This window comes from Lupinus angustifolius, chromosome LG04 (assembly GCF_001865875.1).
Source record: "Lupinus angustifolius cultivar Tanjil chromosome LG04, LupAngTanjil_v1.0, whole genome shotgun sequence".
Taxonomy (NCBI): domain Eukaryota; kingdom Viridiplantae; phylum Streptophyta; class Magnoliopsida; order Fabales; family Fabaceae; genus Lupinus; species Lupinus angustifolius.
In genome coordinates, this window is record NC_032012.1 from 21789412 (window position 1) to 21933590 (window position 144179).

General features: G+C 33.3%; 14 protein-coding genes and 1 long non-coding RNA gene across 24 annotated transcripts; 8 read left to right on the forward strand and 7 right to left on the reverse strand.

Moving 5' to 3' along the window:
• LOC109346210 (topless-related protein 3-like) lies at positions 546-9580 on the forward strand. 3 transcript variants are annotated; one of them, XM_019585636.1, is made up of 26 exons: positions 547-740; positions 834-968; positions 1996-2175; positions 2274-2387; positions 2568-2726; positions 3105-3288; positions 3400-3535; positions 3772-3887; positions 4016-4148; positions 4258-4367; positions 4537-4606; positions 4683-4756; positions 4828-4923; positions 5000-5092; positions 5378-5505; positions 5626-5860; positions 5952-6119; positions 6210-6287; positions 6721-6873; positions 6954-7064; positions 7148-7327; positions 7420-7548; positions 7655-7750; positions 8514-8696; positions 8768-8943; positions 9137-9580. In XM_019585636.1, the coding sequence occupies exons 2-26, from the start codon at positions 889-891 to the stop codon at positions 9348-9350; spliced, it is 3396 nt and encodes a 1131-aa protein (XP_019441181.1). In that variant the 5' UTR covers positions 547-740; positions 834-888; the 3' UTR covers positions 9351-9580. The 3 variants fall into 3 exon arrangements, with proteins under 3 accessions (XP_019441183.1, XP_019441181.1, XP_019441182.1); XM_019585637.1 differs by having other exon boundaries at positions 874-968; XM_019585638.1 differs by lacking the exon at positions 6210-6287 and having other exon boundaries at positions 546-740.
• Positions 10792-13969, forward strand: LOC109346211 (single-stranded DNA-binding protein, mitochondrial). 2 transcript variants are annotated; one of them, XM_019585639.1, is made up of 6 exons: positions 10792-10927; positions 11239-11423; positions 12056-12264; positions 12499-12599; positions 13420-13479; positions 13662-13969. In XM_019585639.1, exons 1-6 carry the CDS (start codon positions 10873-10875, stop codon positions 13676-13678), a joined length of 627 nt encoding a protein of 208 aa, XP_019441184.1. In that variant the 5' UTR covers positions 10792-10872; the 3' UTR covers positions 13679-13969. The 2 variants fall into 2 exon arrangements, with proteins under 2 accessions (XP_019441184.1, XP_019441185.1); XM_019585640.1 differs by having other exon boundaries at positions 10810-10927; positions 12043-12264.
• LOC109346212 (probable protein phosphatase 2C 5) lies at positions 14674-17413 on the reverse strand. Of its 2 annotated transcripts, none has more exons than XM_019585641.1 (7): positions 16861-17413; positions 16400-16571; positions 16104-16321; positions 15913-16020; positions 15682-15807; positions 15357-15589; positions 14674-15196 (listed from the first exon to the last, which is right to left on the reverse strand). In XM_019585641.1, the coding sequence occupies exons 1-7, from the start codon at positions 17068-17070 to the stop codon at positions 14968-14970; spliced, it is 1296 nt and encodes a 431-aa protein (XP_019441186.1). In that variant the 5' UTR covers positions 17071-17413; the 3' UTR covers positions 14674-14967. The 2 variants fall into 2 exon arrangements, with proteins under 2 accessions (XP_019441186.1, XP_019441187.1); XM_019585642.1 differs by having other exon boundaries at positions 16400-16640; positions 16861-16977.
• LOC109344720 lies at positions 45704-47038 on the reverse strand. Its single transcript, XM_019583471.1, has one exon. The coding sequence runs from the start codon at positions 47036-47038 to the stop codon at positions 45704-45706; it is 1335 nt and encodes a 444-aa protein (XP_019439016.1).
• LOC109346214 (bromodomain adjacent to zinc finger domain protein 1A-like) lies at positions 51518-55298 on the forward strand. Its single transcript, XM_019585643.1, has 4 exons — positions 51518-51715; positions 52268-53749; positions 53836-54718; positions 54812-55298. Exons 2-4 carry the CDS (start codon positions 52268-52270, stop codon positions 55072-55074), a joined length of 2628 nt encoding a protein of 875 aa, XP_019441188.1. The 5' UTR covers positions 51518-51715; the 3' UTR covers positions 55075-55298.
• Positions 58040-63114, reverse strand: LOC109346215 (importin subunit alpha-2-like). Of its 2 annotated transcripts, none has more exons than XM_019585645.1 (11): positions 62741-63114; positions 62089-62185; positions 61443-61534; positions 61219-61350; positions 60720-60905; positions 60431-60594; positions 60255-60333; positions 59485-59613; positions 59242-59369; positions 58763-59140; positions 58040-58597 (listed from the first exon to the last, which is right to left on the reverse strand). In XM_019585645.1, the coding sequence occupies exons 1-10, from the start codon at positions 62951-62953 to the stop codon at positions 58765-58767; spliced, it is 1596 nt and encodes a 531-aa protein (XP_019441190.1). In that variant the 5' UTR covers positions 62954-63114; the 3' UTR covers positions 58040-58597; positions 58763-58764. The 2 variants fall into 2 exon arrangements, with proteins under 2 accessions (XP_019441190.1, XP_019441189.1); XM_019585644.1 differs by having other exon boundaries at positions 58741-59140.
• Positions 71657-83621, forward strand: LOC109346216 (ATP-dependent DNA helicase Q-like 1). 2 transcript variants are annotated; one of them, XR_002107493.1, is made up of 11 exons: positions 71657-71984; positions 72095-72417; positions 73051-73311; positions 73637-73800; positions 73950-74046; positions 74152-74195; positions 81254-81368; positions 81453-81806; positions 82442-82666; positions 82839-83015; positions 83516-83621. XR_002107493.1 is itself a non-coding variant. In XM_019585647.1 (10 exons), exons 1-10 carry the CDS (start codon positions 71831-71833, stop codon positions 82947-82949), a joined length of 1848 nt encoding a protein of 615 aa, XP_019441192.1. In that variant the 5' UTR covers positions 71657-71830; the 3' UTR covers positions 82950-83271. The 2 variants fall into 2 exon arrangements, 1 of the variants encoding a protein (XP_019441192.1); XM_019585647.1 differs by lacking the exon at positions 83516-83621 and having other exon boundaries at positions 82839-83271.
• Positions 90926-92456, forward strand: LOC109346217. 2 transcript variants are annotated; one of them, XM_019585649.1, is made up of 2 exons: positions 90926-91908; positions 91939-92456. In XM_019585649.1, the coding sequence occupies exons 1-2, from the start codon at positions 91019-91021 to the stop codon at positions 92120-92122; spliced, it is 1074 nt and encodes a 357-aa protein (XP_019441194.1). In that variant the 5' UTR covers positions 90926-91018; the 3' UTR covers positions 92123-92456. The 2 variants fall into 2 exon arrangements, with proteins under 2 accessions (XP_019441194.1, XP_019441193.1); XM_019585648.1 differs by having other exon boundaries at positions 90927-92417.
• Positions 95785-98761, reverse strand: LOC109346222 (GTP-binding protein SAR1B). Its single transcript, XM_019585657.1, has 3 exons — positions 98479-98761; positions 97497-97628; positions 95785-96382 (listed from the first exon to the last, which is right to left on the reverse strand). Exons 1-3 carry the CDS (start codon positions 98605-98607, stop codon positions 96062-96064), a joined length of 582 nt encoding a protein of 193 aa, XP_019441202.1. The 5' UTR covers positions 98608-98761; the 3' UTR covers positions 95785-96061.
• On the forward strand, positions 96341-96801 carry LOC109346224. The gene is made up of 2 exons (XR_002107494.1): positions 96341-96413; positions 96491-96801. It is a non-coding gene; the product is annotated as an uncharacterized LOC109346224 (long non-coding RNA).
• Positions 100159-103739, reverse strand: LOC109346220 (calreticulin-like). Of its 2 annotated transcripts, none has more exons than XM_019585653.1 (14): positions 103577-103739; positions 102631-102738; positions 102304-102496; positions 101946-102204; positions 101801-101857; positions 101661-101708; positions 101486-101572; positions 101351-101408; positions 101122-101189; positions 100943-101038; positions 100816-100863; positions 100667-100696; positions 100488-100589; positions 100159-100404 (listed from the first exon to the last, which is right to left on the reverse strand). In XM_019585653.1, exons 1-14 carry the CDS (start codon positions 103674-103676, stop codon positions 100393-100395), a joined length of 1266 nt encoding a protein of 421 aa, XP_019441198.1. In that variant the 5' UTR covers positions 103677-103739; the 3' UTR covers positions 100159-100392. The 2 variants fall into 2 exon arrangements, with proteins under 2 accessions (XP_019441198.1, XP_019441197.1); XM_019585652.1 differs by having other exon boundaries at positions 100667-100699.
• LOC109346221 lies at positions 103049-112083 on the forward strand. Of its 2 annotated transcripts, XM_019585656.1 has the most exons (4): positions 103049-103060; positions 108677-108794; positions 108899-109014; positions 111551-112083. In XM_019585656.1, exons 2-4 carry the CDS (start codon positions 108687-108689, stop codon positions 111912-111914), a joined length of 588 nt encoding a protein of 195 aa, XP_019441201.1. In that variant the 5' UTR covers positions 103049-103060; positions 108677-108686; the 3' UTR covers positions 111915-112083. The 2 variants fall into 2 exon arrangements, with proteins under 2 accessions (XP_019441201.1, XP_019441200.1); XM_019585655.1 differs by lacking the exon at positions 103049-103060 and having other exon boundaries at positions 108549-108794.
• On the reverse strand, positions 113412-117856 carry LOC109346223 (rab9 effector protein with kelch motifs-like). Its single transcript, XM_019585658.1, has 9 exons — positions 117612-117856; positions 116286-116813; positions 115985-116050; positions 115416-115582; positions 114961-115117; positions 114755-114848; positions 114166-114521; positions 113968-114072; positions 113412-113771 (listed from the first exon to the last, which is right to left on the reverse strand). Exons 1-9 carry the CDS (start codon positions 117741-117743, stop codon positions 113553-113555), a joined length of 1824 nt encoding a protein of 607 aa, XP_019441203.1. The 5' UTR covers positions 117744-117856; the 3' UTR covers positions 113412-113552.
• LOC109346218 (solute carrier family 40 member 3, chloroplastic-like) lies at positions 121669-138707 on the reverse strand. Its single transcript, XM_019585650.1, has 14 exons — positions 138697-138707; positions 129069-129527; positions 128081-128291; positions 127941-128004; positions 127067-127281; positions 126802-126978; positions 126622-126696; positions 124137-124238; positions 123935-124052; positions 123705-123851; positions 123410-123516; positions 123209-123322; positions 122624-122924; positions 121669-121931 (listed from the first exon to the last, which is right to left on the reverse strand). The coding sequence occupies exons 2-13, from the start codon at positions 129212-129214 to the stop codon at positions 122631-122633; spliced, it is 1770 nt and encodes a 589-aa protein (XP_019441195.1). The 5' UTR covers positions 129215-129527; positions 138697-138707; the 3' UTR covers positions 121669-121931; positions 122624-122630.
• Positions 134490-137412, forward strand: LOC109346219 (high mobility group B protein 10-like). Its single transcript, XM_019585651.1, has 6 exons — positions 134490-134737; positions 135508-135583; positions 135728-135902; positions 136358-136468; positions 136573-136802; positions 136939-137412. Exons 1-6 carry the CDS (start codon positions 134550-134552, stop codon positions 137182-137184), a joined length of 1026 nt encoding a protein of 341 aa, XP_019441196.1. The 5' UTR covers positions 134490-134549; the 3' UTR covers positions 137185-137412.

Below are 144179 nucleotides of genomic sequence, written 5' to 3' on the forward strand. Positions count from 1 at the left end.
AAAATAATAATGTAAAAATTCTTAAATTATTAGTGTATACATATTTTTTCTAAAGTTATTTTTCAGTTTAAAAATTCATTAAATAAATAAAAATTTAAGATGTATAGACTATAATAATAATATGTAATTCATATTAAAAATAAGGGAAATAAAGGATAAGATATAAAAAATATAATTAAAAAATACTATATAAATTTACATTGAGATTATTAATTATGAAATAATTTATCTAAAACACTGACAAATAAACAGACTACGAGAAGAATGAAACTCTCCTCACGCGTGAACTTGCATCCTCATAAAAATCAAACCCGTGACAATCTCGCGAGAAAGGAAGAGAATATATATAGCAAGAGCACATAACGTAAACGTAGAGTGAAGAAATTAAATTTTGGATTTTCCAAAGCGACATCACAAAAAGGATGGGGTCGGAGTGGACGTGTGTAACGAATATTCACCATATTTGAATTAGTGGTTTCGAATCCGCAACACTCTTACGAGTCTCTCTTATCACTCACGAAATGATAACTCATTTGATATGCTGTCGGACTTATCACATAGCTTATTGTACTTATCTCTGATGTGTAAGTAGAAAAAGAAAGACCTCTCTGTACAATGAAACACATCGATGAAAGCGAGACCAAGTTCTCTTTCTCTCTCTTTTCTTATTTGCAGTGTTTCAATTCAAACCCTAGAATTTCTCGAACTCCGAGATCAAAATTTCTCTTCAGGATTATGAGGTATGAGTTTGAATTTGGATTGAGTTTGTGTGGATCACTTTTGATTTGTCTTTGGTTGTACGAATTTGAGTTCTGAGCTGTATTCTTTTGAAGATCGGTGTTCAGAGAAGGAAATTAAACGGTGTCGTTTCGGATTTGAGCTTCGGAGATGTCTTCTTTGAGCAGAGAGTTGGTGTTTCTCATTCTTCAGTTTCTGGAGGAGGAGAAGTTCAAGGAGTCGGTGCATAAGTAAATACTTTTGTCCTTTTCTCTGTTTTTACTTTGTATTTTACTCTTGAAGTTTGTTATGCATGTCACTGTGTGTGTTGTTTGAGGTGATGTGAATTAGAAATGAGCTAATCTGATTTTGTAATGGTTTTCTGGTTTAGTTATGTTCTGGGTACCGAAAAATGTTTGGAAATGAGAGGACCAACGTTTTTGAATTTATGTTTTACATTTTCCCTCTCTTTATTTTAATTTACAATTTGGATGTGAGTAGATGAATTAAGGTTTTGGGGTTGCAGTATATTATTATATATTTTGACTTGTATATTGACAGTTGAGTTTTGTTTCCGGATTCAATTGCTCTGTCAACTGAACAGGACTTCTAGAGTGTACTTTGTTCTTGCGTCCATTGTTACACTTATTAGTATATGTTACTCCACTTGGTTTTGAATGGTTTGAAGTACTTTGAACTCGAAAGTAAAACTTGTAAGATAAATGTCATATCACCTACACATCCTCCTAGCCACTTAAAATTGACACACCTGACATGCATCATCCATTTTAGATTAGTTAATCTTGACTTCTTCAACATTTTATCTTTCTCCAAGTAAGTGGGCATGAGGATTTTTCGGATGATTCATAGCATTTCTCAACTCGTAAACCTTTTACTGGTAATTGCCCATTCCTTCAATCCAGAAAGCATTAGTTATATAATGTCGTTATATGGGAACTGGAATCGGAATGATGATAAATAAATTGAGGCCTCTTTCTCTTCCTTCATGTAAGGTTTCCTGATTTTGGCCCAAAATGGGTAGGGGTTATTGGGAAGCTAACTAGTAGCCCAGGGGAGGACAAAGCTTCAAACCCTTGATAGTCGATACACCCCTTGTGGGAGGGGCCTAACTGTATGTATCCCTTCATGTCGGAAAAGAATAGTCTCACACCCAAAGGTGTGAGAATATTCTGAGAAGCAAAAGAGGAATTTTGATTGTCATTTGGCATCGTCATGACTGTTCATTTCAATCTTTTAATTGCTTCTTAATGCGTGCAGGCTTGAGAAAGAGTCGGGGTTTTACTTCAATGTGAAGTACTTTGAGGAGAAAGTGCAGGCTGGTGAATGGGATGAAGTTGAGAAGTATTTATCAGGATTTACCAAAGTTGATGATAATAGATACTCTATGAAAATATTCTTTGAAATAAGGAAGCAGAAATATCTGGAAGCACTTGATCGGTATTTAGTACTATGTGCCTATTTGAATTTTTTCTATTTGTACTTATTATGGAACTTCACATCTTGTTTTGTCTTTGATGTTTTTTTTAAAATCTTAGACAAGACAAGGCAAAGGCTGTTGAGATATTAGTGGGCGATTTAAAAGTATTTTCCACCTTCAATGAGGAACTATACAAAGAAATCACCCAGCTGTTAACTCTTACTAATTTCAGGTAACATCTTGAATATATAGTATAATTTAATGTATTGTTTGTTGGTGCCTTCTCTTGTCTGTTGGGTGAATGAGATTTTACACTGGATTCATATCTCAATCTTTGTGAATCTTGATTCAAAACTATGACTGCTGAAGTGGTATGGGTGACAATTAAGTGGTATTCTGTTTCATATGACAGGGAGAATGAGCAGCTGTCAAAGTATGGTGACACCAAAACTGCTCGAAGCATTATGTTGATAGAGCTAAAAAAGCTCATAGAGGCAAATCCTCTGTTCCGTGATAAGCTTATCTTCCCGACTCTTAAGTCATCAAGATTACGCACTTTAATCAATCAAAGGTATATGATTAAGCAAGTTAAAGCTTTGTTCTGATTCTTTCTCTCTAAATTTTGCTTGCTTTGTTGATTCACTTCTGCGTAGTATTTGGGCTATTTTTTGTCATTTTGACTGATATGCCACTTGGAAATGATGCCACTCTGTGGCAAATGAAAAGTGAATCGCGTGGCTTTTAAATTCTGGAAATGGATAACTAGTATATCTCCAAATTTTGCATGAGCTTCTAAACTCCGTATGTATTATTGGTTTAATTGCTAAATGAAAGTAGTTGGAAGTTTTCCCACACTCTCTTTAATTCTTGCAGATTGGATTTTTTGCTTGTGATGTGTTGCCTTTTCCCTTTTTAGTCAGTTAACCTATCTGCATTCCTTATAATGCAGTTTGAACTGGCAGCACCAGCTTTGCAAAAATCCAAGGCCAAACCCAGATATAAAAACTTTATTCACAGATCATTCATGTACACCTCCTAATGGTCCACCTTTGGCACCTGCACCTGTCAATCTTCCGATTTCTGCAGTTGCAAAGCCCACTGCTTATACTTCACTTGGAGTTGGATCTCATGGCGTATGATACCATGCATTTTATACAATGGCATCTTGAATTTTGTAACTGATCAATAATATAATTTATACCATTCTGATTAATCAATATTTTCTTTTTATTTATTTCATATAGCCCTTTCCACCTGCTGTTGCACCGGCTAATGCTAATGCTAATGCTTTGGCTGGTTGGATGGCCAATGTCTCAGCTTCATCATCTGTCCAAGCAGCTGTTGTCTCAGCCTCTACCATACCAGCCCCACAAAATCAAGGTTAGAAGAGCAGTTATCCTATTATCCTTTTTACTTCAATAAATGGTTTCCCTACTTTTGCCTGTGACTCTCAGAAGTTGCATGATTCACATCCTAGTTTTTTACTCTTTTAACTTCAATTCTAAACGAAATATTATCACTAGCATCTTGGCAGTTGAAATTGTATTTATTTGTTCAACAATTTTATAACTGCATGTCTTGACTTAAACACTTGCTCAACCCTTTTTATTTTTCAGTGTCTATCTTGAAACGTCCTAGAACTCCTCCAACAACTCCTGGGATGGTTGATTATCAAAATGCTGATCATGAACAGCTAATGAAAAGATTTCGGCCTGGTCATTCTGTTGAGGAGGTAATTTTGATAGTTCTGATCAATTTATCTGTGCTTCGCTTATTTTTTAATGACAAGGAATCATCTGTTACTCTGATTTTGTAAAGATTGATGTCTCACGTCAGCATGGTTAATTTATATAATTTCAGGTTTCCTATCCTTCAGCTCGACAAGCTTCTTGGTCGCTAGATGATCTCCCAAGAACAGTGGCAATGACTTTGCATCAAGGATCCTCTGTAACGAGCATGGATTTTCATCCTTCTCACCACACCTTACTTCTTGGTATTGTTTATCATAATTCTGTAATGTATAATATCGTAGTTACTGAAATACCAACAAAAATATGACTTAAAAGTTGTTTTTCCTAATAGTATAAGTTTCCATTGAGCAGTTGGTTCTAATAATGGTGAAATCACCCTCTGGGATCTCAGTTTGCGAGAAAAGTTGGTTTCAAAGCCATTCAAGATATGGGATATGCAGTCATGCTCATTGCCATTTCAGGTTTTTTACTCTGCAATATTTCTTATTTTACGGTGCCCTCACTGTCAGTCTGAAACAAGAAAACAAGTCTACTTTAAGTTACCAGAGCCACTATATTATTATGCTGGGCCATTAGTCTTGGTTCTTGAGGATTTAAAATCTTTGGAATTTATTGTTGAGGATTTTGCAGGCAGTTGTGGTTAAAGATGCACCTATTTCTGTCAGCCGTGTCACTTGGAGCCCTGATGGGAATTTTGTGGGTATGTATGTGACTGTCTATTTCTTAAACCCTGTGGAAACTGTTGGATCAATATCTAATTGGTTACTTTGCTGTAGGTGTTGCTTTTACTAAACATTTGATTCACTTATATGCCTATACTGGATCAAATGATCTAGCCCAGCGTATAGAGGTGAGATTCTTCTCATCATAAGTAGCCCAAGTTCTTATTGCTTTTTGATTTACTTTTACTTGCTGATACAGGTTGATGCCCATATTGGTGGTGTGAATGATTTGGCATTTGCTCATCCAAATAAACAGCTGTGTATTGTGACTTGTGGGGATGATAAGTGGATAAAGGTGGACAAAATTTACACATTGCAATTTTGGATTTTGCAAAAATTACATATTTTTCTGAAGAAGAAACTCTTAATAGGTGTGGGATTTAAATGGACGAAGGCTATTTCACTTCGAGGGGCATGAGGCACCTGTATATTCTATCTGTCCTCATCACAAAGAGAACATTCAGGTATGGAGTAGATATCGCTCTTAAGGTAACTGTAACCTTCATTGTTCATTTTTTGAAGGTTTTATGAAGTACTACACCTGCTATAAGCCTATAATTCAATAGGTCTATACTCTATCATAGTTATTTGTGCATTATACTTACAAAAAAAAACTTATTTATCCGTCATAGAAAACTTATTTATCCGTCATAGAAAAAACTTATTTGTGCATTATACTTACAAAAAAAACTTCTTGCATTCTCTATGTATATACACAGACATTAAAGGTTGTTACTGTAACTTTGTAGTTCATATTTTCAACCGCCATTGATGGGAAAATAAAGGCCTGGTTATACGATAGCATGGGTTCTAGGGTTGACTATGATGCTCCAGGTCACTGGTGTACTACAATGCTTTACAGTGCTGATGGAAGTAGGTAAGTTTGATTTGGGTGCGAATAGCTGTCTTTTAAATTTAATATTCAAGGGATACTGATATACATTATATGGAAATGTCTTATAATGTCTTTAAATGAATTTGTCCTGCCTTTCTCCAGATTGTTTTCTTGTGGGACGAGTAAGGATGGAGAGTCTTTCCTTGTTGAATGGAATGAGAGTGAAGGAGCCATTAGGAGAACGTACAATGGATTCAGAAAGAAATCTACAGGTGTTGTGCAGTTTGACACAACTCAAAATCGCTTTTTGGCTGCAGGGGAAGATGGTCAAATAAAGTTTTGGGACATGGACAATATTAATCTTCTAACAAGTACTGATGCGGATGGTGGATTACAGGTCGGTCTTTTATGGTTAACTGTTTTAAGTCTTCTGGAATATAACTCCACTATATAAAACATGCCTTACATGATTGTATGAATCTACTCAGGGCCTTCCACGCTTGAGATTCAATAAGGAAGGAAATATTCTTGCTGTTACTACTGTGGATAACGGATTCAAGATACTTGCCAATGCTACTGGTCTTAGATCCTTAAGAACAGTTGAAACTCATACATTTGAAGCATTGAGGCCACCCATTGAATCCCCTGCAATCAAGGTAGAGATATAGTTCTTTAACGTTTTGCTTACGTTCCTGATGTTTTGATCAGGATATGTTGGTGTACTGTCCACTTTTTATGTTATCTAGGTATCTGGCTCTTCTACAGTTAGCCCTATCAACTGTAAAGTGGAAAGAAGCTCCCCTGTCAGGCCTTCTCCAATTCTTGTATGAACCTGACCCTGTGAACTAAATTAACATGGCTATGATGTTAGAAAAATGTCATTGATAGACATTTCATTTATCTACACACACATTCACACCAGCATGTGATAATGGTTTGGTGGTCCTCTTATTCTTTCTTATCGAATGCTTAACTCCTGTAAACTTTGCCATTGCATGCATGGAGGACCACCTTTTGGATAACCTTAGTTTTTGCTTGATGGAGAACATGTCCTTCATATTTGGGCTTACTATTAGATCCAGAATGTGTACTTGAATTTGCTTTACTTTATTATCATTTGATTTTTTTTATTCCTATGTGCAAAAAACTTCGTTGTTTGTTATTTTTATCTTTGTGTTACTTTTGACTTACAAATTATTTAGTGCATCTTGATACTTGTTTGCAACACTTAAATTGGTTTTGGATTTTTCAATCAAGAATGGGGTTGATCCCTCGAGTCGAAGTGTAGAGAAACCAAGAACCGTGGAAGATGCAATAGATAGAACTAAACCATGGCAGCTGTCTGAAATTCTGGATCCTGTCCAATGTCGATTAGTTACCATGCCTGACAGCACAGATTCTTCCATCAAGGTTGATGATTGTTGATATGCCATATTCTATTGCAAAATTTATGTTTTGTGCATTGCTTCAATGCTCTGATTTGTGCATAGGTTGTTCGACTTTTGTATACGAATTCTGGTGTTGGTATTTTGGCACTTGGTTCAAATGGTATTCAGAAATTGTGGAAGTGGGCTCGCAGTGAGCAGAATCCCACTGGGAAGGTAGTGTTAACTAAAAAATTACTTTATATATTTCCTTATCCGTTTCAGTAGTGAACGGGATACTGATATTTATGTGATTACAGGCCACGGCCAGTGTTGTTCCACAACATTGGCAACCCAACAATGGTCTTCTTATGACAAATGATATCTCAGGTGTGAACCTTGAAGAAGCAGTTCCTTGTATTGCACTCTCAAAGAATGACTCATATGTTATGTCTGCCTGTGGTGGAAAGGTTTCACTATTTAACATGATGACATTCAAGGTGTGTCCTGACTCATGATATACAAACCTGTTATATTCCATTCAGTTGTTAAGTATACTGAATACTTGTAATTTTAATATACTTTTTTACAGGTAATGACAACATTCATGCCACCACCTCCTGCATCTACCTTCCTAGCCTTCCACCCCAAGGATAACAACATTATAGCCATCGGGATGGAAGATTCGACCATTCACATTTACAATGTCAGAGTGGATGAGGTGATTACTATCTGTGACAGTTTATTTCCTCATTTTGTGGTTACCTGATTTATTCCCAAATGATCTCACACGACCATATTTATTTCCATTTGGGGGTATATGCTAGGTAAAATCAAAATTGAAGGGCCATCAGAAGCGTATTACTGGTTTAGCCTTTTCAACACATCTTAACATCCTGGTTTCATCTGGTGCTGATGCTCAAGTAAGTCTTTAAACTGTTTCCTTCTTTTTAAGATTCAAAATGGCTGGTAAACCATGTATACCAGTCTGACTAATAATTCGATTTGGAGATTTTGTTGTTGGTTATCTTATTTTCTATTTATTTGTAATGGTTCCTTGTTATGTAAGATCTGGTTCCCAGTGTTAAGATATAACAAAATAGCCTTTCTTGTAGATCTTGTGCTAGTATGATTATTAAATAAAAATTCACATCATTGGTATTATTTTGTTGGTAGGTGCTAATACTTATAGCGTGTTATCTAATTTTATACGCACTCTTTATTTTATTTTTGCTCAGACTCGATGTTTTTCTGTTCTGTTAATTAACTCTTTTGCCCACTTGGTTTTTTTTATCAGTTTATCTAGTTTAACTCCTCTAGTATGATGTCTGTATCACTGCCTTTGTTTTTTGTTTATATTTTCTGTATGCCTATTGAACAAGGATTTGTGGTAATTAGCTAAAAGGGCGTGAAGAGTTTGTAAATGATGAGCAGATGCACTATCGTGCTAGTTCGTTGTTGGCTTGCTGCACTTAATAAATTTGTCATCTTCCCTTTGTTTTCGTTTTGCCCAATGCCCCTGCAACTTTGGGTGCTAGAGTTGAAGTGCATGCACATGTTTTATTCATATGTGCCTCTACTGCTCTTATCAATTGCGTTGTTTTCCTTATTAGGTAATATTACCAATTGTTGTGATCGATGTTTTCACCTTTTTTTATTTAAAGAACTTCATGTCATGTTGTACAGCTTTGTGTCTGGAGCATTGATACATGGGAGAAAAGAAAAGCAATTCCTATACAACTCCCTGCAGGAAAACCACCTGTTGGTGATACACGAGTACAGTTCCATTCAGACCAACTTCGCTTATTGGTAGTCCATGAGACTCAGTTGGCAATATATGATGCCTCTAAGATGGATCGCATCCGGCAGGTATGAAGTTTCTTCTAGTGCTGATCTGTCAAAATAAAATTATGATATCCTCATGAATTCATTTGCTGCAGTGGGTTCCACAAGATTCTCTGTCTGCCCCCATATCACATGCGACATATTCCTGCAACAGCCAGTTAGTTTATGCTACATTTTGTGATGCCAATGTTGGGGTTTTTGATGCCGATAGCTTGAGACTAAGATGTCGTATTGCACCATCAATATGCTTGCCACCGGCAGCTTCAAGTGGGTAAGTTTCAGCTCAGTGGACTGGACCCAGTTTAATCTTTATTATGTATTAAATATTGAACTTTTGGTGCATTGAAAACTTTTCTGACATCTACCCTCCTCAGTCCCACTAAGTGAGAGCCTCATGTACTGGACCGTCATATTTAGTATTTTTGTGGTGGAGCTTGATATTTGATCCATTTTGTATATTGCAGAAGCCAAGCTGTTTATCCTCTTGTGGTTGCAGCTCATCCACTAGAGCCAAACCAATTTGCTGTTGGGTTAACAGATGGGTCTGTCAGAGTGATAGAACCCACTGAATCAGAAGGTAAGTGGGGATATTCTCCACCTATCGACAACGGAATATTGAACAGGACGACATCGTCATCTACAACAAGCAACCACACGGCCGATCAGTCCCAAAGATAAGATTCATTGTATTATACTAGCATAGTTCTTTCCATCTGTAATTTTATCAGCCTAGATATTTAGATCTTGATTCCCCAATTTGATCCTCATAAATATCAGGTCAGCTTGGACATTTTTAGATGTATGTGCTGTTTGTGTATTTTAATTTATTCTACTCAAACTCAAGTTGTATTGTTTATATGTCATTGGAATGTTGTTTGTTGTAACAATGTGAGTCTGTTTTCTCTGCTTGTATTATTGTAGATGAAATCAATTTGATTATTGGATAAGAATTCCATTCCCAGATTGTATATTTTTTATATTTCTAGATTCTCACCACATCACCAAGTTTGCATTTTATCTTCTTATCTGAAACCTAATCATAAAATTTGGAAAGCAAATTAAAAAATAAAATAGAAGAAGGTTCACGAGCTCAAAATGCAAAAAATCCATGACGAGTATGGATGAGCTCATTATAATGTTTTGATTGCAAAAATATCCTAGTAATAAACATCTAGATAGATCATTCGCACTCAACTGTTTCTTAAACTTATTTCTCTGCATTTTATGACCACTAAAGACTAGGGGGTCTTAATTTTGGATGAATGTGCATGGCCTTCACGCTAATGAAGTTAGGTATATGACTTCAATTTTCAGCGATGAAAACTATACCTCAAGATTTAAGTGTTTTGGGTTAGCTCACATCATTAGTTTCTTCTCTTTACCACAAAGTAAGAGATGGTGATTATTGTTATTAGGAGTGGAGCAGGATATGAGGTAAGTGGGTAACAATTTCAACAAACATGCACTTGGGAGTTAATAAGTGGGAACCTACATATAGAGGAAAGTGAAAAAATGGAGTTTGTTTCGTGGAGAACTTGTTTAATGTTTCAACATGCCATGCCATGTCAAATGAAAAAGATAGTAAACAAAATGATTTGTCAAAACTCAAGTAAGAGAAGCTAGATCCCCATAAACAATTGGTTCTGCAATTTATTAATATAGAGTTGATGATAGGGCCATAGAATACCAAATTTACGAGTTTACTTTATAAAATATAAGATTAAGTCAACATGTTGACGTTGAAAGATAGGCTCCTTATGAAGTTTGAGATATTATTTTTAACCTGAATAATTTAAAAATAATAATATATCCTCGTACTACTCTTAATCTTTACAAGAAAATAACATATGTTAAGTTTGGAAATGGAAACCACAACACACCTTTAAATGAGATGAACTTTGATGGGTTTATAATTTGAACTTAGTACGAGGTAGACAATGGTATGGAGGAAAGAAAAAAGAAATGAAATTTGGAGTAAAATGGATTGTTGAGGATGAAAAGTAAAATGAACATTTTGATAAAATATAAAAATTGAGTCCCATTGAATTGTAACCTAAAACAAGATGAGAGGCCCAACAAATTTGAGGTCAGAATCTATACATAAAGCCCACTCTGGTTTCCAATTGACAGAGAAGCGTTTAAACTTTAAACCTCTCTTGTGTAGGTTTAAGGTGAAGGTGGTTGTTGTTGTTGGCTAAAAATGAATTCTGTAGCGTTGAGAATTTCGAAGCACCTTCGAATCTCTTGTTTCCATGGTGAGTCTCTCTCTCTCTTTGGCTTTCTGTGTAGTAAATGTGTATTCATAACAACACATTCATTCACACACTACACTATGTTTCATTGTCATGGACCCACCAATGCTTCATTCATCAACTCAAAAAACTAACTCGTTTGGATGAAACAATGGTTTTGAATTCTGAGTTTAGTTCTGACTGATTTAAGTTACACTTTCCCGAAATTATGTACTCAATGCACCAATGATCATGTTTGTTCTTAGGGGCATTTTGTCGAACAGTTGCTGTAAATTGTCCTGTTTCAATTACTATCATTTTCTTCCTTAATTCAGCTGCTTCTGTGATGAGAAGCGGAACTTCATGCTACTCAACATTATTTGAAAGTAATGGTGCTGATGATAAGCCAAATAGTGGAGCACTGGATGAAGAATTTGATGATTTTCTTGGTGGCAAGCCTGAGCTACAACTGCAGGGTGTCGATCCTAAGAAGGGTTGGGGATTTCGTGGTGTTCACAAGGTATTATTTGATTATTATCATAATTTTTATAGACATATTTTGGGGTGGAATTATATTTGGTAATTGTAGAAAATCTATCCTTAAATTTTATCTGATGCTGAGACAGGTTGTATTTCGGTGCCCAATAGTTCAATATATCTGTTATGTCTTTGATCTGCTATAACTGAGTGAAGGTTTTTGGATTGAAATGAGAGATTTGAACTTTGAGGAGAAATTTAGTTATCATTTTATTACCAAAGTCGGCAGTTTTTCAAGATTGAACAAGGACCTGTTTGTTTTGGTTTTTTAGACATTTACATGCTTGTTTTTTGTTGGACTTTATTTAAACTCTTAAACTAAAGGGGGAAAAATGTTTTTCAGATTCTCACTGAAAATTAATGCCACAAACGTTTTTGGAGAACTACTTTTTTAGAATCCTAAACAAACTACCCCAAATACATTTGATTCTAGACAATGATTTTGCTGTAGCCAATAAAAAAGGCATTTTCAGTGTTTGAGACTTTTAAACAGAAGACTTAAAGAACAGGTTTTACTTCTGGCATTCTTGCTTTGCTCAAAATAATTGACAATACAATTGCTTGTTCTCCCTGCCTAACAAATAATTTGACAAACATGGTAGTGCTTTGAACCAGGCAATTATTTGTGGAAAAGTTGGCCAAGCCCCTGTACAAAAGATATTGAGGAATGGGAAGAACGTAACTATCTTTACAGTTGGGACAGGAGGGATGTATGACCAGAGACTTGTAGGAGCAAAGGATATGCCTAAACCCGCACAATGGCATCGGATTGCTGTGCATAATGATGTGCTGGGGGCCTATGCGGTGCAACAGCTTTTTAAAAAGTATGTTCATATAAGATAATATTGGAATTTCGGTGTAAATCTTCCTACTTGTTGAGATATTATTTAGATAGTTAGATAAAACCAGTATTTAGATGATTATAGCTGATTCTAATCCCTTAAGTTCAGGGATTAGATAGTCTAACTTTGTGTATAAATTTGTACCAAGACTAAATCCAATATCAATTATTCATATTTTCACACTCAAGCCTACTCATACCTGAAACTTGAATGCAGCTCTTCAGTTTACGTTGAGGGCGACATCGAGACTAGAGTTTATAATGATAGTATCAACGGTGACGTTAAAAGCATTCCGGAGATATGTATTCGTCGTGATGGTATGCCAACTTATCTGCATTTCTCTCTCTTATTCTTCATTAGGTTTCCTGTGAAAGGCTAGCAGAAACTTAAGGTGTCGGATGTGGATATTTGACATTATATTGGTGCATGTGATGTTATTTTTTGCCTGTGTGCTGCTTCTAGCAAGGTATTCCATCACTTGTTACTAATTTAGAATCAATCCTAACGTTTCCAAAATGTTACGGTGATCATTAGAGGAGAAACATTGAACAAAACAAGGGCGTATTTAATTCATAAAAGGATGTCAGGTGCTTTTTTGGGAAGGGTCAAGGGTGATTGACTATAATCCAAAGCTTAACCTGACCCCAAATAGGACCTGCTTCCTATCCTCAATGTTAGTCTGCGTATAAGTAAGTTGTTGTGATTTGCTCCTTTCTATTAAACCTTAAGCTTAGTTTTATCTCTAAGGACATGCTGTACCATTTGAGGTGTATTGGCTAACTGCTTAGTTACAATTAATTTTCTCCATCCCAGCAATCAACACCATCATGTACAGTAACTTCCCTCATCATATATTTTATTTGTGGAAAAAATGCATTGCGACATTTTTTGGTGAACTTCAGCTTTAGAACCTAATTTGTGCATGGAAAGGCAGATTTTGTCGTGTTTAAAATAGGACAGTGAGCCATGCATTATTCTTTTAACTGGACATCTCATGTTACATTCATGTATCATATTAGGGTTAACAGTCTTTTAGATAACATTCCCTTAGTTTGTTTAATATTCAATTTGTTTTCTTAAACTTTTTGCATACTGATAGTATGTAACATCTGTCTGCTCTGTATGTTATCTCTTCAGGGAAGCTTCGTCTCATAAAGAATGGAGAGAGTGTTGATCAAACTTCCTTGGATGAGTTGCGTAAGTACTCCTAACTATAGTTGCAATTGTTGACATGGTTTCAGTAGTGGTTTCTACACTCTTAAGCTTTAAAGTTGTTTATTTCAGAAGTGTTCTGTGAACAGCACACACAGTTACTTTTATATCAAAGTTTGTGACTTTGATTGGTATTTTTCCTGACTCTATTCAATTCATTCTGGCAGGAGAAGGGTTATTTTAGAAGAAATCTGGAACAATGAAACCTGTACTCGTCTAATGGAAGCATTTATGTAATAACCTTAGCAGCAGCATATGTAATGAACACCATAATGAATGCTTTGTTTTACTATTATTTCATATACATGCTTTAACATTTTGATTTTCAGTTTCTCATATTCATTTTCTTGTATGGGATAGGCATACGAACGTATTTTTGGTGTAGATTACATGTCTTGTAATTTGGACATAAATGGTACCAACTAATTAATCCTTAGAAGTATATAATTCTAAATATATTTACTTGCTATTCTTAGCTTATTTATGAATAGTTGATGTTAACTTCCAAAGCTCGTCATTCAATACTTTTGTTAATGCCCATTGAGTGATTGATATTGGGGAGTGTAGGATCGAGGGGCAACTTTTATTAATAATTAAAAAATGTACTCAAATCAGTCCTGAACTGAGTGGTTCTCCATTCAGTTTTAAAAATCCCATTGAACTTATGAAGTAAATATTGAATTTTAGAAATCTCATGGAGGCCTGAGCTGTTTTCAGAATTATGTGAGAAGGCTGCATATAATATAAATGTATGGAATAGGCTCTTAGTATAACAGCGTCTTATTTTTGTACACAAGTTGCTTTTGCAATTGCTTATAGATATGCTTAATTTTAGCAATTTATTGCTCGCATTTGAGAAATAAAACCCCAGCAGTACTTATTACAATTTTACAATACTAATTGAAATGGTTATGAAAGTTGTTAAGGAACTGGAAGAGAAATGTTTTATTGGAAAATGGATGGATCAATGTAACAAGGAATAATGTACTTAGTTTTACAATGATTAGCAACATACGAATTGAAACAGTTCGCTCATATTCTTATTAACAATCTGACTAAGAACAATACTTTCTGCTCAGTGGACAGTGGTGATAAAATAAAGGCTACTGCAATTCAGGTGATCAAGCATTCTGTTGTATAGCAAAGACAACAAACTGAAGATAGAGAAGCAATTGGAAATGTACTATTAAAGATAACTCATTATAGAGAGTTAACCATGAAAGTGTGTTAGTTACAAACCGTTAGCCACCAAACTATTATAACTTAACTACTATATAACATGTTTGCACTGTTAGTCAGTCCAATAGCTGAGCACAAGACATGATAAACTTGCAACAACAAGCTCCAATACACCTATCTCAACCCCATTTCTTACATATAAGTATGGCAATCACCACTCAAATTTAGAATCAAGCATGTTCACACTACCAGGGAAGAATTATGGTAATATTTACTAAGTTACTAGAATACTTACTAGATTACTATGCTGTCCACAATGGGAATGCTAAGCCTTTTTCCTTCCATGGCGTCTTTCTTCTTCCGACAGTTTGTGCAGAGAAATGGACCTTCCCATGACTTAGATGCTGAAGGGAAATAAGGTCCAGAGTTCACTGCTAAACCATCACCAGGAGGTTGATCCACTTGGCAAACCGCACAACGGAAAATCCCAGAATTCATATTAAATGGAGATTCCTTACCCAGCCTATGTTTCAAGAAATAGAAAATATAAGAATTACATATACACCCAAATGGGAAAAGAACCATTTTATTCCCATTCACTTGTCAGTGGTGAAGCAAAGCAGCTATTAAACATCAAAACACATCATGCAATATAAGTTTAGCAGTTTTAGCCTCAGAATTACCTCTCCGTAAGCACTGCTGAACCCTCTTCAAATAACTCCTCCACAGCACCAACTGCGGAAAGCTTATTAGAAGCCTTGTTTGAAGAGTTTTGAGATTTCTTTCTGAAGAAGAGAGAAATTAGCATATTATACTTCTTTCTTGGAATTATTGGTAACACGGGATAGTCTGAAGGAATTATATCTACAACAAGGCAAGTTGTATCATCTTTCAGCCCTCTCGACCTCAGAGCTTCCTGTAAAAAATGAAGCACAAAGCATTGAGTACACAAGATAACATGATATCAATTCCTGAAAAAAGAGAAATATTAGCCTAATTAACCATTACCTTAACCACTAGCTTTGCAGCAAGCTCAGCAGGTAGACCCCGGCATGACTTGGCAGCCACATCAGAAGATAAAGCATCCCAAATACCATCAGATGCTATTATAAGCCTTCCGCCAGCATTTGAAAGCTGAGAAACCGACAAAAAATGACTGTAAACATTGAAATTTAGAACTAAATAAAATCCAGATAAACCGTTCAATAAACCAAGACCATAAGAATGAAACCAGCTAACCTTCACTTGCTTAACGTGTGGTATTGGCACAATATACTCTCCCACATCTGTGTCACCAATTGATCTAGAAAGGCACAATCCACCAGGCCAGCAGCGAAGAGGCCCTACCTATAGACACAATAAGGAACCAAAACAAGTTAGTTTAAGCACTGATATGATAAGGAAAAAACATGAAGAAACTAATATCATGCCTCATTGGCTCCATATACATTGAGTCTTCCTACTTCGCCACCACTGGCAGTAACGCGCTCCCTCTCTTCTACATTTTCTTCCAACCTATGATCAACCGTCAAGAGAGAAACAACACCTCCCTGGGTATCTAATATGCAACGAGAATCACCAACAGATGCAACGGTAACAGTCCATCCGTCAATGATAACAAATGTAGCTGTCGTTCCAGAAGTTTCCCCTGCAGGTGAAACTACAATATCAGCATAAGAGTACAGGGATAACTCTAATAATGAATCAAAGAAAATCCTGCATGTACCTTTTTTCTGAAACTCTATGTCTGTTTTCACAAAACCCACCACTAGAGCCCGAGGCAGAGCTTGAAGCCACTCATCCCTGCTGATATCCTGTGGTATTGCACTCGTCACATTGCTGAGTATGTTCTCCTTCGCAAAAACAGCAGCAGACATACCATTATGCCCATCAAGGATCTGCCAATCAAGAATTCCTTATGGATAATCATAACGATTTTGGGAATAAAACGACGCTCCACTTGATCACTGAGAAAATATAAAAGAAACCACACACTTCAATTCTCATGTATTCATCTCTCCAGTGTGCAGAACCAATTACCAGTTCAGTCTTATCCTAGGCTACATACTCATATCTTGTGATTCAAATATTTCTTTCTTCAAAGGCATTTCACTAAAAACTAAAGGAAGTGAATCGAGACAGATAAATACACAACAGCACATACAAGCCAAGAATAAAAAAGAATACCGCAAAGACAGAAAACAATGTTGATGAATCCCCAGGAATCCTCTGGCAATCTGTCTTGATTAGAAAGTAATCTTCTCCTTTCCTTGCCAAACCAGCTTGCCCATACTTCACAATAGGCTTTTCGATTTTTAAGTTCCGTAGGTCGCGGCCAATCAGAGTTGCCAAAGGAACAAGTGGTTGCTTCATCCTTGATAATTCAGTGTTACTCATCTTAGTTTAAAATTCAACATTTCCAGAACCACAGTGAAGAAATCCTTCTCATCCAAATGAGTTTGAAAGAAAAATAATTAACAAATAAAATCATAAGATTTATGTTCAATAATGATAAATAGAAGTCCAAAAGACACAGTCCATAAACAGGAGAGACAGCATTAGAAACTCATCATAGAAAAACAGACACACTATACCATTTGACACTATTTATTTACAAAAATAAGATCCATTTAACTTAAAGTAAGGTTCCCCTACACAGTGAGTACATATATTGAGGAATAAATATATGACATATGATAGAGGCTAAATAATGTGCATTACAATGAATCAAGCAAAAGCCTTACTTAAATAAAACAAAGTAAACCAATTTTCTTTGCATTTAACAGCTTCACTACCTTAGGAATCAAATTCTAAACAGAATTGCTGATTTGAAGAAATAAAAAGAAAAACTTGCAATTAACTCAGTTGTCTATGTAACAAAATGCATACCCACCCAACTAGGATGCTGAATTTAAAGAAATAAAAGCACCATTTACATTAAAGTTTTGATTTTTATTAAAAGGGTTGTTGTGAAAAGTAAAATGGAGAAAAAAGGTGGAGTGTGGGGGAAAGGCAAAACTCACAGATAAAAATGCAGCAATAGAGAATATGGCAATTGAATTAGGGAGTTGAGATGATTAACATAAACATAAAACCCTAGTGAGTGAGTGGCACCACAGAACAAACACAACAACAGATCCTTCTATGTCTCTCTTATTGCATTGGTACAGAGAAGAAACGAGGAAACAATAGAAGAGAAACCTTACATTTAAATGACGTTTTTGTCCTAATCATCCTTCTATTTTTTTGACCTCTCAAATTAGCTAATTATTTTTGTCCTGTGGTTACCCTCCAAACATATGTTAATTTCATAAATGGAACAACTAATCTTTTAATTGTGATTGTGAGATGAGGGAGCAGATATTATTTCAGGTTAAAATATTTAATTCTCATATTCTTTTACTTTTTAGAGTAAATTACAATGACACCCATAAGTTTTAGTGAAATTTTACAAATCACTTAAACATTGTTAAAACCTATACCCCTAGTTAGATATATATAGTATACTGATTATTCATATAAGAGAGATAAATGTAATTTCTTAAATAAAAAATGAAGACGAGTATAATTAAATCAAACAAAATATAATACATTGTGAAGATGAGTTCAAATAGCATCAGAGTCGATGTCTATTCATTATTTTAGTTAATTACAATATAGTATAACAGTAATTTAACTATTTCCTTATTGATGTAGTTTATAAGGAATTAACATAAACTCTCGTACTATTTGGATTTGTCTTTGCACTATATCATACTTTGTTTGATATAATTATACTCATTACTATTTTTTTTTTAGAAATTATACTTATCTCTCTTACATTAATACTCAATGTAATATATATAGGTAATTAAGGTAATTTGTGTATGTTTTAAAAATGTGTGGATGATTTATATAATTTCAAGATTTTTATAAATACAAAATATTGTATTAAATAATTTTTATAGGTTTAAGTTTCAAGGTATTATTGAGTGCATGACTTGAAATAAGAAAGTGATGGATAAAGTATATATAATCTACTTTCTTAATTTAGAAAGAAATTTCACTCAAATGTTTTTTTGGTTGAGTAAGTACATTTTTCCATTAAATGGTTTCTTTCTTTATTTATTTATATATATATATATATATATTATATGTATGTATGTGAGAAAAAAGTAATTACTTACTATATTTATTTTCTATTGATGTTAAATGTGTAATAAAGTAAGAAGTGTTAATATCTGCTTTAAGAGCATTGCATAAAGATAGAAAAAAATGAAACTTTGTCTTGAAAATGACATATTCTATACATTAAAAACTACTGAAGTTGAATTTCTGTGATAGACAGTCTCTTACTGAATATTTTTAATCAATTTCAGCATTCATTAAGCTGACCCAAAAGTAAATATAAAAAATAAGAGTGGCCAATTATGGTGAAATTTTCCAATAAATATTAACAAGCTATCTAGAATGTTGTTTAAAAAGGTAAGGTTCATTGAAAAATGATCTCACGTATTAAGAATATTGAAATTATATTTTTTAGATTATTTTTATTTTTTATTCCTGCACTTTAATGTATTTTAACACAATTTAATCAAATTTAAGTCTAAATTATTTTCCAAAAATATTATTTGAGGTGGAAAATCCACTTAGCAACCATACTCTATCCATTTAAATTACTGTAAAAAAGTTGGCATCATAAAAAAATAGGTAACCACAAACCTAAAATAAATTAATTTCTTATTGAAATTTTTTGAGGTAATAACAAAAAAGTATAAAATATATCTGTATATCATCTATTATTCATATATATTAATCTTTTTGAATAGTCAATAATAATTAAACATAAATTATAAATAATATAGTAATATTATATGAAACTCATATATACATTTTTTTTCTAATCATTAAATATACATATTTTTTGCCGTATGTAAAGAAAGTTGGTATGATTAGTGAGATGTGTGGTTGTAACCCAACTGGCATCCATAATATAACAACCGGTTACTGTGTCTCATCACTCAACCTAAAGCAACATTAACAACCAAAAGTCAAAACGGTGATGATAAATATTTTATCACAATTTATTTATTTTTCCATTTGTTTCGGCAATGATTGCGCCAGTTAATTGAGAACTTAAAAAATAGCTCCTGCACAATTCAGCTCATACAATTCAAATAATTTATAACTCTTCCTTTATCAATTATAATCTCACAAATTTTAAAACTAGAAACACGTGTTTCTTTACTACCAAGCACATAAATTAGTTGGTGGAGAATTATTTAAGTTTGCACATCTCCAGCTCAAATTCTGAGAACCTAACTATGTTAGATACTTAACAGCATCTAGGCTGTTTCTTAACATTTTTATTTTATTCTTCATCGTGATGTTCTTATTCTTTGTGTTTTGTTATTAAACAAGAACAAAAATGATTAAATAAGAATACTCATTGTTAGTAGAGAAGGGCAATCAAAATACATAATTTAGGAATAAATACAATCACAGACATATTCAAAAACATCTAGAATCGTTAAAAAAATTAAATTTTGTAGAAACGAAAATTAAAAAAAAAATCAAAAAACACAAATTTGTCTTCCTTGAATGAAAATTCCACCCATTACATGTATGTCAACAACAAAATTATATATATTTTTATTTATAATTGATTTCTAATATTTATAACAAATTATAACAATTTTTAATTTATTAATAAATAAGTAATTATTCTTAATATTTTGCTATATTTATTGTAAAATATAAAAGATTAGGGTAGGTTGCGGGGCCTAAATAAGAATAAGAATAATATTTGTCATGAAGAGTTATAATAAATTATAAAATAATGCGTGAGACGTAAATAAGAATGAAAATATTGTTTTCCATATGCTCCAAGAGATTTATAATGTTTAAGGAAAAGTTTACAAAACTTCCTTCAATTTTATGTCTTTTGCATGTAGATATTGTCAACTACTTTTTTTTAATAAAATTTTGAACTATATTGAAAGTAACACATTATAGATAAAGTCTTTGTTGGAAGAATTTAATATGTACACGACAGTGTAAATGATTTTTATACTGTCAGCAAATCCCCACCATTCATATGTTAGTTAGTATTGACTTTCAAATAAAAATATTACAAATTAATGATAGATGACATGCTAACAGTATAAAAAACTTTACATTGTCAATACATACATTTTAAACTCTTGTTGAAAAGGTTGAATGGTGCAAATTTACATTAGAGGAGGTTAGTTTCTCCTATTCCTGTTGGACTAGTATTTGCATTTGGATCATGGAACTAATTACTTTATTTTTTTGTGTAAATTAAATTTTAAAGTATAAAGTTGGATTTTTTTTAGAGTGAACTACACTGACATCAATGAGTTTTAGTGAAATTACACAAACTATCTCTCATTTTTTTACACTTACACAAACATCCCCTCATTTTTTATACTTTCATTACACTGACCACCACTGCATAAGAAATAAGTGTAATATTTTAAACAAAAAATGTGATAAACACAATTAAGTTAAACAAAACATATATATTATGGAGACAAGTCCAAATAATATATGAGTCAATATTTCTTTATTATTTTTGGTTCGTTACACTATATTATAAGAGCGATTTAAACAACATTTCTTGAGAATTGTTGATGCATTTTGTAACCAAAAATAATAAAGATACATTGATTTGTATATTATTTAGACTTGTCTACACAATATATCATGTTTTGTTTAACTTAATTGCATGTATCACATTTTTTATTTAAAAGATTACACTTATTTCTTATGGAGGGATGATCAGTGTAATGAAAGTATAAAAACTAGGAGAGATTTGTGTAAGGGTAGAAAAGTGAGGGGTGATTTGTGTAATTTCACTAAAACTCAGGGGTGTCAGTGTAATTTACTCTTTTCTTATGTGTTTATGACACACATAATCTATAACTATATAAGAAAATAAGGTTCCTTCACGCCACGTGTCAAACTCTCAGCAAAAAATTTCCTCCTAAAAGGCTATACTTCCTACCATACATGATCAAAGTCAATCCATACCTATTTGACCTTTCCTATCATTTGCTTAATTAATGAATAATAATAACACCACTATATATGACTTTTACATAAATTGATATCATCAATAATAACCCATTATCATTTTAAAATGTGCATAATTACCTATTATACATGACTTTCTAGTTATTATCTATTAAAGCAATAGTTTATTTTTATGACCAAAATAACACTGATTGATGTTAACTCTTCATTTACCAAAACATTTTTGCTTCGTGATGTGATTTGCATCTCTTTATATTTTTTTATTCTATTATATATTTGAATCTATTTCATTTTTGTTCATCATTTCTGTTAATTGTATTGTGTTGTTGGTTTCACTTTTATTACCAACCATGATAATTGTTTTTTTTAATAGAGCTATAATTTGTTTGTTTTTGTTTTTAATTTTACAGCAATCCTGTTCGAGTTTATTTGACTAAGGAGCACTTTGAAAAATGAATGATTAATTATGAATTATGTATATATTTTGGATGGTTCTGCAGTCGCATGCATGACCATATTTTTTGCTATCATGGCCCCTTTACACATGTTGCAAACATGTATTTATTTTGTTAATTTTTGGAGTCATAAACAATGTACATTGACAATATATATCATTGTTTAATTAGAGGTAATTAATATCAAAACTTTTTGTTATTATAATTGTTTATTTTGTAGTTGTTTATTTATCAATTATTAATATTTTTGAAACATATGTTTCGACTATGCATGAAATCAACAATGGTTTAAGAAATATATGTTTTTATCCAGTCGAATGCACGAGAAATATAAATATTATTAATCATACGACAAAAAATATTACCTCATGCACAGATAACTTGCTAGTTATATGTATAAAATTAGGGTGTGACAGACTAAATGATATGATGGGATTGGAAAGGTTTTATTGGTTTGACTTTCAAATAATATATTCAGCTTCTTCTCACCATATAAAGAGATATAGATTATATATTCAGTTTCTTCTCACCATATATAGACATATTGATTATTTATTCAGTTTCTCAGTATGTTAATTTTGAATAATTTAAATATATATATATATATATANNNATATATAAAGATCAATTTCAGTCATAGTTAAAATTTAATAAGCAAGTACGAAGTAAAAATAGTTTATGATATTTATTTACAAAATATATAAAGTTTAATGAGTTTTGTAAACTTTCCCCTAATCTTTATGGTTAAAACTACCTACTTAGGGAATACTTATATTTCAAAACTAAATATAGTAATTATACTGAACAAAATGTATAAAATTGGAGTGTGACAGACTAAATGATATGATGGGATTGGAAAGGTTTTATTGGTTTGAGTTTCAAATAATATATTCAGCTTCTTCTCACCATATAAAGCGATATAGATTATATATTCAGTTTCTCAGTATGTTAATAAGATCAATTTCAGTCATAGTTAAAATTTAATAAGCAAGTACGAAGGAAAAATAGTTTACGATATTTATTTATAAAATATATAAAGTTTAATAAGTTTTGTAAACTTTTCCCTAATCTTTAGGGATAAAAGTACTACTTAGGGAATATTTATATTTCAAAATTAAATATAGTAATTTAAACTAGTAAGAGTATCGATTCATTTTTTATTTTTCGTGTGGATGGAGGTGTATGGATGGATGTGCAATTTGTATTATATTTAGAAAAATATATGTATTGATATTATAAGAATTTTATACATTGATAATCCATTATCCACATTTCATTGATTCTTAAAAAAAAATGTAATATAAATAAATGGTAAATGATGTAATGATTGTAATAGATATAAACTCATCCTTTTTTTACTGTAGGTATATATAAGTATAAAATAGTACATATTATATTTATATGAATAGTGTTAAGAGGTGCATTGAGAATATTGTTTAAGAAATAAAAATTAAATAATTTTATTTTGAAAATTAAGTCAAGAATTTTTAAAAATATTAAATATATCATTTTTCAATATAATTTTTTTTAAGCTTTTATAGCTCTAAGGCCCTATTTAATATTTCATTGTCCGTATTGTATTGTACTGCATATAATATAAAAGCTTTAAGATTTTATTGGCTACCCAAAATTTGTTTCCACAAAACTCTAATTTATTATTCATGTTAAAAGCTTGGTTGATGAAAGCAATTTTCTTTGAGGGAGGAAATGTTCTCAATGTGTTGAGGCTAATTTATCTATTCATTTTTTCATATCCACATGACTCGATCTGAAATATTGTTTAAATGGAAATAAACATGTATATCACTTGAATTAAGTATATTATTGAGTTGTACATTAATGTATATATTATTTGTAGAAAAATGGTTATGTCATGAACATTTATTATATACTCTTGGTTTTCAGGATTAATAAAAGGTTAAATTTGTATAAATATAGATAAATTATGATATAGTTCATTCAAGGATTTGGTTTGTGGTTACATGATTTGTCAATAATACGATCATGTGTTCATATGATAATGCTTTAATGGCATGGTACATGTCTATGACGATATCTTCTAATCATATGAACCTTTGTTAATAATGTTCATATTTGCAACAATCATATATCTATAAATAACACAAAGTGATAATTGACACTGCACGTGTTCAAAACTAAATCTGTTAAGAAGGACAATGTATAACTTCTTCCCAAAACTTAAATTTGTGCGTCCAATGTAAAATTGTCCAGAAGCATAGAATTGCATATCCATTATCCAACACAAAGTCCTCCAAACATGACTTTAATGAAACACTAGAAAAGTTCTAATTGTTACATTCAGACAATGAATAGGAGCGATGCTAAAAAATATAGAAAATGTCATATGCAATTACATTTGTATCTTTATGTTTATTATGAGAAGACAAATTTACCCTTAAAACTAAAAGAAAAAACTGCCCTTTTCATTAGTGGAGAGGAGTCTGAACCATAGACATGACCAACACTTATACTATTTGTAGACTAAGCCCTTGTTTGGTTGGTATAATTTTAAGAGGAAAGAAGATAAGAAGAAAGAAAGAGGAGAGAATTCATTTTTTTCTCTTTTTTGGTTGAGTGTAGAAAATGGGAAGAGGAGGCAAAATCAGATAGGTCCCACCACTTTTTGTTTCTCTCCTTGTTAGGTGAGAAAATGGTGGGAAGAGTGTTGTAGTTGTAAAATACATTTTACCTTTCAAAATCTCCTCCAAAAATTAATATAACAAGGGTACCATTACCAATTCACGCAAAAATTCACATCTTTCTCTTTTCTCTCCTTTTTTCTCTCATGTCAAACAACCCTTTAAATTCAATATCTTTCTCGCTTTATTCTCTCTACTCATATTTTATCTTCTAAACTTCTATGCTACCTTTTTCTTACTTAAACTAAAGGAAGCATAAAGGTTATTAAATGCATTTATTTTGATTGATTTGCTGAATATGTCTTTCAAAATATGCTTATATTTTAATGTTTAATATACTATTGGTTGTTAAATACAATGTTCATGTAAGAGAAACTTTGTAATTATAAGAGTAAATTACACGGACCTCCCTTCAGTTTTAATGAAACTACATGTACTACCCCTCTTTTTTACAGTTACACATACCCTCCCCTTGATCTAACACCGTTAACCTATAGTTAAAATGAATGATAAAATACTAAACTACCCTTTATTTCAAAAAAACATCATTCTTCTTTTCTTTCAACAGAATACATCATCTCTCTCAACCTAGGGTTCAAGGAAATCAAAATCAAATTTGGCAACTAAGTATCACGTAATTAAGAGGTGAGTATAAACAACATCACATTTTTATTCTATTCACATGTCTTCTTTTGTTTCTATTTTTGGTTTTTTCTATTCTATTCCCATGTTTTTTATTCCCAAATGTTCTTCATTCATTTTGCCTTTGTCCAATGTGGAATCAGTTCTTTGAGAACTAAAGTAGTGCATCAATATTTGGCTTCTAATCATAGTTCATTTTGTATATTCATATATTACTGTAATGTTGTTTTGTTTTTCTTGTGTATTTTGATTTTTCATTTTTTCATTTCCTTATACTCCATTGTGTTAAATTCTGAACAAGTATGTGACTCTTTTATATTGGATTTTGTTGTATTCTAATTCTTCTATTTTGACTCTCTATTGTTTGATAAAATGCTTGAAAGAATTGTGAGTCATTTTCTTTCTCATATAAAAAACTCACAACCACACAAATTTCTTATCACAACAATAGTAATTTTAAGTTGTTTTACTATATACTATATATTTCCATTAACAATATACAAATCCTCATTCCATTTTCCATTATATCAATTATTGGTTGTTAATACTTAATTTTACCTTGTTGTTTTGACAATTATTGTACTTGAGATATAGTAAATGGTTGGTTTAACTGTTTTAGTTCCAATTATTGGCACCAGGACTAATTTGTCTGTTATTTGGAAATTATGTGTAACAAAATACTTGTTGATTATTGATTATTGCTCTCTTCTTTTTAATGAACTTGCAATAACTCAAGAGAGGTATGAACTTAATTGAATTCACAATGTAACATAATCTTAAACGTGTTAAGAGTGCGGAGAGAATTTATAGTTTAGATTGAAAGTGTGTGTATTTACATAATATAAAATTGAGGAGATGTGAAACTTGAGACAAAACTACTAAAATGGAAAATTTTAGTGGAAAGCAAAGGAGTAAATTCACTTCCTTGTAGTAGTTGGTATGAAAAATAAAGTGCCTTATAAAAAGCAAAGCAAAGGAGTTTTCAAAATTGAATATAAAATTCGATGTGATGAGGCTTTAAGCATTTTTTCCATCATGCTGCAGGTGAATGAATATTTTCTTGTGTATTTTGATTTTTCATTTTTTTCATTTTCTTATACTCCATTGTGTTAAATTCTAAAAAAGTATGTGGTTCTTTTATATTGGATTTTGTTGTATTCCAATTCTTCTATTTTGACTCTCTATTGTTTTATTATATTTTTTAATGTGTAGGTAAAATGACTGAAGTGGTTGAGAACCAGGATACTATCATTGATGAAGTAGTAATCACTGATGATGAGGATTATGTGGAGGAAATAGATGAGAGTGAAAGTGAGAGTGAGGAAGTGAAGATCTTGATAGTGAAAATGACAATGATGGATTTAATAACTATGATGAAAAACTAGATTTTGGTGTGGGGGTTCATTCAGATGACGATTTAGTTGAAATTTATGTTGAGAGAAAGGTGGTTGGAGAGCAATTTAAACTCCAATCTGATGGTAAGGTGAAACTTGAAACCAATATGTTATTTTTGAATGTTCATCACTTTAGGGAGGTGTTGAAGGACTATGTCATACAAGAGGGATTTGAGGTGAAGAGATTGAAAAATGAAAAGGCAAGAGTCACTGCTATATGTGCAGCTAAGGGTTGTGGTTGGCGGATTCATGCATCACCTACCCTGACCAAGTAACCTATAAAATTAAGACTTATAATGGTGTGCATAATTGCATTAGAACTACTAAGAACTCTAATGCAACTTCAGTTTGGATTGTAAAGAAACTAGAGAGTAAGTTGGTCGCTGATCCCAACATGAACTACTCAAGCATGAAACAAGAGCTACTTGAACAACATGGCCTTCAACCAAGTAACCAGATGCAACTGTATCGTGCCAAGAGAATGATACATCAAAATAGTAGGAAAATTCATGCATCTTCATACAACGACTTACCGGCTTGGGCTACTATTGTTAGATAAACAAATCTTGTGAGTAAAGTGACGATGGAGTTTGCAAGGGTCACAATTGATAGGAACCCACAATTTAAACGATTATTTGTATGTCTTGATGCAATGAAAAAAGAATTTGTTAGAGGTTGTAGGCCTTGGTTTGGAATTGATGGATGCCATTTATAAGGTCCTTATGGAGGAATTTTACTAGCTGCAGTTGCCCTTGATGGAAATAAGGGTATATTTCCTATTGCAATTGCTGTGATAGAAGTGGAGTGTAAGGATTCATGAAGGTTTTTTCTAACCTTATTAACTGAAACTTTATACACTGTACCAGAATGGAAGGAGGATAAACTAACCATTATGTCAGATAGACAAAAGGTTAGTGTGTTTAAATTATATATCTCCCTGCAGTGAATAGATAATGTCTCTCTAATTATTGTTTTTCTACTTAATTGTTGTTTAAAAAGAACATGTTGTGAGAAATGAAGTAATTCAGGATAGGATGTTATATGTTTTTTTATTTATTTATATTTTGGTTTAAGTTAGAGATATTAAATGATTCTTTATTTGAATTTCAGGGCTTAAAAGATGCAGGTAGTGAGATATTTTCAAATGCACAACATAGGTAAATGATTAATTATAATCTTGTATTGTTAATTTTTTAAAATACTTTATTAATCACTACTTGTTTTTGTTAATAGGTTTTGTTCCAACCACTTGTTGAATAACTTCAAGCTTCGATTTAGGTCTTCAATACTAACAACAGAGTTTTGGGCGGTTGCAATGGCTTATAATGAAACCATGTTTAATAAAGCCATTTGTACTATGAGAAGTATCAACAATGATGCTATAGAATGGTTGCTAGATGCTGATAGGCCTACAAGTACGTGGGCAAGGCATACAATTGATCCAATATGTAAAAGTGATCATGTGACCAACAATGTGTGTGAAGTGTTTAACGCATGGATTGTAGATGATAGAAAGAAGACTATATTGTATATGATGGAGTCTATTGTGTGTAGATTAATGGGAACATTTCAAAGAAGGTTTGCAAATGGTTGTAGTTTTGAGCACAACATAACTCCTAACATTCGGAAGGTTTTAAACACTAACATCCAAGATGGGAGGTTCTGTACAGTGACTTATGCAGGGAGAGAAGAATTTCAAGTGATTGATGGACACACGCCATTTGTGGTTATTGATGTTAAGGTCGTGCACTTGTAATTATTGGTTGGTCTCTGGCTTGTCATGTAAGCATGCTTGTTCTTCTATTACTTATATGCGAGCGGATGTGGAGAAATATTGTGATGAAGCTTACTGCAAATCAAAATATTGTCTCACCTATAATGAAATAATCCACCCTATGCCAGATATTGATGTTAACAATAGGGGAAATATTAGCCAAATTGACCCCCACCTTTGAAGAGGCTACCTGGAAGGCCTAGGGGAGCTAGAAAGAAAAGTGTTGTTGAAGAGCCATCAGGGACTAAAGATGCAAGGAAGTCACACATGTAGGTGTAGCACTTGTAATGAACTTGGACATAACTACCGCACTTGCCAGAGAACTCCAATCCAAGGAAAAAAGAAAGAAACAAAAAGGTATAAAGTGCAATTTCATTTACTTATAATGTCATGTAACATTGTCTCATAACTTGCATTGTCCTGATTATGCATTAGGAAACTCAAAACACAAGTTCAACACATGACTCTAATGTTAACGTGCAAGCTGCAACCTCAACCCATGTATAAAAAGTGAACTTAATGAACTTGGATGCAAATGTATTTATAAATTTTTTACTCAACACCTACCATTTTTTCAGGAGACAATTCTTAATCAACAAGATAAACTAACTCAAGATGTTGCAAGTGAGCATGGTAACAAAGAATGAAGGTCATAGAAGGACATATGGAAATGCATTAAAAAAGGAAGCAAACCAAAGAAGAACATGTCATAGTAGTTGCTAACAAAGATAGTTTCTTTTTTAGTTTAGACTATAGATGGTAGTGCATGTATGTCTTTTAATATTTGTCTCATTTAATAGGAAAACAAATAACTCAATACCAACATTTAGATTTATGAAGTTTTTTGAAGCAACTTTGTGTCTTTCTAGCAACAAGTTTATGGATAGTTGAATTTATGAAATTTTAAACAACAACATTGCAATGTTATAGTAATATTGGTCATTATAACAAAAGAGTAATATTAAAAAAAATACTACAAAAAGAATAATATTACAAATATGTTTGCATTATATATTACAAAAAATATTCTAGTAATATTTATTAATTTATATAGGTTTATGTGCGGATTAAATAATAAATTTTAGAAAAAAAATCATCTTTAACAATATATTACAAAAAATAAAACATGTTTTAGTAATATTTATTAATTATTNTGTGTGAATTAATATTCACTATAATTCTTTAAAGCATTTCATCAAACAAGTTGTGAGCAATATATTAAAATATGTTTACATTAAGTCTAGAAAGGGTATTTTTGTCATAAAATTTCATTAAATGACATGTGATATGCACATGACACCCTTATTTAACAGCCAACTAACGGTAGGGGTAGTTTGTGTAACGTGCATATATAAAGGAGGGGAGGTTTGTGTAGATACAAAAAATGAGGGGTTGTTCGTGTAATTTTATTAAAACTCATGGGAGATCTATGTAATTTACTATAATGATAATGATTGTTTTGCAAAAAAAGTTAAATAGTTTTGTTCTTTCCAAAAAAAAAAATAGGTGATAAGTTGGAGAGCATTGAATACTCAAAATTCCTTTTGAAGATAATGAAATCCTATGTGCACTTCTCCTTGATATGAACCTGACAAAGCCCATTAATGAAGAAAAGCTAAGTGGGCTAGGAGGGCCTATGACCCGATCCAGGACCAAGAAGGCACACCAAACTCTCAACTAGCATTGGCAATTAGGGTGGCCATGCCCACCTTGCTCATGTCCACACAATGTCCACCAAAATTAGGGCGGGTATGGGCATGCCCGTTTTTAAATAGGGCATGAAATATCATGCCATGTCCGCCCTAAACATGGGCAGGGCGGGCTTGCGGGCCGCCCTAAATTATAAAAAAAAGATGCTAAAAATGACATAGTACTTGAGATTACATAGATACATAGTGTGACAGTAGGATTAAAAATACAAAACATAACATCTTGTTTTGCATAAACCAGACATACATTTAATTGGTAAGATATTAAATTTTGGAAAATTGCGAAATGCACTCAAGTGATGAGAACATGAATTACTCTTGTCATACTTGACCCATCAAATTTCTTATTTTAATGTTAATTGATGCTCATGGGCCGCCCTGCCCGCCCATTTGAAATGCCCAAGGGCGAAAATGCGATGTTGGGCGGGCATTTTAGGACGGATGGACACAATTTTCATGCCCTGCCCACCCAAAACATGTGGGCGGGCGGGCGAGCGAGCCCCATGGGCTTTGCCCAAATTGCCAATGATACACTCAACCAAGTAGTGGAAGAAGTGGCTAAATCAACAAAACCCAACAAGGAAACCAAGCCCATACATTGCACCATTTTTATAGAAGTAACTCAAGTTGGCCACGACCAAGGAGGCAATAATTGAGGCGTGTGGGAGTCTCATTTAATAAGTGGGGTCGATCATACCCACATGTAGCCTAGGAATTATTTTCCTGCCTTATTTGAAAGAACAATTACTATCTAAATTTTTAAACTTTAAGTGCTTGAATTTATAGTTGTAATAAATTACATTAAGAACCATATAATCCAGGTACAAGCAAGGGAACACTTTCCTTAATAAGCTAGCCGTGAGATTACCGTTGAAGGCCATAAGATCTCAAGGAATCCTTGCCTAATTTGAAGAGCATGTGTGGAAGAACTCTATATGGCAACAATCAAGAGCAATCAAACAAATCCCATTTATTTCCTAATCAAGGGAGGCGTGTGAATGAGGAGCAAGGAGCAAGGCAAAACTTTCCTTAAAGATTCAAATCAGAAGGAAAGCTCATCAATACCTTCCTTATTCATAAGTAAGCATGTGTTAGGCGTGATCATCATAGAGAATCTCTCTATTCACACGAGGCAAGCCATAAGGAAAGCAATGAAGACAAATTGATTGTTTCCTTATTCACCCCAAAGTATTCAACTCAAATTGGAATCCATCAATACCTTCCTTACTTACAAATAATATGTGTTGGGCGTGATCATCAAGGAGATATTCCCTTTTTTTACACGAGGCAAACCATAAGGGAAGGCCATGAAGACAAATTAATTGTTTCCTTATTCACTCCACAACCGAATTTGGACACTCACTCCATGAAGATTCATTTTCAAATTCAAACTCCCACCTCAACCGAAAAGAGCACATGGAAATTAGATTAAGGAAAGCAATCAATACACATTGCAATTCAAATTCCCTCCCAAACCGAAAACACATGGGGAAAAGAATTAGGAAAATATTCAATGTACTTTACTACTCTTTATTCACGTGGACACATAGCTTGGCCGAAAGTTCCATTGCTATTTGTACTTGACTTTGTTATTGGAATAAAACAACTTGAATTTTATTTGGAAAATAATCCATTGCTAGTTGAGTTTCTCCTAGTTTCTTGGTTAAACCAAGGTCATTTCTTATCAAGGTTCTCTTCCTTGTGGCGAAATACATTAGGCTTATCAAGCAATCAAGCTTGTGGCGCCTTCACCTTCCTATTTATTCCACATTCTCTTATCCATTTCCATTCTACATCATACTCGGCCAAATAAACCTTTCATATAACCACCAACAACATCCTTACATAATCGTCCAAAATAATCCACAAAACCAATCGTTTTACATCCCACAAAAACCCACAGCCAAACACACTCCCTAACAGCCAAAATCCACACCAAAAACCCAAACAAAAATCAATCAAACACTTAACAAGTCTCAAAGTGCATAATTCATATTCCTAAAGACTTACATTCAAGAACGATCAAAAATCAAAAATCCGAATCTCCTCAAGAAGGATTCACATCACTCCTTGTGCTTTTGTCTCTTTGGAACAGATAATGATGATCCTATGATGCTACCTTGGATGTGTTTTTCGTTGATCATGATGTGCATTATTGATGAGGATTATGGCCAGGAGATGTGCACCATGACCGTGTATCGTGGCTAGGAACTCTCGGTTAGATTGTTCGTACCAGGCTTGGAAACTCTCGGTCAGAATCCTAGGCCCATAGCTCATTGTGTCTCAGTTAGAAAATGAACAGGACCAATCAAGGCATACCTTTTGATTCATGGATGGTCAATGCAACAGAGCTTCTGGATAATTAGCATGTGTCTGTTTCAGTTCTTTTTAGCATGTGCTTGTTAGAGTTTGTTAGGATTTGGTTAATTTACTTAGTTGACAATTACCTTGTATTCTTGGTTTTTCCTTGTATATATAAAGGGAACAATTGCCTTATAAAGATTCATTGATTCAATAACAAAGTTTCATACACTTTTGCCATCTACATTTCAGAATTCTAATAGAAGACAAAGTATGCCATTCAAGTAGCAAGCTAAGAAAATCATACCAACGCAAATTTACACACTTTTAAGTAATGTTGTGAAACTTGAGCCGTACGTCAAACCGGAAGAGGTTCCGTATTAGGTTTAAACGGTTAAACCGTCCGATCGAACCAGGTGATTTAATATATAATTAATAATTTTTATAAATGTAAAATTATATATAACTATAATTATGTATAATTATATTGAAATAACATATCTTAATACTTTTTTGGGACTAGAGTAAAACAAAATAGTAGAATAGTGTTCCATTTTTTTTTAATTTTAAGTAAACCGTACAGTTTACTTTCTAGGTTATTCCGGTTTAACCATGTTTAACACGATCAGACCAAAATATTCCTGGTTCAAAGCGGTTCAACTCTCATTCGGTTAAAACTGCTAACCAGAGCCGTTTTTAAATCCGATCAATGATCAAACTGATCGGGCAGCCTAGTACAATGCGGTTCTCACAATACTGCTTTTAAGAGTATGAGTTCTCCTAATATTTGTTCTCTATGTTTGACTAAATGTGTTCGTTATAATAGAAGTGTTTTTATCACATGTTCAAAATTTGAGTTATCATCTCTAGATGAACATTTTTTTATCCATGGTTGTGAATATATATAAAAGTTATAAACATGTAAATGATTTTTAAGAAAAACATATTTATGGAACCGAAAGATTCCTTTTTATTTAAAAATGATAGTATATTTTTTTATTAACAAGGGTATTTTCTCACCTTTTTGGGTAAAAAATTAATCTTTTTTGGGGTCGTGGTTGCCCTCTCAACAATTGTCGCTCACAGGAATCGAACTTTCGACCTTAGGAATCTAGTGAGGTCTTTCACTACTAGTCCAACGTGTTGGTATAATCCGTTTTAGTGCCATAGATGTTATCCTATTATCATTTGTCGGAGGTTTTTATCTGAAATCATACTAACACAATAGACAAAATCATGGAATTCAATTATCATTGTTGGTGACCTTAAACTTAAAGTGATGCTACTACCTTTTCAGACATATTTATAATTAATTTGTGGAGCCTTATCTCTAGCTTTGAATGTGTTGAATTGGAGAACTAGTAGAATGGGCAACTAGGTATGTAGCTGGTTAAGAAAAGGATTTGTATAAAGATCCATAAGTATCAACGAAACCTTGAAGATGAGTAAGTATATTAAGAGAACAATGTCCTTAATCTATACTCTTTTTTTATCAGCAAAGAAAAGTAATTATTAAAAATAAAAGAGAGTTACTGATATGAATAAATGGGGTTAGTTAGTTAGAAAAGTTTGTAATATGGTTGGTCGTTAGAATTGGCGGGAAAATTATAAATTGGTTGATAGTTAGAATTGGCGAGAAAGTTAGTTAATGTTAGTTGTAGATGTATTAGTGGTTATAAGGCAGAAATGATGATTGTAAGAAACACACTTGATGAATATACATTTTCCAGATTCTAAATCTTCTTCTTCTCTTTCTTTCTCAAATTCTCTCACTACCTCTCTTTTCCTTATCATTGGTATCTAGAGCTTTTTGATCCTGGCCATGGCAGAAGCAACACGACTTCAATGTGTTTTGCGAGAAGCAAAAGAAAGGATCATGGCAGCAATTGATCCATGTGTGGCTCGACAATTGCGTGAGATGGAGTAGTGAATGGAGCTTCAATTCGTGGGATTTCAAGAAGCAATGTGTGGTTTAGGATTACAAATCACAGAGTTGGGGTTAATCGAAGAATCAGAGACGTGAATGAAGGTGAACACTGTACCCCTACTTGTCTTACGCGGTTAGATTTTCCAAGTTTTTGCAAAGATGATATTGACTCGTGGATAACCAAATGTGAGTGATTTTTCACCTCGGATAGAACTCTAGAAGGTGAAAAAGTGATGATTGCTAGTATAGCATTGGATGAAGGGTCATTTCGATGGTTCCATAATTGGGAGCAAGGAATTACGGGTCAACTCTCTTGGCTGCAATTTGTTGAAGCTTTGAAGGTACGATTTGGGTTGGAATTTGATTCACCTCTAGAAGAGCTCAAACAGTTGACCCAAGAAGGAAGTTTGTAGGAGTATCAAGAGGCATTTGATAAGTTGGCTTACCGTACAGAGCTGATAGAGCCTCAGAAATTTGCAATGCTATCTTGGGGGTTGAATCCAGAGCTTAATAATGGTGTTAAGTTGTTTGCTCCAAGAAATTTGTTGGAGGCCACTCGTATTGCAAGGTTGCAAGAAAGAAGCATTATGTTGCTGCAGAAACGAGCATAAAACTCTACCAATTCAGTGCCTTGGCAAAACAGAAAAGGAGGAACCCCTTCTTTTGACAAGAAGGATGCAAATTGGGAAAAGAAAACTGTACAAGAAGGGGTACACAAGGGTATCTTGGGAAAACCAAGTTATACCTTTCAAAAGAAGCTAACCCCTAGGGAGATCGATGAACATAGGGCCAAGAATTTATGCTTCTTCTGTCATGAAAAGTATTCACCTAATCATAATTATCCTAAAAGAAAGAAATTGCAAGTTTTCTTAATATGAGTGGAGGAGGAGGATAATTCGAGGATACTTGATGGGGTGGAGGACTTGGCATGCCCTGAGATTGCAGAAGGTGCTCCAAAGGTGTCCCTAAATGCCATCCAAGGGGATTCATTATATCCAATGACGAGGATTACAGGTTGGATTGACAAGAAGCAGTTTTTTGTCCTTATAGATACATGCAGCACACATAATTTTGTCAATCAAAGGTTATGTCAATATGGCCTTGGTCAATTGCATAATCTTGAATCTGTTCAGGTAACTGTAGCTGATGGTGGAGTTATTCAAGGCCAAGGCAGATATGAAGGCATCAGATGGAAAATGCAAGGGTATGAATTCCAAACCTCTTCTATTGCTATTCCTTTAGATAGTTGTGATCTCATCTTAGGAATGGAGTGGTTGAGGCAGTGGGGTATTATTTCTTGGGATTTTACAAACTTAATAATGGAGTTTTTTGTTGCAAGACTAAGGTTCATCTAATAGCTGATAAGGTGAAAAACAGTAAGGTAGTGTCTGCTGCAAGACTGAATAAACTTCTTGTGGAGGAAAAGCATTGTTTAATGCTACAATTGTTACCATATTCTAATAACTTAGTTTGTTGCTCTGTGCTAATTGGAATGGAGGGGAGCTGTCAGTATGAGGAGGTTAAGGAAGGCTTGTTGGCAGAATACTAGGATGTGTTTGAAGAACCAAAGCAGCTACCACCTTTTAGAGACTTGCATGACCATCGCATTGTCTTGAAGGAAGGATCCAATCCCACAAGCTTGAGGCCTTATAGATACCCGCCTGCCCAGAAAGATATTATAGACAAGATGGTGAAGGATTTATTGGATTCAAGTGTGATACAACATAGTTCCTCACCTTTTGCCTCTCTAGTGGTTCTAGTTAAAAAAAAGGATGGGAGTTGGAGAATGTGTGTAGACTATAATAGACTAATGACATGACAGTTAAAGCAAAATTCCCCATTCCTTTAGTGGGGGACTTGTTGGATGGGCTAGGTAAGGCTAAGGTGTTCTCTAAGCTGAATCTTAGATCTGGATACCATCATATCAGGATGAGACTTGAGGATGTTGAGAATACCGCATTCCAAACTCATTCAGAGCAATATGAATATGTGGTGATGCCCTTTGGGCTGTCTAATACTCCAGCTACTTTTCAAGGCACCATGAATGCTATATTTGTTGAACTCTCGAGGAAATGTGTGTTAATATTTTTTGATGATATTCTTGTTTATAGTCCATCTCATAGCACTTGATACATTTGAGGCAGGTTCTTTCTATCTTGAGAAACAATCACTTCTTTGGCATTTTATCACAACAGAAGGAGTCTCTACTGATCCAGCAAAGATTCAGGTTGTGCAAGATTGGCTTTCTCCCCATAATGTTAAGCAATTGAGGGGTTTCTTGGGATTAATAGGATACTATAGAAGGTTTATAAAAAATTATAGCATCCTTGCATCTCCCCTTATAGATTTGCTTAGAAAGGATGCATTCTCATGGTCTGAAAGTGCTGATGTTGCTTTCTGTCAACTCAAGGTTGCTTTGGTTAATGCACATGTATTGGCTATTCCAGATATGAGCCAACCTTTTATCATTGAAATTGATGCTTCAAACACTAGGATAGAAGTTGTACTTATGCAACATATGCATTATGTTGCATTCATTAGCAAGGTATTGTCCCCCCAAAACAGGTTGTTATCTGTTTATGATAAGGAATTGCTTGCTCTGGTTCATGCAATGTCTAAATGGCACCAATATCTTTTAGCTTTGCCTTTTACTATCCAAATTGATCAACAAAGTTTAAAGTACCTTCTGGAGCATAGACTTTCAACATCAGCTCAATATAGGTGGGTTACTAAGTTGATGGGTTTGTCCTATACCATTCAATACAAAAGGGTCCAGGAAAATATTGTTGCAGATGCACTATCTAGGGCCTCTCATGAAGAAATATTGCAGTTGACTGTTTCAGGCATTTCTTCATAACTATGGTACCAATTTTTGCAGGCTACAATTACTGATGAGGCTTGGCAAAGCATAAAGACTGATCTTATGCATACTCTAGCTCTGCAACCTAAGTTCAGGTTGGTGGATGGCCTAATATTCATAGGACATAAGCTATTAGTTCCTCTGGATTCAGGGGTCAAAGATGTAATCTTGCAATGGTTACACACATCTCATCAAGAAGGACATTCAGGAATTCGTGCTTCTGTGCATAGGGTGAAATCTATGTTCTATTGGAAGGGTTTAAGTAAGGATATGGCTTCCTTTATTCAGAAGTGTGAGACATGTTTGAGATGCAAATATAACACTGTAGCCAGCCCTAGTTTACTTTAACCCCTTCCTATTCCAGATGGTGTATGGGTTACCATTTCAATGGATTTTATTGAAAGCTTACCAAAGTCTAAGGGGAAGGATACTATATGGGTGATTATTGATAGATTGAGCAAGTATGCCCACTTTATTGTTTTATCTTATCCCTTTTCAGCTTGAGACTTGGTTGAGATATTCATCAAGGAGATATATTGTCTGCATGGGCCCCTGCTAACATAATCACTAATAGGAATCCTCTGTTTACTAGCAAATTATGGGCTGCTTTTCTCAACAATTAAGAGTCACTCAGAGCATGTCCACTGCCTACCATTCCCAATCAGATGGTCAGAGTGAAGTCCTCAATCGTTGTTTAGAGCATTATTTGAGATCCATGACTTGGCAAAGGCCTAAGGAGTGGGCTAATCAGTTGACATTGGTTGAATGGTGGTACAATACCACTTACCAGACTGCAATTCAGATGACCCCTTATGAGGTATTATATGGGCAATCCCCACCTATTCATTTGCCATATTTTCCTCAAAGCACATTGGTTGAAGCAGTGGATCGTAGTTTTGTAGCTAGGGAGGCTATGGTCACTAAATTGAAGTATAATTTGGCACAAGCTCAAAAGCAAATGAAATATTTGGCTGATAAATATAGGATTGAACGAGTTTTTCAGGTAGGAGATTGGGTTTTATTGAAGTTGCACCCGTATAGGCAGCATTCGGTGCAGTTTCGTGCTACCGAAAAGTTACCTCCACGTTATTATGGTCCTTATAAGATTTTGTGTCATGTGGGAGAAGTAGCTTACACCTTGAATTTGCCTCCTGATTGCAAACTTCATCCCACATTTCACGTCTCTCTTTTGAAGGCTTGTGTTAACTCCTCTATTCCTTGTCATATGTTGCCAGAGACATGGAATAACTTAGATGCAGTGCGGGTTCCATTTAGAATCCTTGATCGTCGTATGGTCAAGCGAAATCATAGAGTTGTCACTAAAGTGCTGGTTCAATGGGAACAAGAACTAGTTGAGGAAGCTACATGAGAATTGTTATATGACTTGAAAGTGAAATTTCCAGCATTTGAGGTGGTTGCTGCTCCTTGAGGACAAGGAGGAATTTAAGGGGAGGGATTTGATATAAATAAATAGGGTTAGTTAGTTAGAAAAGTTTGTAATATGGTTGGTAGTTAGAATTGGCGGAAAAGTTGTAAATTGGTTGATAGTTAGAATTGGCGGGAAAGTTAGTTAATGTTAGTTGTAGATGGATTAGTGGTTATAAGGCAGAGATGATGATTGTAAGAAACACACTTGATGAATATACAATTTTCATATTCTAAATCTTCTCTTTCTTCTCTTTCTTTCTCCAATTCTCTCTCTACCTCTCTTTTCCTTATCAGTTACAAAAGTTTCAAAAGCAAGAAACAAAAGTGGTGGACCAAAAGCAATTACAAGTCGATATGAAGACAATCTAAAGGGTTAGAAAACGAGTCTGTATAATTAAAAGAGTCTTTGCCTCTCTGACCATTGATCCAAAACTAAAATTTGACCCTTGCAGATTCAAGAGTCTTCTACAAAGTGGGCGTGACGGAGTTAAAAATGAAGTCATTCTTGGAAAACCAAATAACCCAGGTAGTGGCTAGCCAGATTACACTCCAAACTTTTGAATAACATCTGTAAGGTATCATGCTCATGTAAGTAGTAAAATGATGGATGAGATGAAGAGGTAGAACAATGTTGATATTTAACCAATTATAAAGAAGGTATGAGACTGAATAAGTGTGAGTGCAATGATCAAGTAGAGCAATGCCAAACCTTTTGTAATATATGACAAAAGTGTTATTTATCATTTTATTGTAAATAAAATGATAAAGTTTTTCCTCACTCTTGTTTTTGTTTGATGGACCATAATTTTCAATTCCTAAAGATTGTCAAGATATAATTCATTACTTAAAACTTGTACATTTTTGAACAATGTGTACACTGGTCTATGTCGCAACACTCAGATTTCCAAGGCCAAACCACTTCATTAGAATAAATTGTATGCTTATATCCCATCATCTCATTCCAAACTCATCCAATGTGCAATTTGGATTATCAGTTTATATTGCTAGTAAAAGTTACCTGGACATTTTCATTTTGCTGCTTCAATATCCGGCTGCATTTACTTTTCTTTGCATCATGACATTCCTTTTGTTTAACTTCTACATCTTCATTTTCTTCCATGTTAATAATTGACAAGATTGCCGATTCCACCTAGTGAGATAAAGACTTGGTCATTATTGATAATTGACAAACCGAAAAATAAGTCAGGTAGTTGCACTGACATGCTAAATTACTAACCAATTTATGAGCACCTTGACTTGCAATTGCAAAGCAAGTACTTTGAAAAAGAACAGAACAAATATTCAGGGACTAGTGTATTCAAGGAAAGAACAGAATTCTGCATATACCAATTCAAAAAGCTCAGACAGATGCTATACTCACTCACCAGTCCCACTTTTAGACAAAATTAAGAGATTGGAAACAATAACCAAAATGTTTTACCAACAACAATTCTAAACAACTTCTAGACTTTAATCCTATGATGCAAAATAAGGGTGCTCAAACAATAAAGGTGTCTATCCCTTCACCACTATTATGAGTTATCACTTTTTTTATAGGCAAATGTTAGTATGTTAGTACTTGTAGCGAGTGATACTCGAACCATCAACCTCATTATCACTTCTTCCTTAAACTCCTCCACCCTAACCACCTGACCAATGACTCTGAGAGAGTTATCACTTATCACTCAGCCAACTATCAATATTGCCTAATGACATTGCCCTTGACAAAGACCTCATGAATGGTTGATTTTTTCCTCATAATTGGTTGTTTCTCAGAAGAAGGTGGCTTTGGATTCCCACCATATTTCCATAATCCATTTTTAACTCCCATTTTCCATTCACTATAGGACTTGAGTGCCAAAACACAATTCACTATCCTTGAAGATTTCCCTCCCTGTAAATAACACAAAGTGTTAAGAGTGCAATAAATTGCATTATGATACAACGCATTGAATTCAATCTAGTGAGCTATCAATGTTAGTACAAATCTGCCCCATTTCCTCCACAGTTACTAGAAAATTCCTTGCATTTTTAAAGTATTGATACACGGACAAAGCTACTCCATAAGGAATAATATCAACATCAGAGAGTGCTTCAATTACCTAACATTGTCAGAGAGTGATGATACTCATAACCAATGATTCAATGTGAAACATAAGTAGACAAGAATATAAAGTATGTTAAGGTAGTGTTTGGTGTGTGGAAAATAATAGAGTATATGTTCTCTTTGCATCCACCCTTTTAGCCTTTTAGTGGGCATTTGAAAGAGTTTATAGAGAACTTATGTGAGCTTATGATCTTACTATAAGCTTATTTTAGCTTATTAAATAAGCTAAAAAACTTATAAAAAGGTTATAAGCTTTCATGTGATAAGTGCTTATTCACAAAACTAAAGATGTATCACTTTTTAACCATTCTATCATGTTTGTTCAAACGAAGTAGCATATCGTAGCTAAATTTCATGAAACAAACATTACTTTGGGCAGTGCTCCAGGTTTAACTTTGTTGAGAGCATTGCAAAGGATAATTCAATCTTGGAAAAACTCCAACTATGTTTCGAAATCACCCACATGCTTCATTCCTTCTCAATGCTGCAAAGAAGAACAATTTCTTCAAAAGATAACCTGTGTTATCTTTTCATGGAAATTGCACATAATTCAAACTTTCTAAGTTTCATGGAGCTAGCTACTACACGTTTTCTCACTTCCATATTTATATATCTGAAGTAACATTCTAGCCTAAAAAATAAAACAAAAACAACATCATCAATGAATAGAAATTTTCAAACAAAAAAGTAAAGAAAGATTAAATGTGATTATTTATATTCATACAAGCTTCTTCAACTTTCTTTGAGGCCAAGTTGAGGTCACTTAATCTGCCACCATACTGTTGAAGAACATCTTCCACAACAGATATAACAGAAAATGGCAATACTGGTTCTGTTGGCATTGTTCTGAGTTCTGACAACAATAACTCAGATAAAGAAAAACGAAACCCAAACCCCTATGTGAGTGTGACCCAGAATGTAATTCAAATTCAATATGTTATCAAAGAGTAAATATCCCAAGTCTTTGATAAAAAAGATTCTGTTTTGGGGGAAAATGACACCAGAGTTCTAAGCTAGAAAAGAAGGAACAAATAAAATGTGTTTAAAAAGAATGAATATAATGGACACTGAGAAGAGCTTATGCATGAATCCTGCATAATCACTTAAAATATAGAAGGAACCATAGAAAGTGAAGAGAAAGAAAATGGGTCTGAACTTTTTTCCTCTGTTTTGTGTTATCTGAGCTTTCATTCTCCTTTTCATGTTTACTAATATTGACGTGAAAAGTTGCACCAAACCATTTACTCAGAAAGTTCATATTCTAAGGTGTAACAAAAATCAACTGTTTATAAATACTAAGCTGTTGATTTCTCAGTGAAAGAAATTTCTCCATGGTAAGCAAGAAGAGGAAGGAAGAAGAAGCAATAGTGAACAAAATGAAAGAATGGAAACCAAGAAAAGAAGAGAAACTTTTATTTCTTATTGAATGATGCCTTGATTGCTTATTGATTAAATTAGAAACTTGAGCCTACTCTATACTTATACAAGAAGAAGTATCAACAGAAAATAACAGACTTTCCAGAAAAGGAAACAAAACTAATTAACAGAAAACAGAATTTCAAAAATATGCTAAAAAAGGAAAGTTCCCTAAATCAATCATTTTCAATCCATTTTTCAATTGGTTGAACCTTTGAGCTTTTGAGTTAATAGAATCTTCATTCTTCACAGACCCCCTCAAACTAGGTGCAAGGATATCAATGATGCCGAGTTTGGTAAGATTTTTTAGGAATGGAGAAGGAGATAAGGATTTAGTAAAAATGTCAGCCAATTGAAGAGAAGTGTGGACGGGAAGAAGATGTATTGTATTGTTAAGGAATCTTTCTCTAACAACATGGCAATCCACATCAATATGCTTTGTTCTTTCATGAAAAATAGGATTTGCAGCTATGTGTAAAGCTGAGTTATTATCACAAAAGATGCTAACAGGTCTGGAATGAGCTATGCCAAGATCTCTAAAGAGGAATAATAACCATTGGGCTTCACAAGCAGCCATGGTAAGTGCTTTGTATTCAGCTTCTGAGGAAGATCGTGAAACAGTGTTCTGTTTCTTGCTCTTCCAGGAAACCAAAGCACTGCCCAAAAAGAAACACCAACCAGTAATTGATCTTCTTGTGTCAATGCATTTGGCCCAATCTGAATCAGAGTAACCTTGTATGGTTGTTGTGTTATTTGAAGAGAAGAAAATGCCTTGTCCTGGTGTGCTCTTTAGATATCTAAGTATTCTAATAGCAGCTTTGTAATGAAGATTAGTAGGTGAATCAAGAAATTGACTTAATGAACTAACAACAAAAGATATATCCGGCCTAGTGTGAGTCAAGTATAACAATTTTCCTAATAGTCTTCTATAACTGGTTATATCTTTGAGAGGTGTACCTGATTTAGAATGAAGATTGGAGTTGTATTCCATAGGTGTACTTGCAGGTTTGGAACCTAGTAGACCAGTCTGTTCTAATAAGTCTAGAGTATACTTCCTTTGATAGAGGACAATACCTTGGTTAGATCTGGCAACTTCCATGCCAAGGAAAAACTTCAAACTGCCAAGATCTTTAATGCTGAAAGTGTTGTGTAAGATGGACTTGGTTTCAATTATTTCTTGCAAGTTATTACCTGTCACAATTAAATCATTAACATAAACCAAAATTGCAGTAAAATTATCTTTGATGCCTTTGGTAAAGAGAGAGTGGTCAGAGAAAGATTTCACATAACCCAGTTTTAGGAGAGTAGTGGTGAGCTTCTCATGTCATTGCCTGCTGGCTTGCTTCAAGCCATAAATGGATTTCTGCAGTTTGCATACCATGGTTGGATCAGGGACAATGAGACCTGGTGGAGCCTTCAGGTACACGATCTCTTTTAAGTCACCATGTAAGAAAGCTGTATTGATGTCAAGTTGATGCAAATGCCACTTATGCATAGCTGCCAAACAAAGGAGCACTCTAATTGTTGTCATTTTGACTACTGGACTAAATGTGTCTTTGTAATCAATGCCCTCGGTTTGATTGAATCCTTTTGCCACTAGCCTAGCTTTCAATCTCTCTATAGATCCATCAGCATGATGTTTGATTTTGAAAACCCATTTGTAACCTATTGCTCTTTTGTCATTAGGAAGATGAGTCAAGGTCCAAGTGTTGTTTTTATTTAAGGCTTCAAGTTCACTGTGAATGGCTTCTCTTCAAGCAGGGTGTTTAATAGCATCAGTGAAGGAGTTGGGTGTTTGGTCAATGGATATGGATAAAGAGAAATTCTTGTGGCTTATAGACAGGTTGTGGTAGCTAAGGTTTTCATCTATAGGATGCCTACTTTTTGTCTTGATAGGATTAGATTTGCTTAATAGGCTACAATGATAGTCCTTCAAATAGCTAGGAGGTCCTCTAATTCTATGAGGTCTTGTAGGTTGTTGAGAGTCTACACTGATATGGTGATCTGAAGGTGTAACAGGTTGTAGAGAGTCAGGATATTGATGTTGATCAGGGGGATTCAACTGTATTTCAGCTTGAGGTAGGGGCACTATGATGTCTTGATTTTGTTGTGGGTAAGTGGCGCCATTAGTTGGCGTACGGTCACTATGAGGTGCATATCTTGGTGCAGGGCTAGAAAAAATATCTATCTGGTGCCTAGATTCATCATCACCACTGTTTTGGTTCTTAAAAAGGTAGATATGTTCATAAAAGGCAGTGTTTCTACTTATGAAGATCTCATTAGTGTTGATGTCAAGCAGAATGTAGCTTTTGGTTCCTTGCTTGAATCCTAAGAAGGCACATTTTCTGGATCTTGAATCAAACTTTTTCATGTGGTTAACTAAAGTGGAAGCAAAACAAAGACTACCAAAAGTCTTCAAGTTAGAAATATCAGGTAAAACACTATGCAATATTTCATAAGGGCACTTATTGTCAAGATAGAGACTTGGTTGTCTGTTTATTAGATGTACAGCATATGCAATAGTAAAATTCCAAAAACATATAGGAACATTAGATTGAAAGACTAAAGATCTAGCAACACCAAGAATGTGTTGGTGTTTTCTCTCAACAATACCATTTTGTTGAGGTGTTTCAACACATGTTGTTTGGTGTTCAATACCTTTTTCAAGATAAAATTCTTTCAATATGAATTCTTGTCCATTATCAGTCCTAATAGCCTTAATTCTTGATCCAAACTGAGTTTCAACATAAGATACAAACCCTTTAACTAACAGACTTGTTTCACCTTTCTGTTTCATAAAAAAAATCCAAGTGAATCTTGATTTGTCATCCACTATGGTTAAGAAATATTTGTTCCCAAAAATGGATGGTGTAGAGATTGGTCCCCAAATATCTATGTGAATAAGATCAAAACACTTATCAGTAATGGTTATGCTAGAATTGTAAGGCAATCTCTTTTGTTTAGCCAAATGGCAAACTTCACAGGGATCATTGGTCTTATTACACTTGATAATAGGAAAAACAGATTGCATAAGTTGCATTTTTCTATGAGATAGGTGCCCTAATCTATTATGCCACAAATTTCCATCATTGTAAGAGGTAAAAAGGTTCACATTGTGAGCTTTAGAAATGTGTTTGCTGAAAACAGTAAGAACATATAATCCTCTCCTTAGCTCAGCTACACCAATCATCTTCAAGGAGTGTTGGTCCTGAATTTCACAATGATTGTTTGAAAAGATCAAGGTGCAGCCTAAAGACTTGACAAGTCTAGAAACATATATTAAGTTAAAGTTGAAACTAGGAACATATAAGACATCTGAAATTTACAAGATGTCTGAAAAAATAATTGTCCCTGGGTAATTAGCTGCTACTTTGTTACCATTAGGTAATGATATGGTAAGAGGATTGATCCTCTTGAAGTCGTGAAAGGCAGCAAGGGTGCAACAGACATGATCTGTTGCACCTGTGCCTAGAATCCATATGATGGATCTGTGCATATTGTTAAGGTTGATATTACCTGAGGAGCCTGCTATTGAATTTGAAGTCATACTGATTTGATTAGTTGTATGGATGGTTTTATTCATTGACTCTTGAATCATTGCCTTGAGAGCATTGTGCTGAGCAGGTGTGAAAGCAGATCCAATATCTACTGCATCATTTTCAAAATCTTGTTTCATCTCATCCTCTTGTTCACTGATTTTGTTATCTATTCCAGTGTAGCTATTGATGTTAGTAGTAGTGTTGGAGAAGCTAGGAGGAAATTCATGCTTCTTGTAGCAAATGTCCTCTGTGTGACCTATCTTTTGACAGAAAGTACATATCTTCTGTCCTCTTCCTCTTGAATTGCTTGCCATTCTTCCTTGAGTGTTGGATCTTCCACCTATTGAACCTCTAAGGCCTCTACCTTTGCCTCTTTGTCTTGTGTCATAGTTGTTGATACTAGGCACAGTTTGAGGTGCTGAAAGGTTTTCAAGTGTCATTTGTCTTTCTTGTTGGATGAGGATGGAGAATACATTGTTGATTGGTGGCAAGGGCTGCATTAGCATTATCTGTGACCTTACAGCTGAAAATTGATCATTGAGCCCTGCCAAGAAGCATATGATGTACTCATTTTCCCTATACTTCTTCATGACAGGAACCAATCTGCAATGACACTTTATTTCACACTCACACATAGGAATTGGTGTGTAGTCATCAAGCTGTTGCCATAGTCCCTTCATCTGTGTAAAAAACTTATCAACTGAGGAGCTTCCTTGCTTGATTGAATGCATCTGCCCAATGATTTCAGAGATCTTAAAGATATCTCCTTGATAGTATCTTTCTTTGAGATCTTTCCATATTTCTGCCGCTGAATCCATCCAAAGGATGGTTTGTACTATGGAGGGTTGCATGGATTGAGTGAGCCAAGAAACGACAAGATTGTTGCATCTACTCCAAACTGGCTGCATCAAATCAGTTGGGGGTGGTCTGGGCAGAGATCCATTTATGAAACATAACTTGTTCTTGGTGTCAAGAGCAATTGTCATTGCTCTTGACCATTGGTGATAATTCTCACCATTTAGCAAGCTAGACACCAATATTGCTCCTGGATTTTCACTTGATGAGAGGTAGTAGGGACTTGAAGGATCAAAAATTGGGTTGATAATCTGGTTGGCCATCTAAGTAATGAGAGTGCAGGGAAGGATGTTGGCGATGAAGGAGGAAGAAAGCATATATAGTCAGTGAGGAAGCTTGGTTGCGCAGCAGAGACACCCTCAAAAGGGTGCTCTCATACCATTTGAAAGAAATTTCTCCATGGTAAGCAAGAAGAGGAAGGAAGAAGAAGCAATAGTGAACAAAATGAAAGAATGGAAACCAAGAAAAGAAGAGAAACTTTTATTTCTTATTGAATGATGCATTGATTACTTATTGATTAAATTAGAAACTTGAGCCTACTCTATACTTATACAAGAAGAAGTATCAACAGAAAATAACAGACTTTCCAGAAAAGGAAACAAAACTAATTAACAGAAAACAGAATTTCAAAAATATGCTAAAAAAGGAAAGTTCCCTAAATCAATCATTTTCAATCCATTTTTCAATTGGTTGAACCTTTGAGCTTTTTGAGTTAATAGAATCTTCATTCTTCACATTCTCAAATAACCATTGATGTTTGCCTATACTGCACATTGTGATGTGATGAGAAAATGAAAAATAATTTTCATTCAAAATAAGTAATATTCATTTTTCATCATTTGAAATGACTACTGAGTCTGCATAGCAAATGCAAGTAATAATTTAGATTTGATTAGTGATTTATTACTGACTTATAAGAAATAAAATTAAGTTTTATGTACATTATTTTTCTATTTGTATCATTAACATCATTGCATGATTATATCATACTGTATGGAACTTCAATCGGCATTAGGGAGACAAAATATAAGAACCTTTTGTCAGATTATGAGTCACATTCACATTGAAACTAGTTGTTCACACATTATGACTTCTAGAGCTATTATCATAGCATCCTTTTGGAAACAATCTTTCTTTGCAAAGTTATTGTCATGTTTGCAAAGTGTATTGTAGAGTTGATTTTATGTTTAAAAATTATATTCAGAACAATATTTAGTGTCGGGTAAGGACAAACATGACTCCACTCATCCTATGGTCACTCACTTATCATGTTTATGTATGTCTTTATTCAACTGTGTATAGAGTAATGACATATATTTGATCGGAAGTATCATTGAGTCTCTAATTTTTTAATCATATATAACTCATTAACAATATATATATAATCATATCATATGTAAAATTACATATATTAGAAAACATTTTATCTAAAAATGATATACATTATATTTAATCGAGTCTAGGATTAGGTTCGGGCTCAAAGGTTTTCCTTGTTGACATTTGAGGTCAAGTCTAGGTAGGGATGGCAACGGGCACTGGCGGGCACAAGTAGTAGCTACTCGCTACCCGTTTCAAAATAGAAGAGTAATAGTCATACTCGCCTGTACCCGTACGGGTACCCGTGAGCGGGTATTCGCGGGTATTTCTAGGTACCCGCGGCTACAACGGGTACCCACGGGTTTCCTCTATTATAAATAATTTTTAAAATTTTTACTTTTATTGTGTTTCAAATAAGATGAAACTTAATTATTTTTGTACCTTTTGATTGAATATTTGACAAAAATGCTAAATTTATTGGTGGTTTCTATTTGTGTGATTTTTTGTTCTCATTTTTTTTAACAAAAAATATATATTTTTCTTTGTAAAACATGTGTATTTCTACCTATGTAATAATATTTGTAGGGTGTTTCACCTCAAACTCAATAAAATATGTAAACAAAATAAAAGAAAAAAATGTACATAATGTAATAAATGTTAGAATAATGTATTTTTATTTTAATTAAATATAACATATTAATCATATAAATAACGGGTACTCGCGAGTACGGGTACCATAATACCCGTACCCGCCCTATGTACTACTGATATTTTTAAAAACATGTTTATAATACCGGCAGGTATCCGTTTGTGACTAGTACCCATGCCCGTACAGGTTTTACCCACGGGTACCTATGGGTACAAGTTTTTTTGTCATCCCTAAGTCTAGGGATGGGTCTAAGTTTAAAAAATAACTCAAACAACACTTAGGATCGGTTAAGGGACAAATAAAAGCCACATAAATGGCAGCCAAGTGTATTTGGTTCTCACCAAGCATTGTATCAAATGATAAATGTCACAATCTTATAATAGCAAACAAATATATTTCTATAATTTGAACTTTTGACTTTCAGGTTATTAGAGATGATAAAAATATCTGACCCATAAGTACACATAAAAATAACTATAATGGATACTCACAAAATAGCTTGTGAGTGAAAACGGTGATCATGATACTCACCCTACAGGTACTCGCATATTTATAAATTAATTTTTAATTAAATATTTTATATTTTTTTTTATTATTTTAATATTACATTTTGTCTCCTTTATTATTATTTCATGATAATATTTAGCGATTGAACTATAATTATAAATTTATCAAATATATATCATATTAATCAAGTAATAATTATTTTGTATATTCGTTATTATAAATATATAATTAAAATTGAAGAAAACTCGTTGGATACTCATAGATACTTGCTATCAACATAAGTACTCACAAATAGTATGAGTGTAGGCACAAGTAACCATTACATGCATATACTTACTTGCTCATGTCCAACTTTATTGTCATCCCTAAACTGTATCGTTATTGATACTACTAATAAAAATAATCATAGAAAAATAAATAAGAAACACATGAAAATATTTTAGAAAAACAACGATGAAAATTGATACTTTTCTCAACATGCATATATAATCTACAATACATTATAGTCCTTTAAATTTATGTTGATGAGAGACATAAGTTTGAGCTTTTAATCTGCTTGAATGTTTATGTCCTTTAATTGAGTCAAATTCGAGTTTAAAATGATTTTTAAATTCGATTCAAATCAATCTTTAACGAATTAAGTTGAACTAAGTTAGACTTGACTTATTTCCATTATTACCCTTTACTCACCGGATCAACTGATTAGTACTATCAAGTTATCAATTTTGGGAACACATCTCATGTTCCATATTTTGTGTCATTTCATGTCCCATTAGCATGTGATTGGTCAGAAAAATATATTTAAATTAAAATTTAATTATTAAATATTTTTCTCACCAATCATAAACTCATGGTATACGAAGTGACACAAAGTGTGGACAATAGATGTGCTCCCTTCAATTTTCTTTAATATGCAACTCACAATAATGCAATAAAAAACTAAAGAGAAAAAAAAACACGAAAAGGAAGAGAGAAAAAGAAAATCAGAAATAAAATATCAATAATAAATATCATTGTGGGTAGGAGGATACTTTTTCTCTTCCAAATAAAATCTTTAAACTTTGACATAATATAATATTTATGAATTCAATAAAATTTTATATCCAATATTTTGTTAATAACTCGTGGGGATAGCAAAAAAATTCGTACTCGTAGGTACCCACAGGTAAAACCCATACGGGTATGAGTCACAAACAGATATCCGCGAGAATTATAAACGAGTTTTTAAAAATACCCGTGGTATATACAGGCGGGTACGGGTATTATGGTACCAGTTATTTATATGATTAATATATTATATTTAATTAAAATAAAAGTACATTATTCTAACATTCATTACACTATATACATTTTTTCAGTTTACTTTGTTTACATATTTTATTGAGTTTGGTGGTGAAACATCCTACAAATATTATTACATGTGTAAAAACACACATATTTTACAAAGAAAAGATATACTTTTTGTTAAGGAAAAGAGAACAAAAAATCACGCAAATAGAAAACATCAATAAATTTAGCATTTTTGCGAAATATTCAATCAAAATGTATAAAACATAATTAAGTTTCATCTCGGAATACCCGTGTGTGCCTGTACAGGTATGGACAGATTTGGGCAATCCTCTCCTATTTTGAAACGAGTAGCGGGTAACTACTACCCGTGCCTGTTGCCATCCCTAATCACTCGTAGTGAGTTTAGGATGTTTTTTGGTGAAATGAAGCTTTAACGTCCACAAAATGGGTCGCTCGACCTGTTTAGCCCGCGCCCACAAAAACTTTAGCAGGCGCGAGCATACCCCATTAGTTAACAGACAAAATTCAATGCTCTGCCCGTTTTAAATCGGGCTAACGGGCTTGCAGGTGGCCCGCGGACATTGTTGAATAATTAAAAAAATAAAAAAATTCATATAATAAATGAAATTAAATTAAATAAAGTAGTTGAAGATAAAAAGTTAACAAAACTTTTAATATTTTATATGAAGTTTAACAAATTACATTAGATTACAATTTTTTTAGGGATTAAAAATCACGTTACTTTATAACTAATCTAAAATTTTCTTACTTTTTTTCCTTAAATTATATTTATGGGCCGCCCGCATGCCCAACGGAAATGCGCACAAACTTGGCGGGCAAATGGACAAAAATTTATACCCTACCCACACAAAAATGGGAGCTATGCAGGCGCACCCACGGACAATTTCCGTTTTGCCATCCCTAAGTGGACGCCATTTGAAGTTTTTATAAAGGAAAAAAAAAAACACACCTCAATGTGAACACAAAAACAAAAAACTATATTATAATTTTTTTAAAATAAAAACAGATAATAATATTGAAAAAACAGCACAAATAAGCAAAAAACGAAGCAACAAAACAAAACCACGAGTAGCCGAAAGAGAAACGTAATCTGGAATTTGGAAAACACGCAAATTCATCGTTCTGCGTTACTTTGTTCTTCCTTCTCCTTTCGCAGGTAAATCAACTCAATCCTTATCCTCTTTCTCTTTGTCTTATCTCTGATTTTCTATTTCAAGAAGATTCTCACTTCAACTATCTATTATCCTTTCTCTCTTGTTAATAATTCCCCCATATTGTAGGGTTTTTTCTTACCTGAAATTCATGGTAAAGGACGTGTGATCAATTGATCCACGCGGTTTAATTTTGTTTATATGGCTCAATCCTACTTAATTTATGTGGGAGCAGATTGGGATCTGTGTGATTAATCTTTTTTGTTGTAATGTTTGTGCTTATTGGTAAATCAGATACTGGTAACGTTAAATTGTAAATGCTCATACTTCTGTGCTAAGTGACTATAATTTTGATACCCCATTTGAGTTTAGGTTATAAAGGAAAGTGGGAGTTGAAGAATCGTGTTATTTATAATGAATGATATGTATGCTATGAATTGAGATTATGGGCTTTTGATTTTGAATGTTTTAGTGTTTTACTTATGCTTTAGCCATTGACTTGAATTAGGGTACTAATAAATTGGTGTTTTTTTGTCTCTGATTTTGTGAGAGAGCAGATGGTAAGGGGCAGAAAGGTTAGTAGCAAACACAATTCTAGAAATGGGGCTCGGTCTAAGGAGGATGGGGTCTCTGATGATTCTGATGAGGACTATGTGGTTTCAGATGAAGGTAGAGATGCGTCTGATAATTCAGAGTATTATTGTTCCTCTTTAGATGGATGTGCATCGGAAGATAGTTTGGATAGTTTTATTGTGAAGGGGGAGGAGGATGAAGAAGAGGAATTTCATGGTGTGGGGAATTCAAATAGATCCAAGGCTAGAAACACAAGAAAAGTCTTAAGAAAGGGGAGGAGGATTACACGTGAAGAAGAAGAGGAGGAGGAGGAAATTCGATTCAATAGATCAAGGGCCGGAAATGGTGATTGTGGTCAGCAGAAAAATGGAAGTAAAGCATCACGAAAGAGAGGACGGATTGCATATGCAGAACAACTAGAGGACGAGGAGGAGAAGGTGGAGAGAGTTGGACATGAGGAAGATGAAGAGAAGGTGGAGACAGATGGAGAGAAGGACGGGGAAGGAAAACAACTGCAGGTGAAAGAGGAAGAAGATGATGAATATAAGGTGGAAGATGATGTAGATGAAGATGAATATAAGGTGGAGGAGGAAGAGGAGGATGGAGATGAGGACGATGAGGAGGACTTTGATTGTGAATATGATGATGAAATAACGCCCGAGGAAGAAGATTATTCAGATGAGGAAGAAGAAATAAGGGTGCGAAAGAAGAAAAATAATGGCATGAAAATGGGCAAGAAGGTTTCGCTGAAAAGGGCACCTGTAGTTTGTGCCAGAGGTCGAAAAAGGCAGAGTACACGAGCATCAAAGAAGCCCTTGAGAAAACAAAGAAGAAAGAATGGGGGGTTTAGGAAGAGAGCAAGATATGACAGTGAAGATGATTTTATAAATAATGGCTCACCCATCAGGACAACAAGTAGGAAAAAAAGGGTCCGAAAGAGGAGAAAGCTTGTTCTTGCTGATTCAGGTTCAGATCATGTGTCTTCTGGATCATCTGATGTCGAGTATACCATATCTGAAGAAGAGAGAGAACAGTTGAGAGAAGCCAATGAATTGTGTGGAAGATCTAGAAATAACTTGAGGAGTTCATCCCTTCTAACAAAAAGTGAAGAGGTTGGAGTCCATGATGATTTACATCAGCAACACAAGCCTCCAGGTCGTAAGGGTAAGGAAAAGATAGAAGAACCTCAAGGAAGAAAGGGTAAGGAAAAGGTGGTAGGATCAAAAAGTGAGGTGGTGAAGCAGGTGTGCGGGATTTGTCTGTCCGAGGAAGATAAAAGAAGAACAAGGGGAGTATTAGATTGTTGCACTCATTATTTTTGTTTTGCTTGCATTAATGAATGGGCAAAGGTGGAATCTCGATGCCCTTTGTGTAAACAGAGGTTCAAAACAATCAGTAAGCCTGCAAGATCAACTGCAGGGATTGATTTAAGAGAAGTGGTTATACAAATCCCTGAACGAGACCAGGTATATATAAATCCCTCCTGTTATAGTTTTTTTGCACTTTCTTCTGTTTATTGCTCTTAGCGAAAACATTTTGATTTCATATCTAGGTTTATCAGCCCTCTGAAGAAGAACTCAGGAGCTATATTGATCCATACGAGTCTGTTATTTGTTCAGAGTGCCATCAAGGTGGAGATGATGGCCTAATGTTATTATGTGATATTTGTGACTCTCCTTCACATACATATTGTGTGGGTTTGGGGCGTGAAGTTCCCGAAGGTAATTGGTATTGTGATGGTTGTAGGCCAGTTGCCTTGGGATCTTCAACCTACCAAGTACAAGAATGTGTGGCTGATCCAAGGGAGACAGTACAACCTATTAGACAGCTGCCCCCTGTTCTAAATGTATCCGAGAGTATAGACCTCAACTTGGAATCTTCACCACAGGCAGCTTTTAATCTAGGATTTGGGCAGTTTTCATCTTCTAGGTTTAATGGCAGAAGTGTCCAAGGAGTTTCTCCAGTATCTGGGGGAGGGGCACCAACTTTATCAGGTAGGCGCTGGATCCACCGTCATATTCACCAGATTCTTTCTATGGATAGAATGACTTCTACAACTGGCAGGACTGGTGTTATTCCAGCTACCAGTTCAACTAGTAACATATATAGCTCTCAAATTGTTCAAGGTAGGGAAACAACCACTCAACATATAAGGACACAGGATGTCGGAACATCACATGACACATTTTTTGATGAGACATTATGCAACAATAATGCCTCTCAGTTAATGCAGAACGGGGCATTATGGCCTGGACTCTTGGGGACACCCCCGATTCCAGATTGTGAACAAGTTCATCAGTTTAGCACAATAAACACTATCCCAGATGGTAACTTGTCACCTTTTGTCAGAGAAGGAAACTCTAACATTGCAATGGAGCAGTTGCAGTCAATGGTTAAAAGGCACCTGACGAGCTTGTGTCAAAATATTGATTTAGGTTAGTGCTGTTTTTCTTCTATCTGTTACAGATGGTTTTTTTCTATGCCCTTGTGGCTGAATTTTCAAAAGATCTTTTAATTTATTGATTCAGGTCATGATACTTTGAATGACATTGGAAAGAGTTCTATGCATACCATACTAGCAGCTTGTGGGCTTGAGCACAATCAGAGCGAGGTTTTCAATGTGCCCCCACCGCCCGTATGTCAGCATATTGAACGAATGGCTTGTCCGCAAACGAGTCTGATTAAAGGTTGCTGCTCATCTTGCTTTGATTCTTTTATAGGAGATGTGGTGAAGAGGATTTTGGACACAAGAATTTCGTCACAGACACAGTGGTTAAAATTAGCTCTTTAGGCAGAAAATTCTTTCAGTGTGTCCAGAGTCACCTTATTTTTGTTAGGAGTTTTCACACATATTGCTTCACTACCTTTGAACAAAAAGTTGTCTTTCTCTTTTGTTCTAAATCCTAATATGTTTAATTGGGTCTGACGCAGAAGCTGATCAAGAATAAGCTTTAGAGTTCTCGTCATTAAGTGAAAAGTGGAAATGTGAATGATTTGAAATGGAAATTGATTTAAGCTTTTTTGGTATACAAAGAATATGAGAAGGTATAATATAAAATAGAGCTTATTCTTTTTATAAAAAAAAATTGAATGGTAATCCTGGTTAAATATTATTTGTATTCTCTGTATTCTAATTTTCACGTGCCTTCTACTTATACAACTAAGCAAACCTTTGAATGAGTCACGATTATATAGGACTATGTGAAGATGCCGGAAGTGGATGATTTGATTGGAGAATAAAACCAACACTGAAAATATTTATAATTATATGATAATTCACTCTGTTTGTTCTGTTTCTTTGCATAAAAAGGGCCCAGCGACAGTTCCGGTACCTTTTTTGGTGTCAAATTGGATTACTCTGACAACTTAAGGATCTACAAGTGATTCTCCAAAAAGTACAAGTTGTTTCTGTTATGTCACTATATGTAAGGGTCTACTTATTTGTATGTCACACGCATATACATTAGTTGTTTTTGCAATGTTTAGTCACTAAAATCTTTTGTACCACCAGAGGTAGGCACAAATTTTATGCTGCTGATTGATGAAATTCTCAAATTTTGAAAATACAAATAAATAAATAAAAAATCTTATACCTTTTAAGGAAGACGGTGGAGTTTATCCGGGTATATGCAAAGTTGAGGTAATTGTTTTCTGAAACTATCATAAAGATTCCACAAAGTTTTTCATTAATTGTCAATTACATAACACGTATAACATTAAGCAACCATAGCAGACTAGACTTTTACCTGTCCACATACCGATATGTCCCAACACCAAATGAAATGTTCAAGTAGGAAAACAACTTTACCTATATCATTTGAGCTCCATGATGAGAAATAAAAGGATAAGAAGAAACTTTGGAGCGGAAATCATCAGTTCATATACAACATAAGTTACATTCAGTTTCTACTTCCTTGTGACAAATTCACTAGACAAACCATAGGTTGCACACATCAGACTGCAACATGAATCATGATAGTTTCAGAAAACAAGGCGGTCTCCACATTTCTGAACAGAAATATTAGATTTGCATGTTAGAAACTAGATGATACTAACATGAGACAATTATTAATCACAGACCACTTGTTGTATTATTGCTACAATATTATACCCTAAGCAAGGGACAGCACAATGTTTTGCAGCAAGGCACAAAATTGATTGGTTTGGAATTGGAAAGGTGAAAAGTTATACAAATCACAAATAATATATAACATTCCCCCTCCAAAGAGAGTGTAAATAATTCATATTTTCCCTATTTAAACGAGCAGGTAAATAACTTAAGTTTTTTAAGAGTGTCTTTCCTTAATATAAACTTTTGAGCACATAAATAAGAGAAGAAAGAGCATTAACTCTGACCAATTATAAATAAAAAACGTGAAGACTTTAATGTCCATATTAAATAAGGGACCTTTGATCCATTGATTTACTAGTACAATGTAGCAGTAGTTGAGATTAACACAGAAAATTGTGCATTGACTACTCTGTCCATCAACCAACCACCACCTGAGATCCTCTTCATGACGCCATTTCCATCGCCACCCTTCGCCCCTTACCTGTCACCCACTAACCATATCATTCTCTTCTTGGCAACTGCCACATTTGGTGGTCACTGCAACCAGCTCCACCTACCACCACAAAACTAATGATATTGATCTACCTCCACGCTTAAGCATAAAGTGTGATACATCTAATTTCATCTCATCAACAAGACATCCAAGGTTTATGACTGTTCTGAATGTAGAAATTTAGAAAACATGACGATGTACTATTGTTGGGAACATGTAGTTAAATAAGTAACTCTGTAGCTATGCAGAAAGTTTAAAACCAATAGACTAGTATGTTTCATCCACTCTTACATTAGAGTAACATGGTCACCAACATTTCATCATGCAATCATACTGGGATTAGTTAGAATTGCTGAAAATCCATATTACCCGTTATAGTCCATATCAGTGTATTTATTGATAAAATAGAAAACCAAATATTTTGGGATGATGGATAGCAAACCCACCAAAAAAGACTTCGGATTAATTGACCTTGCAGAACACATGGTTTACAGTGTATAGTACAATAATAAGTAATGACTTCTTGATCTTTCTTGTTGCATGGATAGTGACATCAGTAGAAGTGTCTTAACTAACCATAAGGAGGTATATAGATAAAATGAATCAGGTGGTAAATTATATACATATCAACCATCACCATTGATCATAATATAAGAATGTTCTGCTTAAGTAATCTAAAAACAGTTTCTCAATTTTAAGCTGATCTATTCTTTTACCTGGTCAACTCATACATAAATACAATTTGTGAAAAACCGTGATGCATAATCAAAAATCCAAAGTATACAAAAGCCAGAGATTTATGTTGCCTCGGAGCATCAGTCATTATGATGCACAAAGCAGAAAAGTGTGTTGGAAACTCGAGATTTACGACAGGTATACCCTAGCCAGGACCTTCAAATATGTTCGGAAACCAAAGAAAACGAGCTTAAAATATAAATTGTAATTTTGGAAGAAGCAACAATAGTTACTTTTTTCCTAAAACAGAAATATGGTAAATGATGTTTTACCAACAAAAAATTAAGAGTATAAAATCAATTTCATGTATGATATGAAGTTTGCAATCTGGCATTCAAACACGTAAAGGGCCCATTCCTCTTGAAACAGAAGCAATTAAAAAATGACTATTTTATGAGAATATCATCATGTGCACAAGTTAAAGCCATGATTACAACTAAAGGTAATATTCGAGAATATACAACTGTTGCCAGCACACTATTTTCTGTCGAAGAGTACTCCAATTCCAAACAAAACGCAATAATACATATAATGTACCAGGAACAGACAAGATAATGAATAATGACCGAGAACTATATCTGTAGGTAAATTTAGTCGACAAAAAAGCTTCCAAGGGTAGGGGTAAAAGAAAAACTCCACGATCCTTGTAACAATAATAATAATGGACATAGAGTAGCATTTGGCACTTTGCCAAAAAAACACACTTGACTCACTGACTCCAATCCCTGACATAACAAAGAAACAATCACACTTGAGACAACATAAATTCTACATATTTGACATGACATAAAGAGAACTCAAGTATTCTCTACAGTGGCAAAAAAATTAAGCCACAACCCATCTGTCTCCATAACATGTAGAACCAGGCATTACAAAAACCCAAGCCAGCCAGGCAACTCTCTCTTTACCAGACCGGAACTTGTAAGACCGAAGGAGAATGAAAAGATAACAACATTACACCCAACTGTTGTCCCACAGCACCAGATGACTTTACTGATAGACCATACAAAACTCCTGTATTTTACAAAAAACCAATCTATATCAAAACATTGAAGAAAACATAAACCGCATACAAATTGCCATAAAACTAATTTACTATGTCCACTCAATATTTTCCACAGAAAACATAACTAGGCCAAATATAAGAGAAGAATTACCCCAGTAAAAGATGAATATCACTTCTAATTAAAGTTGAATCCACCAGAAGGCACAGAAGGAGCACCAGTGCTACCAAAGTTGAACCCTGATTGAGCAGCATCCCCAGGAGGCATAGTCTCGTCTTCTTCCTCCAACCAGTATGTCTCAAGAATCTTCACTGACTTTTCATAGATCTCTGTGTTGTCATGACTCTGGAGGTTCTCAATTTTCTCCAATCCCTCGGCATCATCAATCATTTGGGCATACAGGTTAACGTCACCAGTAGTGCCCGTATTTTTATCAGCTTCCCCTACCTTCAGGATGTTCTCAAGGCCTTCCAGGCAAACTGTCACAATCCTAGGATCAGGACAGATGAGGAGATCACACAAGGGCTTGATACACCCTTGACTTACCAGGTACCTGCCAACCAGGAAAACAATTCATGTCTTGAAAAACCAAAAATATTATAACACCGTAATAACCTCCTAAGGAATATTACAAAGATAAGCTTCTCTCCATACTTGATTTGATCATGAGATCCACCAGACGTAGCATTTGAGATAGCCCAAGCAGCCTCTTTCTTGATATCAAACTCAGCATTTTGAAGCAGGTTAACCAAAGGACCAAATATATTAGCCTCAACTACAGCCTGTTTATCATCAGAATTCAACCAGAATAAAAAGAGAACATTATCAAATTTTATTTATTAGAAAATGCACATGTGCAACAAAATAAATAGAGAACTTGTAAATAACTAAATATACCTGAATTTGCTGATTATTCCCAGCTGTGATGTTTGATATGGTCCAACAAGCTTCCTTTTTTATGCTTTTCTTATAATTATTGGTCAACAGATTCAGAAGACAAGGGAGAGCTTGATGGTTGATGATAACCTGTGAAGCAAAGGATCACATTAAAACAAATTTGAAAAACTAAGCATGCATTAGTTAAAATACTGACATGCATAATTTTAAAAATAAAGTGATCTCCACAGAAAGGATGCAGTTGGCATTGGAGTCTAGAATAAATAACAGCAAAATTTATCTAACACTCCAGTGAAAATACATTTTCTTATTCGGCTTCAGTACACACTCTGAAGAATGCTTTGGCATATGACTCTAATCCACTAAGAAAATCCATATTGATGAAGTTTACTAGAGGTCGGGTTAGGACTGATAATGGATGATAAACTAATCATCGTAGATGATGGATGGTGATGATGGGTAACATGGATGACAACAAGGGTGGGTAATAGAGTCTATTCAGGATACTAGAGCCTGGAATGATCATTATGCACACTCCCTAAGGACATATTTCAAGAGAAGGGTCCTTAAAAGTCAAAACTCCGGGAGTAATTTTTCATACCCTTTCCTTGGCTCAACTAAATGCCGGACGGAAATATTCCGTGCTCAGGAATGTAAAATTTAAAACTAACTCCTAAATCAAACGCATCCTAAATGTAGAAAGGCTGTGTGACATACTGTACATAGCAAAAGAAGTAAAGAACAAGAAGAGAAATTCCTGAACTTGATACCTGAGTTTGAATATCATCTCCGGTGACAATATTTCCAACTGTACGAAGAGCAGGAATTAGCACCGAGGGGGATGGGTGCCTGAACATAAGTAGAAAAATGTTTATAATTTGACGGCAAAGTGACACTAAGAAGAGTACATTCTCGCACAGCAATATTTGGGATGTAGAGTACTCACAGCAGAAGCTCAACAAGCCGGGGACAAACACCAGATTCAATTACAGCTTGAATTTTGTCGTTTGTACCATCAGAAAGATATGAAAGTGCCCAACAGGCATCAGTCAAGACCTCTTCATCATTTGAATGAATAAGACGAGCAAGTGCAGGAAGGGCAGGTTTAACCTGTGGAAAAATTAAAATGCATGATATGTGAAACAAACCATTGGAGAGTATTACAACAACAATAAGGAAATGATAAGAAATATTTTTAACTATTCAGTTATATTAAGCAATGTATATTTTTATACCTGGTCAAAAGAAGGCTGTGGCTTGCCCCTGCAGAAGTTTGAAAGTGTCCAGGTAGCATTTCTAAGCATGGAGAGCTTTGCATGTTCATTCAATTGTGCTAATAGAGGAAGCAAAGCCCCATGACCAAGAACAAGATCACGGCATCTTGGAGAATCCCCAGCAACATTTCCTAATGCCCACACAGCCTGTGAGAACCAAAAATACATGAAGTGAAATGTTAAACTTTCAATACACGAAATTATGGTAAATGCAACCACAAGTCTACAAGGTATTGTTATCCTTCTTTTGCTGTCTATTAGATATTGCTAAATATTAAAATAACATCCAGCACAATCATTAAGCCCTGCCCCTCTTTTAGCATGCACAAGCACAAACATAATGAAAAAGAAAATATCATCACAGTCAGGGGTTATTCGTTTAATTACAGAAACACAAAAAACAGCATGATCATTCATCAAAATATCATGCTATGCATATGCTAAGGCAAGTAGAGTATACCTGTTCTCGGACATCATCACTAGGAGAAGCAAGGAGCTTCACAAAAATTGGGACAGACCCATGTTCAATTACCACCTGGGTGTTTTCAGATGTCCCAGAGGCTATATTTGTCAAAGCCCATGCTGCCTCAAACTACAGCATGTAATAAACAATGTTAAGAGCTCAAGGCAATATATCACCAAAAGAAAAAAATACAAACTAAACAAAAAAGGCAGATAGCAAACCTGCAGCTGTGGAAAGTCTTCTCTCATCAGAAATTCAACAAACCGAGAAACTACACCAGTTTGTATAACTTCCTCGATTGGTGGACTACGTTCTGGCGGGAAAAAGAAGAGGAAAAAACAAGTTCATCATATATCCTTTAAAGTATAATATCCAATTGCGAAAACTCAATTTTGTTTGGCCTGTTTTTGCATTCATTCACTTTTCAAGGAAAAATCCAAATTAAAAACAGTAGCTTTCAATTTCTCAAAAAAATCTCAAAGATGATGCTGTTTGTAGGTCTTGCAAAAACAATAGACCAAAATTATTAGCTTTGTAGATTTAGTTTGTGTTTTATAAAATGTTTAGAGTACTTGTCTTCTTTTATCAAGGTTCTTTTTTTTCTGAAAGATAGATGAAAACAAATAAACAGGGCATAAAAAATTATGTATTTGTAGTCGCCCCACTATACTTGTTCCTTACTTTTCATACTACCAAAGTAAGAAATAAGTAAAGAAATGAACTCAAATTCCAGGACTGTGTAAGACAGAGTGACAGACACATAAAAGATAGATAGGAAGCAAACATGAAAGGTGGAGAAATCTCTTCGCCAAACAGGAATTAAACATGCAATGGGGCAACAAACAATGGAGAAAACCAATATCTAACCAATTGAAAGCAACTTCCGAAACTGAGTAGTTGACTCAAGCTGCAGGTTATTGTCTTCAGCCCAAACACCTGCAACCATGGTAGGTAGGTGTTCCAACTGCACCAAATAAAATATTTTCCGACATAGTGAATATTATTATTTTAAAAGATCATTGCCAATTCAACAATCAAGCAAGCTAATATCATAAAATTACTCGTATCAAATTGTTAAACATAAATTGAATATAGAGATGGAATTACAACTAACAACCAATTGAAAACTTTAGAACATCATCAACCATACTTAGTAAAGCAATTCAACAATCACAAATTCACAATACAGGCCAAAGTTTACATAGGTGTAATCTCTCATATCGATTGTATAAATTTAATATACAGTTCAGTCAACCTAACACCATAAAAGTTACTAGTATCGCGTTGTGAAGCATAAATTCCGGATAAGTGAATAATCAATTGAAATAATCCCTCATATCAAATGGTGAATATACATGCATATATATGTGTGTGTGTGAAGTATCAATTTAAAAGATCAATTAGTGAAGCGTCAATTGAATATGTCGATCATTGAAGATAGCGATGATTAGTGAAACATCAATCGAATTATATTAAATTTAATTAAAAGAGTATAGATAATGAGAAATTGAGAATTGACCTTCTTATCCACAACAGTAGAGTTAACAGAAGGAATTTGCTGAGGTGGAAGGCCCTCACGTCTCTTCTTCTGCAAGCTCTCTTCTCTACGGTTCTTACGGATCTCCACCATCGTGTCCTCACGCCTTCTACGACCTTCTTCGGCGTCCACCGCCACCTTGTAACGGTTGCGACGGATATCCGTCCTCGCGTTCCCGGTTGGACGATACGACATCGTTTCGGAATGAAAACGAATCAATCAAAAGAAACGAAAGACGGAGAAAGGGACGGAGAGGAAGCAGTGTATATTGGTGATAGGGTTTCAGATAGAGAGGGAAAGAGAAATGGAAGTGTTTAGGGTTTTCAATGGAAGTTGGAAATGGTGAAATGAAAGGGGAAAGGTTTATATAATCGGGATGGTAAAGGGGGTAGAAGAAGAGTGGACCTTGATTGGCTCAAATTTGCGAAAATGCCACATGTTTATTTTTTAATCATCCATTGGATTAGGTTAACAATGTACAATGCCATTCATGAGATGCGGATACACTCCATGTGTATAATACATTTACAACTTATTTTTAATTATAATTCACTCTTAAAAAAGAAATATAAATAATTAGTAGATAATACATTGATCATATATAAATCTTTATATTATTGTTATATAGCTCTGAATATTATATGAGAAAAATATATACATCATATAAGATATTTTACATTATTAGTGCATCATTTATTAGTCATATTTAATTGTTTTAACTTTAATTATAAATAATTAGCGTGTTGATAGGCACTCTCGTGCCTGTCAACCCGCATTCTTATTTTCTAATGCAGAATATGTATGTTTACATGTATTTATATTTTTTAATATTGAATATACATTTTTAGAAATGAAGTACATTATTTCTATCTGAAAACTAAAAAATAACTAAATTAAAGAGTGTATAAATAACCGTTTCTAAAGTATTATCTCTCTGCAACATTTTGACTGTCTTTTTCCAAAAGTTAATCCAAGCATGTAATAAACCTAATGATTATGATAACTATATAATATGATAATTTGGTAATAATACTAAGCCTCCTCCAAGCAAACATGTTTTAATTATATTTTGAAGTGAATACAACCGCAGGTAAAGTGTAGCATTGAAAATAAATTACCTGCAAAAATCATGGTAACATAATAATATGGATTAAGTACCACAAATATTTGTAATATGACATGTTTACAACATGTATTAAAAATATTTAGATTCATGTATTAAAAATGCAGATGATAGTCAACAATATTGCCAATAAAATCAAACTTGATATCTAAAACATGTAAGATAAGTCCAGATAATGAAAATGTTAACAACTAATAAGTAATCCATTTTTTACCTTAAATAATAACATTATAAATCATACCTTTTATGTTATTTTAAGAAATAAAACTAATTCTGAAATCCAACATTCATTTTTTAGAAGAAGACGTGGGGGACCATAGTATTTTACTATTTCTTAAATAAGAAATTTTTTGCAACTTACCATGCTAAACTCATTTTTTAGAAGAGGATCATGGTGAAAGAGACATTTAGTCGAATACATGAGGGGCATTTTTAGAATCAACCAAATTCACTTAAACAACTGAGAATCAAACACCAATTTAGAATGAGAAATAGTAATATAATTCAAACACGTAATACAATATACCAACAATAGAAACCAGAGATTGAAGCAAAAAAGTAACATAGTGTGAAGTTCAATTTACTACCATATTCTTTAATATCACTGTAGAAATTTGATTGCATACTAAAGTTACATTTTCTTTTCAACTACCTATCATCACTGGTTGAAATGTACAGAACCATTTTGGGAATGATCTGGCCACCACTTTTAGCATGAGTTGAAGGTTGAAATATTAAGCCATATCACAAAGCAATATAGATAATCATATCACAAAACATAGGCAATACATATAACCATCATCAATTGTTGAAATCCATAGCCTATTATTGATAGGTTGGGTAACTGTATAAATTGAGAGAGAATGTTTATGATTCAGATAATGATTTTTTCTAATTGCAGACTAAAAAAGATGATGTTTTGAATGAGTTGAGACAATATGTCGATTAATGTTAAATTATTTGTTCTATGAACCCATACAATACGATAAACAAAGGATTCATGAATGCACACTATAATGTAATTCACTTTGGTATTTCATCGAACAGAATGTAAACAAAGATAGGTGAAGAAGAAAACCATGATAACAATATTTAAGCATGAAACTTAAGAGAAGATGAGCGAGTTATAATCTTAAGTGCATACCTTACATTTCTAAATATCATCCAGATTATGGACGAAACCTTCTGTTGATGTCACATTCTCTGCACACCATCCATATTGTCTATAAATGTAAAATTGCATTATATCCACGTTCTACCTGCAAAATGGAAAATGAGAAATGATAAAGTATCATGAGAAAATAAGAATGTGAAAGGGGGAAGTAGTGAGTAGTCATGTTGGCTTTATAATTTATTATAGAAGAATGTGAAAGGCTAAAGTGTAGTGAATGAGAAACCCATGCCCCCAGCAGGTAGTTAAAAAGTAAAAATGGGAGAGGGGTCGAAGAACTGCTGCAGTTTAGAAAAGTAACCGTGAATTTATAATAAGAGAATAAGAAGTTTATAGAAACATAAAGTTAGAAATTATAAAGGGTAAAATAGACAACAAAAATTACTCCATGGTAGTTATTTTAAGTATTTGCTTTATATATTAGTATAGATACAAATGAGTAGTAATGATTATGAACAAATTTTATATTAATATTATATATGTGTATTACACTTATGTTATTATATAAGTTTAATATTTATGCATTGTAATAATTTATATAATTAGTATATTATTTATCACTTATTTACATTTTTTTTAATATAACTGATGTAGAAACGACCATTGGTGACCCTTGTCTGGTAGAGCATGTTATTATCTTTTTAACACAAGCATAACGATATGGTCTTACCCACAGCAATCATCAATAACTTCATATTTTTATGTCTCCTTCACACACACTTAAATGTAAATGTGATTAAGCCATTATAAATTCTTAAAACAACCTCTTTACATTCTTCAATGATAAAAACTTATTTATCTCAGAGGGGATCTTGTGAAAGTATAATTGCAATCTATTATAGTAAAAATTTGCAAAATGCCAGAAAATTAAACGACGGAAGATTTTAAAGATAGATGTGACTAATAAAAGTATTATTCTGCCACCACCAGGCTATTGGTTTTACATTTTTGGAGAAAATATATATTCATATAATATAAGAATTTTTATATTATCATTATATTATTTATTATTCATATTTAATTATCATAAGTATAAATTATAAAAATAAATTATTGATAATATACTATCATAAAAAAAATATTTAGTATAATGCTTAAACAAATATATTTGGTATAAATAAATTTCCTTTAGCTCCACTGCCATAAAAATCGCCACTCGTTACTTTCCACTTCATTGTTTTATAAGAATGTAACCCGATATTCTTACAATTTTTAATTGGATAATTTTGAGCAGTCTTCAATTTCATGATTTTAAGATAATAAAATAAGAATATATATATATAACAATTCATCTTCTTGATTTTTTTTATAAATCTTTAGAATATTGATATAATGATTTTAATCAACTTAAATCTTGAAATTAATCATAATTGTTGCTTAATAATTATAAGATACATTACTTACATATAAGATTTCGTATATTTATCATCTCCAAACCCTCTTAAATAAGAGTGATGATGGGGTAGGAAATGATTTAGAATTATTTCAGGTGATGGTGGGGTAGGAAATGATTTGTTTATGTTGATAGAATTATCATTCTTTTTTTATGGTCCCGTAGCTATCCAAATCGTTGATTGATATTAATAAATGAGAATTATATAAGGTCTAACCTATGCTTTTGAGTTTAATCCATGAAAAACATTTGGATAGTGTCAGATGAATTGTTTCAGACATAATTTTTATGTTGAACCTGCAATCGACTTTGATCGAGTCAACTTCTATTTGACCGTTAGGGGAAGAAACTTGTAACAAAGCTCTCCATTCATTTAACAATCCATTATCCTTTTATTTTTTTATTGATAAAACTTAAAAATATTGATGGATGAGACGGTGATGCCATTGTGATGAGAATGAGGCGAGGAAAACTTTTTTTTATAAAAAGTATTATTTACCATGACAGCCTTTTTTACTTTTAAATTCAAAGTAAATTACAGTCACACCATGTGAATTTTAGCAATTATAAAAAATATCTCTATTTTTTTTGCACATGAACAAGCCTCATATTTTATATATATACTTAGGGTGACTATCTCCCACAGAAAAATTAAGTAGAATATTTTAAATAAAAAATGAAGATAATTGTAATTAAGTTAATCAACTGTATTGTGAAAACAAATCCAAATAATATATGAGTCAAAATGTTTTTATTATATTTGGTTCGTTAGTATATAGTACGAGAGTGATTTAAACAATATTTTCTAAGAATTATTGATGTATTTTTTAAATAATAAAGATAATAAAGAGACGTTGACTTTTATATTATTTGGATTTGTATCCTAATATAATATATTTGTTTAACTTAAATATATTCATCACCCTTTTTATTTAAAATATTACATTTGTTTCTCATGCATGGGTAATTAGTATAATGTATAAATATAAATATAAGTGGTTTATGTAAGTAAAAAAATAGATAGATGATTTGTTAATTTCATTAAAACTTAGAGAATATCAATATAATTAACTCTTAAATTTTAATAATCATCTTCCTTCTCTAGCCCTCACTTAGTTTTTATCTTTTGTAGAAGGAGGTTCCTACATGTATATTGCTTAGAACTCTTATATGGTAAGATTAGGGAAAATATATTATCAACGAGATATTTTTGGAATTACTTCAGAGATTTATTTATACTACTATATATAAAGATAAAATTTGTCTAAGGAGTATTTATACTATTATATAAATGCAAATTATGTCTACAAGACATTGAGATAAGAGTGGAAATTCACTTACTCCAAATTTATTTCTCATCATATCCATCAATTCTACGAATATCTAATGGTTAGATATACTTTCTAATTTAAAAAACTTATTCTTAAAGTAAGTACATCCATCATATCCAAATAATCGAACAAATATAATTTCATTCAATTTCATTTATGTGTCATCATATATCTTAATTTCATTATAACACTCTAAAAAACAAAAATAAACTTTTAGAACTTTATTCATAATGCATAGTCGAACAGAAAGGAAGAAGACATTATATCTGACAATTTACTTTTTATTTTGTCCAACAAAGTATTTGAATTTTAGTGTTCATTATAATAGGACATTACAACTTTATTATTCAATAACAACACTCTAAAAATATAATTGTTTCTCAATTTCATTATATCAAAGAAAAATCATTACTTGGTTTATTATAACTACTAACTTGTGCAACTATTATTAAAAAATAAGAATGCAATTGACAAACATTTCATGACGATTTTACACATTACATTTTAAATATGATAAATTTATTTCAATGATTATATCATAATTATATCCTTATCCTACAAAGACAATTGCGAGCGATTCAATTATTTGAATATTCAATTTTAAAAAATAAGATTGAACAATTACTCAATTGAATATATTCAACTGCAAGTAAGTATATCTTTTACAATTTACTATATTTGACATTTATAATATATAGACTACACATTAGTAACATTACAAATAATAGGAAAATTAATTGACACACAAAAGAGTGTCTCTCAACACACTACTTATAAAAAAGTAACTTGTCAATTTATGTGAAGAAGATCTGTGCTCCTGACTTTGACACGGTTTTGATGAAGACACCAACATCATCAAAAAGAAGAAAAAGAAAAATACTTATGAAAACAAAGAAGATTAAAGCTTCAAGATAATTAGATTAAGTCTCTGTAGACACTTCTATCCTAAAACTCTTACTTATGCAAAGTAGTAATGCTCAAACTATTTTTAAAGAATAATCACTTTAAAAATGCTTAAAACAATTTTTGAAAAGATGTGTAACATGTTACTTCATTCAAGTAACAAGTTACATGTGAGAAAAAAAAGAATTATCCAACTTAAAACTGTTTAGAATAATCCATTACTGCATTTGAGTAACAGATTACCAGTTTTACAAAAGTTGAGTAACCGATTACCCAAATGGTGTAATCAATTACTCAAATTCAAATTTCAAAATTAAGTGGACAGTATGTTTAGGTAATCGATTACCCAATGTCAATAATCAATTACTGAGGACTGTTGCATGAGATTTCAGATTTCAAAACGAAATGTTTCACTCCAAACAACTCCTACACTTTCAGAAATGCACTTTGGGTGTTTGGAAAACCTATATAAAGACTCTAACTCTCACAACACATCAACACACAACTCATATACAACTCTCATAAATTCTCTCACTGTTTTCTGCACTTTTGCACTAAGTTTTTAAACTTTCAAAAGAGAATTTATTCTGAGTAATTGCTTCAAAAGTTTTCACAAATATATTGAGCATTATTACTAAGCATATAAAGAAAGTTGATTGAATTGCAAGTGATATAATATTTCATACTTGTAAAGGCAATCCATGTAATTCTTCATTTATTGCAAACAATCTTTCTTTCACATGGTGTGAATAGAAAGAGGATAGAGTGACTTGGAAAAGTGTTTTCCAAGGGTATAAGTATTAGTGTGTATTAGTGAGTGTGTAAGGCACATAGAGTTGGTTGAATTGCAAGTGATATAATATTTCATATTTGTAAAGGCAATCCAAAGTTATTGTTGTAATTCTTCATTTATTGCAAACAATCTTTCTTTCACATGGTGTGAATAGAAAGGGGATAGAGTGAGTTGGAAAAGTGTTTTCCAAGGGTATAAGTATTAGTGAGTGTGTAAGGCACATAGAGATCTTGGGGGTGAGATATTGTAATTACAACTCATAATATTGAGTAGAAAATCTCTTGTGCTGCAAGAGTACTGGACGTAGCATTCGGTGGACAAGAAGGTGAATCAGTATAAAATATTTGTGTCCTCTCCTTTCCCTTTCCTCTTTAATTTATACTTGTTTATTTTCTGCAATATTATCCGCTGCACATTAACTCTTACATTTTGCAGAAAAAGTTCCGATAATTTTAAGTCAACTAATTTACTCCCCTCTTAGTTGCAATCTTGTTATTACAATTTAGACCTATTCCATGTTGCTTGTGTGTGAATAGGTGTTAATGTAGCTTGATTCCTACTTAAAAACATATAGAGAACATGAGAGTGTGATTTATTTTCTCAAATGATTGAATAATGAATATGAGAGTGTTATATCTCACATCTAGTGAGTGAATCCTTTATCCACTCTTAATAAAGTATTTTCATTGTTGGTTCACCAAGAAAGATATTTAAATTATAGTGTTCTTGAATCCAAAGTTTTATAGACTATTAGCTATGGGTTTGTTGGTTGTTACTCAACACTTTGTGTCTAATTTCTTTTCTGCTGCATTCAATCGGTTTGTAAATCCAGAAAAATTATCTAAGAGCATTTTTAGTCACAACCCATTTTATGTCTTTAAGGTGTTATAACTTATTTTATAATTATTCATATTTCCTAGTAAATTAAACAACTTTTATATTTTTACTCTAATGATGTAACTTACATTTTGTCCTTAAATGAACTATCATTTGTCTACTTTTTACAACGCTCTCACTCACTCAAGTGAGCGTTATTAAATGGTTGAAATTACATATTTAATGGCGCTCGCTTGAATGAGCGAACGCTGTTAAATGTCAACTTTTCATTTTTAACAACTGTCTATGTAAATGAACATTGTTAAATGATTATTTTATACTTTTATCAGCGTTCACTCAAACAAACACTGTTAAATGTCTACTTTTAATTGTACTTGCTCAAACTCAAACGATGACAATTAAATCTTAAAAGTATACTTGTTAAATGTATATTTTCTACTTTTAACCGCACTCGCTAAAACGATTGCTCTTAAATGTCACTTTATCTAGATATGGATAAAATATAGTTGTTGCACTTTCTTCATCTTTTCATTATTGATTAATATATTTCCCCCTTTCTCTCTCTTCATTTTTTTTATTATTCTAAGGGTTTTGGAAATAAGAATTGTGCTATAATTAGAGAATGATTCTCTATTTACTACCAATAACTTCTTACTTCTAGCAATACTAAAATTTAGGATATACATCTATTGTCCCACACTTTATATTACTTTATGTCCTATAAGTATGTGATTGGTCAAAAAAAAGATATTTAAGTTAAAATTTAATTATTATACTGTTTGTGAACATGTCATCTCCTTTGGTTTCGCTTCAATGAGTTGGACTACTTCTTTTTTCCCAGTTTATTTATAGTTATTTTTCAAGCTCAAAATTTCTATTAATGGAAAAGTTACGGTTGTGTGGGTTACATCATGTCAATGACATGTTGAATGGATATACATAATATATATTAGCATAGTATTTCCTACTCGATAGGTTGGGGGTATGATTAGATGACAAATTCAGGATTTTTTCCAACTCATTGAATCTTTAAATCGACTTTAGGATGAAATTTATCTCTTCCTAATTTAGATCAATGTAAATTGAAAAAAGAATAACCTTTGAAATGATAGTTCAAAATTTAAATAGAACAAATACTACAATTTTAGTTAAAACTTAAAAACATAGTTAAAAAATATGGTGTTATATTTTTTTTTGTTAGTTTAGAAATATTTTTATAGAAAATAATTAAATATGATATATGTCTAATTTTATTTTCCATCTAATGATATACTTAATTCTCTTATATTTAATTAGTTCATCAAAATTTCGAGGACAAGTAGGAAGTAACTTAGAAAAAACTTCGAAACAAACTTTCAATTATTCCCCCCACTCTAGCTGGGCCAATTATTCTGCCAAACACCCCCTAACGGGTCTCGCACTTATACTAATAGCCTGAAGCAAAACGGCATATTTGAATTGAGAGCAGAAAATAATAGAAAATAGCGCGGGAGAGCATAGAAGAGGTGAAAGTTGAAATCAATGGGTAGCACTAGCAGGAACAGGAACAGGAATAAGAAGGAACAAGATGAAAACATGGAATTAGAAAAAGCTCGATTACTCAGTTTAGCCATTGATTTCGGTTTCGATCATAACTCAGCCGTCAAATGTTTGGACCGTCTTATCGATCTCTACGGTAACCTCTTCCATTTCTAAACCCTTATCGCTTTTCTTTTCTTTTTTTGTTTCTTCAATTTGATTTGATATTTATTAATTAAGAAATATATGTCTATGATTTTGTTTCAGGTGATGATGGCCGAGATTTTATCACGGTGGAGCACTGCGGTGATGATTTTCTCACGGCTTTGGCGGAATCGATGGAAGCTATGGAGGAATGGGATGATGTGGAGGAGATGGAATCACAAGCTTGTGGAACTTTAACTGATATACTTGATCATTCTAGTGTTGCTAAATGTGGTGATGATGGACAGGATAATCATGATGCTGATGATGCTTCAATACCTTGCATTAATATCATTGACGATTCACCTCGATCTCCGAAACGCCAGAAGAAAGTAGTGGAGTTGGATTCGAGTGATGACGATGATATGGACTGCAATGTTTCTATGGTAAGTTATCAAATAAGAAGTATGTTGATTTTATCTTCATTTAACACTTTCAATTGTTTTATTGCCACTAAAGTATTTTGTTGTTATACATGATCCTGAATTTATTGAATTGTATCTCAATTCTCATTGCCGTTACAGTATTCAATCAGAAGCTTTATGAGTGGAAACATGAAGTTTTTCATTAGTCAATTTGAACTTGTCCTTATGTCCTCATATTGCACTGCCAATTAACTTTCTTACATTTCAGATTATTTTCTTTAGTCCTGCCTGTGATATCAGTCTTAGTTATTGGAATTCAATTAAATTAACAAATAGGAAATATAAATTGCTGAAACTCAATATGGTACTATATAAATTTCGCGAGGAAAGTTTTTCTGGTAATTTGGGGCCTTGAGTTGTTTTCAAAACATTTACATTGTATTTTTACCTACCTTTCTGCATAGATAATCAATTTAAAATGTTACATGGCTCTAAATATGGTTATCTTTTGGATGGCTATAATAAAAATGCCCATGACTGTTCTTAGTTCCATTATATTTTCTGTTAAACTCTTTTTATCAGTTTGATTTTGTGGTATTATGAGACTAAGATTTTGATGGGAAATTATACTGGAATACGTAAATTATGTTATAGGATTGTAGAAGTGGCATCACACAAGGCTCAGCTTCATCAACTTCCAAAAAATTACCCCCCTCCTCAACATCAAAGGATAAAAGTGGCACTCTCACTTACGACGAATTGCAAGCTCTAGATGATATTGAATTGGCAAATGTTGTTATATTTGGTAATAGGACATTACGACCATTGCAGCATGAAGCATGTAAAGTAGCTTTGGCCAAGAAAGATTCTTTTATTCTTATGCCTACTGGGGGTGGCAAATCACTTTGCTACCAGGTCCTTTCTTTCTCATAACCCCATTTTTAGTTTCTTGCACTTTCTCTTTGGTGTCGGAACTCTCCTAACCACTTAATATGAATGATCTTTTTATTGTTTTGAAGTAACTTTTTGCCTCGAAAGTGCTACAGATCTAGAATTTACCAATTGGCCTTGTTTAATTATTGCCTCCATTTCATTATGTGTTGCTAGTTTCAAGCAGTTTTTTGTTTGTGGATAAATTAGTTCGAAGCTGTTCTTTATACCCAGACTACTTTAATTGATGGAATTATTTTTCATCTTATAATTTATGTGCTTTTGAACTTTTTTTATTTTGTACTTACAGCTTCCAGCAACTCTTCAACCAGGTGTTACAGTAGTTGTATCTCCCTTACTTTCACTCATTCAGGACCAGATAATCACACTAAACCTCAAATTTGGAATACCTGCTACTTTTTTAAATTCTCAACAAACATCTTCCCAAGCTGCAGCTGTCCTTCAAGAGCTAAGGTGGGATTAACTTCTTTGTCAAATCTAATCTATCATGTCCTTTTTTATAATTGGTCCATGAAAGTAGCGGATGTGTATCGTTATAAAAAATCAGATTATCAATTGCTCTAGTGTTTAAAATATTCTTACATCAGTTTTATTGTATCCAGAAAAGACAAACCCTCATGCAAGCTCTTGTATGTGACACCTGAGAGAATTGCTGGCAACCAATCATTTCTTGAGATTCTAAAATGTATGCATCGGAAGGTAAAGTATCTTCATCCGACTTCATTTTCTTAAACCAGTCTTGCAGAGCGTTAGTTATGAAATCTGATGTGCAAATATGGTTTGGTGCTCCCTCTAAAATCACAGGGACAGCTAGCAAGTTTCATTGTTGATGAGGCACACTGTGTTAGGTATGCCCTGTTCTTTTTGTCTACAATTTTAGTTTTTTTAATCAGTAATGGCAATTGTAGGAAATTTTAGAGGCATACCTTTGCTATTGATCATACCTTCTTGGAGCAGTGCAGCCCCTTGTCTATCTCATATATGACTGACTGATGGCACAATATGAACAAAACCCAAGTTTTAACTACTAATGGAGTGCCATTGTTCACTAAATGCCATCTTGAATTAAGTTCTCTTTTGTCCATTAAGAAGGCAGATCATGTGAAAATGATAGGTTGTTTATGGTAATACACTTCGGATATGTTGAGAACACAAAATCAAAGGAAAAACAGATGAGCCAACTTAAGTTCACAACCTTCAAAGTAACTGGACATGATCTAACAACAAAAAAGAAAATTGTGTAAATTGAGTTAGCAAATGGTAGTGATAAGGATTAATTTCTTATTCTGACGCATGACCTTTTTGATGTAATTGGTATGTTACTACGTGGGCCAGAAATCTAGATTAATATCTGGTTTAGTTTGTATGGGTTGATGCAGTTATTGACTACTGTAAGATGTTAAAGTTATTTACCCACAACAACCAAGTCTTAGTCTCACTAGATGGGGTCGAATATATGGATCCATCGATGCCATAGTGCTCTATCAAAGCGTTGATCTCTAAATTTTCCTAACATATTATTGCCTATGATTTTTCTTGGTTTTCCTCTGTCTTTAGAATGTAGGCATTCAAATCTTAATTGCTCGGATGTAGGTAATCCAAACTCCTTTCTTCGTGAGAGCTTTTCACAATATTTCTTGTTAGAATAATGAATTTGTGACTGTTAGGTGTTTTGAGTTTGTTATTTTTCTGTTAGAGTTTTCTGTTTTCCATTCTTTAGTGAGCTGGCAGTTTTTTGTTTAACTGCACAGTCTCTATATAAGTAACTAAGTGTTACTTTGTAAAGCAAGTTTTCATAAATACAAAATCCTGAAATAAAGATCTTCCTCTTTCTCCTTCATGTTCTCTCTTTCTCTCTTCCTTGTTTTTCTGTTTCTTACATGGTATCACGCCATGGCTGCCACAACTACCAACATTGGGACTGTTCCTTCCTCTCCTTCCGCTGCGTCACCTTTGCAAGCAGTTTCTTCACCACTTGTTCTTCCTCTTCCTTCGATGAAGCTAACAGAGAAGAACTACCTCGTGTGGAGGCATTTTATGCTTGCAACCCTAACATCAAATCGTGCGAAACGATTTGTGTTAGGCACAGAAATTCCACACCGTTTTCTCTCTGATGATGATCGATTGATTAATCGCATGAATCCAGCGTATCTACGCTGGGAAGAACTTGATCAATCCATCTTCTCTTGGATTCTGAATTCTCTTTCTGAGAGCTTACAACCACGAGTTGTTGGTTGTATTCATTCCTGTCAGCTTTGGGAAGAACTGGATTCGTTTTGCAACTCTAAAACAAAGGCACGAAGTCGACAGTTACGATCTCAACTTCGTTCTATTTCGCAAGGTTCCAGTTCTATCTCAGAGTATTTTATTAAGATCAAGAGTCTTGTTGATGCGTTGATTTTCATTGGAACTCCTATTTCCAATTCTGAACATATTGATTATATCCTTGATGGTCTTAATGAAAAGTATCAACCGGTTATCACATCTGTTGAAAGTCAAATGGATCTTCCAACCATTCATAACCTAGAATCCTTTCTTCTAACGTTTGAAGCACGACTTGAGAAAGGGAAGCACAAAGCTCTTTCAGATGCTCTGTCGGTGAACATTGCTTCAGATTCACCTCACAAAAACACACATGTGACATTGAATCAGAAATATCAATCAGCTCCTTCACATTTCTATCCTTCACGATTTGATTCACAAAGTCCCTCTCAATACCCTGTTTTTGGTGTTTCTAACAATCATCGTGGTGGTTATGGACACAACCGTGGACGGCGAGGAGGTTATCGTTACCGTGGTGGTAGAACTCGGGGTCGTTCCTCTATCTTTTGTGTGTATTGCAACCGTCATGGACATGACGTCACTTCCTGCTACTATGCGCCTCTCAATTTTGGAGGATCTCTATCCTACGCTGGAACACCTGGACACCACGTGGACAAAATGAACAATTTTACTCCACGTTAGCAATTCTTGCCTTCTGGAAACTCCTTTTCACCTAATTTTGGGCCTTCAAAATTTCCAGCCCATTACTATCCAGAATACCCTAGTGATTTTCTGCATGGTCACACTGGATCCTACCCTTCTAATTTTGGAGACTCTCTTCTTGGGCCAGGCCCATCTCCTGATCCCAGATATATGCATCAATCTTATGCAATGACTGCACAAGGAGATTCTCGTGCACATCCTCCTCCTCCCTCATCCAGAGACAATAAAAGAGTGGCTTGGTACCCTGACTCTGGAGCAACAAATCATCTGACTGCAGATGCTTCTCTTGTGCATGAACCAGTTGAAACCTTTGGTCACGATCACATCTATATGGGTAATGGCAAGGGTATACCTATTCAATCTGTTGGCAATTCCTTTTTCACTTCTTCTCTTAATCCGTTTGCTTCTTTTTCATTAAACAAACTTCTATATGTTCCAGCTATCACTAAAAATCTCATTAGTGTGTCTCAGTTTGCTAAAGATAATTTTTGCTATTTTGAATTTCATCCTTATGATTGCTTTGTGAAATCACAGGATACTAATGAAATTCTTCTTCATGGATCTCTAACCAAGGAAGGACTCTATGCCTTTCAAGGTCTTCTCCCTACGTCTCAGAGTTGCTGTGTTCCTCACATTACTAGTAAAAGTCATTGTAATGTCTCTAGTACAAGTCCTTGTAATAATTCTAGTTTCAGTACTTGTATTTCCTCTCGTACACCTTCTATTTTTTCTCTATGGCACTCTAGGCTTGGTCACCCTCATGAGGCTGTTGTAAAGAATGTTTTACAATTGTGTAAGATACCTCATATCAATAAAACAGTGTTTGATTTCTGTTCTTCATGTTGCACTGGGAAAGCTCATAGACTTCATGCTCCCAATTCTCTCACAGTCTACAATACTCCTTTTGATCTTGTTTATGTTGATTTGTGGGGTCCTGCTCCTGTTCACTCTGCTACAGGATTCAGGTACTATCTTTCCATTGTTGATGCTTGTAGTAAACATACTTGGATATTTCTATTAAAACAAAAATCCGAAACTTTGTCCCTATTTCAATATTTTTTAAAATTTGTCCACACACAATTCAATCATTCTGTTCAAGCAGTTCAGAGTGATTATGGTGGTGAATTTAGACCACTCACTGTTTTTCTAAAATCCCTAGGGATTGTGCATAGGATTTCTTGTCCTCACACTCATCACCAACAAGGAACTGTGGAAAGAAAGCATAGGCATATAGTTGAGACTGGACTGACTTTGTTAAATCATGCTCATCTACCCATGATTTATTGGGATCATGCTTTTATCACTGCAGTTTACTTAATCAACAGACTTCCATCTCTGTCCCTAAAATCTCAGTCTCCCTTTCAAGTCTTATTTGGTAAAACTCCTGATTACAACACACTAAAAGTTTTCGGGTGTGCTTGTTTTCCTCTATTAAGACCTTTCAACAAACACAAGCTAAATCCCAGAAGCTCTGAATGCATCTTTCTTGGTTACTCATTGAGTCACAAAGGGTACAAGTGTCTTTCTCATGAGGGCAAAATATACATTTCTAAGGATGTGATTTTCAATGAATATCATTTTCCTTACAAATCATTTGTTTCTCAAGTTTCTCCTAGTTCTGTGTCTTCTAATTCTCCTTCTCAACCTATGGTTTTTCATCCTATATCACCGCAATCTTCGCCGTTGTCCTCTACTGTGCATTCTGACAGTCATCTCATCCCTAATTCAATTTGGTCGTCTCCTCATCCCACATCTAGTTTACCTATTGACACTTTCCATAGTCCATCTCACACTCCCTTATCTCAGTCTTCTATTCCTACTTCCTTGTCTCCAACTTCTTCACCCTCTGAATACATACCATCCCCTGCTTCAACCATTTCTCCTCATTCATCTCCTCTGCCTACATCTCATCCAATGCAAACTCGATCAAAGTCTGGAATACACAACAATCCTGTTCCACGGGTGCAACTGACTCAACTTGAGCCTTCTAGTGCTAAGACTGCTTTGGCCAATCCTGTTTGGCTTCAAGCCATGAAAACTGAATATGATGCTCTCATGGCGCTTGGAACGTGGACTTTAATGCCCTTACCTCCACATAAATGTGCTATTGGTTGCAAATGGGTTTTTCGTGGAAAGGAAAATCCAGATGGATCGGTTAATAAATACAAAGCACGACTTGTTGCCAAATGGTTTCATCAAAAGCATGGAGTTGACTATAATGAAACATTCTCTCCTGTCATTAAGCCTGTCACCATAAGGATTTTGCTTACTCTTGCAGTTACTCATCATTGGTTAATTGAACAACTTGATATCAATAATGCCTTTCTCAATGGCATCCTTGAAGAAGAAGTTTACATGACACAACCAATTGGTTTTCAGCATGAAGATAAGACACTGGTGTGCAAACTCAATAAGGCAATCTATGGATTAAAACAGGCACCTAGGCAGTGGTTTGAAAGATTGAAAGGCTCTCTAATCAAACTTGGTTTTCGAATTAGTAAGTGTGACAATTCCCTGTTTATTCACTCGTCTCTCAATCACCAAATCTATATTCTTGTGTATGTGGATGACATTATTGTCACAGGATCCTCCTCCTCTTTGGTCAAACAAGTCATTAAGGACCTTAGCAATACCTTTGCTTTGAAACAACTTGGACAATTGGATTATTTCTTGGGCATTGAAGTCAAGCATAAGCAAGATGGTTCTCTCTTTCTTTCTCAATCAAAATACATACGAGATCTTCTTGATAGAGCTAACCTTGCCACTGCCAAGGCTAATGTGACTCCTATGGCCAGCAATTGCAAGCTCACTAAACATGGCTCAGATATCTTTGATGATCCAACCTTTTACAGGTCCATTGTAGGGGCTCTGCAATATGCCACCATCACTAGACCAGACATTACTTATTCTGTTAATAAAGTTTGCCAATTTTTGGCTAAACCATTGAACACTCACTGGATTGCAGTAAAGCGCATCCTTAGATATCTTCAAGGAACAAAATCTTTGGGCTTATCTCTTACTTCTGCCAATCTTAAGACTGGTCTTTCTTTAACTGCTTACTGTGATGCTGACTGGGCCTTTGACATGGATGATAGAAAGTCCACCTCTGGGGCTTGTCTCTACCTTGGCCCAAATCTTGTTACCTGGTGGTCTAAGAAGCAACAAACTATATCAAGATCAAGTACTGAAGCAGAATACAGAAGTCTAGCTCTTGCCACTCAAGAACTGATGTGGATTGAGTCATTGCTGAAGGAACTTCATGTTTCCTACAGTACTCCTACTCTCTACTGTGACAACTTGAGTACTATAGCAATGTCTCATAATCCTGTGCTACACATCGGACAAAGCACATTGAGCTAGACCTTTACTTTGTTCGATATAAAATCCAGAACAAGACTCTCAATGTCCAGCATGTTCCTTCAGAATTTCAAACAGCTGACATTCTCACCAAACCTCTGCCTAACAATCAATTCATGATCTTGAGGAATCAACTGAAAATTCTTGACATCAACTCAGATCGCTGACAAAGTCGCAAATTAGTTTTTCCCACCCTTCGTTTCAGGAGGAAATGTTAGAATAATGAATCTGTGACTGTTAGGTGTTTTGAGTTTGTTATTTTTCTGTTAGAGTTTTCTGTTTTCCATTCTTTAGTGAGCTGACAGTTTTTTGTTTAACTGCACAGTCTCTATATAAGTAACTAAGTGTTACTCTGTAAAGCAAGTTTTCATAAATACAAAATCCTGAAATAAAGATCTTCCTCTTTCTCCTTCGTGTTCTCTCTTTCTCTCTTCCTTGTTTTTCTGTTTCTTACATTTCTTTAGGTACCTTATCATATGTCTTCTCCAAATCAATGAAAACTATGTGTAAGTCTCTTTATATCTTTTCATCAATTTTCGTAGCAAGTATATAGCTTCCATGATCGACCTCCTCGACATAAAACCAAATTGGTTTTAAGTAATACGTGTCTCTTGTCTCAACCCCTGCTCAAATATCCTCTCCCATAGCTACATAATATGATGGTTCATATGCTTAACCCCCTATAGTTTGCTCAATTTTGTATATCTCTTGTCCTTATAAATAAGGATTAAAATGTTTCTCCTCCACTTATATAACATCTTACTAGACCTCATAATATCATTAAACAACTTTGTGAGACAACTAATGTCCCGCTATCCTAGAACCTTCAGGCCTCAATAAGTATATTATATGGTCCAATTGCTTTGCCATTCTCCATCCCTTTCAAAGCTTCATTCACCTCCAACTCCCGAGTTCTATGATAAAAGGTATTATTTTGAACCTCACTCTAGTGTTTAGCCTATCATAATGAAAAGAACCATGACTGTTATTGAAAAAAAAAATTGTGAACATAGTTCTTCAATATTTCTTTAATATTTTTTGTCCGTCACAAAGGCTTTTTGATCTCTATCTTTAATGCATTTCTCTTGTCTTACTTTCCCTACCCTTTGCAAGTCTATAGACAGTTTTTTCTCCTCTCTTGCTACTTAAAGATTTGTATAACTCACCATACACTCTATCTCTTGCTTCACTCAATGTTTTCTTGGTGCTAAGTTGTTTACCCAAATATGACATATTTTCACCGACTTTCAGTACCAGAACCATAGACTGGTGTGATGAAAATGCTACTACTAAGATATGGGAACCGTAGTTTAACTGCCTGAGTAGTAACAGCATGCTTCAATGTTGCGGGCTATGGAGGTTGTTAAAGCTATGTATTTTTTGTTACGTACACGTCACAATAAAAATCACAGCTTTAACAACATCCAGTCCCACAGTGCATCTTGCACACAGTGACACAACAAGAGCTTTATAGTACTTACGTAACCCGTCACCCTTTTTTTATCACCGCATCATCAGAGATATCTATTATTCACTGCTTTAATAATCAAAATTTTGCTTTCAGCCAATGGGGACATGATTTCCGGCCCGACTACCGGGAATTAGGATCTCTTAAGCGAATATTCCCAGACGTACCTGTCATGGCATTGACTGCTACTGCAACCCACTCAGTTCGTGAGGTAATATCAGATTGCTATGATGGACAGTGAGTCATTTATCCCCAAACTACTCTTTTTTGCCTTTAAAATTGGATTCTGTTTCAGGACATCTTAAATGCTTTAAGAATCCCACGTGCACTTGTCCTTGAGAGAAGCTTTGACAGGCCAAATTTGAAGTATGAAGTGATTGTGAAGACAAAGGAGGCACTGAAGCAGCTGGGACAGCTACTAATGGCTCGTTTCAGGAATGAGTGTGGAATTGTATACTGCCTTTCAAAAAGTGAATGTGTTGAGGTCTCAAAATTTTTGAATGAGAAATGTAAGATTAAGACTGTGTACTACCATGCTGGGTTGGCTGCCCGCCAGAGAGTTGCTGTTCAAAAGAAATGGCACGAAGGAGAGGTCCATATTGTATGTGCAACTATTGCATTTGGAATGGGGATAGACAAACCTGATGTTGTAAGTTGAGATAAAAAAAATTTAAAAATTATTATGATGTTGCTGTTCTCATTTACAATTTTATGATTAACTTAGTTTAGGAATCCCACACCTTATATAAGAAATTATGCTCATCCCAGTCACTCTAAGTAACTCTGATAGATTGGTAGTTGATATTTCCTATCTGTTTTATAAAGTGAACAGTCTATTGTTGATATGTTATGTACTTACTGATCAGACTGATGGTGCTACAAAATTTAGCGAGATCAACCTCCAAATATAGCATCGCATTTTTCTAACACTGCATTTATCAGAATCCTCCATCTGTTAACTTTTCTTACGAAGTCTTCCCCAAGCCTTGTATTCATGTTTGACGTAACTAAATTTTAAAAAGAAATGCACAATTCCTCAAATTCCTAGATATCATCTCATCCAACCTTCCTAAGCACAAGTTGAAAGTATAAACCCAAAATCTATTGACATTATAGATAGAACCTGCTCAATAATCCTATAGCAACATAAGTGCAGCATTGGAATGGTTGGCTAGGGCAATTATAGCCACATGTAATTGTGTAAATGCTGTATAATTTTTATTGAGTAATTTTCTTGGGTATATTAAGTCATTTTCAGTATCCTTCTTGTTGTCATTTTTTCAGCGCTTTGTAATCCACAATACAATGTCAAAATCAATCGAAAGCTATTATCAAGAATCAGGAAGGGCTGGAAGAGATAACCTTCCTGCAGTCTGCATTGCACTCTACCAGAAGAAGGATTTCAGTAGAGTTGTGTGCATGATAAGAAATGGCCAAGGATATAAAAAGGAAAGGTTTAAGAGAGCAATGGATCAAGCCAAAAAGATGCAACAGTATTGTGAACTAAAGGTAAACAAGCTCCCTTATTCCCTTTCCCCCCTCTTATTTTGAATACACCCTTGAAAATGTGGTTAAAAAATTAATGAGTTTTCCACATAAAAGTTCATCCATAAATTTTTCACCCATGTTTTGAAGGGTTTATCTACAATATGTTATATTTTGTCTTTGATTGAATGTGTAGGTTGAATGCCGGAGACAAACTTTACTCCAACATTTTGGAGAATCTTTTGACAGAAAAGCCTGCAAGTATGGATCTAACCCCTGTGATAATTGTCTCAAGATTGCATTGTGATTTCTGAACTGATGCACGTTCAATTTGAAGTCTGATTTGCTAACCAACTCTCTGGAGCTGTACCTTGTACGTTTTTCCTTATATTTATTATTGTTTAGTAAAATCAAATCTTCTTCAAGGTCATATTTTTCAGATCTACTTTTAAGTTCTAATGGACTACAAGTGTTCCAAGGCAGTATAAAAAATTAGTTAATAGTTGATCGAAGTTACTGTACCAAAACTAAATACACCACAACATTCTTAAGGTCACTTAATTAAACATAAGAAAGTTAATGACGTCCAGCATGAGGGAAACTGAATGCAAGAGAATTGGTTTTATTAATTCCTTTTTGTGTGATGAAACTGCTGAACTGGTCACATAGCTCCTCCCATAGCTGCAACTCTCCATAATTTAAGCTTCAAATTTTGGCAGAAATTGAAATATTTTCTTAGTTAATATGAAATGCAATTAGGACCATGTTATGTTGGTAAAGAGATGCTGTTTTTCATTAACTCAATGCGTCAAAAAGCAAGATTCCTATTAATGCAGTTCATTGATGTCAATTCGGTGCAACTTATGACCTCAGGAACTCACCGTACAATATAATGGGGCCAATTCTGAATTTGATAGAGAACTTGGAGGCATTGAATTCATTTGAAGTCCATTTCGTTCTCTTGAACAAATGGGTGCATTTATATCTTTAGTGAAGAGCCGTTGAGGCAAACACATGGGTGAATACAGAGAGCAAAATTAAAACCTTAATATATGCCACTCTCGGTAAAAAAAAAAGTTTAATGGGTGAATACTTTGTTGTTAGGTTATTGGATTATTATATTAACCCTGCCATGTACAAATATAATATTAAAAAAATACACGTGGTATTAAAAAATAAAACCTATGATATTCTTAAATAATTTTTGTTTTAATTTCTAAAGATAACTTGATTGTTTTGATTATTAAATTTTAAAAATTTATGGTTCTAATTTCTTATATATTTTTTTTTTGACCAATTTGAATATTAAGCCAAATAGAAGAATAAATTTAGTGTGACGTTTTATTTGATGAATAATAAAGGGCAAGTTAAAGTATTCACCAACTTGATGGTTTATAGGAGTTTTGAAATTTTTGGATATGAATTTCTCATATAAATTGGTTATTTTAACAAAAATGAATTAAAGAATCATTTATTTGAGGACAAAAATACTAGTGATTAGTTTTCAATCTAAAAATGAGACTCATAAAAATGTTAAAATAAACCCCTCACAGCATGAGTCATGTGCAAAAATAAAGAATTTTATAATCTCTGAACACATTTTGGTTGACATAGTAATATAAGGTTTTGTAAATCCTAAAAAGATCAAAAGGTAGAGTTTGATTCTTGAGAGCATGAACAACCACATATACTGAAATGAATTAGTTTTTTATTCAAAAGGGTGAGAAAATATTCTTGGTGTAAATGCATAGTAAATATTAGTGGCCTAGAAGGGTCCTATGCTGGTTTAAGATCTAGTTTGGAACAAGACAGAGGCTTTCACCATAGCCTGCTTAGTAATAAATTGGACAACATGCACGATGATGGCTATTCTTCAAGTAATAATCTGGTGCTTAACATGTATCAGCAACAACAGGTATCTTTCATTGCTTTTATCATTTCAGCTTTTCTAATTTTGGATTTTATTTCAATTTTCAAGTATTAATTAGTGGCGTATGATCCTTGGTAACTTTCTGCGATCTTTAAGTTAATAACTAGATAATTTAGCATAACTTTAGTTATTTTAATAACTGGCTAATTTAGCATAATTTTAAAATAACTGTTAGAATTCTATTGTGGTTCCTGAGCAGTCAGAAAAATTGCATGTACCCATAAAGAAACTAATGTCTGTCCATATTTGTCATGTTTTTAGGTAGCTGTAACACAGTTTATTTGTCCATGCAAGGTGAAGAAATATCTAGTTTTGTCCAATATAAGTGAATCTATATCACTTGAAAACAAGGTGAAATGGTATGAGAAAAGATTTTCCACAGCGGCTGAGGGAAACATGACAATCAAATTAAGTGGAATGTTAATTTTGGTTGGTTCATGGAACTTAGAACTTGAACATGTAAATGATATACTTAGCAATGCAGAGTTGATGGCAGAAAATTTTGTGTTGGATCAAACAGATAAAGTCATAATGCCAAATCTGTTTGATGTGTTGGAGACAGACTAATGAGGCAGAAAACTACAAAAAAAAACTCTAAGCTTGAGAGGAAGGCTTTATTTGACAAGTGAATGCATAGAATCAAGATATGAGAAAGCTTTTGTTGGGAGCTCCAAAGCATGGGCTAGATGGATGATATCAGTTAAGAGGAAAAGCAGGTGTTACGAGTCTAATGTCACATTAGGTAGCACAGCAAACTCAATGTAATATTTAAGCTAGCCATGAAACTCTCTCACCTAAGACTAGTTTTTTTAGTTGGACTCTCTTTATGTACTTAAATCCTAACATCAGGTTGATAGAAGAATTGTACAAGGAAGTGCTTGGCTTTAAAAGCATGGAAGAAGATGTAATTGTAGATAAGCTTCTTAGCAAGGACATGAGCACCTGATTGGGTACATAGCTTCACTTTAACATTGGGACTTTGAAGAGGGTTTAGATGTTAAGCTTGACATAGTAACCTATTTGATTAATGAATTGGTTTCTGATTTGTTGCTTGGTTAATCCCTCACATTTTCCCAATGCATAAATATATATTCAAAATAGACTAAAATCTTGTAGGACTAGGACTTGTTGTTGCTTAAATATATATACATACGCGCAAGTGTAAACATGGTTGACTTTGTATCATTCTAGTTATTGAAGCAAGAATAGATATCGTTAAAATCATCCTATAAGGAAACAATTCATCCTTAAGGTGAGAGTAGAGTGGAATAGGGAATCACACTTTTTATGGGTCAATGTGTATTTTATTGTTGATCTAGTGCACATTTATTCTTTTGATTATAATAAAATTATATTTTTATCATTGAAAATAAATGCAAAAATATATATTTGTCTGAAAGGATCCTTGTTCACTGTCTACTTGTCATGCATGTCATGACTATCAATAAGTATTTAGTAACCACTTGTCGCTTATTACAACATCTCATGTGGTTGCTTCCTTATTTCATTGATTTTTTAAGCCCATTTTCCTATCTGTCACTCTATATATATTATCGCGATAGTCATTATTTAGGTTTTTCTTAACATGTCCATCATCATCTGTTTAGAATTAATATTGCTTTAGCAAGTGCTTTTAAGTATGAGAATAATTTATTTCTTCACACTAGATAACTTATCTTTTCCAGTCAGTAAAAGTATGACATGTATATTATTTTGTTTAGTTTTAAAAATACTTTTTCTATAAAATGATGAAATATGATACACGTCATAATTTTACCTGCAGAAATCATTTATTTCCTTATAGTATAAGATACTTTATTCTTTTTATCTATATTATTTAAAGAATATGTAACGAAGAAGTAAATATAGAAAATGCAAAATTACTTATTTAATGTTTTGCAAGGTTCTTTATTTTTGAAATTTTAAATGCGTTCATTTTAAATAAAAAATATGTATCTCTCGAATCACATCTCATTTAAAAGCAAAAAAATGGAAACAAAATTATTGAACTATCTTGAACATTCAGGAGGTCATAGTTCCATTATAGCTTGAAAAATATATACACTATTCACATAGAGGAATGAGCATGAAGATGTGTCCATAAAAGAAGCATTACTCATAAATATCACACATAAAATAACTAAGTTTTTATCCAAGAAAGTGAGGCCGGCTATATAAAATGATCAACACATAATTTCTATGATAAATTATATTTATTGATAAAACATTAATCTCTAAGCATTTCTTTATTATTTTTATATAGTTTTTCTTAATCTTTCTCTAGGAATTAAATTTGCTTACATTTGATATACCCTTCTTATAAAACTTCTATCAATTTTCTACACACATGTAGGACGAACTAAGACTTAATTCTACCATTTTTTCTACAAAATATCTTTCAATACATTCATTTATAATAATATTATATCTAATATGCTCAATCATCTAATACAATATTTTAATCTTTACTACATAATGTCTATTTGACATTTTATCCATCAACATATAGTAACATATAACATACATTGCATGTCTTATAAACTTCCAGTAAAACATTCCCATAAGTGATATATTTTTAACACGTCAAACATTCCATCATTTCATCCAACCTACCTCAATTCTATCGTTTTAGGTGTTAATTTTTCCATGCATCAATCAAACATAGAAATAGTACTGATGTGGATGTTTAATCAGATGATTGGACAGCTTCCCTAAAGTATCATTTCACACTTCTACTGAAAGCTCGATTATTAATTAATTTTCAATCGGATAAGAACAACTATAGTTTTTAGATTTAGACTTCGGTATTACCAGATTATTAGGAAAGAGAGGCAAAGGATATAAATCAACTTGTCATAGAGAATAATTAACCTAAAATAATCATAGTAAACCAATTAAATATATCAAGCTTACCCTTAAGGGAGTGGTGGCGTAGTTGAAGAGATTATTAAATTTCCAGTGGAGACTCACAGTTCGATTTCTCCAAAAAAGTATCGGTGGATAGAACAAGTCTGATCAATGGATTATTTTTATGCAGAAAAATTAAATTGTAATCAAATTCCAACTTAAATTAATATTAAATTTATAAATATAATATTTATGTACTATAAAATAAATATATATATAATCAGTATATCATTTACTAATAATTTACATTATCTTTTTTGAAGATTCAATAATAATTAGATGATAATGTATAAAACCCATAATCTATCATTTTATATTTTTTTTTTCTCAAAATTTATTTATCAAGGTCCAAACTTAATTCTAATAGCTGATTAGCTTCTGGTTGACATAGTTATTTAATGTATTGAGGTAGGGTAAGAGTTTGTAGCTAAATAAAAATGTATATAAAATAATTATATATTTCACTTATAATAATATTCATCTTCAAAAAAGTTACAATAATATTATCTTGAAAAGTATTTTAATGGGGAAATTTAATAAATCACTTCCCAATAAAAAACTTATTTTTGTATAATTCCTTATTTTGTATTGCATTTGCTTATATAAGTTATCCTAACTATTTTTTAAAGGGATTTTGTTATAATTAGTTTTTACTTTTCGGATTAAGAAGCCATAAAAGGATATGATCTATTAAAAAAATATGTGTATAATATTTTAATTCAATAAAATAGTTCACCTCTCAAAATAACTAGTGATAATAAATCCCATTTATAAAAATACTATATATTCACAATAAGCCAATAAGACAAAAAGCACATGCTTGTAAGTAACCAAGTCTCATTTTGATTGGGAAGATACAAGCCTTCCTTGATAAGCAAATAGTTAATTCTACATTGCCACCCACTCACTCATATTCTTTTTTGTTTCTTGGGTCCGGAGATAACTGAAATGAGAATCTCCTCTCTATGATATTTATAGTCTACATATTATTAGTATGCTATGCATCTTCTTTCTAAATCATTTTTAAGTACTACTATTGGTATAAGAAAGAAAGATAAGTTTTTATTGAGAAAAGAAAATGATTTTAGCAATTATTTGGTTTTGTTTTACCGATACAGATAATAGGTGAATTTAGCTATTTAAAGATGATGGAGTCATTAACTAATTCAACTTTATAAATAAATTTGTCAATATATTAGTTTCTCAAATATTATATTTATTAGTTATTACCAATAAAATTAAAAATAATAAGGATGAGAATTGTGCATCTTTCCAGCTAATAAATAAGTGTTGATTTTAATACACAGATATTAATACACGTTATATATTAATGAATTATCTTATTTAATGTGATAATTGTGAAATTTAACTTTTCATAAAATTTAGTTGTCTGATAGTCATCAACTTAGTTCAGGGAAGATCATATCTATTAATAATAGAGGGATTAAGCTTGTGACGAATATAATATTTGAAAGTTCACTACAATGACAAACTTTTTTGTTGAAGAATTAAGTTTGTGATAAACTCGATAGTGAACATAATCTTTGATGAATTAATCATTTTCTTTAAAATACTAAACCCAAAACACTGAAATCATGACCAAATTAACTATTAATTACTTTCCATAATAGTTTACTCTTTATATTTTAATCAATGTATAAGACACGGGTAAAAAATAGTAATAACTTAATTGTAAGATGGTACATCAAAGTACTCGCTATTAGGATCCTATGGCAAGAGTTAGATCCTCCATGCTCACAAGCTACTCGGGTATACCTACGCCCCACTTTTTCAATGCTTCTCATTCACTCCATTCATATTTTTATGATATAATTTTAAGTTTCAGCCTTTTGCACTCTTTTGAGGATAATGACCACATGTTCTCAATTGTGTCTTATTCCATATTTCAACTTTGTCACATTTTATACATGAATAAAAGAAATTTTTAAAAAATAATAAGTCATATTTTGATTAGTTTAGAATATGAAATTGAACATCGTTCGAGATAGATGATCCCAATAGGTTAGATTTTAAGTTTTCAACGTGCATGTCATTAGTTCATAACTAGTAACTAGAATATATATGGTTGGTACTTGGGGGAACCAGTTTTGTTAAGGAAAAAAATGAGATGATCATCCTCATTTTTTTACATGCCAATAATAATTCATTTTGTAAGTGAAAATTTAATGTTTCTGCCCCGTCCTATTTCAATATCTGTGACAAGTTTATTTTCTAATTTTCATTCTCAATGATTTAACTTTTTTTCAAAGAAAATAGAACATATTCATATGCCCATTTCTGGTTTATTTTTAAGTCAATGCTTAAAGTAGGATTATGTCAAGCTACCCTGTAATTATTTAAACAGGAAGATTTACACGATTTTTATAATTGGATAAACAAATAGAATCTTATTTAATTTTTTTTTACACAGCTCGGTAAATAAATTACCATCTTTTTCTTCCTTTGTAACAAAAAAATTACCAACTTTTAATGTTCACATTTTGGTTCCTATAGCTTCTTATTATAATAAACAAATTGTTTAAAAATATAACTCATTATGGATATATATGCACATAAAAATCTGACGTTATTGCAGCTCTAAAATTTAAAAATAGTTAAAATTCACATATCAAATAGTGTTCATGTTTTTATGTACGTCTTGTTTTGATATTTTATACTATGATTTTTTGTACTAGAACACAACATAACAATTACATGTGGGAAATTAACTGAAATAGCCAACAAATATTGGCCTTCATGACCATATATTATATATATACATAAGATAGAACATCACCTCCAACAAATGATATCCATAAAATCAATCATAACAAAAACATTTACAATAATTAACCATAAGTAAAAAAATCAAACATAAATATAATTAACCATACAAATATTATTTTATCAGTATAGTCAAACCTAAAATTTAAATAATACAATTCTTTGATTTCACCGATGCATTGCACATACTCATAACTAGTTTTAAACATAAAACAAAATCCAAATAAAATCTAACATTTTTTAATATAAAAAATGAACAAAAAGTTAAAAATAAAAAGTCCAAGGACACATAGTTGGATAGCACGAATCATCATCATCCTTGAGTCGTAGTATATTATCATATACTGTTGTAGGTCCAAAAATAAACGGAAGTGAAACATAATATATATGATGTGACAAACTTTGTGGACAAAATATAATATATCTTCTGTTACATAAAAAAATATAAATACTAATAAAATATTGATTTAATAATATAAAGTCTCAGTAGAATTTTATGACTACGAAAAGTTTAAAGGTTCAATTCCTGAAAATAACATTTATTAAAAATCATAACAATCATATAATTGAAAAGAAATTAAAAGATTAGAAAATATATTTGATAGCCATTATTAGTAATGATAAATAAGATGGGCAATTCATCCAATCTTTTCACTTTCCTATATTTATTACTTCTATTGTTGCACTCCCCACACTCTCTCACTCATTGACATCCAAACCAAAGGGTTACCCTCTCAACTCTCAACACAATAATAATGGACCTTCTTCAACCAACCACCACCACTACCACCACCAATAACCTCGAAGATGAACCCACTCTCTCTCCTTACTACCAAGACTTCGACAGTACCTGTTCTACCCCTTACGTCAGCGCCCCTTCCAGCCCGGCCCACGCTCCTCCCATACCCGGCTATTATTACAGCGCCCCCGCCAGCCCAATGCACTTCTCCATAAACACCTCTTCTTCATTTTCATCCTCTTATCAAAACACTAACACTAACACTAACACTAACACCGTTCCTTCTTCTGATTTCGAATTCTCGGCCCGGTTCGGCTCCACCGGTTCAGGAGGGCCCGGTTTAATGAGCTCGGCTGATGAGTTGTTCTTAAACGGTCAGATCCGGCCCATGAAGCTCTCAACTCACCTCGAAAAACCTCAACTTCTTTCTCCATTACTGGATCTAGAAGAAGGAGAAGAACATGAAGAAGAAGAACAAGACAACGAGATTGTTGTTGTACGAGGTAGAGATCTGAGACTTAGAGACAAGTCGATGAGGAGAAGAACCAGATCTATGTCTCCTCTTAGAAACAACACGCATTTGGAGTGGATAGAGAAAGAAGATAACAAGAATAATAACGATTCATATGAAAATGAAAGAGATAAAGTGGTGGAAGAGAGAACAATACCTTGCGCTTCAGCTTCGTCTTCTCGTTCTTCTTCAGCTGGAAGAAGCTCGAAGAGATGGATTTTCTTGAAGGATTTTCTCAGAAGCAAAAGTGAAGGAAGGAGTAATAACAAGTTCTGGTCAACTATTTCGTTTTCTCCAACAACCAAAGAGAAGAAAACGAATAATCAAAATGTCAATAATACCCTGAATTCAAAGGAGGAATATAAAGAGAGTCAAAAAACGAAAGGGAATGGGAAGAAAATGAGTGGAAAACCAATTAACGGAGTTAGGAAGAGACCATCGTTGCATGAGTTGCACTACAAAGCAAACAGGGCTCAAGCTGAGGAGTTGAGGAAAAAGACGTTTTTGCCCTATAGACAGGGTCTGTTAGGGTGCTTGGGATTTAGTTCAAAGGGTTATGGGGCTATGAATGGCTTTGCTAGAGCCCTAAACCCTGTTTCCTCCAGGTAAATTTGTACATGCCTGGATTTTAATCAAATTGTAAATATCATATTATTATTATTTTAATGATTTATCATTTTGGAATCACTTAGCTCCATGATTATGATGATGTATAACTTCATTTGGTGGATGGTACTACTAAGTATATTCCTCATGAGTAGAAACAAATCCCTTCGGGGTTGTTTCTCTGAACAAATATCGCTCATATGAATCAAAATCTTTCTTGTTGGTCATCTGGAAATTTAGGGGCCGGTGGTGAAATATGATTATGAATGTATCTTTATTCCCCATTGTCCTTCTTGATGATGCTCTTACAGCATACAGCAGTTTACTATTTTACAATAATTACTGTGTAGTGATTCTAGCTTATATGTTATTCACACGTGGCCCTTATTTATTTTTGTTATTTTATTATCATTCTCTATATTTATGATCTATGGTTAAATCAGGTCTAACGAATTGTTTTATCCTGATGGTGCTTGCTTGCCATTTATCACATTAATTATCTATTTAAAAAATTAATCATATATTTCTTGACCAATCCAAATTGCACAAGGAATTGACCTAGAGAAATCAAATGATATTAATGGAATTTCTCTTACCCCTAATTCGGTAAATCCTTATGGCTAAATTAGGTCAATGTCTTTATCATGATAATGATGTGCTTATATAGTTGAAAATTCAACCATTGGTTTGGAACTCTAAATTATTGTGAAAAAGGTGACTATTACAGAACCCACGTGGTGTGAGGAGACATCTTAGTTGGTTTAGGCCCCAGAAGCTAAAACCCTCAAATCACAATTGAAAAATGTCCGTGTTTTTTGTTTGCAGATTTCGTGTCCTAAGCTTTTTGTTGTATATATAATTGTATGAGATAGTTGTCGGGATTATGGCAGAAAATGTGAGGATCAAATTTGCCCATTGTATTTTTGGAGGGTGCAAATGGGGTTAGCGCTATAATCATGCCATGATGATAGAATCCATATATGGATTTAGGAAAAAGATTTTTGCTAATGTTTGTGGGACAAAGACGTTGACATAAAGTAGATTCAGATTATTTGACATCCACCTTTTTAATAAGTTGAAATCATTGAATGGAACTCGATCTTTTTTTTGGCTTGAGGAATGGAAACTCATGTATTCGACATGTTCCATTTTCTTTTTGGTTGCTTCTATATTGGTCTCTTTTTTGTAAAACTATTTTAAACATTCCCGTTGCTCAGTGCACCGAGTTTTCTTACTTGTTATCCCACTGCTTTTGTAGGATTTGTTAGCTGTTACTGAGGCTGGGAATTTTTTTGAAGAGTGAATCCCCACTCATAGACAAATAATTAAGTGTGTACTAATTTGATACCAGTATTAAGAGATCTTGAATGAGTTGAAATAGTATAAGATGTTATAAAAATGTTAAAAATAACTAATTTAAACTAATGATATTTTTAGGACAATTTTCAAATTTTTAAAGATTAAATTGACACATGTAAAATTTTCGTGAGGAAATAATTATTTACTCATTTTAAAATGGTGCCAATAGCTTTCAGATGAATAAGACTGGGAGGCCCCAATTCCTTTAATGAGTAATTTGGACTTTGTACCATGAATCATGGATGTAAAATTAGATAGTAAAATATTTTGGATGCAGTGGCACATCGAGTCATTTTAGGACGATAGAATTTTTTATCCCAGCTTACAGTGTCAAAACATACGGCAATCAATCTCACCACACATAATAGTATATTTCTGGATATCTCCTCACTCTTTTTGGAGATTTAAAGTGACTTTATACGATTAGACTTTTTAACAAGTTATAGTAAAGAATCAATAATAAAAAAGACAATATATTTAAAACAATTATTTATAATGTTCACCCTTCTGTTTCTGTTAAATAACAAGCTAGCTGGCACCTGCCTGTAACCTAGGATTCCTTGTTTGCGTTTATGGCTCTTCTAACCAGCTAGCCTGTACTTGCATTACTTTGCCCACCTTATTCATTATTCATTTTTTTGGTCCCAAAATCTGCATTTTCCTTCTCTTTTTATAAGAAAAATGAAATATTATAGACCATCAAGGTTATTCAACCCTAATACAAAATGATAAGTTAAAACACAAGTAAATTGATTTAACACCTATTTGTAAAACAAACCCTCAACCAGTATCAAGCATGAATTTTAATCAAGTACATCACATACACATTATCAAACACCTCAATATTAAAAATAATAGTATTATGAGCCAACCATAAATATCAAGTAACTGAAATGCATATCACCATCTCATGTATGTGAGACATTGTAGCCAATAAGACTAGCACTCAACTAAATTGTCACACAATTCCAATTAGATATATAGACAGTGCCACAGTGGGCACAGATAGACTAAGTTTTCAAGACTTTCACCCACTTGGTCACAAAAGGAGCACAACAAATTAACATGGACACCCCTCCTCACAAGGTTATCCTTTGTTGGTAATCTTTTCGAAAAAAGTTGTCAATTAAAAGTTAGTAACTTTCTTAGAGCTTTAACCTTTTACAAATGCTTGAAAATACTAGGCTCATTATTGTCGACCAAAGATTAAAAAATAACCAAGAATAAGTTCATTTAGTTAAGTTCCACAACCATCCACCACTACTTCCAAGCACCCAACCTAACCTCCACAAAAACAACATCACACAACATGGAAGAAAGCTCGTGCACTAAATCGTTTTTCCAATAAAAAAACCTTCCCTGCCACAAGCCAAATTCCACATCTAATGGCCATGAGTCCAAGAGCCACAATTTTGAACTAACTTACATTTATCCTTGAATATAACATAAACAAGTAGAAAAGATGCTTAAAGATTGAGTATCCCACCACACATCCTCCCAAAACAAGATGCGTTTGTCACAACTAACCTTGTTAACTACACAAGACAAAAATCAGTGATCATGGCCACCAAAACCACCATATTACACAAGTTCTTCCACCACATAGAACGTCAACTGAGCTGCACAAAAGTTATCATCTCTATCACGAAGAACTCTAGCCCGTGAAGAATCCATATCTTCCAGCACCATCATCTCCATTTAGAAAAGAATAGAAATATTAAAACAATTCAAATTCCTAATCTCTAAATCACCTTCCTCTTTAGGCTTACACAACAACTCTTAACTTCATGCAAAGAATCTTAACTGGTACCTTAGGACATATACCAAGGTTGGTTGTAGGATTGTACCGGTTGAATCTCTAAGATGGTTCTTTTTACCCTTCTACACCTATTTAGCCCTACCTGTGTTGACCAACTATATTCTTATTTTGTCGATAAGGAACTAATCTCTTGTGGTTACCCTGACTAGAAGTTATGTTTTGATGTCCAATTAAGTTCATTAAAATATTAAAATTCCAGGTCATTTATTCAAATTTATCCTTGTTCAATTGTGAAGGGAAAACAGTATACTCATAAATGATAGACAAACAAAAGTTGCTGCAGGGGCTGCTGCAGTAAATGGCCGTGGTCATGGAAGAAGATTGAGTGACTTCCAAAAATAGTAACTCTATTTGACTTTGATAAATTTGAGAAGATATATATACACACACTAACATAGACAAAACTACTGCCTTACATTTATAATCACTGGGAACACTAATTTCTTTATATGGTAGCTTGTTAAACTTAAGCAGCTCATAAGACGAATAAAAGTGATCAGTTATGATAAACTGGGGTCAAAAAACTTTTTTTGTGATTGATAAGCTGCAAGGCCCTGGAATTATTTTCGGAATCAATCAGAAAAAAACCAGTAAATTTGCTCTATAGTATGGCAGGGGGGATGACTTCATCATTTTCATCAAAAGGTAAAATCAAAATATTCTGCAGTTTCCATAACAGCAATTTGTACTAACAACACCACCAATTCATAACTACAGTAATAAACATCGAGAATTGAGATATGAAACCATATCTTACTAATGGTTTATTTGATATACTGAGAAAGCCATTTGAAGCCATCTCCATAACCCATTTTCCTCACAATACTGCACATGAATACCTCCATGGGACGGACATTTGAGTCTGACAGATTTACCTTGCCCTTGCCTGTGGTGAAGTTGGTCAGGCCCAAATGGTAACGCAACTCCTCCTCTGAGGCAGCATATGGAATATCTATCTTGTTTCCAAGAATAAGGAAGGGGACAGTAGCCAGAGCCTCATCAGAGAGAAGAGCATCCAACTCTTTTTTAGACTCTGCAAATCTTTCCTTGTCAAAAGCATCAACCAAGTAGACCACGGCATCGACCTACATCAAAGAAAGATGAAGCTTAGTCAAGGTCATAAAAATGTATAAAACAGAGAAAATAATAAATCTCAAGCAAGAGAAGTTCCTAGGTCAGAACTTTCAAGCAAGCTCTCAGGTAGTGTTAGGTGCACAAACAAAACATCATTATATTATCTATGGCTCCACTCTTTTCAAGGAAACCAAAATGTTCAACTTTTTAATCTCATGTATGTTCTGTTCTCTATTTATAAAGCACGCCAAACATAGAACATAACTTTCTGTTTAGTTCATATGTGGCACGTCTACAAAACATTACCTTAATATGTCATGTACCCAGTTGCATGGACCAAATCCAAGAAAAGCTTAATGCTTGAGAAAAATAATGCAAATAACAATTAAAAACAAAAAAGGAAACTAACTTCTAAGAATGCATTAATGTTTCAAATAATCAAAATCTGTATAAAGAGTATGAACATGCAGGTATATATGTTCAGAGAATCATTTTTTCCAGAGATACTATTAGTATCCCTTCTAAAGATAGAAAAAAGGTAGCACCGATGAACTCCAAAGATGATGTCTGCTTCCATGAATCAGATAAACATAGTTAGGATTGTGAAAAGGCGCTATCAGTGAATTACAATGTATAATTTCGGCCTCCGATGAATCAGATAAACATTGAATGTTTAGCTGGGATTATGAAGGCAACAATCATTTAAATACCTGTAGTTGTATAATTTAATAAGACGTGATACATTAGAATATGCCACAACACAAGAATATTTTTGTATTCACAAATCACAACTTCATCTTACAGAGTTACAGTGCAATTCCAGTAACGAGCATAGCAAATGCTTATCCTACCAAACAGCTAGAACTGCCAGTTTACATATCCTGAACAGCTTTATATTTGACGCTGCTAAATGACCAACACATTATCATGTAGACAAAACTAAATTAGATTTGAAAAAGGACTCGATCTTAAATTTCAAAAATGTCCATACGGTCAAGTGGTATCCAATAAAAATGCATGATTAAAATAGTCTCCCCTTGGCCTGGGGGGCAGAATTTGCAAATATGAAAACAAAAATGTGTGCTTGAGTATGAGTGTATTTCGGAGAGAGAGAGAGAGAGTAACCTTGGCATAGTAATCTTTCCAGACTCTGCGAGCAATCTGGTGACCCCCGAGATCAAATGCTTTAAACTTGATCTTCCCAATACTCAACTCCTCTGATGTCGGATACTGTGTTGGCTGATGCTGGACTAATCTCTGCCAAGCCAATTCCCATGATAAAAACATCACACAAACATTATTTGACATCAGACATTTATTTATATTTCATGGATGCCTGTGCTTTTCTCACTACATTTAGACCAAAATAGGTTGGAAAAGGCTTCCATAAAACAAACTTATGTATAAATTAAACAATTAAGGAAGTATTCACCATTGATTTAATCTAAATTGCATTAAAATCTTTAACTTACTAATAATCTAACCACTATCACTCGCTCACTTTAAACATAAACTCATCCTAGAGAAGAAGATTTATCCAGACAAGTCAATATATATAGCCTTGTCCCCAATTTTGAAACACTAAATCTCATGTTTTTTTGTATAACTAAAGGTATCCCCTCACTCTATAGGTGAGAAGCTAATCTCTTTCAGGATGTGTGACTGACTCTCCCAACAAGTGTACCTCCCGCCGAGAATAAAAAAATCTCATGTTTAAATAACCCATGAAGGACAGCTTGAACAAAACGATTTTAACCACACCAAAAATATCATCCCAAACACTGAATACATGATAAAATTACTCCTGCTACACAGCCAACACAACCAAAAGACCATGTTATTGTGGATGGTGAAAAATTCAAACATATCATCATCCATGACTAATTTTAACAGAAACAGTAAAGTAGAATCCTTTATAAATAGTAACTAAGCAAAAAAAATCTCCATTAAAATAGAAGGTTAGAATTTATAGCAAATCACATAGCGCAGTATAGAGAGACAAAGATCCACGAGGATTTAACCCTTTAGAGTTTATAGGAATAAACATAAATAAATAACCAGAAAAGAAGAATAGCAAATAGAAATAAAAAGAAGAAAAGAAAGTGACCTCATCTTTAAGCATATGAAGCAAGGTGGTTTTTCCGGCATTATCGAGACCTAAGAAAAGGATCTTAGCCTCTTTCTGCCATAGCCCAAGTGATGATAGAATGCCATAAAACCAATCAAACAAAAACATTTCCTTTTCTTTGGAATATAAATCTCTCAGCAATGAAATAATAATCGAAAAATAGAATGAAGAAGGTGGAATGCGAGTGTTAGGGTGTGTTTGGTGCAATGATTTTGATTTGATGTATGTGGTCGTGGCACTGTGACTGGCTTACCCGGTTCTGGATTACTAATGGAATTTATTTTTAGGATTAATAATTTGGCCAGTTGTCTTTAATGCTCCAAAGGGATGGAGCATGCATGTTCCTTTCTTTTTAAGTTATACTAGTCGAGATCAACTGTAATAACTTGTTATTAGTCAAAAAATAATAATTTAATTATTAAATTTATAATTAAAATATATATTCTACAACTAATCACAATAAATGACGTATAGAATGACACATTTTTTGAGATAAAAATTTACTCCAATAGCATTCTAGGTTGTAGTTAGTAAAATGTTTGAAAATTCTTATTGTAGGGTTGAGAACATATTAATCAATGTTATTAATTTTTTTTAAACTAATGGAAGTACATAAAGGAAAGGGAGTTAAATGTCTCCCCATCCTATGTCCTTCCTCTTAAGTGGAAGTAATAAATCTAACAACCACATTTAGATGAGGGACACTCACAATATGTTCAATATCGTATGTCCAAAACATATTGGACCGATCACAATTGGCCCAATGAATCAAGGAACGACCAATAAAATAGAACATGGTTTGTAAGACCTAAATTGCAAACCATAGATCCTTACTACCTTTTTCGGTCAAGGATAATGATATGAACCCTTAAGGCTCTTAGGTCGAGGAATAAGTCTACCAAGGCGATTAATAGATTGGATATGACCATGATATCATCTATGATGTCATTAGACATTGCTTTAAAACAAGGTAAGCTAATTTTAATTTGTGTTAGTTGTTAATTCTCCTATTGACAAATTGCTTACCTACCTCAAATGATTTTATTATGGTAACAAGGGTATTTACATTATTATTTGTCTTCGAATAACAATCTATTAGTTTACCAAAATTGTAACCGCGAATAAATAAGCTATACTTTGAAATCACTATCCCTTATAGGAATGGCAATTGGGCAAACGAATATGTATGGATATCCAACCAAATTTTAAATTTGGATATATATTTATTTATATATTTTATAATAGTCAATATATAATATAATTATTATAAGTTAAATTGATCATTATATTTCAATCACTAAAATTGATTATAATAATAAAATAATAAAAATATAATATCAAAAAAAAATATACAAAATATAGGAGTATCCGAGGCTCGAGTATCATATACATTATTTTTGCCATCCATAACCCCTTGTAAACAAGGATGAAACGAGAGATTGAAAACGTAATCTGTTTTTCAAACGTGAGTTGTGTACTCGTTATATATGAGAACCTAAAAACACTTCAATCAGCGGGTCAAATATTTCATCACCTCAACCTCACCTTGCAACAAATTCTTCCCAACTTCAGGATGAATTATTGAACGATGTCATAAGGACTAAAAATATCGTTTTTGCGGGTATTTTTAGACAGAATAAACATAATTAACAACTGATCAAAGACAAAAATATCAATTCAAAAGCATTTTTTTTACTCTGTTCTAATCAGCTGAAATGGTCAAAACAGAATTGATGCAACACCTCAAGTTTTTGCTTCCTAACTTAAACGGTTTACTTATGAGAAAATTCCTACAACTAAAGATGTGTAGAAAAAAGGGAGAAAAATATGGTGCACTTGGAGCCTCTCTCAAGAACATAACATGTTTTGCTCTGGATTCGCTTTGCCAACTTCTTAGAGCTCATCCTGCAAATAAAAGGCGAGTGAGAAAGAATCATCAAATAATTGCAAACGTGATTAATGTAAAGTTAAAGGGGTGAAAAACTTACATGTGCATCCTCTTCTTTGGCTTCACCATCTCCCCCAGCTTCGGTTTTTGAGTCAGCATCAGAGTCAGTGGCATCATCAGCATCTTCCTCGTCTTCCTCAGCCTACACAGCATATTCAGTCCATTAGAACTGTATAATAACTAACACTGGGGAAAACTCCAGGTACTACTTCTACTTACATCAGACTCAGCTGGATCGTCCTTCTTTTCCTGGTGAAGAGTTTAAAAAGGGACGTGCAAGGAAAAAAATTGTTATTCCAAATAAAAGTAACAAAGAACTGTTTCGTTCAAACTCTGATGGAAGAAACAATTGCAACAAAAAGTATTACCTCCTGCTCCGTCTTCTTCTCAAACTCTTCAAATGCTGCCTTTTCAGCCTGCAAGAATATATTTTCATTAGAGATTAAATCATTCAAAAACATACCATAGACTAAAAGATTAAAATAAACAACTTACATCCTTCTGCTTGCCCCATGTGTTTTCAGCAAGTTGTTTAGCGTACTCAGCATCATCAGTGATCAAAACATTATCAAACAAGGTGCCGGATTTCACCTGGCAAATCAAACAGTTTATTGAAGAGTTTGGATAAAAAGAATAAACTTGGTGTAGTTTAGTAAATAAGATGATAAGTTTACCTGCCACAATTCAATACCGACATACTTCAACTTGGGGAAAACATAGAGTTCGGGGTCATCCTTGAATTCTGAAAAATACATTGTTCAGTGTTACAATCATTCTTGTTTCAATGGATGAACTACATTTGAAGTGGCTATATATATATTATAAAATAAGACAACAATATATTTATTCTTATAAAATAACAGAATATATAACTACTATAGTGAAATAAGGACGAACATAGACCTGGATTGTCAATAAGTGGTGCCTTCCACTTTCCTTGGTACTTAGGGTTCTTAATTTTCTGCAGAGATATAACATGTGAAGTTAGATAATAAATCCATTCCCAAACACGTGCCACATATTCCAATTTTTACAAACCTTTGCTTCCCATGGGCCATTGTACTCAGGGTTGGGAATGGTAGGTATTGTCCACTCACCATCTTCCTCATCATCCCAGTCTTCAGGCTAAAGAAAAAATTACTCTTATCAGTAACTGCAATCAAATGTTAGGTATACATTATATAGATCTTAGAAACAGTAAAGCAACGAATACCTTCTTGGCATCAGCATCTGGGATCTCTTTTGGGATGTCATCGTAACCCTACAAATACAAGATGTCAGTACATACTACATAAGCACACTTACAAACTTCATACAAGTACAACATGAGAAGGTTTTTAGAAAAGGTATTACCTCTGGCTTCTTATCCTCAGGGTCAGGAATAAACTCTTTGTCATCCCAATCTTCTGGCTGTGAGTTATTAGAATAAGAAATTATCAATATCTAAAACTAATATGAGAAATGAACTAAAACAGAAAAAAAGTGGGTAGAAAAATACTTTTTTGGCCTCAGGATCCTTGATTTGCTTTGCAGGGAGAAGATCCCAATCTGAGTAGAGACTACCAGTTTGCTTCTCAACATTATCAATCAAGATGCTGTATGTTGCATCTGGACGGAGGATAAATGTGTAGACATGAGTGAGTTGGTCAGTTTCACAAGGAACATCCTTCTTTATCAAGTGGTTTGTATCATTGTAGGTGAGAATAGCATGTACTTTCTTGGTGGTGTAACCACAGATATCTGGGCCAAACATAATACTGCAACAGAAAAACAAATGTCCAAAAATTAGCAATTTTAACATACCCAAGGCATCCCGTAGCAAAAAAACAATATACCGAAGAGGTTATGTGAGTTACCTGTAAGGAGTATCCCCGCCAAATTTCTTCTGATCAACATCACCGCTAAGCAACTTCAAGTAACCACCACCACAGTCAAGCTTCTGTTCATGCTTGACAGAAAATTGGAAGACTAGGGTCTTATCCTTATTGCTGAATTCGGGGTACTCAGCAGAAATAGCATAGAATCTGTAGTCTTCACTTGTTTGGATACCTATAGAGATATCAAACATTCAAGCAAACATAACTTAATATCAAGATATAAGTAAAATAATTAAATTTAGCAAACATAACTTAACACTAGCAGGCATAACATGCATGGTTATTCAGCAAAATAATTAAATTTACCTTTGTCATTGGCATCTCCATTCCATTGACCAGAAGTATAGTTCCACTCCCCAGCTAATTTCTCATCTGCCTTCCAGTCAGATTTAACCCATCGACTTTCCCATCCATCTTCAAAAAGCACACCAATGAACACGAGTATTAGAAAAACAACACAAAAACTAATTCAATAAAATAAAAAAAATACATATGATATCAAGTACCGACATCAGAAAAGAAAAATGCAAAGATCTTAAAGTAATTTATAGACAAATTACAATCAAGATGGATAAAGGAAAATATTTACAATTAATAAAAATATCACCATCCCAAAAAAATAGTAACAACCAAAGCCTTTTATCTGATGACGGCATAAAAATTAAGTTGACAAAAATGAAATTACCATTTCATAAACCTAACAAAATCAAAGGCAAGAAAAACCAACAAGACATTGGTCTAGTGGTGTAAAAACCCACAGGATACCTATAGAATAGACAAAAAAGGTGAAAGAATCCTGGGAGCTACATTAGTTCAGAGTAACAACACAACTAGAAAGAGAATAGTTTATTAAACATGTGGTAAATGTTTGACAAAATTAAATTGACGAAAACAAAATTGGAAACTGACTCTAAATGTTGGTACGAAAACTCGAGCCGACAGAACCTCATTTCAAAATTACACCATCACGATTATCATAATCCAATTATGAACCAACACATTTTAATTATAAAATATAAAAACTGGGACAAAAAAAGTTAACAAGTCCGCAGATCTATTCGAAATACAAATCGATATTTCAAAGCCTCAGATCGAGGCTCAAATAGGTAAAATAATCATCGATCCTGAACAAAATGATACCAGATTCCAAAATTGAAAACCCGGAAAACATAAAAAAAAACATGAAACTAAAGCTCAATCTGAAGTAAATTAGAATGAAGATAGAGGAAATGGAAAGAGCAATGAATAATACCATCGAAATGTTCTTCGAAGAAGACCTTGGCGGAAGCGATCGCCAATAGAGAAAGAATAACGAGAGTGCGAAGATTAGGGTGTGTGACCCTAAGCGCCATTGCTAGGTTTTGAAGGATTAAGAGAGAGGAATAGAAGAAAATGAGAGTTACTCGTGTTGTTGTTGAAGTGAGCTCATATATATCCACTGCGTCATTTGCTTTGCATTTCAGTGTGCTGGGTATAATTGGAAATTGACGTGGTTCAGTCTTACGTGGTAGCGATGTGGCTTATAGCAACCAATGGTTAAGTGACACGTGTTCTAAAATTGTCATTTAAATCACGTGGCGTAGCGTCATTCGCAAGTTCAGGTACTCATTTACGTTTTGGAGAATGATTTAATGTCTCAAACCGTTTCCTTAACAATTTCTAGACTTATAAAAATATTTGATATTAATTAGAAAATTTAATGTTTATTATTTTTACTTCAATATAATTTTTAAAATATGATTTTGAATATCAATTAGGATTAGATTTGTCATTGCCATTAAAAAAGGAACTTAATTGATGTCCAATCATGTGGCACTAATAAATAATTAAAAAATTTAAATATTGAATATTTTTTTGCTTTTTGCCTTATTATCCATTAGTGGTGACAGATACTATCCACTGTTATTAATATATATATATATATATATATATAATATATTATCATTAATAATGAATAAAAAATTAATTTTAAATAAAAATATGTTGGTATAATCAGTACGGTTTAATTGAAAATCGGTCAGTTTCGATCAATATGATTGTATGATGATACGATTATTATATGGTACCGGTATCGGGACCAATTTATCGGTTCAATCAGCCAACACGAATTAGCTTTTACAACACTGCTGTTAGCCCGCATTCATACATTTATGATGTCAAATATTCAAGTTTTATATATTTTATTTTGGATAATTATGATATATTTTTTTTATATTGTGATACTTTATATTAAATTTTTATTGGGTGCACTTGTCTTTATTTTAATTGTCAAAATAAGGTGAGGAGATAGTTAATATGTTGGTAGTAGTTACCTACATTATATAATTTTTTTGTAAAAATTATAAAGTATTAAGGGGAATATAGGAAAATAAAAATTACACCATACATGATGGTAGGTTATATCATGTTTACTCTTTATATATAGCATAGATATAAATACATTTAATCTTTGTTAGAAAACATGTAATTAATAATGTAAGAGTTTTATCGACTATCAGTTCATTATCTACCATTAATTTTTAATAATTATTAACATTTTCAGAAAAACAATACAATATAAATAAGTAATGAATAATATATTTAGTTGATATAAATTTTCATAATGAGAATAATGTACATCCTCATATAATGATATAATTTATTTTCTCTAACCAATAAAAATGTGACTGTGTTATTTTGTTTATTATTAAAAACATTTTTATAGAAAATGATAAAACATGACACATGTCGTGATTTCTCTTGCAGAAGAAGATAATTTATCTCCTTCTACCATAAGATATTTTATTCCCCTTATTTTTTTATCAACACGAGGCTGAGTCGTTGAGAGTTGTTGAGAACACACCTGGGTAGGTTATGTTGCACTCGAATCTAGCTAGCCATTGACGAATATGCTCTAAATATTCTGCTTTGTTATATGTTTGTCCCACTTTTCATTAGTCTCATTTTATAAGGGCTTGTTTAGTTGCAGCAGTCAATGGCTTGTTTAAAACTATATGGTTGTATTTTTCATGCTCTATATGATAAATCTCTCATTTTATACATTTGAATGTGCAATTCATCAGTTATATCACTTATATGTAACATCATTGTTTCTCATTTCTTAACAATCTTCCACGTTCTCTGGAAAATTGGAACAAGTGCAAGTGTTCCATGTATCCTTTGTTATTACCTACCCAACCTTAAGTGGAAAGAAAAAATTATGTGGAAAAATATCTTTATAAAGACAATCAGACGATAATTAGTTTTAAATAATTATTTTGGATAACACAAGAAATAAAACTGATAAAAAAAACACAAAAAATAAAAATATATTTGTTTTCAAATATTACGTGTTATATATATATATGTTTTAATAGGAATGTGTAGTTGTAAATTTGACTAAAAATTTGTAGTAGAATTGATCCATAAAATAAGGAGTGGAAATCTTTGTCCTAAAAATATATCACTTTATGTAATATTTTGTGTGATTCATGAAAAAAATTAATTATTACATTTTTAATTTAAATATATTTTTCAATTAATCATAAGTAGTGGTACATGGAGTTGTACACTTTATCTGATAGTAAATGTACTCCCGTATTACAAGTTTACAACAACTAAAATTTACTAAATAACTAAAAATAACATATATTATTTATTTAATTAATTATAAATTGTTTAACTAATAATAATAAAAACGTAATTTTTAATTGGAGTAATTAAATATGCACATAATTAAATAATAATAATTTGTTAAAATTATTATTAATTTTATAATTAAATATTCATTAAATTAGCTTCTAAAATTATTTGTAATTGTTTCCAATAATTAATTATTTATATATTTAGTTATTTATAATTATTAGATCTATTTTAATGTGGAGTAATTAATGTAATTTCATACATTTTAAAATATAGAATTTAAAAAATGAATTATTAAAAGCTTCTATTATTTTTTAAAAGCTTCTTAAAATAACTAACCTTTAAACACTACAATTTCTTTTTTTAAAAGTTACGAATTTTATCTAATTTTCATTTATCAAACCACTAATAGTTTATGATTGGGTCGGAAAGAAACAAACTACTTAAAACACTACAAGTTCCACTTCTGGAAAAGTTTCATAATCAACCTCATAACAAAATTGTTGGCTTAAATAAATTGGTTTAGAAATACTAATATATTCGATGATTGAGATTTCTCAAAATAAAGTATTCTAAACTTTGGAATACTAAAAGAAAAACAACATATATCAACATTTATATTCTTTTTATTTAGAGTGATATTACACTTTTATCCTTAAAAGTCACAGGAAAAATATATAACTTTCTATTAATGGAAATGAGTCTCACTCGTAGCTGTCATCTAACATCTATGCGACGTATACTTGCCATATAATGAACTTGAATCTCTCATGACAAGACCTCATGAACATGAATATGTTATCTCAAACTATATATCAAATTATTTATCGCACCAATAAAAATATGTCATGTAAATAAAAACGAATTGGGCCATGTTTATACTTATCCAACTCTAAAATTCAGAACCTAAACTTAGCAATGTTGAAATTTATAGTACCATCCTTGAACCCACTCAAAAATCTGAAACCTTTGTCTGAATATCCATAAACAACTCTTTATTAATATTAAAAAGAAATAAGTTCTTACTTTGTGATTATTTATTAATTATTCAACGCCTCAATTCAACATAGTAATATTGAGATATGGAGTGATAAAAGGTTATTCCAACAATATAAGTTTTCACAGCTGTGTTTGGGGATTTTCATTTTTAATTATGTGTGTCTAAATGTGTAATTTTATATTAGTTTGGGGTAGGATCTCAGTTATATCATACCCCATCTCAATCCTAAAAATTAAACTCAGATAAAATCGAAACTTAAATTCAGTTATATTAAATTTTTCTCGAACAAATAATCACGAGTTCAATTTTTATTATCATTACTAATGATTAGTATGGAATGGAATATGAGATATGGTTTAGGAAGCAAATCCTTATTCCAACCTCAGATATTTCGTTCCACTTTGGAAGTACACCAATGTTAAGTGCATTGTAAGTATTCTTAACCTTATATTCAATGAAGGCCTTAACATTTTTTGAGGTCAGACTTGGTAATTAGTTAGGTTTATTCCAAACACAAAAATAATGTAACTAACCATATGTCTAATTATTACCATCTAACCAATAAGTGATTAACCCAACAAATCACAAAATATATGTAATAATGGTGTGATAATATGGTGTAAGATCTATCTATTTTGGGAGAGTTAAGCTTTAGAGTAAAGATTTTTTCATTACTAGAGATATAAGTATCACACAATACTAAATAAAAGACAATATATAATAATATTTTTACATTTTATTTATCATGAAATTGCATTTCTACTACTAAAAATACGAGAAAAAACAAGTACTTACCTCTTTATTATTGACGATGATCCTTGTTCTTAGCTTTGAGGGGCATTAGTACAAAGGAGGGGACATTTTCTTAGTAGATTACTAAATTCATTAATGATGAATGATATAATAAATATGTATAAATCTTTACACCGTTAATATATTAATATTACATTCATATAATATTAGGGGTAAAATGATGTACTCAGAAATAGGGATGAACATTGCTTGAGGCCAATGGTAGAAACAAGCCATGTTAGGCCTTAGTTTAAAGAAGTCTGTCTTGTTTAACTATTGCAACCTAAATCTAACATATTTGTTTGTTTAATTTCTTTCCTAGACTCATGTCTCATTTGTTTAAAAGTCTTGATCCTATAATCTAAGACATTTAAATAGACTAACATACCTACAAAAATATTAATAGGTTTGTCTTAATTCACAAATCTATCATCCCATTTTTTCATATCAAATTGTATATATGATTTAAATATTTTATTTATTTATTTTATGTATGTATTTTATAAAATAATTAATAAAATTATATAGACTAACCTATTAGATTTAATATAATTTTTAAGAAGTTTGAGTCCAACGTTAAGTTAAATAAATTGTTCAGATGTCTGAATTTATCATAGTTATTAAAAGAGTAGCCGAACATAATATTTTATAAACTAGGTATTAAATTCGAAAACATTTGAGTCCAAGTCTGTGAAAAAACACTAGACTAAAAATTGCTAGGCCCATTGAGCCTGAATTACCTAGTTGACTGCCACCTGTATATTATTCCACCTGTATATTATTCCACCTCCTCATATCGCCTTCTTCCACTTCCATCATCGCCTTCCCCGTGTTAGGGTTACTCTCACTTTGTTCTCTTTCCCTCAAACCCACCCACCAATACGACCTCCAATTCATGCGTTTTGACCCCACCTACAAATAACCCTAATATCACTTCAGAGAATAACGCATGGCTTCTTCTTCTGTGATCAGTCCTGAAGATGTGTTAGAATCGCTCATGAACGATGGCACAATCGATGCCCTAAGATTGAAGATCATTACTCAGCTCAAAGCCAATGTAATTTTATTCCATTTTCCTAGAAATTATTGTCTTATTTGTTTTCCAATTGTTATAAATTGTGCCAAAACTATGTCACTAGAAGCGTGTTGTTATTTTTGCAGGAGGAACTGAAGAGTACTACTATAAAGATGGCTGAACAGAGTAAGGTTTTGAACACTCCTGGGGCTGAGAAACAGACCAAAAGAGAGCTCTTTGATGCGCTTCGCCAAGAACTCGAGTAAGTCATCCGTTGCTTACATTTCATTTCTACTTGGCTATAGTGTCGCATTGCTCCTAACGCTGTATTGTAGTAAAGATGGTAGAATCACACATAAGGTGGTGATTCGGACATGTGTAGAGGAGACTGATAGAAGTCCGTAAGGAGAGTAGATCAAATGAAAGATAGTCAAATTCCTAGAGGAAGCGAGGGACCAAGAAAAACCATAGGTGAAATCATGAAGAAAGACTTAAAAATTAATGTTTTGTGTGACGATTATTTACGATAGAGTATTATGACGTCGTTATGTCCATTTTGCCCATACCACCTATTTGGATAAAGGCTTTGTTGTAGTATTTAGAGCTAATTTGGTTTGATATAATGCTTATTGCTCTACACACATTTGATCCAATGCGATATAATACAGAAGCGTTAGGACTAAATCAGTATCACTCAAAGTATTGGGTGGGAGAGGAAAGCTTTTTTCACTACCTAAAGTCCATTCTATATACTGTTAAACCTATTGGACCCCTTTATATGGAATAAAAAAATAGTCACCAACTTAGAATAAGTCTAACCACAACTTTCTAGCATGAGCATAAAGAAACTACAAAAAGACATAAATTAATTGAAAGGGATTAGGACTTTGAAACCCTCCTTTCAATTAATAACAAGTCACATCCTTTCAAAATATCTTGGTCACTTTGCTATGACACAACGATGAAGTTGTTTGCCTTGTGACCTGAATCTCATGGATTAAAAGGATGGAGACAACCTCTTCACTTGTGAGAGTAAGACTGTACATCTACCCTCCCCATACCTTACTAGGTGTCGGGCTGATCGGTATGCTTTGTTGCATTGCTCTACCACTTAGCATAGTTATTTCCCTTTCTTTATGTTTTTTTGTGAGGATTTCTTATTCTGCTCTTGTCCAATGAAATTTCCTTATTTAAAAAAACTACTGTAAGACGTAAATTATATAAAAGTAATCTGTGATGATAACATGCTAGACTAGCATAAACATCATGATCATGCTGCATATTATTATAGCGACCCCTTTTGTCTTGCATGAATTTCCTCTACTTGAAAAGAAAACTAGTTACATGTTCTTGGGTTGATCATGAAATCTCCCGCCCCATATAACTCTCCAAGTTTTTGCATTTAGGATCCTTTCTTCATGCATCATTAGTGGTTTGCTATGACAATTAAATATCGGGGAATTTTGAATGAAAGAGACCAAACCCAATAGATTCACATGATCATTTCTGGAATGTTTTGAAATTTTTTGAATGATTAAGAGTAAGCCCATATTTCACTCCTCCGCAAGTGTAATAGTTTTGGCACTTCAAATTTTTTTGGCGTCACTTTAGTTTTTCAATCATGGAAAGTTACATCCAAGTCGTCTTTCTGTTCTGTGTATATAATGCTTGATTGTGGGATTACATTGATATTTTCTGACCAAGAATTTGACACACACACATACATATATACACACACACACACACACACACACACACACACACACACACATATATATCTTTCATTAATTGAAAGGATGTGATTTGTTATTCCGGGGTCAAGCTTCTAAATGGCAGTGCTTGTTGGTTGTCACTTGTCACTTTTAAATGCTTATCACTACTGTGCTCGTTGCTTGTGAAATGACTGACTTGAAATTAATTTAATTCTGGTTCACTTTTTTTGGTGTAGCGACTTGTTATGTATAAGGTCAGGGAAGAGAGGTTGAGTTTGAAAAAGTTAGAACTGAGTAAAAAATTGATATTGCAGAAAGGTTGCTCAGTTATGTCATTTTTCTTCTACACATTATTAATTATTTCTTGGAATATTTTTAAGATAGATGATATATTGGTTAATAATTAAGATCCAAGTAAAAGTTTTAAGAGTTTGATTTGATTTTTGGTACCAAGGACTAACTTGATCTCAAATCTTTCTGGATGAGGGATTAAATTGATGTCAAATCTTTTAGTTCCTTGTGAGGATGTCTTGTCCTCTCCTTTTGTTTATTCTCTTCTCATCCAATGAATTCTATTATTATAAAATAATAATAACAACTACAATTTGGACAAAATTGATATAAAGTTCCTTGGCTGTCTACGTGATAAGACTTATATCTTTGGACTACTGAAATAGGGGTATAGTTAATCCTCTTTGTCGTGCCTCGTAATGGCTTTGCATGTCTGAAAATTTGAAGCTACATGCTTGGATATACAAATACTAGGCATTCCTCCCTGGAAAACACACAGACCTTGGTAGTATCCATTAGTTTTTGAGATTTACATGCATTTCTGGTGTTAATTACAATAAATGTGCACCAGGAAGTTCTTCTATTTTACCTTTACCTCCATTTTGTGTCCTGGCTGTCTAGTTCCTTGTGTTTCCATCTGACTGCTTTATGTAGATCTTGGAAGAATGGTTAACATCCATTATTCCTGCTTAGATTATGTCTTCATGATTATCATAGTTTTATGTTTTTGTTGAAATATATACATCTCTGGTTGGCTGGCTATTCCCTTTTCAACTTGATGCTTATTTCATGCAGAGCTTCTGTTCTTGAGAAAGCCTCAAAATCAGTTTGGGATTTAATTTTAGACAATGCTGGTCTGGGAAAGGAGATAAGTGAAACAGTTGAAAAAGTGTTTTGTCGATTGAGTGGCCAGGAGCCTCCTTTATTTCCAGGTCCAAATGAAGAACCAGAACCTGATAAGGAGGGTGATAACAAAAAAGAAAAAGGTAAAGGAAAGCAAAAGGAAAATGAAAATTCGATTTCACATACTCCATCAAAGAAAAGAAGCCTCAGTGAAATAAGTTTGGAAGCACCAGATGAAACCGTAACCAGGTCTTCTGATCCTGCAGCTATGTCGGAAGGTTCTGGTAAATCGCCCCTATCAATTTCAAAGACTTGAGTTGTGAGTTGTGCTTTTAGTAATTTAAATGATCACATATTGGTAAATATTATTAACACTTGTAGGACTACACTGGAGTTGAAAAGAATTTGCAACTGAAGTTTTGTGTAGTATGGAACATACATTTCATATGCTATATTTATAATTGATGAATTCGACTTATGACAAAGTCTGCTGTTGATACATATTTCATCTTTAAATCTGTGAAGCCCTCTGGTTGGCATGTCACTATCCTATATAATTCACTTGTCCCAAAGCAAGTAAATTCAGCAGGGTAAAACTGTTTTCAGCTTGTAAATTTCTTCAAAATTGAAATCCTCTTAGTTATACTTCTTCCCTTAATTTTTTTTGCCGTTCTCATAAACTCAACTTAAACTAGAAGACCTTTTTATGTATATTGATTGTCTTTTATTAACTTGATTCTTAAACAATCAATGATTTTCTTTTCATTTATTGACCATTGCATTTTTAAGAGGAATGTTATCTTCTCCTAAAAAACGAATCTATAAATCCTCCTACATCACAAGGAAAGTAATCTATAAAATGTTATTTTTTGTAGTATAAGATGATTCATAAGAGGATATATCATCTTTTCATTTTGGTAATATAGTAATGGAGGAGAACGTGTACAATAGCCCGAAATTAAGGGACATAATAAAAAGTTTTTTTGACTGAAGTTTATGGTAAATTTGGTTACATGTTTCTTAAAAAATTCAAATGTGTTCATTATAATAATGATCTTCTAATTATCATAGAGATTTGAAGTTTTAGATTGACTATGGATGATCTAACACAATCTTTACCTTCAATTGAAATTGATTTTCTAATTGATGTGAATAAAAGAGCTTTTCAATTGAACTATAAAATTAATAACTGGACATTGTGCAGCAAGCACTGGGTCCATCCTTTGGTGTAACTTCGAATTTGCAAAGAAAGGATTTTCTGGTTCCTTCTCCATTAATATTGCTCTAGCAACTGTGAGCTATCTCAGTACTTTCTTTCATCACATCTCCTAATTGATCAGTGACATGCAACACTCCTTTTCCCTCCCCTTCCTCAACCAGTGTGGTCTCTATATACAGAGTGGAATTATAATTACTTTAATAAGATATTTTGAATTATTCTAAACATATCACCCATCATTGATGTATGTTCATGTTACTATTTTCAACAGTTAGGTTAGGCCTCACATTCACTTGAAATGAAAATTATAGCTAGAATACTACCTGGTTTAAGAGGTTAGCAGGTAGTATTCTGATTTTCAATTGCAGCTGAATTGAGAGGAAGCATTATTATTCTTATGATAGTTTCCTTCAAATTTTATCCAAATTCTAATTAATTCCTTGTCAAAAAGTCTCGATAATTACATTTTATCCAACCATCTCAGGCCATTTGAATATGCTGTGAGATCCATCAAACTTTTGGCAATCAGGAGGAAATTATCTTCAATAAAATACTCCGAAAATCTTACCAAGTATGAGACAAGACACAGTGATTAGTGAAAAGTGAAAACCAAATATTACACACAACTTATGGTTAATAACTTAATACCAGAAATTCATGACCACTCAAGTAACAACTATTATTTCCATAAATTTACAGAAACCTTATTTGACTCCTCAATAATCCTCTTCAAGATCAGACATGGTTGCCACATGCAGGCCCTCCAAGTGTTAAAACCAACCCTTGAAGGTCACCCTGAGAGCCATGGCAGGACTCTGCATGCAAACTAGTACATACTTTCTGGGAAGCCCTTAAACTATCCACATGATTTGAGTTCATAAGTGGTTGAGTAGAGGGTAGTGAACATAATATAGGACAATTTGGCTCCACATTAGTGGATACTGCTCCTTCACCCTGTTACATTTAATTTGTTAGTAACATAATCGAGACATCATCTACCATATGATCATAAAACAAAATTTAACCGATATTTGAACCAAGTAATTTAAAATTTTATTTTCTTGACCAATCGAATTAGCGTTAGAGTTGGAACAAATAGAGGTGCAACACTTGCATTACATTCAAAATGTGGTGGATTTATGAAGCTTACAGGTGCAAATAAGACGCCTCTGAAGACTCTTCCATTCACAGATGCAGTCATCAGCAACCCTGAGTCGAAGGCTCCATCGACTTTCCCTTTAAACTCGGCACCAACCTAAGATTCAAAATCAAGATTGGAAGAATAAGTAACTATGAAAAAAGAAGTTTAAATAATATGAATTCTAAACTCTGAAAGCAAAAAATCCACCAGGTTTTGTTTGTGTCCTTTTCTTTCCTCATGAATATGAAGAAACTGTTCCTGTTTTGGTTGATGTTCTAGTAGATGAAGATCATGTGGACTTGTTTGAGCGATATTCTTCGAAACTCGCTTATTACTTGAGCCATTGCCATGATGCCAATTGCTTGGAGTTTTATTTATATGTTTCAAAAAATGATACTGCTGAGAGTCCATGACAAAAGCATTGGCTTTTTGACCTGGTGTTTGTTCTTGATCAGATTGAGATGGAGATGAATGTTGGGACAGTGAAAGACAATGTTCTTGTTCTGATTCCACATCCCACACCTTTGCAGTTGCAATTCTCCTCCTCTTCTGTTGTAAAGTTCCTGCACAGAGTTATAATTTGAAGTCTATGAATTATTGAGTCTCTTTCGGCACCAGATTAATAATATTCTACTAGGTATTTGGTCTAGTTGTATAAGGTCCCGCTAGACCCCAGAAAGACAAAAAAGTCAAGAGTTCGATTACAAAGTTTATGAAAAATGGTGTTGGAAAAAATGGGGTGTGAGATGATCATTTTCCTTGGCAAGTAAAGGTAATTTTAAGAAGTCTTAACCACCTGAACCATGGTGATAAGGATGTATTTTTTCTGGTAGAACTTCATAACCCCATTTTCCTAAAACATCAACATTATTCCCCACGTGTGGAGTCTTCTGCTTCAAAAATCAAAACACATTGTTAGTTATTTTTCTAAAACAAGAAATTAACTAACTATTTATGACCAAATTTATATTTATGACAACATTGTTACATAAAGTTTTATACCCCATTGGTATCAACTATTCTAGGGATAGTATTCTTCTCTTGTTTCCAATAAGCTCCAAAAACTTTACACATGGAAATGTTGTAACGTCCATTTGGATGCTCTGTTCCAAGCTGCAATACTAATAATTCATTCAAAGAACGTTCATCTTCCCCACACCTGCAATTAAGACAAAATTAAGCAAGCTAGAACCAAAAATTTATTATCCGAAGGAAATAAAAAATGAGATGGACATTTTACATTGAATAAGAAAGTAGAATATATATATATATATATAGGGAGCGACTCAAGTGAGAACACTTTTCATATAAGAATTGTGAGAATAATAAATTTGAGTCTTACAACTAATCATAAATGAATATGATTAAAAGTTAGTTATTGGTCATATGATAGCGAATTATTCTCACATGAGTCGCCATTCTATCTTATATATATAATTTACTTGGTAAGAACATACCCTCCATATATAGCAATATTTTTATCGGCAACAACAGCTGTATGAGAAAACCTTCCCTGTGGCTGTTGACCACGTATCTGAAGTTGAGTCCATGAACAAGTGCATATATCAAAGACCCAAATGTCATTATAGTAACGTTTATCTCCTACCCCTCCAATTATGTAGACCTGTAAATCATGGAGGGTTTTCATTCATCTACTAGATAAACTTAATATAATACCATGTATAACATTGATCACCAAGTCCTGATGAAAATGAATATAATTCATCATCCATAACTACACTGCAGCAACTATATTAATTTTTTCACCGAGTTAAGTACTGAAAGCCAAGTCAAACAAGCTGTATAATTTTCACTTTGTATAGAATCTGTCAGCATTTTACTGGTCAATTTTAAGAGTAATGATAACTGTACAATAAATCTGAATAACTTTTCCATTTACTTCACTTCATATAAGACAACTTTATTTTTTTATAATACAAAGTACAAGTATCTTAAAGTTACATAAAATTAAACATTAAAAATAGATGTTCACAAAATATTTTCAATAAACTAGAAGAGAACTTGCCTTGGTTCCAATGTTCGCTGCCGCATGACCTGCTCTGACTCCTGGTGAAGAACCTTGAATTTTCAGCTGTCATGCATTACAATGTAAAGAAAACAAATATTAACTCCCATCTATTCAAAAATATGATCTATGGTCTTTGAACTCAGTACAACTTCAACAAATATGTCCACCCCGATTTTCGGTTGCACGACTTTCTTAGAGTCGCTGCTACTTTTTTTATATACACAATTTTCTAACCAATAACTGATTTGTGGTTATAGAGTGCCACAGAAAATGTTAATCCAAAGAAACAAGAACATACCCTTGACCAAGTCATAGTTTCCATATCAAGCATATCAACATCACCATGATACTTATCACCACAATCTCCACCATACACAAAAAGCTTGTTCCCAATTACAACAGTAATGTGACTGTCCCTAGGCACAGGCAAATCACCTTTCACCTCAGGGAAGCTCCACCTCATAGTTCTAAGGTCTAAGATATACAAATCATTCAAATAATTTGCATCACCTTCTCCACTACCACCAAAAATCACTAATCTTTCATCACCAACAAGAGTGGCAGTGTGACTTTCCCTTGGAGAAGGAGGAGTCCCTTCACATATAGGACTAATCCACTCTTTGGTAACAAGGTCTAGTATATGAGTATCATTCACCTTCTTGAAGCCATTTGTGCCACCAAATATTATCATTTTATGATCAACAAGAACAGCACTATGGCTATCTCTAGGACCTGGTTTTTCACCTGTGGTAGCAACCTTGCTCCATGCCATTTTTTCAAAGTCCAAACATTGAATATCACTGAAATGCATTCCTCCACAACAACCCTTAAATGATAAGACACAATATTTTGTTATCTTGAAGAAAAAAACAAAATCATTCATTATTATGTTCACATGTGAAGAATAGCAAGTGATCAAAAGAAAGGAAATGATAAGTTGATAACTATGTTCATGCCTTATGTTATTTGAGTTAATATTACTTAGCTTAACTGTGTTTAACAAAATAAGTTGAGTTTTGCAGTAATTAAGGTATTCATGGAGATATAAGAGGATGAAAAGACAACAAATAACTAAGTAATTAACTAAAGAGGTTTTAAGTTTACAAAGACATGAAAGCAATGCTTCTTTTAAGTGTATGCATGTTTTATAAGTTGAGAATGAAAATGTGAATATTGCTATATAAAGAAAGCAGAAAGATGATCCTCACTGAAACATATATTGTCCCACTAATTAGAGAAAGAAAAATGAATTCAGTTAATTGTCTCCAATAAATATGTGGTAAGAGATATTAGGGAAAAAATAAGATTCAGAGAAGAAAGTGTTTTGGTTATAACCCAAAGATAGAAAATGGGACATGAGAAAGAAAGTACTGAGAGTTTATGAAATTAATGAGCACATAATAAGAATGAAAACTCCCAGTTATGATGAAAACTATAGGAACACATGCTCGTTAAGCTAGAGCTAAAGAGAAGTAAAACTAATAACCTATGACCCCATTAATAAAGACAAGCAAGTAAACAAGCACTTTCACAGAGAATCCATATAGGATTTACAAACTACTTAAAGCAATTAATTATACTATGAACTTAGAAAAAAATATGTTTATAAAGTATTTGTTCATACCCCAAAGACATACATAAACCCATTGGAGAAGCAAGTAGAATGCCCCCATCTTTCAGAAGGATTTAAACCCAAAACCTTAGGATACAACCACATTGCTTTCTTCTTCAATGTTTTAGCTTCCAAAGACTCCATCTTCAAAGCTTTTCTCTCTCTATATGCGTGGTTTTTGGTGAGCGAGTTTTAAAAACTTGTAACTGTTATATTATTATTATTACGACTTGAACACAGTACTTAACAACAATGAAGATGGGGAAGAGTAATAGTGTATGAGAAAGAAAGAGGAGTCAAAAGTAAACATCAATAAGACAAGTGATGTATCAACAATCAATATCAGATCAATAGACTTGAAAAGATGGACGCTTTCAAGTCCAAATCACTGATAACCAACAGTAACTGATGGGTAGAGTGAGAACAAAATTATTTGTCTCATCTTCCTCTATGTTATACATTCTTAACTTGTTATTATAAAGGTGTTACATCATGGTACTGTACCAATAATAATAGTGCAATAAATTAATAAAGAAGGACAATTCTAATATTGTCATTTTACTATTGTAGGAGCAGTATATAACTATATATGCTATATATACATATGTGGTATTCAAACTTGGTTAACTAAATTTGTCCAAAATAAATATATTTGTTGTATCATAATATAGCATAGTTAATAAATGACACGGTTCCTTTCGTTGAGCACAATTAATCAAGTATAAATGTTTATAGTATTTATTAAGTACCTATTCAACAAGTAAACTTGTGGTGCATTTATAAAAAGTAAGACATAATTTGCGACAGAATAATAAAATAATAAAAAGTAACATTTAGCTTGAGATAGGAACTAAGACATAATTTGTGATAAAAGATATCTATCCCAATCTATGATACAATTTTAACACATTTATAACGTATATCTATATATATATATACGTTTCTTGCTTTTCACTTTATCAAACTGAAAATGATGGAGTTTGTGGGCATTGGTTTGTTGGAAATGATAATTAAGCTGTTTTAGGTACGAGGTCCATTGCATTGATACATTATATACTAGTGAATATAGCTAGGTTAGGCATGGAAAATTTAGCACTCTTGTGCTGTTTCCAAAACAAACATGGGTTTCTTACTTTCTTTGATTCATGTAATTAATATGATATAGGGATTGATGGAAGGTGAATGCTTTAATAGTACTATTTTCTTTGTTCTCAGCGTTCACTCAAGTCTCAAGGTAGGATGTAGATCTAGAAATGTATCTTTTCAAGGTTATTTGGGGAAGTGTGGTGGTGATGTGTTTTGTGCAAATTCTTTTCAGCTTTGGGAAATGAGATGTTAAGTGCTGGTTTTGTAAGGAAAAATAAATCTCAGTCAAAGTGTGATTATGATATTCTTTCCTTGTCACAATATACATTAAGTTATTAGAGAGTTTAATGACCCAGCATTATGCAAAATTGTAGTAGTTTTATTCAAGAAATTCTAAATCCTATGTATTGTGGTTAGGGGAGCACATTTGCATGTCCCATAATTAATGTTATTTCGTGTGCCATAAGTTATAATAGGTCCATAGACTGAGCAAGTAAAATATTGATTGAAATGATAAATGCATTTGGTACAAATAACTTTGTTGCTTTGCATTAATTCTTCAACAGATGCTCCAACCAAACATGAAGAAAATCATTGGGTTTGATGTATATCCAATAGCAAGATCTAATGCAAAATTTATTATCTAAGCATATCATTCTAAACATGGAGCAAAAGATACCCGTGCTCAATCAATAGGTTTCTGCAACACGAAAAGGTTTTAGAAATCAAATAATAAAAAAAAATATGGTGAGAGGAGAAGAAAGAAGAGAAAATGAGGAAGCTAAGAGATCGAGGTTCAAGATCAGATTCAAGAAATTCTAATGAAGTGAGCAAGAGGAAAAGGCAGCACAGATGACAATGACTAACAAAACTGAGTGGATCATACTTCTCTAGTGAATGAATCAGTATATTCTATTTTGGAAGAGAAGTCATGGAAAGAATCACAAATACCATCAACAACAAAGTCTCACAAATCCTCAAAATTCTTACATTTTGGTACATCCACAAATGGTTTCTTATGCTAGTACTCTGACATGCGAGATTCAAATTAGGATACTTATGTTGTGCTATGCAAGATTATAATCATGATTTGAAGATTATTATAACCCATTTTCAAGACCCTGTTTGTAAATAGATGATTAAAAATGTTGTGAAAAAAATATATGAAATTCACACCATGAAAGTGAATATTATGATCAGAAACAACTAGGAAGCTTCAACAATATAAAACCATGAGAATATGATCAAAATTTATGACCAGAGAAATAATCAAGTGATTGATAAAATTCAATCACACCAGGATCGAGATTATGATTCATCACATTGTTATCAAATCAAATTATCAAGCTAAAGTTATTAACATTTACCCTCCAACTTGATGGGCTATTGGAATACAAAGCTACTAAACAGAAACAAGATAGCAGTCATAACAGTTAATCGATTAACACGGTAGTTAATCAATTATCTGGTTAGAAATCAAGTGAAACGTTGATTAAACAATTCTTGTAATTGACATATTTGACACATTTAATAGATGTTGAAATTGTGTTTTTTATTAGTTTGTTAGTTAGTTAGATAAGTTTGTTAAGTTCTTACCTATTTATTTCATGCATTGATCAATAATGAGAAATATCCCTATTTAAACTTGGTGTAATATACATTATTGCATGTGTGGGTATACTGGTATAGTACTCATCATTAATTAATTACATAGAAAACAAGGGAGTTTCATATATTTGTAACATACTACATTAAGAATGATTAACATAATTAATTAGGAAGTATGAACATTTGACAAAAACAAACCTAATATATTATTCTCTTAGTTCTAAAATATTCGATGATTTGATTTTTTTATACTTTATATCACTTTAAAAACTGTGCGTGTAAATATCAAATGTTTTGGAATTAAGGGAGTAAGTAAGAAACAAATTCATTTGAGTAGACATGATGAGATATTGACAAAATAATTAGTCAAATATGGGATTGAGAGAGAGACGTAGAAAACAAGATGATGGATGCTTAAAACAAGATGTTGAGAGATCTTCTCCATTAATAGAGAGACAGATGCTTCAAAAAATAAAATGAAATATAATTTTTAATAATATATTTATCCTTTTAATTATAATAAAATTATATTTTTGTCATTAAAAACAAGTGCAAAAACATACATCTATCCTTATTATCATATCTCACGATATATGGCTGTAGTATAAGTACAAAAAATCTCAAAACTATAATACTAGTTAGTAATAGTGACATGCGTCCCCACACGTGAGTCACTCTGCTAATATATAAAATAAAATAAAAAGTTATATAAAGACGAAGAACGTGTACTTTCATGGTTTAGAAAAATAATAAAAGTGAGTTTGAACTCTATAGTGTTGTTGTAGTAAGTGATTCTTTTTTTGGGAAAAGGGTCCAAGCGTGACGGATACGTGCCGTTTACAGATACTAAACTCACCAGGTTTGAGGTTGTCTTTGGTTCAAAAGTTTAGTTATACAAAAAGCTTTAGGAGAAACCTAAAACACAATAAGTTCAACGATAAAGTGATATTTTGTAAATAATGATATTTATAATTATGACATCATTAAATTTATTATAATATATGATTTAATTGATATATAGTTTAATTGATAATCACGAGGGATCCATTTAATAATATTTTTGTTGGATGTTTATCTTTAATAAATAAGTGACTTAAAATCTATATAAACTGATTTAAAATTAATGAATATCCTTTCATCCTGCATCAACTTGTGCTAAGAAATCATCGAAACTACTCCAATTTCTAGTTGCCTACTTATACTCTTTATTAACCGATCATAATTTTTCATTTTTACAAAATTGTGATTGGTTAATAAGAAAGATGGATAAACCAATCAAGTGTGTTAATTGCCATAGCCCGCACAACAAATCTCTGCAATTAGGAGCAAATAGCTAAACTTCTAAGCCCTTGAAAATAAATAAAAAAACAATAAATGTCTAAAATAAATATTTATTCATTGGTCCTAGGCAATCTAGCTATTAGCTAATACACTTTGTCATGTACAGTGATAAAATAGGAAGGAATATTAACATTTACAGAAATACAAGTAAAGCTATCTATTTGTCCATACAATGAGTATCAATGAGGACGAGTAGTTGAGAAGAAAAAGCTTATGGCTCTTGTTGATAGTATAATGTATTTTTTGGTTCTTGTCCACATCAAAAAGCCTTTGCACAAAGGCAGCTACATGGAACAACTGCACAAATATAAGCTTTTGGTTAGATAAAATATTGTTAGACCACTACTAGGAGATTCAAAGAACCAGTAGAATTCATATATTAGTTATATTCAATCCATTGATATATATATGTCAACTAATTTATTGAAAATTTTGAAGAATTAATCCTTTTTGTCCGTTTCTATGGCTGTTATCTTCCAACCTAACACTAAGAGAAGTCTCATTGAACCAGACATGAGACATGTTTCAAAAGGAGACCAAACAAATTATCCAAGCTTACATGAGTAAATGTCGGACTAAGAAAGGTCCGGTGCACGACAGTATCTCTTAATGGGTCATGGAAGGATAAATGTATGTAATTTTTTACCCCTCGGAAGCAGAAAAGCCGTTACAAGATTTGAACCTATAAACTCTCGATGCACACCATCGGACTAAGAAAGGATAAAGGATAGGAAAGTTTTCATCTTACAGCTTTTCATCATCTACCCATTGTTGTTTTGAAAGGAAAACTCTTCTGTAAATGGTTATATCACACACGCATAGAAAAGTGGTGCGAGAAATTCATGCCAAAAAAAATGTAATCCCCCCCATACCATAAGAGATACAGCAAAATAATGTCAGCAATTATGAACATTTTATATAGTAAGGCAAAAGCTAGATAGAAAAATATGGTATTAAACGATGAACTGCTAATACAAAAGTACACTTACATGAAAATTAAAACTGAGGATCATAAGAAAAAAGGACTTTTTGTTCATCTGTTGGATTCAACAACCATCTACAGAACATCCATGCTGCACCAACCACTGATAGAAGGGACAATATTGCCAGAACTCCAAAATGAGAAGGATCATTTGCAATTATGGCAACACCCAGCATTATACACTCTGCGAAACTAGCGACGGCAACTTCTGTTGTCCCGATGATATTTGCTTTGGATGATGGGATTCCTGTTTGGATAATCTGTGCCCCTACAACATAGTATGACATGTGTCCTAACCGTGATAATATCTGCACACAAAAGCACAGCAGTTGGTGCACAATAAATAATTGGCGGACAAAATTTTCAAAGTTAAAGTTAATCTTATGTGGAAGGTTTCCAAAATTAACTAAGGTATTCGATTCGGGACATCCCAGAGTCTTTTTTTCTCGTATAAAGGTTTCTTTATTCTAATAAATCTCAACTTTGATCTCTATCAAATCTGATATCCCGCTTGCCATGATTTAGGGGTTTTTTCTAATATATATGCTTCAACATCAATGATCAGCGACAATAACATACTTTAGGGACTTACAATCAAAGACAAGAAAATTAGAAGCGGGTTATGATGAAAAATTGATCCACTCCAATATACAGCAACAGCCATGCTGAGAAGTAAAGCTTGAAAAACCAAGCCAACAGCCCCAGCCTGGTAAAGAGAGAAAATTTGTCAATAACGTCGTAAATAAGTTCTCAAACTTTCCCATGTACCAAGAAAAATGGCGAAAGAAAAAACCTTTAAAATGCCAAATTTCTTGACCAGAGTTGAAGACACAAATGTTGCTGCAACACCCATAAAAGCACACATTGTGCTGAATCCTCCAACGATAGATGGACTTAAGCCTGTAGAACAATCAAGAAAATATCCTTGATTAAGCACAAGAATCAAAAATATCAATTATGACAGAGCAGTTTTTGAAAAACTTGAATCTGGTGCTTGACTATATTCTTTACTACAACAAAAGATCTGTTAGTAAGTCAAAAGAAGTTTCCCGAAAAAACAAGGTACCGCGGAAGAAATTTTCACATACCACGCTGTGTTAAAAATGCTGTCATTAAACTGCCAGGTGCAAGAACAATATTGAAGTAGAGGAGAACACAGGCAAGACTAGCAGGAAGAACAGGCTGGCCCAGATACTCCTTCCAGCCAAGCTTGATGGCTTCCAGACCTTTAACCACTGATTCGCCAGCAAATAGAATTATATTTAAAATATCACGACAACGAGATAATCCTCTGAAGAAAATTACGTTTAAATAGTACCTATACTGTCAGTGTCTGGTGCAGAATCTTCACTGAATGTTGTGAAACAGGTTTGTGGAGACTTATGTCGGTCAAGAACACCAGTAGAAAGCTTATTTGCTAACAATGTGAAAACAATCTGCAAATTGAGATGGAGAATCAAAGTGAACTTATCTTCCGATTTTTGGAAGTAATAGATCAAGAACAAAAGCAGAGAAATTACTGTAACAGGCAGTAACCCCAATATTAAGCCGGCCGCAACTTTCAAGCAGGTTACAGGATGGAATTTAGAGAGAAGAACTCCAAACAGCGATGTCCCAACTATCTGTAAATGAAATAAATACTTCATCATAAGTCTCCAGTACATAGTTCCTAAAATCCATACTTAATAAGACACTTTGTGAGATACTTCAAGTCTATACTGGGAGTGGCGAGATAAAATCGAAGGCAATCCAAGGAGTTTTTAAAGCAGGGAAACAATTGTCAGTTGAGCAGTAACTAAGTTTAATCAAGCTAATTACAGATCAAGAAGTTAAACAAGCTTTTCTTGCTATTGATGAGTTAAGGAGTTCAGGGCCTGATGGCTTTTGAAGTGGATTTTTCGAATGAGATAGGGTGATATAACCAAGGCAGTCAAGGAGTTCTTTAGCAAGAGGAAATTATTGAAACATATCAATGCTACTCGTATTGCCCTCATACCTAAACACTACGCTCCAAGAGATGCCGATGAGTATAGGCCTATTGCATGTTGCAATGTCCTATAAAGATGAATATCTAAGATAATATGCAGCTGATTGAAGACTTTTCTAAATGATTTAGTAGACAAGAATCAAGGAGCACTCATAAGTGGTAAGTCCATTGTACATAACATACTGCTTAGCCAAGAGCTCCTAAGGCTGTACAAGAGGAAGAATACTTCATTTAGATGCATGCATAAGGTGGATTAAGGAAGGTTTATGATACAACTGATTAGGATAGTGAAGTGTGTCACTACTACCACCTTCTCCCTATCCATAAATGGAGGCAATGCAGGTTACTTTGAAGGGAATATTTAACTAGAGCACTGAAGTTGGAAACAGAATAGCAGATTCAAGTTTCACCCCCTATGTAAAAGCCTCAGAATAATCAATTTGGTTTGCTGATGACTTAGTCATATTCAGCAAGGTAGAGACTGAATCTGTTGGGATCATTATGAAAGTCCGAAATGAATTTTCACAACGACAGGACTTAAGGCTGACTTGCAAAATCACAACTGTTCATTTGTGGAGTCGATCAAGATATAAAATTAGAAGTATTGAATCTTAATAGACTTCAAGAGGGATATTTCCACATGAAATACTTGAGGTGCCACTATCTCTAACAAACTGGACCAAACTAGACTGTCAACAAATTGCAGATACTTGCTAGAAGTAGATGCTGGTCATGCATGCAAACATCTGTCCTATATGCAGGCAGATTACAGCTTATAAACAGCATTCTTATGTTATTATACACCTACTGGGCCCTCATATACAAGCTCCACCAAAGCATAGTTCAATTAATTGAGAGAAGGTGTAGAGAATTCCTATGGAGCAGTGAATCAAGAGGCAGACCTGTATACTTGGTAGCTTGGAGCAAAGTTTGTATGAAGAAAAGGCAGGGTGGTTCAGGTATTAAAGATGTAAGAACATGGAATGAAGCAGCCTTAGCCAAACATTTACGGGCATTGGTTGGAAAAAAGGAGATTTACGGGTTCAAGGGATCCATGGATACTATTTAAAGGGCCATGACATATGGACTGGTGAGAGCAAACAGGGAGCTTCTTCTCACTGGAAGGATATTATGAATGTGACAGACAAATTTAAAGAAGGGTTTGCTGGGTATAAATGCAAGCAACATCGTAAAGGTTTGTACACAGTCTCAGCAGGTTAGAACTAGATCACCAAAACTGAAAATAGAATGCTAACTGCAGAGATTATATGGGGAACCTGTAATGTACCGAAACATGCTTTTGTAAGTTGGATCTTTAAAAAATGGAAGATTGTTAACAAGGGATAGAATGATTAGAATGGGAATTGAAATAGAAGATTCAACCTGCCCCTTATGCAATGAGGAGGATAAAACTAATGGACATTTGTTTTTTTTCCTGTAAATTCACTATTGATGTTTTTAGATTGTTGATAGTTAAATGGATTAAGATCAGAAAAATAGATCACAGATATAATCAACGGAGAAGGAAAAGCATGCATATTTGGAAGCACAACAAAAAAGGAGAAGCTGGCGTGCGTAGTTGACAGCAACTACCTATCACATTTGGAGTGAAAGGAAAAGAAGAATCTTCCAAAGAAAAAGCAACACAAGTGAAGAAATATATACCAACATTAAACAGGAGATCGGGATGCGAGTTAGAAGCAAATCAGACGGAGGACTAAGGAATTCTGAGAAAGCATTTCTATTTCAAATAGGAATTCAACTTGCCGAGTCATAACAAATTAGTATTAGTTTTAGTTATTTGATTGATGTTTTGTAAAACTCAGAGGGGATGTTCTGAGGCTAGGCTCTGTTAGGGTGAGAGGTTTGGCAACAAACTTCTCATTATTACTATCAGTCTTTAAATGTATGATGAGGTTCTGCATATTTCATTCAACCAGAAAATATATTATGCTATTTAAACAGGGAAATATACAAGTCGACTAATCAACTTAGTGCAAAAAAAAAAAAGCGAATACCTCGGACAATAGATCAATTCGGTTAAGAAAAGCATTTGCCTGTGCAAGTGCAACCGGCCTATTTACTCCTGCCAGCTGATAGAAAGAAACCACTGAGGATCAGAACAATATTTATGTTAACAAGTTTTAAAGTAACAAATAGCATGTCAATGGAACAGGAAAAGCTCTGAATGACAGTACCAACACAACCCAGTCACGCTCATTTGCAACCCCCAAAGCTACACCACACAGCCTCTCAACAGACCCAGCAGAAACCAATATGGCAAACCATGGGCATAGAAGCAGGGCGGACACTGAAGTATGAGGCACTGAATAGGCATGAATAATCATTGCAGCAGATAGCAACTGAGCAGTGGCCTGAAAATAGATAGAATGGTCCCTTTTAGGAAAACGAGTTATAGGCATATATGTTCCTTGACTTTATATAGTTTATTAAATAACTTGCCTGGATGATAGTTAAACAATTATATCCAGACAGTCTCGGAGCATGGTCCATAACTTTGCCAATCAAGGGACCTCCAATAATTATAGCCACTTTAGTGAAGAAACCCATCACAGCAACAGGCAAAAGACTTGGATGAATCAAGGCAATGGCAGAAGGCCAGGCAAAATTCCAAAGCTGCTCCACTATATTTGCAGCTATGCAACTAACATAGAAAGCTGCAAACATATAATATTCAAGTTAAAAGCTGCTTAGATGATTGAACTTCACAGTCATCAGTAAATGTAGAGCACAAAAGACAGAATAAGATCATCGGATTCATCAAACAAGACTCAACTGCCATCAAAAACAACTTTTTAGACAAATGACACACTAAGATTGCCAAGCGAGATTGAGCCCAACTTAAAGAAGATAACAAATCAAGCTCATGGGAGTTCTCGAGTTTTAAAAAAAGTGACTCGGAAAACTACCCTAAGATAAGATTTGCGTGATTAAAAAAAGGTGTAAAATCAAAGACTGGCCATGCCAAGATTAATTGATTTATCCAGTTCAATAAACAAGCTTTTTAATGCTTTCCGATCGATGAGAGTAAATTTGGGGATTTTTTATTTATGCTAGTGCTATCAGGTTATAAAGAGACCTAATTGCCAAAAAGCATGAAGGGCTCACTTTTACAATGTATAAAAGGGCCTCACGTTTTCCTACAAAGTATCAAGATACCGAAAGTGCTATCAGTCTGTTATCAGTTCAATTTATCCCCAATGGAACCTCTGGTTAACTTAATTCACCACAAGTCTCAGTAACAGGAACTATGACAACATTCTAAAAAAACGACCATATTATAGTTGGAGTTAGCAAGGTTGAGAATCATTCCCACCGTGTAACCCATCTGGGTGGGCTGGTGTAGCTGCAAGGGCATGTTGCTCCTCTGCAGACAAAACCTGTGGAACACACATGGAGAAATGAGAACAGTGAGGCAATTCTTATCAACGCCCTAAAGCGGGGAAAATAACGTACAGGTAACGCTGTCAAGAGAGTATCTACAAACGTGGCTTCGGTAAGTAGGTTCAAAGATTCAGTCTTGAGAATATCAGAGTTGAGTTTAACAATCGGCACCGGACATTCAGGTTCAACCACTGAAGATGCTCCTTTAGCCTCATCCGTGTTAACATGATCCACATGTATATCAGTATTTGTTATTGAACATCTAGAACTAAAACAGGCAAAACTGCAATAAAAGGACAAAAAACTATAAGCGCGAGATAGAGAAAGAGACAATAAATAGGGAAAAATGATCAAGTTGGTCTTCCTCCAAATATTATTTTTATGTGTTTCAGTTTGATCCTTCAATGTTTAAAATATACCAATTTCGCCCCTCAATATAGTTGGACATTAATTTCATTACGAGTCCTACATTGATTAAATATAGAAAGCTCAATGTGGTATGAAGTCATGAGACTCACTTAACAGCCTAGTCTTTGGCATAGGGTTCTCCTCACGAGCTTAAGCATAATAATTGGTATTTGATTGGATTACTCAATGCACTACATGTTGGCTATATTACAGTAACTAGTAATTAGATTGTCGGAATGAATAACGATAGATGGGTGAGGCTACCAAATGGGAAAGGATCACCACCAGGTCAATGTAGATAAGGTGAAGTTGCTGGATATCGGCTATTGTCATAAGGCTCTCTCACCTTATCAAAACAGTTTTTTGGATTGGTCTCTCCTTATAAACAGTGACTTAAGTTATAAGGCTCTCAACATTATATACTATTCTTTTCACTTGCACTCTCCTTTCGCAGTTGAAGTCATAACAAATTTGGTCCCTAAATTGATCCTTATCTACACTATGAAGTATCAAATTGATGTCCAAATTTGAATTTCGATAAAACAGTCATACATTAAAATAATAATCCGGCCTCCAAATATGAAATATAAAAAACGCAGTACTTGAACTCATAATCAAAGCAATAAACAGAACAAAACAAATAGAAGCTGACCTGTGACAAGGGTGATTAAGCTTCTTCAACCATCGACTAGAAGTGAAGCGATAGCGTATTCGAGAAGAAGACGACGATGACAAAGAAGTTTGTGAAAGTTGGCGAAAATGAATAAAAGATAAAGTGGCCGTAGCAGCAATAGCCATAGTTGATGTTGCTTAAAAAACTTCAACTTCCCAAACTTGAAGAAGAACCAACTATGTTTTGCCCAACTCATGCAGTCTCAACACTTTTTCCAGTCTTTCTTACCCTTCACTACCCTTCCTTTTGGGATCATTTACAACGCTAAAACACACTGAAACTCTTTTAGAATATAGTGAACTAAATATGAAATACTTTATCTAAGATTATAGGCTTCTAGTATTGAAGAAAATGAGTTAGTGGGTATTTGCATTTCATTGCAAAGATCTTATCTTTAGTGTTAAGGGATGTGGAAGAAGTGTGCACGCACTATAATCTCTAAGCTTATGGATTGTGGGCGGAGAAAGTAACTGGTGTTGTTTGTGTGGCCGTTTTTTCTTCCTTGTTTGGTAAGACAAACCTTTGGATTAGATCCTAGTTATCCTAGTCAGACACGTGGCAGTAATGTTCTATCTTGAAAAAATTGAACACCACACCATGAGTCATTGACAATGGTGGAAAAGTGTTCCAAGTACTTGTAATTTTTCATAGTGAGTTTACTCAATGACTAACTTGTCAACTTCCCTTGATTGAATAGTTTTTAATCTTATCTATTCAATTTACGATTGACTATCGAAGTTTTTTTTAGAAGTCGTGATCTCACTCTATAACTTTTGCGAGGAATATGAATAAAGTATAGAAGTTGGTTTGCAAATGTCTGACTTTTAGGTAATGATTATAAGCACTGTGTTAAGTGTCAAATTGTTAAGGAAATTCATATGCTTTTGGGGCACTTAGTGCACATTTATGCTGTAACTGTGTAAGATTTCTGATAACTTAGTAATCTTGTTCTGTGTAGGAAATTTTATGTGTTTATGTTGTTTCACGATAAGATTTATGGAAAAAAGGAGAAACGTAGAAGACTGGTACTTCTGAGCATTGCAAGCCTCGCCCAAGCCACAAATAGGAGAAAAATGACCAGAAATCTCTATTGTCCCTCGTCCAAGCAAGAGATGACTCGCTCAAGCAAGGGGCTCAGGTCTGAGAGCCTCTTATTTACTCGCCCAAGCGAGATTCTCTAGCTTGGGTGAGAGTGTGGAAGTTGGAACTGATATTGGCGGTTTCGGAAGTTAGAAAGGGATCCTATTCACTTTTCATAAGATATTTGGCACGAAAATAGATAGAAACACAGGGAGATTAAGATATAAATTGTAGAAACGATTCTACTTCACATTATTCCTTGTAATTTCATGATTTGAGTGTTGCAATAGCGAGAAGGAGTGATTAGATCTTGCTGAGGGATTTGAAATGTAATTTTCTAACCTTTGTACTCCTGGATTCGATTCCATTGCAATTGTTATTTGATTTTGGGAAGTTCATCCCGTTCTTAATGTATGAATTTAATTTGCTACTAATTTCTTGTTCTTGGTTCAAGTTTAATTGGGAAGTTAAACTTGACACCAAACCTGGATCATCTTCCTTTATACATCATTCCTTTATGAATGGAGAATGATGTATGAATTGCTTGTTTTATATGGGACTTAATGCTAGTTAATCGGTCAAATATCCAATGAATTGGTATTTGAGCGATTATCTAAGGATTTTACACTCAAAGGATTGATGTGAATGATTTGAATGATACGTGCATCTGAATCAGTAACTTCACAATTCACTTGGAATTGAATCCATGGATGTCATTGGGAAAGAACAATGCATTTTGATCTCAATGTATTTTACTTGCTTTTCATTCAAATTATGATTTTTTAAAATTAAACACAAAAATTTATAAAAACACCATTGTAAATATACACTCAATTCATTCTTGTATGAATTAGTGAAAATCTAGTTTGCTCCATGAGGACGATATCCCGGTATTTTATCGGATTTTATTACTTGGACGATACGATGCACTTGTCGTTCCGTAAATATCTAACACTTTGATAAGCCAGATTGTCAAACACCAACATCACCCCAAGAAGTCGTGAAAGGGCTACACGACTTCTACACAATAAAAGTTTTAAACTTCGAAGTCGTGAAAGAGTATCATGATTTCTACACATTAAAAAATCACACCCAGAAGTCGTTAAAGGGTATCACGACTACTATATAGAGTTCGTACATTGAAACAACGACTTATACACAGTAAAAAAGTCACACCTAAGAGTCGTGAAAGAGGTATACGACTTCTGTGTGAAACGACACCAAGACCAGAAATCATTAAAGGGTATCACAATTTTCATATAGAAGTTGTACATTGACTTAACGAATTCCAAAAAATGTTAAAAAAGTAGTCAGTTACCACATTTTTAAACCAACGGCTAATGATCAGTTCACTTGACTAACTGCTAGTTTGCAAATTAGCCTTTACCTTTGAGTTTAAGGGTAAAAATGTTTTAATGATATATTTTATGTAATGTGACTCTCATTCTTTCTTGTTGTCTTTTGTCTTTTATCTTTTATCTTTGTTTGGTAGATGTGATTTAAGAATGAAAGAGATAAGGAAGAGAGAATAAGAAAAGAGTTTGGTCATTTCCCTAGTTTGGTAGAAGGGTGAATAGAGAGGAGAGAGGAAAAATTGCATGGGTCCCACATCAAAACTATTATTCTTGTTTGTAGGAAGAAAATGAGGATTAAGTGTGTTATTTTTTATTTTTAAATGTTGCCCCTTTCTTTTTTATCTTGTCATTTTACCATCTTTCCTTTTTATTTTAACATATTTCCCCCATTCTTTTTTATCATATTATGTTTTCCATATTTCTTTCATCATCATCTAACTATTATTATATCCATTATTTATCTCTAAATATATCTCCTGCAAAATATTGTGAGTCACCCATGAACCTCAAAACATTTTGTTTGTTTTCATCACTATTAAGGTAGCTCACATTTAAATATTAATCAATTTATTTAATTAAATATTTCAATTTTAGTTCAACCTTTTTTAGACACTTTAATTAAATCCATATATTTAATCATTGACATAAAATATATTTAGTATTAACATTATATTTCTTAACATTTTAAACTAATATTTATTTTTAATTTAGATTGAAAAGTATTATTAATATATCTAAGTGAAAAGTTGTCTATTTGATAGGTGGAAAGTTAACGTCTTACTATCTCTGTCTTATCTTTCATTCATTTTTCTCTTCAATCAAATAACTCATAATTCCACTTTTTTTCTCACGTTTTTCTTTCTGCTTATCATTTTTCTTACATTTTTCTTTCTTCTTAAATTCTTCTCAACAACCAAATGAAAGCTTAATGTTTTTTTTTAGTTTTTTTTAGTTTTTTAGGTATCTAGAACTCGTGAGTTTTTTATATTTTTAGTTCAATTATTTCATTTTTTCCATCATATTTCCATTTAACTTCAAAACTTATTTTCCATTATTTTATTTTAATACATCAATACAAATTAAGTTAGAGTATTTTAGTTGTTATAATATGTTTTATAATATCTAATATTTTCTTAAATTATATGTATAATCTAAAATATAGAAAAATGAAAATGAAAAGATTAGTAATTTAGAAGTTGGTCCCCCATGAAATAAAAATTTTGTCTAATTTTTTTAACAAGTCCCTAATAACATTAATATAACATCATTTTTGTTTTGCCCTAAAAATGTTTTAACTTTTGATTTTACTCTCTTGACTTCTTTGTACTAAATTTAGTTCTTACATTTTCAGAATGCAATTGGCCCAAGTTGTTAGTTTTGATGGAAAATGCTCATGTAGCTTATAAAAACTATGTTAATTGTGTCATGTTTCTTCCATATCATTTAATTTTAGTCTCTAAAAATTAAGTAATTTTTATTATACTTTCTATAAATTAAATGGGTTTGATTTTACTCATTTTAGTCTCAAATTTATGTAATTAATTATTAATGAAAGTATTTATTGGTTAATGTGAATTTTACCAAACTTTAAATGAAATATAGATATTTAGAATGGAAAACGAATTTCATGTAAGTAATATGAAATGGTGTAAAGATTTGATACAATTTGACTAAAATATTCAGGATATATCAATCATTATGAACCTTAAGTTATTGCCTTCTCATCTGCCATTTGGGCAAGCATACGCCTGATTTACAATCACACAAGGTGATTACATACCTCAATTAGAAATGCATAAGGGTCAGTTAGCTTCTAATGAATCCATGTTTACCGTAAGATTTGGGGCGAAGAACTATGTTTTAGGGTTCAAAATTTTGGTTAGTGTTTTCTTAGAGCTGGGGAGGAGAGAGGATTATACAAAACCACATTATTTTGTATCTTATTTATTTAAAAATAATTCACAACGACTTTCTTTTGTCGAGTTTACAAAATTTTACAACATGAAATCATCATGTGTAACTACTTGTACAATTAATTTGTCTCATCACCGATTTTTTGTTAACATTAACATAGACATGTTAACGAGTGGACTAACATATGTTACACTTTTAAAAGTTGAGGATCCAAATGATTATTTAAATTTATTATGAACTAAATTGATACTCAAGAAGAGGAATCTGAATGATATTTACTCTTTCTTTTTAAATTTTGGCCATTTTCCAACATGAAAAATCCATGTGTATGGAAAACGTGTCACCTCACACTTAACAAATGCTGAACTTGGGTGCCTTTGTTAGAGTGAAAAGAGAGGAGAAAGAGAATGGAAAAAGAGAGTTTGAAGAGAATTGACTATTTTATCTCATTTGGAAGTAGAGAGTCGAAAATAAAAATTGTGGGACCCACCAACTTTTTGTTTTTTCTCTAAAGTGAGAAGAAGAGTTAGAGTTGAAAAAAATTAATGCATTTACTATAATACCCATATATTTATTAATTGTTGATTATTATTTATAAGGGGTAAAATTGTCTATTTAATAAAAAACACATTTCTCTTTCTTTTTATTTATACTCTTTCTTTTTATCTTCTATCTTCCTATTTTCTCCTTTGAAAAGTGAGTATTAAAATAATTTAAATTTATTAGAGATTTAATTTTTGTGGATTTATCATAATTATGTGTTGAGTTGGATTTACTGGTACTAGATAAATAGATAATGTACACCTGTTATGTTTCTATTTTAGGATTATTTTGTTTTCCGTTTTCCAGAAGAAAAAAAGGGAAAAGCAGAGCACAGCCACGTGCTAATGTGTGTGTCCATACCCCATTCAACAGTAACTAGTACACCAGACAACGATATGACCTCAACTATAAAAGAAAAATTTCAAAAACAAAAATAAGAAAAAGTTACATTTTGATTGATTTGGACATGAGATAAGTGAGACACATTTCAGGATAGTTGATCCCATTCCCTACTACACCCAACTAAGAAGCTGTGTGAGTTTAGTTAAGTTTAGTTACTTGCTGAAACATGAAAGGCAAGGAGCGGAAAATGGTACCACTTCCATCACCACCCTCCTCAGTCAAGATTGAGGACTTTCATATCACCAATGCAACTTCTGCTGACGAGTCCATTGGAACCCACTTTTTTTCTAATGACTCAGACACATTCTACATCAAACTCACTAACTTGTTGGAATCCACTGGACTCACTCTAATGTAAACTTCTTTTTCCAATTATTTTTAATGGGTACTTCCTATTTTCCCGTTTATATTTGGGTGAGTGCTGAAGCAAGGTCTGGGGTGGGAAGGGACTTTATTGGCATTATTGTTTTTTTATTTCTTTGTTTGGTTATTCTGGAATTGCATGCAAATAAAGTTGAGGTCTTTTTTGTGTTGGTTGCTGAAAAGTGAACATGAACTTGCGTTTTTTTGCTGAAAAGTGAACAGATTCTACTTATAAAGTTATAATGACTTGTTAATAGAGGGAGAAGGTGGTCTGATCATTAAGATGAAGGGCTTTAGGGAATGGAGTAAAAGAGGTTGTGGGTTTGAGTCTCACCCATAGCATATTTAAAAAGTGGTTTGATGGTAGGGGAGAAAGAATGGAGTGAAGGAGATTGAGAGTTAAATATGAACATACTAACATTGGCCGATAAAAAAATGACTTGTTAATAGAGGAAAGGGCGTTAGGAAAAACATTGCTTTCTTAATCTTTCTCTGGTTTTTCATGACTGTTAATATGAACAAACAATCACTTCATTGTCCATTTTTCCTTGTAAAATGACATAAACCCTTAGCTTATAAGTCATAAGTTACTTCCAGTAGCTTATTGAATTTGTACTTAAGTTTGTAGCTTATTGTTATACTATTAACAATAGTAATATACTAATATGTTGAATTTTAATGCTATATGTTTTGCCCCATGACTTAAAATTTGTGAGTCCGTTGCTGGCATGAATAATGCCTTATCGAATTCTACCTGCCAGTGTCAATGTCCGAGAAACATTGCTGGACTTGTACATATTTTACTTGGAGGTTACCAGAAGAGGAGGATTTCGTCAGGTAAGTACTCTTGCTCACGATCAACATTGAATTCACATGAGATTTAGTTGTTTTTGTAAATGTGTATATGCTAATACACTTAGGAGCTTATATATGCCTAGCAGTTTATTCAAATTTAATATCTGGCTATGGACATGTTTCCAGGTTGGAAGAGAAAAGAAATGGGGTGAAGTTGTATCTGCCCTAAAATTGGATGGAAATAATGTGAATCTATCTGATCAAGTTGAAAAGCTATATGAAAATGTTCTTTATCAGTTTGAGCAATTGTATTTCTATAGGGTTCGTGCAAAGCAAGCTGATGCAGTTAACAAGACTGGAGGTTAATCCTGTAGACCAATTTGTGATTATTTACATGTTGATTCCTTCTTGTACTTCACATGCATGTGTTTGATATGCCGGGATGTTTGTTGGAAGTTTCTTCATATATGGTTTGGTTAATTTTCACAGCCCTCCATCGATTGAGAATATGTACCAAGAGCCATTTTAGTAACCTAGGCAATCCTTCCCGAAAGAGCAGTTGAGAATATGTGCTAAGAACCATTTAGAATAATTTGGGTAGTCCTCCCAATAGAGGTAGCTTTTGGGATCGGGTCAAGTCCAATTATTCTAAGTGGTATTAATGTCTACCCCAATGTTGGGCCACTCAAGACGTTCGCTTATATATTTCAGCAGTTCCATTATATTATTCCTTTTGCTGCATTTCTGTTTTAGAACGAGTGTATGTACTGTTTAACCTCAAAGGACTCCTTTTTTCCTCCTACGCCTTTTTTAAAGGTCCACTTAAGAGGAAGTGGAGTACACTAGCTAGTTTATCTCCGTTAATGAATGTTCGAGATGGTCAGATGGCGACAAAGATGTGCAAGGACCGCTCTTGCCAAACCACAGGTTTGTTACTTTTATGTACATAGCTGAACACTTCCCAAGTCCTTAGAGGTTCTCATGTGAATTGAATTTAGAGGCTCTTGTGTAATACTTTTTTGGATTTCAAGCTCAAAGAAGGGCTGGATTTGTAGAACAGACAGTGGTTCTACCAGCAGTGGCAACCTCCAATGGCAGAAAAAAGAAACGTGCAGGTATTCCGCGGGGAAGGAGTGGATATCAGATTTTCCTCAATGAGGAATGTGCTCGATTGAAAACTTCTGGTCGTGTCTCAGGTGGCAGAACAATGATACGCATGGCTATTGATGCATGGAATAAGATGTCGGATACTGAGCAAAAGGTACATTATACGTTGAAGTTAATATAACATCTATTCTTGAATGATTTATCTTTTCTGTTTTTCTAAAATTAAATTTCCACCCGTCTGAGTTTTAATCGGAATCTGCTACTTCTTATATATTACTTTTCATGCACAGCCATATGTGGAGGAAAGCAAAAAGCACAAGGAAAAGTTAAAGGAAACAATGATCACTCCCAGTAAACAACAAAATACCATGGAAGAGAAGAGGCCTAATGTGTGTGGTGACTACCCCGTAACTTTGCAACCGGTGGCACATAACTCCCTTGACAGTAGAGCAGCATTTGGCTTAGCTCCTAAAATGACCGAAAAAGCACCCAAGAATGAAGAATCCGTTACTATATTCACTAGGTTTGCCCACTGAGAAATTCAAGTATAACAATGCTGCTCTACTTATAGCTGGGTCTTTTATGCTCTTTGGGACTGTGACTATGCTCCAGTAGTTAACTTTTTTTGCTAGTTGTGCAGTTATGTACAATTTACTCAAACTAAGCTTCTTATATATGTAGTTTTGAAACAGAAGCAACATGGTTGGAAGGGTTGTTTATCAATCTTTCATGCCTCTTTTACTAGTATGTGTATGTATTAAAGTCTTGTAATTGTTGGCAGAATTCTAGTTGAAAACAACTTTTCTGGTGGAAGACAAAGGGAGTTTAAATGAGGATGAAGAAGATAAATCTTATAATGATTATACTTATGGTTGGAAAATAGAGCAGTGTAACTTGCACACAAATGCTTGCATATGTGATTACATACTGATCATTATCAAGACCATGGTGTATCTAGCACATTAGTTAAGTGTTATGCTAATCCTCATTTCAGTTACTTCGGCTTGGTAATGAAAGTCTTTGATCAAATCCAAGGCCTAATGTTTTTCTATGCAATATAGTTTTGAAAGGGAGCTTAGAGAATGGAGAGCCACATAAGGCTACATCATGTTACCATAAGATGGTGCTCTTGAACTCTAGGCCCAATAAGTTCCCGAGGGTAGATATTCTTCGGTACTGGATGGAGATGCTGATACGATGTCAAAGGATCTAGATTTTTCATTATTTTTGAATTAAATAGTTGAAAATTTTGTAAATTTTTATGTTCTATCATATTTCAGTATTGGAGAGGCTCATTTCTAAGTTCCCTTACCCTACTTTGTTCAAAGCTTGCATCACCTCAGGTTCTATTAAAGAAGGGATTCAGTTACATGTACTGAAACATGGGCTTAGTGGTGATTGTCACATTAAGAGACTAATGGTAAATTCTAGTGTAGAAATGAATAGAATGTGATTGAGACTAATAGAAACTTACATGAAGATAATATACAAAATGAAGACTATTTCAATTTCTAAAATAACATAAAAGCAAAAATATTAAAACGGTTAGAATTTCTGACAATTTATAGGTTACAAATATAATTATAATTGTGTTATGACCATTATTTTAGTTAGCCAAAATATAAAATGATCCTCAAGAATTAATTTGGTGGCTAAGGGCCTATGTGTCATGAAATAATATAAGTATAGATACCTTCAGACAATGTCTGATTTGATGAAGGGACTGAATCAGAATTATTGCAACTTAAGTAGTAACCGCTTCGGAGTTACTTTTATGGGTTATGGTCCCCATTTGTAGAGCAACAGATTTTCAAGTGTAGGGTTAAGGAGAATAAAGGTGGATTACGATAGTGTTATCCATAAGGATAAAACACTATCAAGTCATCCATAAGAAAATATAAGGTAACATCTCCTCATCCAAGCAACACACTCCCGAAGGCACACACTCAAGCTTTTGGCATTCTCATTCCCCTCTAGAGAAGCATAAGGAAAACCATGAAGTGCTCTAACATCTGGAAGATCATCACACCCTCGTACCTTCGAGATACCAAATGGTTAATAAGGTATGTTCTTCATCTTCACCATGAAATCATTTGGGATTTCTTCAGTCTGGATCATGGTCGTTCCATATGGGTTTATGTATGGGCATAAACATTAGATTATCGGAACAAAGTCATAATCATAAGGACTTCCACATTCAATCTATGGATTATAGATGAAGATATTCTCCAACAAAGACAACTAAAAATGATTTAAAGATTCAATTTTATTAAGAAAAAATGTATATAGTGACAGTGTATACGTTCTATATACTAGTACTGTATCATTCATTATTCATGTTTAATCATCACCGACTTTTAAAAAAAATAATTTAAATGAAAGATGAATGATGCAGTGACTATGGATAAGTCCTTAGACTATTAGTGATAGACACTCTTATTAAACCATAATATATGATAAAGTATTGGAAAATTTACACATGTAGTGCACCTTGACCGAAAAATTACGGTTTTGGTGTACCTTTTAGAAAAATTACGGAACTGGTGTAGTTTTACATAAATCGGCAATGGAATTGCCGATTTCTGTATTTTTTTTTCTCTCTCCTCCCCCAAAATCGGCACTGGGGAGGGAGTTTTATTATACTATTTTTTTTTTCAAACTCCCCCCCTAAATCGTCAATAGGGGGGAGTTTTATACTTTTCATTTTTTTTATTTTTTTTTCTATCCCCTAAATCGGCAACCGGAGAGTTTTTGATTTTTTTTTAACTTGTGGGAGTTATATTATTAGTTTTAGGATTTAATTTTTTAAACACAAATCCTAACAATACACAACATAATAAATTTTGTCAACCCTAACCATAATAACAGAACACAATTAATATGTGTGTTTTTCATTATTGTGTTCTGTTATTATGGTTAGGGTTGACAAAATTTATTATGTTGTGTGTTGTTAGGATTTGTGTTTAAAAAATTAAATCCTAAAACTAATAATATAACTCCCACAAGTTAAAAAAAATCAAAAACTCTCCGGTTGCCGATTTAGGGGATAGAAAAAAAATAAAAAAAATGAAAAGTATAAAACTCCCTCCTATTGACGATTTAGGGGGGAGTTTGAAAAAAAAATATAGTATAATAAAACTCCCTCCCCAGTGCCGATTTTGGGGGAGGAGAGAGAAGAAAAATACAGAAATCGGCAATTCCATTGCCGATTTATGTAAAACTACACTAGTTCTATAATTTTTCTAAAAGGTACACCAAAACCATAATTTTTCGGTCAAGGTGCACTACATGGGTAAATTTTCCTAAAGTATTAGAGTATAATACAGGCAGACCAGCTAATGAGGAGAATACTCGGTCGTTATGGATAACTATAAAAACTTTGCTCCGTGGGAAAGTTATAATTGTTTAAACAAGGGCTTGAACACAAGATAATCAAATCAAATAGGAAAATTGCACAATGCTTAAGTCAAACCCAACAATAGAACGAGCACGTTTATGTAGCAATGATTAGGCTCTAATCACAAATGCCATATATAATTCAGTGATTAAAATTTACACGCCATATCTATTTAGTCATGGATCCCATCCATGTTTGTTAATCCATTAAGCCTGTAGGCTATAACTAAGACTATATAGGTATACCCATATAATTGATGATGGCTTATAAGAATTAATTTGCACTATGTACCTATATCAATAAGATACATCTTTGTCTTGGTAGACCATCATAAGATCATTAAGTATGTGTTATATGGTCTCAACGGGGTTAGATTCAAGGTTAATTTAGTTTCAAACAAGTAAAGGAATCAAAATAAATAGAATAATCATATATATTCTTACAAATTGAGCCTATAAATTATCTTGCACCATGAGAAAATTAACATGTCTCACAATATACTTTAAAATAATGTTTTGTGTCATGTGTCATTTTCTTATAATATAAGAGTTTATATATTTATTTTTATAGAAACATATATCATTATTCAAATAAATGACTTCTAGAGTTTCACTCCTTGAACAGGTGATCTATATTATATTACTACATAAGACAATTAATGAGTAAAGTTACAATTTAGTCATTGAGTAAGATGTTTCTTTTTTACTTGATTTTTAGTACTATAAAAACAAAGATAAAAATAATATGATATGACACCTAAACCTTTTATTTATAATAAAATAACATTTTTATCATTAAAATCAAAGAAAAAACAAGTATTGTACTCTTGAGAGAAAATCATTGTTCGTAGTCATTAGTATATAATATTAAACTTTAGGAAATAAACCTGTGAGTCAGTCATTGAAACTATAATATGCTGAGGACTAATTTGACATAACACGAGAGATTAATATGACTGATAATTGCAATTCTAAGACTTAATATGATAATTACTAAAAAGTAATGATTGGTATAACTTGTGTTTACAATTTTATGTACTAAAATTGAATTCTAAATGAGGAAAGGTCTCAGTTGTTAAAAGTGTGATTCAAAATTTAGTTAAATTAGTTAAGGGTTTCTATAAATAGTAAATCCTAACTATCACTTTGAAAAAATACACAAGAATTGAAATTCATTGATATTCACTCCTCTCACACATCACTTTTCCTCTACATAATTTCCTGCAAAATCTTCATTGTTTCATCACCTTTCCTCTATATGCATTCTTCTCCTTCTTTCATTCATTCATTCTGTTTTCATTATTGTTCATTCCATTCGTTATTCTTTGTTTCAACAAAATTGGTATCAAGAGCAAGGTTCAAAGATCCAAGAATACACTTTCATCATCATCAATCATCTTCGAAAATCATGGGACAAAACAGTGGAAATTTCCCAGCAAACCTTCCAGTTCTTGATGGCAAGAATTGGAACCGATGGAGAGTGCAAATGAAGGCACTAATAGGATATCAAGATGTAGATGAAATTGTTGAACAAGGTTTTCCAATTCTTGTTGAAGGTGCAACAGAAGAACAAAGGAAGGTGCATAAGGAAAACAAAAAGAAGGATTGCAAGGCAATGTTCCTCCTACATCAGTGTGTGGATGAAGCATACTTTGAGAAGATTTCTGGTGCTGGAAATTCGAAGGAGGCATGGCATATTCTTGAAGCTTGTAATCAAGGAGCAGAACAATTAAAGAAAGTGAGATTGCAAACTTTAAGAAGATAATATGAATTGATGCAGATGGATACAAATGAGAAGGTGACTCAATTCTTTAATAGAATTGTCACTCATACAAATTCGAAGAAAGCTTGTGGAGAAAAGATTTCTGATCAGTCCATTGTTGAGAAGATCCTTCACACTTTAACTCCAAATTTTGACCATATTGTAGGAGCAATTGAGGAGTTCAAATGACTAGAAGAAATGAAGGTGGAAGATCTTCAAGGTTCTCTTGAGGCACATGAGCAAAGGCTCATGGAAAGATCTATAGAAAGACCTATTGAGCAGGCCTTATAAGCTCACGCAAGTAGAAGGAGCTTTGGTGGAAGAAATGGACTTCGAGGTAGAAGTAGAGGAAGAAATTTCAGAGGTGGAAATTTCAAGAATTCTCAACAAAGAGATCAAGAAAGAATGGACATTGATGAATCAGAAGGCTCAATCAAGAGAGGGGGATTAATCAATGGAGAGGAGGTAGAAAAGCAATGGATAGGAAGAAGATAAAGTGCTTCAATTGTGGCAAAATTGGTCACTTCTCAAATGAATGCAAAGCCTCACCTAGCCAAAGTAATAATAGAAGCAGACAACACAATGAAGCACATATGGCAAAAGAAGAGGTTGAGACAGAAAATGATGATCAACCTCTCTTGCTCATGATGGTCACAAGCCAAGTTAGCAAGAACAATGATATATGGTATATAGATTCTAGTTGCTCAAGCCATATGACTGGACATAGAGATTGGTTGGTTAATTTTGATGAAAAGAGAAAGAGTAGTGTTAGATTTGTTGACAATAAGGTCATTCAAGCTGAAAGCACTGGTGATGTTTTGATCAAGTGAAAGGATGACAAGCATGCCATGATCACTGATGTGTTGTATGTGCCAAACATGAAAAGCAATTTGATCAGTATGGGACAAATGTTGGAGAAAATATTTTCCATGGAACTACTCAATGGATTCTTGGAAATCTATGATCAGAAGAAGAAACTAGTCATGAGGGCAACTATGGCTTCAAACAAAACATTCCAAATCAGTTTGGCAACAGTGGAATCTTAGTGCCTATCTGCTATGACACTATAAGAGGATTCTTGACTTTGGCATCTAAGATTTGGGCACTTGAACTTCAGATATTTGAGTATGTTGAAAACTAGAGACATGGTTCTAGGATTGCCCTCAATAGATCTTCCAAGGAAGGTGTGTAATAATTGCCTTATTAACAAGCAGCCAAGAAATTCTTTCAGCTCATACACTACCTTAAGAGCAAATGACTTGTTGCACATAATATACTTTGATGTTTATGTACCATTTGATATTCCATCACTAGGAAGCAACATATAACACCGCGAATTTTACGAATTTGAATTATAAGATTTTATTAATATTGTTATTAATTATATTTTCGAAAATGAATTTCTGGGAATTTTCGGTAAAGAATTAGACGAAACTCTAGTTGAGTTTTAGTCTTGTAATTCTATTTCCAATTTGGTGGTAAATTTTCATGATTTTCGGAGACAGTCAGTTTCGGACCGCTGTCGGGGCCGAATCTCACCCGGTACGGCTTAAAAAGTGGTTTTTGAGTTTCGTAACTTGGAATCGAATTTCGATCACGTCGTTGGCTTCGTAATTTCATGTCGAGTCAATATAGACAATGAGTACACCCATACCTATTTTCTAAATATTTTTCACTCGGAATGCCGAAATCTGAAATTCTAATTAGATATTAAAATCGGGTGATTTATAATACTCGATCGAGTATTGGCCGATAATACTCGAGCATGTTTATTGCACACGTCCACGAATATGTCGTTTCGCGTTGGGATGTGAAATTTGTTTTTCCATAAAGCAAACCTCACATCACTCTCTCAAGTATCCTATGAGATCATCATTAGCCACCCTACGAGATTTTTGATGATTTCCTAGAGGGAAATCTGATTTCCCTTCTCTCCTTAAACCCTCACACTTCACACTTCACTCTCACACTCTTTCATTTTCAAAATTTACAAAGAGAAGGTAAATTCTCTCTTCATTTTTTCCTCTCATTTCTCATTTGCTTCTTCCATCTTCAATCCTTGATCTCTCAACATTCAACCAATGGATGTTGATGAAATATAAGTATGTTGTTCATGAGCATGTCAAGAACATATTCAACCGTTGAAATTTTCTAAAACACACTCTAACTCATTTTGGAAGTAAAACCGAAAATGAGTGTTCTTGAACTCATGAAAAATGTGTTTTGAAACTATGAACAAGTTGTTTTCAAGAAGTTATTACATTGTTTTAATATATGAATTTTACTTGTTTAAGCCTTTAACCATTGTTTTAGCCAAAGGGGATGATGATGAAATCAAAGGAACCTTTAGGAAGTATTTTGGAAAAATGAGAA

Coding starts and splice junctions, on each gene's coding strand:
- LOC109346218 (XM_019585650.1), bottom strand. CDS start 129,214: ATGGCTATTGCTGCTACGGCCACTTTATCTTTTATTCATTTTCGCCAA. Junction 124,239..126,621: donor GAATTGATCTATTGTCCGAG/GTATTCGCTTTT, acceptor TTTCATTTACAG/ATAGTTGGGACATCGCTGTT. Junction 122,925..123,208: donor TAATTTTCTTGTCTTTGATT/GTAAGTCCCTAA, acceptor TTTTGTGTGCAG/ATATTATCACGGTTAGGACA.
- LOC109346219 (XM_019585651.1), top strand. CDS start 134,550: ATGAAAGGCAAGGAGCGGAAAATGGTACCACTTCCATCACCACCCTCC. Junction 135,903..136,357: donor TGCAGTTAACAAGACTGGAG/GTTAATCCTGTA, acceptor CCTTTTTTAAAG/GTCCACTTAAGAGGAAGTGG. Junction 136,803..136,938: donor TGTCGGATACTGAGCAAAAG/GTACATTATACG, acceptor TTTCATGCACAG/CCATATGTGGAGGAAAGCAA.
- LOC109344720 (XM_019583471.1), bottom strand. CDS start 47,038: ATGGCCAACCAGATTATCAACCCAATTTTTGATCCTTCAAGTCCCTAC.
- LOC109346217 (XM_019585648.1), top strand. CDS start 91,019: ATGGACCTTCTTCAACCAACCACCACCACTACCACCACCAATAACCTC.
- LOC109346210 (XM_019585636.1), top strand. CDS start 889: ATGTCTTCTTTGAGCAGAGAGTTGGTGTTTCTCATTCTTCAGTTTCTG. Junction 3,289..3,399: donor TTGGAGTTGGATCTCATGGC/GTATGATACCAT, acceptor TATTTCATATAG/CCCTTTCCACCTGCTGTTGC. Junction 4,757..4,827: donor ATCTAGCCCAGCGTATAGAG/GTGAGATTCTTC, acceptor TTGCTGATACAG/GTTGATGCCCATATTGGTGG.
- LOC109346221 (XM_019585656.1), top strand. CDS start 108,687: ATGGCTTCTTCTTCTGTGATCAGTCCTGAAGATGTGTTAGAATCGCTC. Junction 108,795..108,898: donor TTACTCAGCTCAAAGCCAAT/GTAATTTTATTC, acceptor TTATTTTTGCAG/GAGGAACTGAAGAGTACTAC. Junction 109,015..111,550: donor GCGCTTCGCCAAGAACTCGA/GTAAGTCATCCG, acceptor TATTTCATGCAG/AGCTTCTGTTCTTGAGAAAG.
- LOC109346216 (XM_019585647.1), top strand. CDS start 71,831: ATGGGTAGCACTAGCAGGAACAGGAACAGGAATAAGAAGGAACAAGAT. Junction 73,312..73,636: donor GCAAATCACTTTGCTACCAG/GTCCTTTCTTTC, acceptor TTGTACTTACAG/CTTCCAGCAACTCTTCAACC. Junction 81,369..81,452: donor CAACCCACTCAGTTCGTGAG/GTAATATCAGAT, acceptor ATTCTGTTTCAG/GACATCTTAAATGCTTTAAG.
- LOC109346223 (XM_019585658.1), bottom strand. CDS start 117,743: ATGGAGTCTTTGGAAGCTAAAACATTGAAGAAGAAAGCAATGTGGTTG. Junction 116,814..117,611: donor GGTTTATGTATGTCTTTGGG/GTATGAACAAAT, acceptor TTATCATTTAAG/GGTTGTTGTGGAGGAATGCA. Junction 114,073..114,165: donor AAGGACACAAACAAAACCTG/GTGGATTTTTTG, acceptor TTTGAATCTTAG/GTTGGTGCCGAGTTTAAAGG.
- LOC109346215 (XM_019585645.1), bottom strand. CDS start 62,953: ATGTCGTATCGTCCAACCGGGAACGCGAGGACGGATATCCGTCGCAAC. Junction 62,186..62,740: donor CTACTGTTGTGGATAAGAAG/GTCAATTCTCAA, acceptor TATTTGGTGCAG/TTGGAACACCTACCTACCAT. Junction 61,351..61,442: donor AAGACTTTCCACAGCTGCAG/GTTTGCTATCTG, acceptor TACATGCTGTAG/TTTGAGGCAGCATGGGCTTT.
- LOC109346222 (XM_019585657.1), bottom strand. CDS start 98,607: ATGTTTTTGTTTGATTGGTTTTATGGCATTCTATCATCACTTGGGCTA. Junction 97,629..98,478: donor TTCATATGCTTAAAGATGAG/GTCACTTTCTTT, acceptor TTGGCTTGGCAG/AGATTAGTCCAGCATCAGCC. Junction 96,383..97,496: donor GGAAAGATTACTATGCCAAG/GTTACTCTCTCT, acceptor TCTTTGATGTAG/GTCGATGCCGTGGTCTACTT.
- LOC109346220 (XM_019585652.1), bottom strand. CDS start 103,676: ATGGCGCTTAGGGTCACACACCCTAATCTTCGCACTCTCGTTATTCTT. Junction 100,700..100,815: donor AGAAGAAGACGGAGCAGGAG/GTAATACTTTTT, acceptor TAAACTCTTCAC/CAGGAAAAGAAGGACGATCC. Junction 100,590..100,666: donor ACGATCCAGCTGAGTCTGAT/GTAAGTAGAAGT, acceptor TATGCTGTGTAG/GCTGAGGAAGACGAGGAAGA.
- LOC109346214 (XM_019585643.1), top strand. CDS start 52,268: ATGGTAAGGGGCAGAAAGGTTAGTAGCAAACACAATTCTAGAAATGGG. Junction 53,750..53,835: donor AAATCCCTGAACGAGACCAG/GTATATATAAAT, acceptor TTTCATATCTAG/GTTTATCAGCCCTCTGAAGA. Junction 54,719..54,811: donor GTGTCAAAATATTGATTTAG/GTTAGTGCTGTT, acceptor TTATTGATTCAG/GTCATGATACTTTGAATGAC.
- LOC109346212 (XM_019585641.1), bottom strand. CDS start 17,070: ATGAGTAACACTGAATTATCAAGGATGAAGCAACCACTTGTTCCTTTG. Junction 16,322..16,399: donor CATAGAGTTTCAGAAAAAAG/GTACATGCAGGA, acceptor TTTCACCTGCAG/GGGAAACTTCTGGAACGACA. Junction 15,197..15,356: donor TCAGCAGTGCTTACGGAGAG/GTAATTCTGAGG, acceptor CTTGAAACATAG/GCTGGGTAAGGAATCTCCAT.
- LOC109346211 (XM_019585639.1), top strand. CDS start 10,873: ATGAATTCTGTAGCGTTGAGAATTTCGAAGCACCTTCGAATCTCTTGT. Junction 10,928..11,238: donor TCGAATCTCTTGTTTCCATG/GTGAGTCTCTCT, acceptor TCCTTAATTCAG/CTGCTTCTGTGATGAGAAGC. Junction 12,600..13,419: donor GATATGTATTCGTCGTGATG/GTATGCCAACTT, acceptor TTATCTCTTCAG/GGAAGCTTCGTCTCATAAAG.